Source organism: Ammodytes marinus, assembly GCF_949987685.1.
Source record: "Ammodytes marinus genome assembly, chromosome: 20".
NCBI classification, from domain to species: Eukaryota; Metazoa; Chordata; class Actinopteri; order Uranoscopiformes; family Ammodytidae; genus Ammodytes; species Ammodytes marinus.
Window position 1 is genome coordinate 7,970,359 of NC_137224.1, and position 122,500 is coordinate 8,092,858.

General features: G+C 40.4%; 11 protein-coding genes across 18 annotated transcripts in view; 7 read left to right on the top strand and 4 right to left on the bottom strand.

The window, feature by feature from the left end:
• pax2b (paired box 2b) overlaps nucleotides 1-1,328 on the top strand; it is a gene marked incomplete at both ends in the record, with an annotated part of 27,243 nt that extends 25,915 nt beyond the window's left edge. Inside the window, 2 exons of one of the 2 annotated variants that reach the window (XM_080049367.1) lie at nucleotides 339-425; nucleotides 1,210-1,328. In XM_080049367.1, the coding sequence (XP_079905493.1) occupies nucleotides 339-425; nucleotides 1,210-1,328 (206 nt within the window). Of the gene's footprint in view, nucleotides 1-338; nucleotides 426-1,190 lie in introns of both variants that reach the window. The other variant, XM_080049368.1, reaches the window with a different exon arrangement.
• A 44,087-nt stretch (nucleotides 1,329-45,415) lies between these two features.
• fbxl15 (F-box and leucine-rich repeat protein 15) lies at nucleotides 45,416-48,824 on the bottom strand. The gene is made up of 5 exons (XM_080049458.1): nucleotides 48,682-48,824; nucleotides 48,206-48,365; nucleotides 47,304-47,806; nucleotides 46,480-46,707; nucleotides 45,416-46,312 (listed from the first exon to the last, which is right to left on the bottom strand). Exons 1-4 carry the CDS (start codon nucleotides 48,705-48,707, stop codon nucleotides 46,518-46,520), a joined length of 879 nt encoding a protein of 292 aa, XP_079905584.1. The 5' UTR covers nucleotides 48,708-48,824; the 3' UTR covers nucleotides 45,416-46,312; nucleotides 46,480-46,517.
• Nucleotides 48,825-49,622: 798 nt separating this feature from the next.
• On the top strand, nucleotides 49,623-50,934 carry gpx9 (glutathione peroxidase 9; the record flags this gene model as incomplete). The annotated part of the gene is made up of 5 exons (XM_080048759.1): nucleotides 49,623-49,754; nucleotides 49,864-49,957; nucleotides 50,364-50,494; nucleotides 50,638-50,768; nucleotides 50,877-50,934. 5 exons carry the CDS (start codon nucleotides 49,623-49,625, stop codon nucleotides 50,932-50,934), a joined length of 546 nt encoding a protein of 181 aa, XP_079904885.1.
• Nucleotides 50,935-51,799: 865 nt separating this feature from the next.
• ndufb8 (NADH:ubiquinone oxidoreductase subunit B8) lies at nucleotides 51,800-55,286 on the top strand. Its single transcript, XM_080048874.1, has 5 exons — nucleotides 51,800-51,904; nucleotides 52,130-52,256; nucleotides 52,754-52,853; nucleotides 53,247-53,402; nucleotides 55,132-55,286. The coding sequence occupies exons 1-5, from the start codon at nucleotides 51,814-51,816 to the stop codon at nucleotides 55,225-55,227; spliced, it is 570 nt and encodes a 189-aa protein (XP_079905000.1). The 5' UTR covers nucleotides 51,800-51,813; the 3' UTR covers nucleotides 55,228-55,286.
• Nucleotides 55,287-55,521: 235 nt separating this feature from the next.
• On the top strand, nucleotides 55,522-66,563 carry sec31b (SEC31 homolog B, COPII coat complex component). 5 transcript variants are annotated; one of them, XM_080049228.1, is made up of 26 exons: nucleotides 55,522-55,662; nucleotides 56,348-56,591; nucleotides 57,124-57,319; nucleotides 57,438-57,533; nucleotides 58,025-58,165; nucleotides 58,529-58,671; nucleotides 58,780-58,879; nucleotides 58,989-59,150; nucleotides 59,459-59,611; nucleotides 59,710-59,940; nucleotides 60,029-60,103; nucleotides 60,209-60,301; nucleotides 60,409-60,526; nucleotides 60,669-60,847; nucleotides 60,967-61,093; nucleotides 61,244-61,389; nucleotides 61,616-61,789; nucleotides 61,894-62,049; nucleotides 62,154-62,343; nucleotides 62,426-62,779; nucleotides 62,967-63,005; nucleotides 63,637-63,698; nucleotides 64,351-64,479; nucleotides 64,565-64,684; nucleotides 64,778-64,849; nucleotides 65,148-66,563. In XM_080049228.1, exons 2-26 carry the CDS (start codon nucleotides 56,389-56,391, stop codon nucleotides 65,325-65,327), a joined length of 3,639 nt encoding a protein of 1,212 aa, XP_079905354.1. In that variant the 5' UTR covers nucleotides 55,522-55,662; nucleotides 56,348-56,388; the 3' UTR covers nucleotides 65,328-66,563. The 5 variants fall into 5 exon arrangements, with proteins under 5 accessions (XP_079905354.1, XP_079905356.1, XP_079905357.1 ...); XM_080049230.1 differs by having other exon boundaries at nucleotides 64,354-64,479; XM_080049229.1 differs by having other exon boundaries at nucleotides 55,544-55,662; nucleotides 56,364-56,591.
• A 2,657-nt stretch (nucleotides 66,564-69,220) lies between these two features.
• Nucleotides 69,221-74,852, bottom strand: scd (stearoyl-CoA desaturase (delta-9-desaturase)). Its single transcript, XM_080049373.1, has 6 exons — nucleotides 74,729-74,852; nucleotides 74,182-74,440; nucleotides 72,978-73,108; nucleotides 72,636-72,841; nucleotides 72,082-72,314; nucleotides 69,221-71,531 (listed from the first exon to the last, which is right to left on the bottom strand). The coding sequence occupies exons 2-6, from the start codon at nucleotides 74,414-74,416 to the stop codon at nucleotides 71,332-71,334; spliced, it is 1,005 nt and encodes a 334-aa protein (XP_079905499.1). The 5' UTR covers nucleotides 74,417-74,440; nucleotides 74,729-74,852; the 3' UTR covers nucleotides 69,221-71,331.
• A 985-nt stretch (nucleotides 74,853-75,837) lies between these two features.
• On the top strand, nucleotides 75,838-80,457 carry dnajb12b (DnaJ heat shock protein family (Hsp40) member B12b). The gene is made up of 9 exons (XM_080048713.1): nucleotides 75,838-75,973; nucleotides 77,184-77,346; nucleotides 77,457-77,602; nucleotides 77,709-77,882; nucleotides 78,005-78,069; nucleotides 78,217-78,326; nucleotides 79,098-79,270; nucleotides 79,429-79,570; nucleotides 79,663-80,457. The coding sequence occupies exons 1-8, from the start codon at nucleotides 75,841-75,843 to the stop codon at nucleotides 79,548-79,550; spliced, it is 1,086 nt and encodes a 361-aa protein (XP_079904839.1). The 5' UTR covers nucleotides 75,838-75,840; the 3' UTR covers nucleotides 79,551-79,570; nucleotides 79,663-80,457.
• Nucleotides 80,458-81,119: 662 nt separating this feature from the next.
• ddit4 (DNA-damage-inducible transcript 4) lies at nucleotides 81,120-83,967 on the bottom strand. 3 transcript variants are annotated; one of them, XR_013845383.1, is made up of 4 exons: nucleotides 83,835-83,967; nucleotides 83,352-83,572; nucleotides 82,153-83,241; nucleotides 81,120-82,091 (listed from the first exon to the last, which is right to left on the bottom strand). XR_013845383.1 is itself a non-coding variant. In XM_080048913.1 (3 exons), the coding sequence occupies exons 2-3, from the start codon at nucleotides 83,536-83,538 to the stop codon at nucleotides 82,742-82,744; spliced, it is 687 nt and encodes a 228-aa protein (XP_079905039.1). In that variant the 5' UTR covers nucleotides 83,539-83,572; nucleotides 83,835-83,967; the 3' UTR covers nucleotides 81,120-82,741. The 3 variants fall into 3 exon arrangements, 2 of the variants coding, with proteins under 2 accessions (XP_079905039.1, XP_079905040.1); XM_080048913.1 differs by having other exon boundaries at nucleotides 81,120-83,241; XM_080048914.1 differs by having other exon boundaries at nucleotides 81,120-83,241; nucleotides 83,842-83,954.
• A 1,457-nt stretch (nucleotides 83,968-85,424) lies between these two features.
• anapc16 (anaphase promoting complex subunit 16) lies at nucleotides 85,425-90,279 on the bottom strand. The gene is made up of 4 exons (XM_080048877.1): nucleotides 90,185-90,279; nucleotides 89,692-89,845; nucleotides 86,153-86,227; nucleotides 85,425-86,049 (listed from the first exon to the last, which is right to left on the bottom strand). Exons 2-4 carry the CDS (start codon nucleotides 89,831-89,833, stop codon nucleotides 85,940-85,942), a joined length of 327 nt encoding a protein of 108 aa, XP_079905003.1. The 5' UTR covers nucleotides 89,834-89,845; nucleotides 90,185-90,279; the 3' UTR covers nucleotides 85,425-85,939.
• Nucleotides 90,280-90,437: 158 nt separating this feature from the next.
• ascc1 (activating signal cointegrator 1 complex subunit 1) lies at nucleotides 90,438-102,109 on the top strand. The gene is made up of 10 exons (XM_080049440.1): nucleotides 90,438-90,727; nucleotides 90,850-90,952; nucleotides 91,087-91,184; nucleotides 91,275-91,453; nucleotides 91,538-91,671; nucleotides 92,306-92,425; nucleotides 93,155-93,279; nucleotides 93,903-93,976; nucleotides 96,036-96,180; nucleotides 101,850-102,109. The coding sequence occupies exons 1-9, from the start codon at nucleotides 90,610-90,612 to the stop codon at nucleotides 96,150-96,152; spliced, it is 1,068 nt and encodes a 355-aa protein (XP_079905566.1). The 5' UTR covers nucleotides 90,438-90,609; the 3' UTR covers nucleotides 96,153-96,180; nucleotides 101,850-102,109.
• A 5,987-nt stretch (nucleotides 102,110-108,096) lies between these two features.
• LOC307267380 (testican-2) overlaps nucleotides 108,097-122,500 on the top strand; it is a gene marked incomplete at its 5' end in the record, with an annotated part of 37,657 nt that continues 23,253 nt past the window's right edge. Inside the window, one exon of the mRNA XM_080049694.1 lies at nucleotides 108,097-108,279. Coding sequence (XP_079905820.1) covers nucleotides 108,097-108,279 — 183 coding nt within the window. The remainder of the gene's footprint in view (nucleotides 108,280-122,500) is intronic.

The window sequence follows — 122,500 nt, forward strand, 5'->3', positions numbered from 1 at the left end:
ATTGCAGTATATCAAAAAATGTATGCATGAAACTGTTTATTACCACTCTGTATTTATTAGGACGGTTTGGAATATACTGGAGGAAGAAGAATGGGTAGATATCCATAAATGGGACAGGGAAAGCCGCCTTCAGTGTCACATCCTGTATTGTTCAGTGTTGCATAACTTAAGTGAAATGAAAAAGAAATAAATTACTTGCTTGACTGGTCGCACAACGATCACTATCATTTTCCCCCTCAAATTGCATCCTGTTTTGAATGACGAGAAATGACTGCATGTGAAGGGGTAATGGTTTGATACATTGAAATGCTAATTGATTTGTTGTTTTTGTTTTGCAGGGAGTGAGTTTTCGGGGAACCCTTACAGTCATCCGCAGTATACATCCTACAATGAAGCCTGGCGATTCAGCAACCCAGCATTACTAAGTGAGTAGAGAGTGACAGACCGATGAGAAAAAATCATTGACCGTTCCCTAAATTCTCTCTCCCCCCTCCCCTGAACAGAGATTGTCCAATTGTAGCCTTGGCTAAACGTACCTAAGCATGGCAGGTTTAGGATTTTAGCTTTAACAAAGAGGTGTGCACAGAGCTGTATGAAGAGCTTTTTTCTATCCTGGGATGCAACCGTTGGCATGCTTTGCTAACTAGCTTATTATTTCCAATAGTACACAAGCATTACTACCGGTAATACAGGGAGGAGCACATCTTTAAATAACTTAATAAAATTTGTGGGGTTACAGGTAACCAAAAAAATGGAAATAAAAAACAAAATAGCTACTAATAATTTTTTCCTTATATTGTACTTACAAGCCTTCTAGGCTAACTAGCGCTCTGCAAGGCTTTTCCTTTATCCATTTATTCTACATGTATCATCAGTTAGTTAGCTTAACTAGTAGCTTAACTAGTAAGCTAACTACAACCAATAAAACTATTTCAGCCTGTAAAACAGACACTTGCTTGTCTGTTTCTGTCTGAAATCAAGTATAAAAAATTAGTAGCAAATAGCAACAGTAGCTACGTGGTTGGGGCTTAGCGAGCCGTCGATTAACCATACACATTTTCAATAAAGCTTTTCAGTCTGGAATAATGTGTTACAGCTTCAAACTAATAATAATGCTATGTGTTTGGTAAATTACACTAAAACTGTACTTGTTGTTTTTTCAAATGGTTCGTTCTTCTGTTAACTTTCAGGTTCCCCTTATTATTATAGTGCATCAAGAGGCTCCGCCCCTCCCACTGCTGCCACTGCCTATGACCGTCACTAGTTACCATGGAAACCAAATCCACCTGCCGGACCATGGCCTTAGCCTCCATATTGCCCCGGTGTGAGCGGCATGGTCCACTGGACACTGAGCAACTGTTCATAAAATGTTCACTGGCTCACACAATGAGATACTCAACATTTAGCTTTTGTTTTTTTCTGTTTTGAGGAGGGGTGGTCGTTTCCAGACAACTTCCCTTTCTCCCTGGACTGCTTTTTTTTGGGACACTCAAAGCCAAAAGGAAAAAATAAATAAAAATCTACAGACAACACCAGAGACACTGAAATACCCATGATGAAAACTGTGGCTAGTTGCAGCAGTTTAAAAAGAAAAAAAAAGAAAAACAGAAAAAGACTGAGAACAAAAATATTACCCCCCTGTGGCAACGTCACAGTTTCATCCCATCATGGATCAATACTGTACATTCCTTTTCCTCCACGGCTCTCAGCAGGGACGCTGTCCGGAGCTTAAAAACGTAGCAGCAGCCTTTTCTTTTTCCCTCCCTCTCTCTCTCCATCCGTCTCACTCTCCATTCAGTGAGATCAGAGGAAATTAGCAGCAGCACACGCGCAACGTGGCAGGCAAACGTTGTTTTTATCCATCTGAGCAGTCACCGACCAAACATCTCGCATGAGTACAAATCGATCGCTTTCGATGCCATGAGAAGATTAGGACATGTTCTCTGTGATACACAATCAAGATGTAAAAATGAAAATGAAATAAATAAAAAGGAACATCCGTTTGAAAATAGAGGGAGCCATGACAGTATAGCACCATGGCCCTGCTATTTGCAAGATTTCAAGAAACTAGTAAATATATTCTTAAACTAAGTTTTTTATTTCATTTTTATAATTCTTAAATGACTAAAACTGCAGACTGCTTGGCTCGTGTTTTACTATGTCTTCTTTGTCAGGATACAAGACGTCATCAGGCAAAAACCTGTTTGTGTTTTTATTTTTTGATTTTGCACTATTTGAGGATTGCAACACTGGATCGTTATTATTATGCAGAAAAATGATGATGCATATCTGCTTTATTTCATGAAAACCGACTGTAAATCTAATACGTCTCAGTCTGAAAAGGCACTTACAGCTTCGCAGTTTGTTCCTGTAATTCAAGGCCCATCATGTCACACTGCCTTGTAGAGCACTAATATGTTGCTCACAGCTTACATTTCTATTTAAGTTGGTTAAGTCTTTGGCATTCAACCACAGAAAAAGGATACAACAGCCATCCCAAGTCAAAAACCAGTATCCCCATTTGTCTAGTTTGGGCGCCAGACGTGTCCAGTAATGTCAAACTAGCAGGGCGACGACTTCAGCTAAATGCCTTAAACATGTTCCCTCCTATAACTTCAGCTCCCTCACATGTTTTAAGTTACAGTTATTTCTATGAATCAAGCTGGAACCATGTTTTCTTTATCTGTCATGTGAATGTATTTGCATTTGCCAAAGACTTAGTTCTTGTTCATGTTTATTTACAGGCCGCCTGTATGCATCATGAGAGCAGTATTATTATTATTATTATTAATTATTATTATTATTATTATTATGAAAAAACCCACATTGTTCACGAGGAAAAGTCTATGTATAAATTCTATGCAGTGCAGAGATGGTCATCATATGCATATTCAGCTGTAAACCTAAAGGTAGGTGGAGTTTATTTAATTGTTATGTTATTTACAAATTGTTCATTTTGTAGAAGGATTTTTTCTGTGTGTGATGTGAAGACACTTCTCTGTAAATACAGTTAAGAAAAAATGTCTTTCATGTTCATGGGTATTATCACTTTCATTATGCCGGTCTCACTTGTACAATAATAAAAGTGTCTGAAATCTTTTACGCAATAAGGAGGCTGTGTGGTCTTTCTGGCTATCTGGAGAAGAGTTTAGAACCATTGGTCGATGGAAAACTTTCAATGTTTTTTACTGTCATATGCATAGTAAAACAGGCACTTGCACTTGACAATGCAATGTTTTACTTTTTCTTGTTATGTATATATATATATATATATTTGATATTTTGTTTTGAACGATTCCTAAGTATAATTTTGAGACACTTAATGAATGATTTTTAAGTATAGTAAAGCTGAATAAAAATCTAAGTTCAGGGTGACAGGGTTTTCCTCTTACAAGGTAGGTGTTGTATAAATAAAGGTTAAGGTTAAATGAGAGGCATACAGAAGTGAAAATATGTCAGACTTCCAGAATTATTTTGGCTGTCTTTTGAAGTCCAAACCAACCCTACATCCATCTACATGAAGGGCTATAAAAAGGTCACAGGAAGTTTACTCCCTTTAGCCAAACTACCTTTGAATCTATTGAGCATTGAAGATTTATTTGAGGCATTCTAGCATTGCGTGTACAATCCTAGCTGAAAATGCAATTTTTTTAATATTTGGGATTTGGGATCTTTTCAGAAAGAAACATGGAACAGGAGTCGAATCAAATACATTTTTGAATCAAACCAATGACTCATTACTTTCATTACATATAACCTAAGTAAGATCCCATTTACATTGCGGTTACAATTGATGCCAAAGAGTGTTTGTGGGTAAAGTTAAAGAAATAAATAAACAATACCACAGTGAACTCAGGGTGCCTAATGAGTGTATTCTGAGATACTGTAAATGTATTTGCTTTTCAGATATAAAGAAATACATGGTGTATGGGGGTGGGAGAGGGGGGGGGCTACAGTGAGAATGCCTCTAAATGTTTTCTCCATGATTTGGATCAGTGAGCAGCACATAAAGTGTTTAACCTCTCCTCGCTTTGTAAAGCTGAATTAATTTTTTCTTTTTTTTTCAGCAGTGTGCCTGAATTCAATTTGTGCTAAGTTGAAGGGAGAGATTTATGCATGAAATCCCTCTTGGAGCTTATTCTCACTCTTTTCTTTGCGCCCTAATCCCTCTGCCACCGCCGCGCCTCCTTGTATGACTTGGTTATATTATTATTGATTTACAACAAGTGGACACTGTCCTGATTAGCGCCATGCGATTTCCAAAAAGGATTTGGAGCTGCGAGAGCACATGATGAAGTCAGCATGTACATTTAAATGAAGTCCCACAGAAAGGCAATACATAATTCATGCATCATTCATTCACTCTTTTTCTTGCTCCAAGCACAATTTTCAGTTAAAAGGAGAGTTTATCATTCTGATCCTGCATGAATATCAATGATATATCACATTTAAATGTTGTGAAATTTACAAGGTAGAATACTCAATTTCTAAGTTTCTATTGGATGTTTGTCTCCAAATTTCAACAGTGGAAATGTACAAAATAGGCTCCTCTAAAACATACCAAGCAGCGCTGGGTTTTAGTTTTTTTGCACTTTGATGCCTCTGGGTGCACGAAGACAGACCCCCTTTTTGCTTTGTAATTCAATTTCTCTGCCTGTTGTTTATTTCATAGCTCCCCCGTGAAGCATCAAAAGCTGATGTTCTGTCAGCCCTTAACCGTCATATATGTTTGTCATTCACAGCCTCTTGTTAAAGGAGGGAGGGAGCTTGACTCCCGAGCTGAGAATTCCCAGAAGCGGAATTATTCTATTTAGATGGAAACTTTTTTTTGTCACTTTCCTGTCTAAATTGGCATATCTGGCTCCTCCGAAAGCAATAAACTGTGAACCTGGATGTATCTGTCAATCAAGCTCAAATTGACTGCAGCATGCTAGGTGACAACAGCATCCTATGAAATATAAATGGATATATTATTTACTGTATAGGCAAGCAATGAGGTGATCTCATTGGTTAAAGGGGGAGTTCTGGAGAATGCTTTTTGTCAAAATAACTTTTTGTCAAAATCAGTATATATTTCCTCACAATCCTGGCATTCTGTGAGAGTGCTGGAAAAAAATCCAGTGTCATTACACAGCCTAGGCTCTGTAAACTGCAAAAGGTATGTAAACAAAGGTGGCCCTTCGTAGCTTGCAACATGCCATGTGTACAGAGCAGGGCCGGCGGTAGCCAGGGGCCAGGGGGGGCCGTGCCCCCCCAGATGTGAGCTGTGCCCCCCCAACCAAAATTTGAGATTTTTTTTTTTTTTTTTTTTTCCGATAGTGGGTCTGGGGTTTTTCCCGACCCACTATCGGACGGAAAATTTCGTTCGCTGTCCAAGAAAATGTCAAATAAAATTAATTGGGTCCACACACACATATATATGATTGAAATAGCCTAGCCTACTGTTAAATTAATATTGATCAGCTGGCTGCTGTTGAATGCTGTTAACTAAATCAAAAAACCCCCAAAAAATCTGTTCTGCATTTGTCCTGTTGGACACACAAACACACACATGATTTAAATTGCCTACTGTAAAATATAGATTAGCTGGCTACTGTTGGCTGCTGTTAACCAAGTGTATTTTTTTTTTTAAATCAGTTCTGCATTATCCTGTTGAGAACACATTCAGACACACAATGCATTGACTAATAGGAAGTAGGCCTATTTAATTCACCATTTGAGGCATCAAATAAAATTAGCCAATAAAACACTTACATCACAATCATTTATTTTATATATATACACATTATGTTGTATATAATGTATATTATATGTTATTCATAAACATTTTGGAGAAAAAAAACATGCAATAATCAAATTTCCCACACAGCAACACTCAACGTTTATTTGCATATTGTGTTCTACACAATTCACAGTAAATGTGCCAAAAAGCAGATGCAGAGATCTTACAAGGGCAAAAAATTTCGGCTCGCGCGCTCAGCGCGCGCTCGCATCTTCGGTCTCCCTGCCCAGTGTGCCCCCCCAAAATTTCTACGGGCCCCCCCAAGTCTGACTTTCTAGAACCGGGCCTGTGTACAGAGCCTGCTATGTGCTTGATTTTTATATTTCAACAAACACACAGTCATGAAGAGATATTCACAGATTTTGACCAAAAGTGATGTTTTCTCCATAATCGCTGACTCCACCTTTAAATCACCACCTGACACTGTCAAAGCTCAAGAGAAACTTGAGTTGGCTCAGATTGACCAACAAAGTAAAAGCTAAAAAAAATTCAGATGGAAAACTAGTTCAGTAATCAAGTTAACACACGAGTGCTGACACTTTGATTTAATGCACATTTTATACACGAAACAGGCCGCTCATTCATCTTTTTTAGACTCAACTTTTTCGCTCTACATTTGACTGTGACGTTAATGTTGTTACTCCTCATTGGATAATCAGTAATTATCTTAATGTGCAGACCTCATTCTGCAGATTGCTCTGGAGGAACTCCTGAAGCATTATGCCTTAAAAAGTTGCACCAGACAAAAACATGTATATGAAAACTGATCGACTGATTTTTAATTGTTTAATCCGAATCCATTTTCAAGAAGAAAAAGGCTGGAGCTCTTCATTCGGTGATATGTGTATTAAAGGAGAGTTTTGGCAGGAGTAAAAAAAAATCTCATATTTCAGGTATTAACTCTAACAGTGAACCCCATCATGCATAACTCGAAACCAGAGTGTCAGATCTAACTGTTGACCTTTGGAGCTGCAGCGCACTAATACATGCTGACTGAACACTCTCTCCGTGCGATTTGTACAGTGGTTCTATGAATATGCCGCAGCAACTGAATTATAATTTGGTTACTGGTGTGTCAAATGTACAATAAATCCTCAGGATGTTATCATTTGCAGTGACACACCGAGACGATGGCAGGGGTGGTGGAGTGGGTAGGGGGAAAATGTGAAAATGCATTTCACGTCTTTATATCCAGAGCACTGCTTTGGACGTTAAGAAAAGAGGGGGAATGGATCTGCTGCTTTATGTGCTGTATCTAATTGGATATGGCAATATATAATACGATTCTCCAGTATCCATCAATTCCTGTGTTAGACCTGTTTGTATGGCCGTGTCACCGGGGCAGCCTAGCTTGTTATGATGCCTGAGTAGCAATTATGAGGTAGTTTTTGACTCTTGCCATGTGAGGCCATCCAGAGGATACTTGAGGGGAGGTTCCTAATGAGTGAGCATTGATTGATTGGACATAATAAGTGACTGAAAGCGGAGAGTGTGAGAAAAAAGGACAAGAAGAAGGGGGGAAAAGTAGAGCATGGGGTTAGGGTAATGGTGGGTGCTGGGGGTTTTGGATGACAGGATTGTTTACCAAATGAAGCAAATGACCAGCGATTAGATCCATTAGCTAGCTGTATTAGGTGATCGCCACACACCTTTGCCAAAACCAGGCTATAGCTGCTGCTAGCTGGCTCAACCCCAGGCGCCAAACCTCATTTACCCTTCACCAGTAAATAATTACCCTAATGGCTATTGTGTGATACATGATGCAATTAAAGCCTAATGCAATGCCTCTCTCTTAGCGCAAAATGTATCAGGTCCCACATAACAGTGCTGGTCCTGGGCTAACCACGCTTGCTACCTGACTGGCCAGTAATGAGGATATCCTCCAAAGCAGACAGAAGCGCTTCCCTAATCAGCTGGATCTGTCAAGCCTAGGCGTGTTTGTTTGCAACCGGGGAGGGAGGGGTAGGGGAACTTGGACATATTCAGAGGAATTGAAGAGAGGGGGGAAAAAAAGAAAAAAAAGTGATGCAGGCTATTCCTGTTAGCAGAGGAGGGAATAATAAGAGCTGGTAGAAAGAGAGGGCAGAATCATCAACCCCCATCCTTTTTTTTCACCCCCTCTAACCCCAGCTTTCTCCTGCGGCCTCCCTCACCCTCCCCTCACCCACCACCAAGCTCCCAACACCCCAGTCACTGTCAGGCCAAACACATGATGAATTGCCCTGTCAACAGAATTCATTCAGGGACCAATTAATTCAGCAGAAATGAACTAGAGCCATCAGTCGCTGAAAAACTCAGAGCAAAAAGAGAGCAAAGTAGCTCGCGTTGGGGAAGAAAGGGAGACAGTGTGTGTGTGTGTGTGTGTGTGTGTGTGTGTGTGTGTGTGTGTGTGTGTGTGTGTGTGTGTGTGTGTGTGTGTGTGTGTGTGTGTGTGTGTGTGAGTGTGTGAGAGAGAGAGAAAGGGTGAGGGAGAGAGGGAGAATGAGAATGAGAGAGAAGGTGCCAAGGGAGTGCAGTGGAAGTTAGCCTGACAGGAATTGGTCATTTAATGCTTTAGCGCACTGGAGACAGCCCCTGTCATAGAGGAAGCCATGACAGGACTCCCCTGGTACTTTATTTATTAATTATCCAGAGCAGCAAGGGGGCATTTAACTGTCTCACTCCGGGCCTGTCAACTCGACTTCTTGTCATTTCCTTTTTTCCATAAACAGGGGTCCTTTGGAAATAAACCCCTGATTCAAAGCAGGAGTTAATGTGATTATTCACACAGTAGACAAAATATTTGTGTTACTTCATCTTCAACCAGGAAACAGTATCTGACGTACCTTGCGCTGTGTCAGCTGATCAGCTGTCAGCAGTGAAAGGGTTCTAGAGTCAGGTCACTCTCACAACCTCTTGACAGCAAAACAACACAAACATAATCACCCCTCAAAAAACTCATATACTCCTGGTAGGAAAAATCCTTTGAATACAGTGGTTCCTAAACTGTTTCTTCTTTTTTTTGCTCTTGACCCCTATACCTCCTTGTGGCCCATGCATGTATGCAAGTGTATGCTGTGTCTCGTTATAAAGTCCCAGAATGGTAAACATTTACAGTATTTTGTAAGCATCTCAACTCCCATGTTTGGAACCCCACTGATCCAATTCTACAATTTCTTCAGCTGGTGAAGACAAACGTAGCTACCCCAAAAATTTGGTAAGTTACAAAATTCCCTTTTTTTAACAAAACTATGGGCCCTTCTTCTGTAAAGAACAACAGTGAAACAGTAAGTTTCAGGTAGCTTTGCTAACTTTAAACAGTGTTGCAGGGATCCTTTAAAAATAACTTTGGACCGGCTATGCAGAATATACACTTTTCCAAAAATAATAATAAATGATAACACCATAAGGAATTTCCACATGAAGTTCACCCTTCTATGGCTGATACGCTTCTGTTTTTCTCTGCTTGGAAACTCAATGAGTCTGTGGCTGACCTGCTCAGTCAAAGGTCTGATCTTTCCCTATTGTGTTGTGTTGATCAGGTGGTAAATATTTGATGGAACCTTTTCTTTAGCGCATTATGCGTCCCAGTGTAACAGGAGGCTGTGGTGGCAGCTGGGAAGCTGCTCATGCCATAAGATATTCCTTACCGAGATGATGCAACAGCCCACAGCAAACAACAACAACTATTTTGCCTGACCTTACAGCATAGCAAAGCACTTTCTTGAAACAGGAAAAACATGTCAAATGGTTTTCTCATCCCATCCTCCCCTTCACGGTGGTCTTTCCAATGCTTGAAAAATAAACACATGTTAGTGAGTTGATCACCAAAAGAAGTCGGTTAAATCCACACATTAGCATGGTGGTCACAACCCTAAACTCAGCTCAATCACCTATTGTTGATTGTTGATCTTCTCTGCAAGTTTGAAACAAAGGCGATGTAATCCAGAGGAAGCCAGAAATAAGGAGATGTGCTGCGGTATATAATTAATTAAATGAGACTAATTAGGAACATGAGAGCAGGTGCCAGGCTATGGGCTGACAGCACAGACAGCCAGACAACAGGAAGGGGGAAGAAGAAGAAAAAAACTCTGGGTAAGGGGTGTAACGTGACAAGAGGAGGGACAAAGCAACTTTCTGTGTTTTGTCACATGAAACCTCCAAGGAATATAAGTGACAGAAACTGTAGACCCAGACGCCATGGGGGTCTCTCCCTTTGTTTCAGACAGATTTTCATTTCGCCAATTTGAGGGTTGATGCAAGCAAGAGATTTTCCTGCTCATTATTTCCCTGCGTGGATTGAAAAAAAAGTAGAACTGTACGACATATGAAAACTATATGAAAAACATGTGCAGCAGCTCACTGGAGACAGCATAGAGATGTCATGCATTTGGAATCACTATGCATATAAATGGTAACGCATGGGGCTTATATTCTAGACTGCACAGTCTCTGGTGTAAAACAGAATCCCAGCATTATATAGATCTTGCTGAACACAACGTTGTTTTTCATCATATCTGGGTGATAAAAGTAATTCCACTTCACTAGCTCCAGATCCAGAGTGATATCGGGACCCCCTTTAACATCACAGTTATTGATATATATGGAACATATGCTACATATGCTAAGAAAAAAAGAAACCCTGTGTTTGTTTGTTTTTGCCACAGAAAGACCCTCTCGTTCTTCTTTTTCTCCCACACCGATATGGTTCCCAACGTTATGGACAGTCCAGCCTGTGCAGCCATAGAAACGCTTGGAAGGGGCTTCAGCCTATTTTATCACAATTTGCTCGCTAACCAGTTACAAATGTGGCATGTGATGACAATAATGAGGCTTGATGTCACTTAGCCTTTGGGCTGTGTGTGTGGAATAGCAAAGCAGGATGTCAGGGTGCTTGCTGCAGGTCCTCCACTCTGGCACCCAGAGGCCTCTCCTCCTGCACGTGAGGTGACAGAGAGAGAGAGAGGGAGAGAGAGAGAGAGAGCCGCCTCTCTAACAGCATTATAAATTACTGTAGATCCTATTTGTGTCAGTGGAGGCAAGTGAGGGGAAAATTCAACATCAGCCTATTTATTCATTTACTTATTCCCTGGCTCGGTCAGGCTCAGTGCTGCTGCTGCAGCGCTGCTCCGCTCTGCTGTGCCACTCTGCCTCAGAAACAAATGCTGTGTGTTTACAGGGACACATGGGCATTTTATATTAGAGCCACTGGTGATATCAGAGTCAATCAGGCCAGGCGGGGGGAAAGCATTACAGTAGAGCTGATTTTTTTCTCCCCCCATCTCTCCCGAACTGGATGGAGCCTGAATTTTTTAAATAGTCATAAGGTGCAGATAAACCTGCAAGTGTAAGGCATGGGGGGAAATGTATTTACCATTCCAATATACTTTTCTGCAAGGGTATATCCTGGTCAAAACAGGCAGCGGTAAAATTGAGTCAAAGAGTTACAGCATGAAACATATGATGTAAAATATGTCACAAGATGAGAAGTAAAGATGCTATTGTGGAATCATAAATAATTGTAGATAAGAATCATAAATGATCGTTGACAGCCATAATGTGGTAAATTAAAGTCTTGGTAAAGTCGAAGCAGATACAGCGCGCTCAATAAACAGGCTCACCTGACCAAACAATCAAAGCAATAATGTTAACAGTTCTGTGATCAATAAGAAGTGATAGAAAATGGATTCAGCAACAACAACAAAAAAAAGTAATTTCCCTGCTAACAATGCCACAAGTGTTTTGAAGGAACAAAGCGACTGCAGCTCGATATGTTTTTAGCGTGCACCCGTTTATTCACCACAAAACAAGAAAAAATTTGGTTTAATTATAAAGGGATGGCTTGGACTGTGCATCATCATTAGTTTGACTAAATAGCGTCGGTCAGTGACTCAAGTAGAGGCAAATGGCACAATTAGCAGGCTGAGCAGGGCGAGGTACATTCAATTTGAAAGCCTTCTTTCTTAATCCATCTCCTGTGATCATGAGAAAACGCTGAGCTTGGCGCTTTTCACGCTCATTGACATTAATCAGGTTGATTCTAAGTAAAATGTCAACATTGTAATCAAGAACCAGCACACTGCAGCAAAACATAATTGTCCACCGACGCTAAGTTTTAAAACAGCTCCAACAGCTTTGTATCTTCCCTAGCTGTGCATCTTAAGTTAACGTTGTCCTCTTCCTTTCTTTTCAGATTCCTCTGTTGGCGAGTCTGCACATTTCCTCCTCAGCTGGGCATATTTGATTAACAGCTAAGAGAGAGAGAGGGAAAAGGAGCACAGATTAGTTTGAAAACCTATGTAGCAACCAACAACAATGAATAGCTTAAGTACAGACACCAGGGAGGTGTTGACATGCTTCCTTAACATTAATCTGTTGTTCCCCTGTTCTACTCCCAGTGCCCCAGTGCTTAATCCCTCGGTGCACTTGCTCTGTAACCCCAGCAGGTGCAGTGGGAATCTATAAACACAGCTGGTGCGTCTCAGCGTTCGAAACCCTCAGATCTACCCTCACCTCGCGCCTCACCCCACTGAAAAAAAAACCACACAGTTTACCCAGAATACCATGCATAACCCACATTCGCAATGCTGGCTGATTCTTTTATCAGGCATGCGGGCAAGACAAGGGTTCATGTCAACTAATTACAAGTACTCAGTGTTTCTGTCATGATTTTTGTGAAATGTGTCAAGGTGGAAAAGCCACTGAAACAGCTCATACAGACCACTACGGGACACTAAAAATTCTCAGAATTAATGAAATTCTTCTCAGCTACGCACCTTCTTAAAGCAAAGTGACCCATAACACATATTATCTGTTTGAGGGAGCTGATGCATTTATGATTTTAAGCAACAGATACATTGACGAAAGCGCGTCCAAGCAGAAATAATTCCAAAGTGTTGCAAAGATTAAGACAAAACGTGTTCATTGCAGACGTCTTTTTCGTGGTGTATTATCGGAACTGATTGACACGGGACAATGCTGATGTCAGGATATAATATTAATTTCTGCCACAAACGCATTTTGGTTTTAATCAAGAGTCAAGACTACAAAAGTCAACTCCAAGACAAAATATTGTTGAGTTCAACTCAAATCCCTGCAGAAAAGGGATTTTAAACAGTGACAAAAACGTAAAAAATAACATCATTATGGACAAAAATGTTGATCTAGTTTGTGTTCTTTCTTCAACATCCAGGTTAAACGGCATTAGTTTATTGATGTTTTCAAAAACCTCCATCTGGGTAAAGACCTTTTTCACCGGTGGAAATGTGAAAGTGTATTGAACTCTGAGATCCTATGTAGTATGTGCAAAGATTTTAGAAATCGGTTCATCCTAGCCTGAGAAAAGGCAGAAAGAGTGTTTTATGGTCTCACTCAGTGCGTTTCCATGGCACAACTAGATTAGATTATCACATATATCGAACTAGACACTCGAACGGACCGTGTCACTTGTCTGAGTTTACATGGCCTTTCAGATATCGGATACATGTCCAATGCATGGCTGTCTCCACTATGCTAGGTGGCGCTGTAGCCCTTTCAACCATGCTTTCAACAAGTGTCAACAAGTGTTGAAAGAGCCACGTCCGGTTCTCTTCCGTCAATAACCCATGGTGTAGCCTATCACGCGCAGGCACACAAGCACAGAAAGAGAAGTCCGATATGCGATGTCCGATCCCTGTATACATGCAGAGAGAATGCCGACAACGAACGACTTATCTAGGTGTTCTTATCCGACATCTCTTGTCCGTTATTGTGCCGATTTGTGTGCGAAGTAGATCGGATAAAGGTGTTTACATGCAGTTTAAAAGTCCTGTTGAAGTCTTATTCGTTTAGTTACCCGATTATGAGTCTGCATGTAAACGCACAGACTGTCTATTAGCCCATGTGTGATGTCACACATGGTAAAATGTAGGGTTAGGATTAAAAGGACAGCTGGGCCAAGGGAAAACAGAGGAAAAACTGAGGGAAGAAAAATTGAATTCATTATATTATAATAGCGATTTTATAATGATAGAAAGCCGGTTCCGTATGGGTGAAGTTTTCCTTTAAGAGTGGACAATTAAGTTAGAATTACCAAGAATTTCAGTTTTGCTTAATTTAGCAGCACCTGTGTTTAAAAGAGTCCTCATAATACAATGAGTTTCTCTAATCCTGGATTGGGAAACGCAACTGCTCTGGTCATCCATGATGGAAATCTTATTTGCAAATCGCTGTAGCTATACTTTTATACATGCTGATATGTTTCTTCAAGGCATAGGACTGTCTCTCATTCTCTTTTGTAACACAAACCGTATGTAAAAAAAAAAAATCCAAAGAAAAAAGAATTTTCTGAATTTACAGATTATTTGAACACATTTTTCTGATGAGGACAGTTTAAAAGTGTGTTATACATACAGAGAAAAGAAGGTCTATTTCCGAGAGCTCCTGCTGTCAATATCCAAGTAAGAAATTTATTCAAGACAGCTTTTAGCTTCAGTGCCCCCGACTCCTGGAACAACTTACAGCTAAAAATTAAACTAAATACATTCATATCCTTTGGCCAATTTAAACAGACTATCCTGGATCTGCCAAACTCTACTTGTAACTGTTTTAATTAGACTATATTGTACTTTATTCCTTTTAATTGCTGCCACTCTTCACCACTTTGTAAATGTTTCAATTGGTTTTTGTTAACAGAATTTAGTTTGCTTTATGATTGTATAATATTTTAATGCACAATACATGCTTTCTGGCTGTTGAACTTTGTCCCAGTTTTGCTACAAGTTTGTTGTTTAGCCTTGAAGCCTAATAAGATTTTGGCACAATACAGAGGTATGACGCATTCATGTGCACAGTAGTTTCACTCCCCATATTCTGTTATCAGACATTGTATGAAGGATAACACCAGCTGAGATGAATTTCTGGGAATATCTGCCAAATTAAAAACATTTCTGCTTTCGCCAGCAAAATAAGGGCTGGACACACCAAACTTAGTGTGTGTTTGCGCACACACCACCTTCTCTTGCATATAATCCCATGTACACTGTTCATTCGATGTATTCAATCATGTAAGCCCACTTGCGGTACATTGTTGTTTGACCCTTGCATGCTGTTTGCAAGTAAATTCACCTGCTTCCAAGAAGGCCTGACTCAGTTTCAATTATTCAAACACTTGGGTAGTTTGATGAAATAATTCTAGTAACAAATGGTCCTTCGAGCCGGATCCAACATCCTCTTCTCTGGACAAGAAGAGCCTGCACGTGAAGACGGGGGAGTCTGGGACTCTCCACAGAAGACCTCCAGCCCGTTGCTACAGGGAGAGGCCGTCAGCAGACTCGACTTGGACGGAGGGGGGGTGACGGAATCCGGAGCCTGAGCGAATCGGGGCTTTCTTGAAATCAGGTGAATATTAACAGCTGATTTGTTTTGTTTTGTTATGTTTGTCGATAGTCTACATCTGCTGAGTAGATTTATTAGTTTTGTTTAGAATACATCACATAGGGTGTTCTAGTTTTAAATTGGTGAATTTTGTTAATCAATTGGAGGGAATAGGGGTGTTCGTCCTGTTAAATTGATTAGATTTTACATTTAAAAAAAATTAAATTACTTGTAAGCAACTGCCCCTCTTACATATGATCAAATATCTGACTTTACATTTGATCCAAGCCCCCATCGTGAACAGTAAAGAGAAAGGTGGTGGCCAAGGAGATGAATAAGAGAATGTTGTTGAAAGTGTAAGAGGAAAAAGATTGTTTGGAACTGATTGTTTATGGATGTTATAAAGAAAGAAAAAGTATGTAGGGGAAGGGAGATAGAAGGTTTTTAGTAAGTGTGCATACAATTGTTATGCTGTTATGAGAGAAAGGACGAAAGAGCAACCTATTTGCCACAAACTGTATGTGATGAATGAAATACATGTGTGTCTAACTGAGACTCAGTCTCTGTGAAAAGGAGAAAAGGAGAGAGCACAAAAATGTGTGTGTGTGATTCAGTCCCATGCAGAAAAGGGAGGGCCTGTCTCACTGACTGCCTGTGTGTGCTTGAATGCTGCCCAAACACAGACAAAAAATGTGAACTGAAGAATGAAATCAAACCTATCCTAAAATGTTGTTGTGCGTTAATTGTGACATCTAGAGCAAGCAAAATGGATAGGATGATATTTTAGAAACAACCCTGGCAGAATGATGAGCATTTCTTTTGAGAACATGTTACTGCTCAAATTCATTCTGTTTCAGATGCAAGGAGAAGACGAAGCTGACCATTCTTCAATAAGGACAATTGGACACTGAGGAACAATCTGAATCGGTTATGGTAATATCCTACATAACCATTCCCCCAGTGACTGTGATATGAAGGACACTTTGCGTCAAAATGCCACAAAAAGGACTTGTAGACCATCAAGACGACCTAGGTTCCTGTTCCCTGGCTTCTGCAAAAAAACTGTCCTCTCTGAAACTGTACATAGACTGTTGCACCAGTACACAAACTTGCATTTTCACAACTGTGATGTTGATGTACTTGATATTATTCTGCTTGACTGAAATATATTTACTCATATGCTTTGCCCTTTTGCTTTGAAGTGTTGCAAAACGTTGCATTAAATATTATAAAAAGGGTGGAATGTTAACAGAATTTAGTTTGCTTTATGATTGTATAATATTTTAATGCACAATACATGCTTTCTGGCTGTTGAACTTTGTCCCAGTTTTGCTACAAGTTTGTTGTTTAGCCTTGAAGCCTAATAAGATTTTGGCACAATACAGAGGTATGACGCATTCATGTGCACAGTAGTTTCACTCCCCATATTCTGTTATCAGACATTGTATGAAGGATAACACCAGCTGAGATGAATTTCTGGGAATATCTGCCAAATTAAAAACATTTCTGCTTTCGCCAGCAAAATAAGGGCTGGACACACCAAACTTAGTGTGTGTTTGCGCACACACCACCTTCTCTTGCATATAATCCCATGTACACTGTTCATTCGATGTATTCAATCATGTAAGCCCACTTGCGGTACATTGTTGTTTGACCCTTGCATGCTGTTTGCAAGTAAATTCACCTGCTTCCAAGAAGGCCTGACTCAGTTTCAATTATTCAAACACTTGGGTAGTTTGATGAAATAATTCTAGTAACAGTTTTTTTCTCTTCTCTTCACTTGTTGTGTATTTGATGTATTTGCATTGAATATTTTGTATGTATTGTTGTTTTGAATTTGTTTTGAACTCAACGTCATTGAAAATGAGGGTCACCCCTCAATTGGTCTCTCGAGGATAAATAAAAGTTAAATGAAATGAAAATGAAAAATTTGATTTTGGACAAGCTTGATATACAAAAGTAACAAAGGTGGACCAAGAACAGAGAACGACAAGTAGAGAAAAGAAAGTTGTTCCAACATCCAAAGGCAGAAAAACTCTTAAATAGTGGAATATTTTTTTTAAAGACTGAGACTGGCCTTTGAAGCTTTATAATGTATACAATGTAATAGTGTGCCCCATATCTGTTCCCTCTATTGTATTTATGTGCAGACATGTCAACCAGTGTCCCTTTTCTATTCTAGAGGGCCTGATGACTCGGGGTATATCGGTTGTCTCATTCACTCTGATTTAATGTTCTACTTGGCTTTGCATTTTAACTCGTTAAAGTGTCGTGGTCTATACCTGCCCGGGAACGTTAGTCCTGATTGCTTAGGAAATTCACCGCTGCCTGCCCGTAATGAGAGCGGACAGAGGTTAGAACAGCTCAATAGAAGCGATAACCAGTCTTTGATCCAAACAGCCATGCAGAACATGCACAGGCAGTACCATCAGAAAATGTAGTGTCAGGAATTTTGGATTCTAAATTACGCCTGATTAACCTGAAGGGAGACGGAAGGAGAGCTTGGTGGACTTGGACATGTTAAAAAACAAAATGTGGTCACGTAAACACCTGTCAACTTTCCTGACGACCAAGCAGTTAAAGGTGCACTATCTAACTTTGGGTGTACCAGCGAAGTGAACATTTTATATTCTCGTAACTGAATAAACAAACTCTCCTCACAGGAAAATTAGATTTCTGGAACACCGTTTCAAGTTAGAAGGCTTCCTGAAAAGTTACTGTTTTACTGTTGATGTTTACAGCCGCAGGTCAAACAGTTTTGTTTACAAACATATTCTAGTCTTGCGTTTCGTCCCATGTGCCTTAAAATAATTTAGTTTTGATTTATGATGATAGAATTATTCAATACTAAGAATTACATGTAGAGTAAATATGTTTTGTAGACGAACTATAGGCTCTGCTAATGTAAACAAATCCCCCTCTTCTGAAACTGCATAGTGCACCTTCAAAGGTTCGGACAAAGAAAGAATGAATGTTAAACATATAGGCCTACAGTTGCTTACCAGTTGCAATTAAAAAAAATAAATAAAAATGCAAGCTCTCTGTGATGAGGGATTTCATTTCATTGCACCTGTCATTCACTTCCGTCTCGAGCGCTGCAGAAGTGTGAGAACAGCCCTTGCTGATCAAGATCAGTGAACAGTCTCATGTCTGCAGATGTCTGCTGTGTTGTTGTCAAGAAGCATCTACACGTCAGACCGTTGCCTAATAAAGCAGCATTGAGAGGTATGAAATCTGAATTATTTTGCATGAAAATACAAACTATATTGACACACAAAAAAACAATATCCTAAGTATTAAACTGTTTCTAGACACTTCTGTGGAAACTTTATTCGTTCTCTTTGAAGTAGTAGACAGTTGAATGTTGATTGAAGGCTCTTCAACTATCCCATGTAACTTACACTATCAACAGAAAGCGATCTAAAACATCCTTTTAAAACATTAAACATCTGGGAGGACCTACTATGTGGTTAAGTGTGTATTTCACTTAGAATATGGAAGCTAGCAAGCTAGGCTAACAAGCTTAAAGTGATCAAATTAGTTTAAATTTAAATGGCTTGCAATAGACCTGCTCAAAACTCTCAGCCTAAACTGGGCTAATAAGGGTAGTTATTAAGAAAGAGGAAAGGGATTTTTATCCTCTTTAAGATAAAATTGCACCAAAGTATTTCCCAATAGACCGGCATGAAAAACATATATTTTGATGAGTTTTGTAATTTTTTCTTTAATCAGGATTCTGTTTTGACAAAGCTCCTCATTTGACTTTTATTAAAAGTATACATGGATACTAAACATTGTCTCCAATCCCTCGGCTCTTGAATATTCACGAGGGTCAGCTTAAAAAAAGCTTCCGAGTTGCTGCTGCCGCCTTAGTCGGAGTGCGTTCCAAAACACCTGAGGGGGAAAATGATTTTCTCATTGCTACGCTAATGGTGTTCATTTCTGTTAATCTATGGCCCAGTGTTTTCCAATTTGGAGGGTGTATCCTCACTCTCCACTGTCTATTATGCTCCAGGGGCCAGGGAGAGGCCACGTTCTCCCCATCTTTGTGGCACTTGAATTAGATGGAAGCAACTTGATTGCTGGGAAGCACAAGGCTAAGCGCTAAAGCAATTAAGGCCCTCCCAATTCTTAGCCAAAGGACGGGGCAGCTACAGCTCAGGAGGGAATTAATTTGTTTATAATGATATCCTGTAGTCTTTTTATTCACATTTTTGTTTCATGGGTCTTTGATGCTCTTTTGTGTGGAAAGTAAACTCCTCTCTTTCGGCTTGTCAGCGAGATGAAAACAAATCTGTGGTTAATAGGTCCTCAGTGGACAGAAGAGGTCTATTAGAGAGTTGTTAAGGAATGAATGGGAGGAATGGCTGAATAGAAAGTACACGGACAAACTGCTGCTATATTCTGCAGGTTGATTTCCTGATTCAAATTCAGTTTTGGGAATCCTCTGAGGAAATGTTGTAGCTGTTGTGGTTTATTTGTTTACGAATGTAGGTACAGGTTAAAGTGTGCTCCTTTTCATTGATAGGGAAAAACATTGGAGTGAATGTTGTCTGGGCAAAATTACATCTCTTTGAAACTTATCCATGAAGCAAATTATGTTGTAAGCCTATTCTGAAGGAGTGCCACAAATTGTATTCAATTTGTCTCAATTGTATTCGGTTATGGGCTATCTAACCCCAACAAATAAAACGAAAGTATCATCATGGATATATACCACACTGGGGTAAGTGTTAAAATATGTTTTTATGTCATTTGGGTTAACCAACCTTTTAACTTAATTTGGTTGGTTAGAACCAATTTACCGTGCAAGTTACAATTATGTAACTAGACTTCGCTAGGCTCCAGAAAACAATCAAACGTAGAACAGTTCAAAGAGTGATCATCATTTTCTAATCACGAAACGTGATGGCTTATAGACACTAAATGTTTGAGAGCAAACAATTTTCTCCCCAGCTGGCCTCTTTATATAGATCATGAAAATATACTACTTAAATCAATGGGAGACATCCCACACACAATGGCAGCCCTGCTGTTCAATGATGGCTTTTGTATTGGGGATAATCTACTAAGGTCATCAATCATGTTGTGCCTCCTCCACTCCGAGAGAAAAAAGAGCAGTGGCTGATGAAATGGATTGAAACATAGCTATTATAAAACAACTCCCTTCTTCTATTGTTCACAAAAATAAGATGTGAGTTTGTGTGGGGGAAAAAAGTAAAGAAATACATATGTTTAGCACCTTATAGCGTGAATACATTATACTAAACACCAAGGGAGTCAGCAAGGCAAATTGTTCTAAATTCACTGTCAGGCATGTGGCGAGACAGGCATTTTCACAGCCAAAGACTCCCTGGTTGAGCTGCAAATGTACAATTGACCCTGCCTGCCTTTTTTCAAAATGGTGCAACATTATAACCTGGGGGAATGTGTTGTCATCCAAATGAGATAAGTTTATTCTCTGCGATGTAGCATTTGTTCCATCAGGCAGGGAGGCTATAAAAGCTCCAAGGATCAGTGGGGAGTCGAGCTCGGCACATGTGGCGCGAATGAGGAGCCCCGACGACACGGCTTGGCCAGCTCCCAAATCACTGCCTCTGCCTTCTGTGCGGCGGGTCTAGCCTTTCTGAAAAGCAGGAGGCCACAATATTGTGGAACAAATTTCCTCTAATCTGAGCGTGCTGGTCCGGGGGCTCCGGTGGGAAAGCTGCTCTCCTGTGCCCTCCCCGCCTGTCCCACAGATCAGCCCAGTTTACCCTTCACTGTGCCAACACACTGCACGACGGATGAGATGTTGGCGGGTGGGCGGGTGCATAGACATTATAATGTCTATGGGCGGGTGTGTGTGTGTGTGTGGGGGGGGGGGGGGGGGGGGGGTTGGAGCTGGCTGGATTTGGGCACTTCCGTGGACCGCTCATGTGTGCTCTCAGCAGGCCTTCACTTTGCCCCGGAGAAAGGAGCTGAGTGGAGAAGAGCTGGCACGGGAGTGGTCACCTCCAACAGCCTACACTGATACAACTTTCACAACTTCAAAGCATGTCATTACAAGTGTTATTAGTCTTTATTGAAGAGGGGCGCGGCGCACGCTGCGACCCTGCAGTTACACTCTCTCCTGTCCACCCATGTTATTGTCACTGTCTTGTATGTTTCTTGGCGAGGTGTGTACTGAAAGGCAAATTTCATTGTGCTGTAGCGGTGCATATGACAATGAATAAATCTGATCTGATTGTCGATACATTGTTAGAACGTAAACTAATGCTTTGCTCTCTTCCTCTCTTGAGGTAAAGCATTTAAAGGTGGAGTCAGAGATTCTGGGGAACGCTTGCTGTAAAAATAGCTTTTCGTCAGTGAATAACTCCTCATGATCAGCTACCACTCTGGACACACATCCTCAGCTCTGTAAACTGGTATGTAAATAAAGGGCATGTAAACAAAGGTGGCCCATAGCAACATGCCAGTTTACAGAGTCTAGGCTGTGTTTTGACACCAGATTTTTTTTCAGCGAACACACAGTACTGACAGGTAGCGGATGGTAAGAAGATATTCTCTGATTCTGACAAAAATGTATTTTGACAATAAGCGTTTTCCAGTATTTCTGACTCCACCTTTAAACCTAAAAAAACAGGTGGTGATTTTCAGAGTGCAACCCACAATAAAGAACATAGATATAAGACACTTCCAACTGCAAGGCGCCCACACAGCCAAGCGAGCATCCTCCCGTTGTCAAGGACTACATTTAGATTAAATGTGGTGCCATAAGCGCCGATGGAGACAGGTCACATGCTCAGCTGGGGACTGTATCCATCAGCTCCCAGTCATTTTACAGCGGCACGCAAGGCTCCTCGGCTCAGGATTGATCGAGGCAGGAAAAAGGAGTGGGAGTGATGAAATGTATACCAGATAATTATTTATGGCAGCGATGCTTTGAAGCTCCTCCAGCACTTATTTTTCTCATGCAGCTTTCTCGGGAAATAAACATTGCTTATATTCCACATATGTTTGAATGTTAAAAAATGTGTAGCTTAACAAAGTAGTTGAGATGAATTCCCTATAAAAAAACACTTCTTGGGGGCACTCGTGGTGTGGTGGTTAGAGCATTCCCCTATAGTCCCAATTTTAAACTCTGTCTCTCCAAATCTATATAATAAAGTGAGAAACGCCCCAAAAATTATCTTAAAAAAAATGTGTTATTTTTATGGGGGGGGAGAGTAATGAAAGGAGACAACATGCCATTACAACAATTACAAAAAAGTTGTATCTTATTTAATATAAATTCTATTGTTGTCTATGTCTATGTTTCAAATGGCTCAATTTGAAACACTTTTTTCAAGTATTTTACAACCTGCATTAACAAAGATCTTTCTCCTAAAGCTGATGATGCTGTTTTTTTTATTGGACTTCCTGCTACGTGTACAACTTCTGAGGAAAAAGGTTCCTGACACCATGCAGGTGGAAGATGTCAAAATTATACACATCCCCCCTGCAGCTACCAACAGGAGTCGGAGGAACAGTTTTTTCCCCAGTCAGCGGTTCATATTTACAGAAGGAGAGACATGATGTGAAGGCAGCAGTTACCTCAAGATGGTTCAATAAGATACCTTATCCACTTGAGGTGAACTCAGTGTCATTGTAAACATTCAATTATTGCAGGTTTTGACATTTAGGAATGCTTAATTTGACATCCAAACACTTGTGATTATTGGATGTTACTGCAAGTGCATGTTAATGATATGTAACAGAAGAAGAGCGACTTGCCTATGTTGTTACAGTACATCCAATAAATCCATGGATTGGAGGTTTCTTTATGTCACACTGTTTTAATAAAGACGATAATGTCGCCCAACACTTTTTGGCTTAAGCGTCTGGTCCAAAATATGTGTGCAGTTCCTCAGAATCCCTTGTATGGAATTTGAATCCTGCACTCTGAAGACATCAGAGTCCAACAGTGTCAGTGGACATAAATAGAAGTGATAATAAGTAATCACACAACGATTACCCTGAAAATAAATATTTCTCACATCAATGATATATACTGTATAATTCAACTCACCAATAAACAGTACGTGCTTGCATTGCATTTTCTATTGTGATTATTTAAAAGTGAGGTAGACTGTGAAGCAGCCTCCGTCCCTAGCAAGCTTATAGAGGCGACCATTCTAGGAAATTTTCCAGCCGCAAAGCCAAGCTGAGCGCCTGTTAAGCACCTGGAGCCATTTTCCATTTGCAATAAACCCTGCTTGAAACAGGGCAGAACAACAGAAAAGTTGACTTGTTAACACAGGGAGAAGGAGGAGGACTTGTATGGTCTCAAATGAGCAGTCTGGGGCATTTTCATGCACTCGGGAGAGAGAGAGAGAGGGGGGGGGGCACAGAGTGGGAGGAGGGGATTGATTTCCATAGCAACAGTCAAGTCCCCAGCTGTCATGTTTGGGCTGAGATAGGTGCTGTGAGCATAGGGACCACTTAACCCCAGCCACACTTCAACTTAGGAAGTTAAGATGCCGCAGAGTGTCTGTGCTGTGCCTCACTTAAAATGCAAACTCTATACCCCAGGGAAGATACCGGAATGCTTCTGAATTAACACAGGGGATACAGAAGCTATGCAAAAAAAAAGACCTCCTCAGAAATAATTAACCATCAATGTTTTTGGATGGCATTGAATGAAGTACAAAGACAAAAAAAAAAAAAAAAAAAAGATAGCAGGAGCATTGAGCCAGCCACACAAACACAATGAATTCCCAGGTTATCATCACTTCACGGTCGACAGTTATATTAGCTAGGGTCTATTGTTTAGTAACCAAAGTAGATACACAGTCAGAAGTAACATCATGAGGGTGATGTGTCAGAGCGGTGTGACATCAAATGGTATACTCTTGAATACAAATACAAAAAAAATCACATATATTTAGCTGCAATGTAAAAATATGACCCTTGACAAATTGCTTTTTTGCTATTTGTTACATGCACCAGTCTCTATCAAAAAAAATATATATAGGCTTATATAAATATATATTCACTGCCAATGTCCAAATCATGGTTTATGTCTCCAATTACAAGCCTCTGAAAACCGTTGAAATGCTCAAATGAGCCCAACTTAATTCATAATATGTCTAAAGCTACAAGCCTTAGCTTTGACAGAGAACATGGTATTATAACAGTGTTTAAAGTGAGGCTCTTTAACTGCTGATATGCACTGCAGACCAATGTACAGTAAGTGCATGAGTGTGTGATGTAGTGAAAAGGACGGTGAAATGTAGAGAAAGTGTAGAATTGAGTGAACTTCAACTCAGGTATATTTTTTCAATTAACAGCAGCTGCTGACAAGGCATTTACTTTGATCCGAACTCTGTTTGAGTGTTTCACATATCAAATGTGTGTTTTATTAAACAAGCATCAAGGTTGAATGCATGCGATCCGGCTGACATTCAGGTATTAGGACTGTGGTATGGATTTCAAATAAATCTGCTGAATGTGTCCCTAAATGGTCCAAAAGACACCATTTCCCTTAAAACTAAACAATATTCAAAAGGCTGTATACCCTTTATTTTTATAAAGGGTATAAAGGGCTTCCAGATTGTAAACAGATTAACAACATCTCAGAGTTTAATTTATCTATTACAAAAAAATCATGTTTATGTTATGTTTCCTAGTATTACAGGAGTCTTTAGTGCTAGCATTCAGTACAGTCAAATATGAAGCTATCACCAGTAGCAGGCTAATTTAGCTTAGCATGCAAACTGGAAACAGGTTATTCTACCAGCACTTAAAGAGCTCATCTATTAATACATTGTGCTGCTTTTGTAGGAATAACAATTCGCTGTTTGACTGCCTGGTGTGTATTTGCTAAACAATTTCTTGTCCTATTGACTCTTGATATCCTTCGATATTTAAGACACTGTTTAAAAGGGAATTATGTCAAATTGGCCTCTACCAAACCCACCGGGAAGCATGTATTTTTTTTGGTTTAACTGCAGTTTGAAACAGCCAATCGTCTCCTAACTTTCGGGATCACTCGGTCTCCTCTGAGCTTTCTCCAACAGCATAACAGATATTGCTCGCGACAGGCCAGACAAAATGTCCCTGTTGTTTTTCTGCAAAGGGGGAAAATGTGGCATTGTCCCTCCACGGCGGTCCCCTTCTGGGTGTGAATGGCCATCTAATCAAGCTCTCCCTTTCACTGCAGCTGGTTTACAGCGAGCAGCGGGGCTGACCTCTGAGGGGCCCGCCTCCCCCCCCCCCCCCCCAACCCCCCTTCCCCGTCCTCTGGGACCCTTCAACAAGCTTTAGAGGCCAAATGAGGTGTAAGTCTATTAAAAGGGAGTTTGTGTGTAGATCACAGTCCCTCTGGGGGTGGGAGCCTTTGCCTTGTCATTCAGGTGCGGCTAATTTCCTTCTGCTCCATACGCAGACATGAGGGCCTGCCCACCGTGGTCCCCTCATCACACACTCAGACCAGACCTGCTGCTGCTAGAATTTCAAATGACATCGTCTTCTTTTTGCAGAGGCGGGCAGGAGATTTATTAAAACAGAACAGTGAAACAAAGAGACTGTGGATTACATTCACTATGAATACAGCGTGGCACATAACCATGATCCGATTCATTTATGAGGACTCCTCGTGTCTACAGTGCAAATATCGCCGAATGCAAATTGGATGGAAACACAAACTGTGACATTTTTTTGCACACATGTTGTTGTTTTTTTAAATTAGTAAAATTTTTGGTGGATATTTCGTAAGGATGTGAACACAGCAGCACTGATGAATAACCCGGTCCTGTTGACTGCTGCTTATTGGACTGATGGCAAAAGATATGCTGAGGAGCCAACAAGGGGGAAGAAGGAAATGAGGGAATGAGGCCACAGGCAATGCTTGAGTGAATGTTGAGTTATAATTTGTGGCGAAATTGATTGGAAGTGAGGGTTGTCACAATAACATGATGTTCTACCAATCAGGGTTCAATCAAGAGATCTGTTTATCACAGACAGCACCCAGTGAAGCACCTAAAAGAAACCTTACAGCTCCAAACACACAGACATGTAATACCTGACAGGATCCTTGTGTATGGGCTTTGTATTCCAGCACATAGGAAATGAAGCGTGGTTAAAAGTGCTGAGTTAATTTGACGCTGTTAACAACCATATCAGGTAAACAGTGTGGGACCTGTAGCCCCTGTAGGATAAATGCAATAGGACATCGGAGTTTTATGATGAAACAGTGAAGTGTTCTTGATTCGCCAACTCAGTCACATGACCTCAATCCAGCTGATCATGTGTTTAACTTACTTACTTTAGGCACAAAAAAACTGAAACAAGCCTGAAGAAAGAGGTCGCTGAAGTCATTGGTTCATAGACTTTGGACAACCGACTGCAAAGAAATGTTACCAAATATTGGATATAATTACTATATTTAAGTTGTGTTTTCTGTTGTTTCTAAAACTACTATACTTCTTACACCGTCCGCTCAAAAGATGTAGATGGCCAATGTAACGTTCACCTTAGTTTGCACACACCATTAAGCTAACTGATCATCTGAAGGTCCGGTTGCTTCTGTTTCATGCCCCCTGTCTGACTTCTCTTAAGTGCTGCATTCAGGCGCCCCGGCTGAGCCACGGTAAAGCGGGTTATCCCCTAATTGCAAGGTCAGGAGTTTGATCTGGGGCTCTTCCTGACCACACAAAGTGTCCTTGGACAAGTTATTGAACCCTACATGTCTCACAATGGCTAGACCTGTGCCCTGTATTGTTGCCCGCTGTTGCACTTAATAGATGTATTTATGGTGAATAAACGTTTCGGTAATGCTTTATACAATTATAGTTCCACATTTTCAAAGGCAGATTGTGAAAATGTCTCTTAGGAAAGTCTATAATTATCAATTCTAATAAGTAATTTATCAAAGATTGTTACAGCAGTCTATCAAGTCTGGTAAGAAATTTTTAATTAACATGTGTTGATGCTTTTCGGTTCTTTTTAACAAGGTCAGAGGTCAAACTGGTTGACTGGAACATCAAGAACTAAAACAAAACACCAGCCCCAACCTGGCAACCTACATATTGTCAGTAGCGTATAACTGGTCTATAAATGTAAATGATTTATTGACTTCTATTTAAGCTATGGGTTATAACGTAGCTCTAAATTATATCTATCTTCAGTTGAAGAAAAGGATTCATATGCACATTATGCACTTTTTAAAGAGATTACTGAATCATCTCAGTACCACAAAAGCATTGGTAGCAGAGTGGATGCATGCACATGCCATAGAACCGCAAAGTTGCTGGTTCGAATCTAGCTGGCGTCCTTTGTTGCATGTTGCAACCACCTCTCTTTCCACATGGTTCCTGTCAATCCTATTCAATAAAGGCAAAACAAGCCCAAAAATAACATATATAAAAAGCTTATGTACACTTGGCAGTTCAGCTACAGTATACTGGACATATTACTGGACTCAAACACAAATCCCTAAACACTCCTCAACCAACCCCCCTTGGAGTGAACCAACCTGATATTTGGCTGAGGAAGAGCTTTTTTTCCCCCCCGATTGGAGCATTGACAGTGTTTGTCAGAAGGGACCGGGGTCAGCCGAGCAGCATTAACCTCTGGGAGAGCATCTCTTTGCAGTGCATTAGTCACCCAGCGGAGGAGGAGGGATGTCCTGTAATAGATTATTGACCAGCGGGCTGCGGCCTGCTCCGCACCATGTGGTCCTAGCCAGTATACTGACCTCTTCATCACAGATGGAAGGAGCCCACCTGCACAGAGCTATAGGCCACAACATACACACACACACACACACACACACATACTGTACACTCCCACAGCAAGCATAACCCCAACGACTAATGAGAAACACACAAGTAATATTCTCTGCTTGCAAGACAGTTAGCAGGACAAGGAACCTGAGGGGTATGAAAACCATATTCATTCATAGCTATAAAATGGGAGTCCTTGGCTCATCAAATTGAAAGTGCTGGGGAAACAACAATTGCTTCCATGAACTTAGACTACCTAATTAAAGGCAGGCAATTTCTCTCCGAGAGTCACACTCAGGATCTTTAATTGAAATCAAAATGAATATCGCTGGAACACAAGAGAGAGCAGGGTGGAGTGGGGGTTGGGGTTGGGGAAGGGATGGGGGGGTGGACACATTCTTTGCCATTTCACCGGTCTCCCTGTCAGCTTCGCGTTTGATTTGTTGATTGCTGAGAAAATCGATATTTGAAATAAACCATTAATTTTTTTACACACATTTTGCTCTTAGCATGACTCATGATGTGCCGCTGTACAGCAGCCAAAAAAACAAGAAGGAAAAGTAAAGGAATAAAATAAATCAGAGGACAAAACCGAGTTAACCCAGAAAGACAAGAAGAGCGTCTCCAAAAACCATTGCCAAAATCATCTGTGCTCTATTTCCCTTTGGCTGAGCCCCGTTCTTTTTTTCTTTTTTCTTTAATTGTTTGATAATTCATCTCCGAGCTCTAATTTACCCCCCGTCGTCAGCCCTGTATGTTCGACCGTTGTGTGAGACGTTCAGCTGAATTTCAAATGAGCTTGTAGCGTATAAAGTCTTTCTTCCAGGGAAAGCACCTATTTATGGACATGTTTGTTTGCTTTTCATCTACATTAACCCTTTGGGCGAGGAACGTCCGTATGCTGCCTTTTTCAAGAACGGTCCCAGGAACGTCCTTGGGCTGGAAGTCACACTGTTTCAGTTAGCATGGTTTCTCACTGACTCCTAGGGTGAAAAATACAAGATAATTAATTTTTGTTTTCAGCATCAGAAGACGTGACCTATGGGGGGGTCTCTTCAAGAACTCACCGTCTTACAGCCATGCATGAAAATGAGCTAACAAATTCCACATAAACCACTTTTGGGCAACACTCCGATGCCGATCGCGGCACCCTAGTGCCTAGTTTCCTGGATTGCGTGATGTTACACAAAGCGGATTTTCCATGTATGGTCATGCTGCTACATGACATGTCCCTGTCCCGCCCTCCACATGCCTGTTCAAATATGCCCGCACTCACACTGCAGTTCGCTCAGTGTTACGTGAAACTAGGGGGCGTGCCTGTTGCAATGCAGTTACCCGGTCTGCTCTGATTGGCCAGATTCAAACAGAGTGCACACGGAGACAGAGGGCAGTTATGTTTAGGCTCTAAACAGAAAGTTTTTGCAGAGAGGCTAAACCGCAGAACCAAAGTTAGACTGAAGAATAGCATAATAAGTCATCTTTAAGAATGGTGACATTACTTCAGTGTGTGATGGACAGCTAGTCAGAATGAGCTAGGTTAATGGTTATCTGTTTAATGTGTGTGAATGATTATAACAGACAACAGAAGACTAAAAATACATTTACCAACAACCAAAAGTGAAAATAAAATGTGGAACAGGAAGCTTACCTTCCAAATAGTTCTTGGCTCATGTTCATCTGTAGTTCCTTTTCAATTTAGCTTAGTTTAGCAAAGCAACCGAAATCAGTTAGAAACAGCTAGCTTGGCTGTATTCAAATCAAATGTAGCAACACGCTGTTACCCCTATGATTGAGCATTAAATGTGCTGGAAGGCAGATTTTGGTTACTATTTCCAGTATTTGTTCGAAGCTAGGCTAAGCTAAGCTAGGCTGTAGCCTTATATTTATCGGACAAACGTGAGCGTAGAATTGATGTTCTCATCTAACTTTTGTTTTAAGGGTTGACGAGGACTAGCCAAATGCTACATAATCTGCTACATGATGTAAATGTAGCAGTATTTTGCAATAATTACAAGATAAAAGCTTTGTGATTTCAACTGTAATTGAATTAATAACGACATGGGAGTTTGACTTGCAAGAGGAAATTAAACTTCCCACTATCCTACTTTTTGCAGCCGGCAAGTTAAATAAGACGAGACCTCTGTTGGTGTCTAATTTTTCTCTGTTGTGGTTAAAGACAAAATATAAAAAATAAACAAAAACAAAACCAAGGGTTACAAAAACATGCACTCCTTGACAAAAAAAAATCCACCACAAACCATGTAGTGTGCTCCAAAGACACACAATGCGCACAAACAAACACCCATTCACTCAAACAAACCAGGGCTGGGAATATGAGGCTATCAGAGCCTTGCACATTACAGTGACTGGTGGAGGTCTTCACTGTTTAAGTGGAGCTGCCTGCTGAGGTTTTCCTCCCCGGCAGCAGGCCTATAAGAGTGGTAAGTGGCGGTGATGAGACACTGTCCCCTGTGCCTCCTTCAGCTGCCATTCCCTTTAAATTGAAACAGAGTCTTGCAAATAAATGCCACATTCTGAGCAGGGAGAACGCTTGAAAGTTGAATTTCATATAAGCACCCGTTGGGGAATTGGCCCCGGCGCAGTCTGCTTTATTCGCTCTGCTTTTTGTTATTTATATGATGAAGGAACAGGGCTACGTCAGGGTCATTCAGTGTTCATTTATCTTTTTATGTTGTTGTTCTGAGGCAAGCTACTATAGCCGGGTTGCCTATAGCGACAAATTCTGCAACACAACTCCCCGCCTTTGGCTCTGAATATTACAGACAGACAATCTTATTCTGATGCTTTCACCTCTTGGTATCAATATGCATTAGTTTTACCCCCCCAGTTCATTAGCTTTAAATGGTATCTCTCTTTAAGATTAATTGGAGCCGAGATAAAAGAAGATGGCTCCCGAGAGCAGCCCACTGTTTGTTATTCATGTTGGCCCTGAAAACGGCAACAGTAAATCCTCCCAAGTTGTTGTTAAGCTGGCTGTATTACCATATGTGTGCCATTTCCATGGAGTGACAGACCCCCCCTGGATCAAATGGGGACTATTGATCCTGCAGCACTCCATTTCAAGTTAATTGTGCTTGAAATGAGGTGCACACACTCAAGCATACCTGCATCGGGAAGGCTTTATTTATTTATATTTGTCAGGGAACCCGTGTCAGATAAACAGAAAATATTCAATTCACGTCTTATTCAATTTTGCTCAAAAAATCAGCCACTTGTGCTGAAGTATGCTCTGAATGTGGTTGAACCAGATTGAATACGACTTTGATCCTCAGTTAGGCCAGTGCTACACAAGACTATACAGGCTACAAGGGAACATCTTAAGGCGATACAATGCAGGGGATTGACTGAAATTATACTAGTAGAGCAATGATTTAACCTCATCATTGGCGGAAAAAAACCTCATCTGATGCTGACAATAGTCTTAAACCCCCCCCCCCCTCCCCCACCCACCCCCCTTCCCCCTTGCTCCTTGCTTCCCAGCTCCTTCCCCCCAGCTGCAGACGTAAGTAAACCTGGCTGTAATATTTCAGGATGGGTCAGGTGAAATCTGGCCTCTCGCTGACCCCCATTCCCTTTCGACACTAACAAAGCAGGCTCTAAGGTAACCAGGCATGAAGAGAGAGGCCTGGCAAATACCGAAAGAGGCTGGAAGCGGCGGAGTTCCTCAGCAGACATCCCCGCCTCAGCCTTCAGCGTGATCATGTGCCAGATTATGACTTTGAACGCACACCGCAGCCTACAAATCATTTACCACCCCCCCCCCCCCGCCCCCCTCTCCCCCTGCAGTATACGAAGGGGCTGAAAAAGTGGTGAATCAGGGAAGAAGAGGAGGCACAGGAGATAAAATGTTTCAAACACAATCAAATCGGTAACAGATCAAATCCCCCGTTAAGCATATTCCCATGGTGCGTTATTTAACCCTGTTGCAATGAAATCTCCATGTGCTGCAATGTCACACACAGCAAATTATGTTATAACAAAATATGTTGATGTACAAAACTTACTGTAAAACTGTGAATTAAATGATTTGATGGTTAGAGATGGACTGATTCACATTCACAGTTTAAGGTAGCTGAGTTTAATTTCCATATTTTTCTTTTACCCTCTGTAAGTGATTGGCAGTGAACGACAGTGAATATCACTGCTCCCTCCACCGGCCCCCAGGGCCACTGCGCAGGGAGAAAGAGGCCAGCACAGCACCATTTAAAGGACAAACCCCTCCCTCCGTTTGTTTATAAGCCTATTCTTTTATAATAGTATATATAAATAAGTGAAACTGTGTAATGGATCGCATTAAACAGGCAGGCATATTGAGGCAGGATTTAATTTGCATACCAGATTAGCTTGCTATTGGCTGGGGCAGTGCCGTAGGGCAGCCTATTCATTAATAGGATCTAGTCTCTTCAAATCCATTAAGTCAATTGAACCCATACATAATCTGATTTCAGAGGCACCATGTAAATGTTTTACTGGTACGCCTGTTCTAGATCGGGCCTTTGCACTCCCTTAAGTGCAGAAGTGTGGAAGTATTCCTGGAGGTGCACAAGCTCCCGTCCAAACAAGTAAATAAATAAAAATATAAAAATGTACATATAAAAATTAGAAAAACATGTAGTACAGTGAGGACGACCACCATCACCATCATATGTAGTTTTAAAACATTTATTGTAACCCTATAATCCCCCCCAAACAAATTACTATTTTCAAACACGACAGAAACTGATGTGACACAGGTGTAAAAAATGAAAAGTAAAGATGGCTGATGTCCATGTAGCTGCTTCAGTTGAAGGGTCCTGGTTTTGAGCATCACTGTCATAATGTAAATATGGACACCTGGGCTTTTCCTACTGTGACAATTCACAATCTCTCTAGTAAAAATGTAATGGGTATATGGAGAGAAATATTGTTGTTGTCTTTTTCCCTCATCACATTATGTACTGTAACATTTTTCCATCTTTGCTGCACATGAAACACTGCAATTTATAGCTCCTCGAGCTATGGATTTCTTATCATATTGCAGTAAAAAAAAGGTGGATGGAGCCATGAGTTGTTGTCTGCTACAGTGTCCTTATTTTGCATGCAAAAAGTCAAGTCGGCCATGTTCCAGGAACAGAGCTGAAATAAAGGATTTATTATTTTTTGTGCAGTAGACCAATTTATACAGATTAGGGAAAAGGGAGACCATTTTGTGTATAGGCTCTGCAATACATTAAAGGTGCAGTGTGTAGAATGTATTGGTATTTTTCTGAACAGACTTGCTAGAAATGGAATATAATATTCATGAGTATGTTTTAACTAATGTATAATCGCTTGAAAATAAAAGTTGTTTTATATTTTATTTCCTTAGAATGAGCCTTTTATATCTACATAAGAGCGGGGGTTGCCACCGTGGAGGCCGTCATTTTGCACTGCCATGATTCTACAGTAGCACAGAATGGACAAACTTAATGGCCATATGCATTTCTAAAGTGGGTTTCCTGGGGAAATGCACCTGTTGGAAAACGAATAAGTACTGTAGAATAAATAATTAAATACATCTTCACTTCATCACTTGATATTGTGGAAAAACTTGAGGCAGTGGTGGATGATGCCATCTTTTGTAACTAGCTTATTGTCCTCGAAAGCCACAGTAGCTTTTGTTATTACGTATTAGAAAGGGAGGGGTTACCCAAGGAGCATTGCATTCTAGAACTTTCACCACTAGATGGCACTAAATATTCAGATATCACACACTGTAATTTAAAGTATAAGCCAAAAGGCAAGCAACACTGGTCAACATCTTAAAACTCTACATCCACAAATTATTGGAGTCAATAGTGACTCAAAGCCACGTTAACAAACTATTCGGGATGACCTAAATCCTTGTTTGTGGGGCTGGCTTGTCAGAGCTTGAGGAGGGGGGAACACTGCTGGAGGCGCTCACAAGACGAGGCTCCACACAGTCCAGGTCATGCCTGAGCGACCCATGCCTAGCCCCCAGATTTACACACTATACACACCCCCGCATCTGGGCCGACAGGGAGCCACACACACGCCTGCACGCCCGCACACACACTCACAAGCATAGCTCAGAGATATGCACACACATGCACACTGTAGTTGATGTGAAGAGAGGACAGAGTGGACACACACCATGGGGAAATATATACAGTTTATAATTGGGGGAGACTGCAGAAGGAAGAAGAGAACCATAACAAATCTACACAAGGGTGCAGGAGGCTAAATAGACTTGGATGTCTAAAAGGAGCCTCAAAAAGTGGGACGATTTCCAGAGAGAGGAGGGACAACATATACAGTACATTTGGAGCATTTAACCACAACTCACCTGACGGCCAGTCATTTACTTTCATTAAACTGTGGGCTATACGGCAGGGATTTCTGATGGCAGTGGATTTGTCCCCACTGCTGTGAGGTCTTCCTGCTTTTCAAAACACACAATGGGGGGAAAAGATTTAAATCCCCTGAGGAGGATTTAGACACTTATATAACTCCCCAATTATAAAGTTTTTTTTTCTCCCTTCAAGAAGCCTCAGTGCCCTCCCTTCTGTTTATATGACTCACAAATATCTAATACTGAACTGTGTATAATGCCAGTATGCCCACATGACTGCAGAAAAGGCTCTTTTGCTTTCTGCCCGACTGAGCCGGGCATAATGGGAGGCTTGAAAAGCTGCAAGCTTAAACCAGCGCTGGTTTTGACAAAGCCTTGGTGGCTTGCTGGGAGATGCTGTGCATCCTAGGAAGTTGCCAAAAAACTAATTTTCAAGAGCACTCAGCATGGTCTTAAAGCTATCTAAAGGAACCACACCCAGGCTGGACGTTAAATACCTCACTCCTGCATGGACAATTTGCTGACAATGATGGAGGAAATGACTGTGTGGCTGCCATAACCACCATTAACATTGAAGAGGAATATTTTGCAAATAACTGCAAAATGAAAATTATTTCGGTATGTGTTTTTGAAGAAACTGTACTCATCATTCAACAACCAAAATAATCAATTATAAACAAACAATGTATGGACAAAAGTAGGTAGCCTGTTCAATATTACACCCATATGTGATTATCTTATTCCCAAACTACAGGCTTCAATATTCTGCCATACCAGCCTTCCCTCTTCTGGGAGGGCTTTTCACAATGTTTTGGAACCCAGCTGCAGGGATTTTCTCCCATTCAGCTACAAGAGCATTAGTGAGGTTAAGAGTTGAAGTCGGGGCTCCCTTTTTTGTTCGACCAACAGTTCAAAACCAAAACATGTTAAATTTACTGTATATGACAAAAGACAAGCAGTTTATCCCCATACATGAAACTCTAAAATAAACAAATAATTGGCATTTATGCTTCCACAATGATCACTGATTTTAGAAAAGTTATAGAGATAAATTGATTGTCTATAAAAATAAAATAAAAATCTTTGCAGCTCTTTTCCACACCAAACCGAGAAAAAACTATTTCTTTATGGACACAGTATATACCCCTTTCCAAAACTCGGCACAAAGTTGGAAGCAAACTATATGTCGTCTCGCGCTCATTACAGGTTGTTGTTGTTTCAAATGAATGATTTTTAGATCCTTGAAGTAGTAAAAATATCCAATATTTCCAACTACAAAGTATTTTTGTGTGTCAGAAATATTGTTGGCTATTGTTTTTTATTTTTACCTTTGAGATTTATCTTGGGAAACTTTGACTTGTCCCGACCGAGGTTGAGAACCACCAGCTTAAAAATGTCTTGAATTGTAACTTGACTTACAACCATTATATAGTTATGTTTCAACATGCTTTTGCTCATATAACGCATTATGTATATCTTAGCTAATGGAACTACACCAAGACAGGAAGTTAAATACACCACTCCTGCATGGGCAATATGCTGTCAACATTTGAATTGAGCACACAGACCACTATAACCTAATAAAAACAAATGCAAATAACTGTCTGAAAACTAGAAACGAAAACATAATCTGGAACACAGATCATCAAGTGCGAATCGATACTGTATCAGCTTTGATGAACTTGTTTTTCATGAGATCTGAAGAAAATAATAATAATAAAAAACATTTGATGAAATTCTGTATGTAATTCTATAACTCCTGCATCCTCAAATAGCTGACTTTGAAATTACAACACAGACCACAACAAACAATAGCAAAAAATAATGCAAATTACTTCCCCAAAATTTAAAGGAAAAACTCAAGTTAAAACGTGGAACATTTACACTTAATAGTGTCTTTGAGGTGTGATTATTATAGATGGAAATTACCTAGAGATATGAAACATTCAACAACGAACAGGAGCAAAACTCAGCAACCTAATACACTTGCAGTATACATTTGCTTTCCACAGTCTAAGTTAGAAACATACCTTATATACTGTAGGTAAAAATAGCTTGTAAAAAGAATGCCTGGTATTTGCCTTTTGCCTTGTTCTGGCACAAGACATATTTTATGACCAGGCCAAGTCATTGAGAGGTCCGAGTCCCCTCTGATCCCCCCTACCTGCCAGCCTAGGACCTCCCCCCTCCCCTCTACTTATATTTCAACCCACCTTGATGTACCTGTTTGCTTGTCTGTGGGTGGTCCTGCTGGGTCCCAAAACAAAGTGCCTTCCTTCAACACTGGCAGATCCAGGCATAGAGTATACCTTTTCGTGGAAAAAGGTTCATGAAAAAGTTTACGTATTATCAAGGTTAGAAAAAAAAGTATATTGGGTGGGCACATGGGATTCCCCTTGGCCAGGCCTTGGGACCACCTAACCCGTGGCTTCTACTCTTGACCCCATTATAAGTGTGTGTGTGGGATGGGGGTATATTACCTTTTTTGCCGACAGTGCTTCCCCCCATATTCCCTGACCCCTCAGAGACATTACAGTGGGCAAATATAAAGCAGGGTTTCATGAAGCCCAAGCTTATCTGGGCTCTGAAAGTATGTGAGACATGCCTGGGAACAAAAGGCCGTCTCTCAGCCTGGGAGCGGGCCAAGGGGATCTCTTTCAGCAGCCACAGATTGCCCTGTGTTTTCTTAATTGACAGACCCGGGCCACATTTGATAGAAATGACATGCAGCTGGCAGGGCGCCCCGGCCTTTGCAGGTATAGACCACCTTTCAGCAGGAAAATTGTCCTCAATCTAGTTCATAAGGAGAGTTCGATGGAGGTCCCTGGGCCTGCGTCATAAACATATTGTGCGGGCGGATTACACCTGCGTGGGAAAAAGTTGGCCATTTCAGTGTGTGGGGTCGGCTTTCCCAAAGTCCTCACCTACACCCACTAATGGGCTTGGTGGCAAATATTACACCAAAGATACTTGAGAAATATGTCAAAAAGCAACATTGACTGTATTATTGTGTTCTATTTATCAAGTGAAGTTTGTTATTATCATACATTTAACTGATTATATTTAACCCTACCAGCTTGCCTTTTGTAACATAACCAGACTCATCCTACTGTATATGTTTTTAATTGGTTTCTGCCTACTGTATAAATAATAGTTACATTAGTGACATCATCATTAATACATTTGTTTATTTCTTTGTTTATTTTGTAGCATGTCTTCTAGTAAAATAAATGTTCCATACATGTATATGCACTTTTTCTGTAGTTGCTAAACTGCATTTTGCTGTGCTGGTGTTACTGTGTGCAGTGACATTAAAGTTGGGTCTAATGTTATATCTGGATTACAGTGGGTAGGTGAGGATACATAAAGCTACAGTATACTGTACAGTATGTTTCCCTTTTCCCAGTCTGAGGAAAGCATGTCCTCAGCTGGCCACATACAGTAGTGCAGCCTTTCCTCTTTTTTTTTTTTTTTTTAATGTCTATGTCATTCAATCCTGAAAGAGTAACTATTCTTAAACGGCGATTACAAGTTTAAGCCCAATCAAAGAAATAATAATAATAATAATAATAATCGAAGACAATTGGGGGTAATATGGTGTTATTTTGTCACAGACTGAACAGTAAATTAAATGTATTTACTGAATAATTTATTCATGGTTTGTGGGATATTTTGTGGTATTTCTTTCACGTTATTGCTGCCCTAAAACACTTGTTTGACACTTCTTTTTTTCACACTTTTTTTGTATTACTCTTGGAATTGTTTTTATTTATTTTTGGTGGTCTGACTTTTATTTATGCTTGTTATTTAAAAGACTGTGGTCATCATTTGTTTTTCTTAGACCACTTTTGTATAGAAAAATAAAACCATTAAAAAGTTACCGGATTTAAAAAGAAATTTGATTTCATTAGAATCTGAAAAAAATCCCCAGTTTCGTGCTATGGTGTCTTCAAATAGAGTCCGAGTCAGCTCTTCAGTGCTGAAAAAATATGTGCATATCATTCTCATTGATGTCCCAGTGACGACATAAACTGCCAAAATGCCATTGTTGTCACGGCACATATTGTCAAAATCTCTTGTGTGCGTTTAGATGCGGGGAATCCCAGAGGCCCAAACCCCACAGAGAATAAAAGAGGGGGCCATATGGCATCCATGACTCAAACCCCCGTGATCCACCCCGGCTGATTTCCCATCCGGTGTGAGGAGAAAAAGGATTTGAGGGTGCCAAACAGTGTCGCTCCCCTGTGGATATTAGTGGGCCATGGAAGATAAGAAACTAGCCATCCCAGACAGCCAGTTCCATCAGCAGATAAGAGCAGAAAAAAGGCCCCTCAGCCACACCTGACCCTCTGTTGATCCATTTCAGGCCTGATGTGCTTCCACTTTACAGCCTGTATCCAATCCAAGCATCTTTTTGATAGCCCATCTAATAGTTATAGCGCTTATATTCGTATTTGTGTTGCCTTTATTTGAATATATAATATTTTGTAATATTAATATTCTGATTTGTAGTTAAAAACTATTAACTGCACTGCAATATGTTAGTAATTATTATTTTTTCCATACCTCAACAAACTCAGTCTTCATACATGATAAAAATATTAAGTCTCAATTTCCTGAATTGTGTCTTTTAACATATTTTGAAATACAGTAGAATTGATAGATTAATTGTTAAAAATACTTGTATACATAGAGTATTTATTCCAAAGCCAAAGCATCTTGGCTTATAACGAAAACAAAATGACAAGCTTTGTGTTGAAAAGTTGTCTAGAGATACGCTCTGACACTTTTATTGTAAAAAAACAAACAAGTGTTGTTCACAGTGTTTCCTGTTACACTATAGAAGTGCAAAACTTTGACACTGTGAAGGACATTTGGGAGATTGTGTTTTTGCTGTAAGCCGCTTATTGCCTTGTCTATAAGGCATTGTTTTTTGGTGTCAGCAATGGGCATCAGTATGTGCTTTCCTTTTACTGAATGTTGACAAAAGCCAGGGAAATGTCTCTTGTGTGTCTGTCAACTATACCAGCGTTAGTGTATGTACAGACGGCTGCGGCCCAGAAAACTTAATGTCAGCTAAAAGAGGATTTTCCTTTCACCAAATACACATTCAACTGACATCTTTCACCCCATTCATACCCTTCTCAACAACTGCTATTGCAATTACTTTTTGTGTTTATGTTCCATCCGCCACTTCCTACTACAACTTTTAAATGTTTAGAATGTTTTAGCTTCAGATTTTCAGCAGTTAGCCTGCTGTGCACATTTTCTTTGGTCTCTTCTACTCTACTCTTTTATTTCAAAATACTTTTTTGGAAGCTGCTGCAAGCACACTACAACTCTATGTACTGACTCCCTTAAAAATGACAGAGATATGTAAAGTTCAGGTCATTTGATAACTACTGAATAAGCCATGAAACAATGGATAACCAAGTTTTTTTTAAAAGCAAGGAGATAAGCGGCACTTGTGGTGTAGTGGTTAGAGCGCCCCCCCAATAGAGGCTCAGTCCTCAGAAGCAGCAGACCACGGGTTTGAATCCGGCCCGTGGTCGTTCTATGCATGCCATTCACTTCTCTGCCCCATTTCATCTCTGTCTCTCCTAACTGTCGAATAAAAGCAGAAAATGCAAAAAATTAAATCTAAAAAAAAAAAAAAAAAGCAAGGAGATTACACAACAAAGTATCAAGTTATACATGTAAAGGCCTGGGCCTTAATGAACACGTCCAACACTAGACTAGACTTGTTGTGAACAAAAAGATGGGTCACAACTTTCTGTCTCTTCCTCCGCTCCACAGATGCTGATCAGTTAATGAAGTAACAACAAAATGGGCAGCGGGCTAATTGGAGTGGCGTTTCCATGGCCCCCTCTTGGCCCCTCGGAGATGTGTTTCATTTTCTCTTTATCAGTGATTCAGTCATGTGGATTTCCGCATGGACGCCTCTGTCTCCCCCAATCGGTGTGCTAATGGGAACTTCGTTAATGTCATTAATCTACGGCACCAGACTTGTACTAAACACATATTTTGCTGTTTGTTTTCCATTTGTCAAATATAACCAACTAGGAGCTTCCTTTGTGTCAGAGACAGACAGAGGACAGGCAACTTCATTCTGACTCTATGAAATTTTGGTTCAGCAGACATTAAAGGAATAGTTCAGTATTTTTGCCACTTACTGTATATGCAGTGCAACTAATCAGTCCACAAATCAGCAGTGAAAAAATCCTAAATCTAATGTAGCCTACAATTAAACAGATAATTATCCTAAAAAAACATTTATATATTTTTTGTTCAGCTGGCCCCCTCTGCAACAGTACAATGCTACAGCGACTTTCCCCCCAAACTCCTTAAATTGACTGCGCTGACCAGGTAACAGACTAACTATGCATATGTACCTCATACAAACCCACTTCAAAAAATACTGAACTGTCCCTTTAATATAATCATGGCTTCAAATATCCAGACCATTTCCCACTAACAAATGATCATCAGTACATTTCTAGATTTCCTCATCTGCAGACATTGATGGTCTACTATTTAAATCAGGAGCACAGTGAGAAGCCTCTAACCACAATGTGCAGTCAATCCAGGGTTGCCAGATCTTAATAATCTCCCTATGAAGTAAAACGATGAGAGAGCCTCCAGCATCTCATCCCTGTGTCCACTAAGCATAACGAGATGTGATCAGCCATTATGGCAGAACACTGAACTCTGATCTCCGCTGGCTGGAGGACACGAGTTCAGCACAGTTACTTACAATTCAGCCCAGCCCAGATTAGTCGCAGGGCAAAGCTAAAATGCCCCCTGCCAGGACCATGGACATATAAAGAAAGGCCAGGATGTATCCCCGTCACGCTTATTGTATACATATTCTCTATTAGGGAAAATCTAGTGTGTTGATATTGCGGGCAAATTGAGCATATCGCATCAAAAAATTTGAATCATGGTGATCCTCTAAATTGAACTAAACTCAAACCAGGGAAAGAAGAAGGTTACGTCTTTGAAAGCAGGACCAAAGGCACAGAAAAGTGGAGGGATGCACCTACTGATCACGAAGTGCAAACTTAAGTGCAAAGTCAGATCTGTGCCATGGAACAAGGTATTTAACACCCAAGGCTCCAGCTTCCCCTTTAGACAATATGCTTACTGCCGCAGTTATTATGAGGTACATGGAATGATAGAGGTGTAGCTCGGCTAATTTGAATAATTAACTAGAATAATTGATTAAAAAAATATATGTTTATGTTAACTCCAATCAGCAGTCAAAAACAAAACATATTCAATTAAAATAGTGACAAAGTTAAATGTTTTTGCTTGACAATTTACTTTATATGATACATGAATTGGCAGAATTTCAGGAATTGAATGTGCTGTTGACGAACTAATTCATTAATAAACTAATCGTTTCAGCATTATAGTATATAGTGAAACGGCTAACCCACACTATTGCAACAAAAAAAATTGTCTTCATTAAAACTTAAAGGAATGGGAAAAAGAAATTGGCAGAATATCCCTTTAACGGCATGTTTTCCTTCTTCCCAAATAAGAACTGGGGCCAACACATTCTTCAACCCAAAGAAGTTTTGAGTCTAGTCTATTCATCAAAGCTAATGACAAAAAAAAATGAAAATATGTCTGAGCTAGCTGACCATGTGTTTCCTCTCCAGTTTTGGGGTTAGGAGCACAGTAATTAGAAAAGATGCTAATGGCTCTGACAGTTGTGTGTCCTGGAAAAAGCTTCAATTGTCACTTCAATAAGTCGGCTTCCTGAAGACGTCTTGTGTGGCATCGTCAGAGGCAGGAAACACAACTGTGCTTGGCCTAACTCTCCACATAATAGCCTTTTATTTAACATTTATATTAAAACCTCACATCCATGACAGACAGCCTCTCTCCAAAAGTACATCAACACCTTAACAAAAATCTTCCTTAACTAGGCCTTCTAGCTGCCCAAAATCTACATGTTTATCCATGCTGATTTTTAAAAACCCCGACATTATTTCTTGCTTGGTTGATCGACATTTTGATGGCCACGCTCACAAAGCCACTTTAATGTTGTCATTAGTTATGCTTCTCTGGTGGCCAAAAGATGGATCCCTAAGTCGCAGGGATCCAATAAGGTTGTATGTGAATGGTTGGAGGAGATAAACTACATGGAATAAATGAAGGAAGGACTCATTCACTGATGGAAGACGGCATGCAAAAAGTCTGTTAATTAAAAATATGAAAATGAACAAAATCTCTCACACAGCTTTTTGGGCTCCATTTGAACAGCTGCAGTGATTCTCCCTGCACCTTCTCTGAACTTCATTTAATTAACAGCAAGCTGAGAAGTGGCCTAAACCCATTTCTGATTATTTTCTTGAGCAGGATCTTTTCTTTTCTTTATTTTTTTGCACTTGCTGAAGAACAAAATAATATTTGGCAAAAACTTGTATCATTTGTGATCATTCTTACGTGATTATTCAGTTGGTTAATCTTACGTGAAAATTTCCTCCAGGTGTATTTTGTTTTTCTTTGTTTTCTCGCCCTAAAACACGGTCTTATTTAGGGATTGCCTCAAGTAAAATGGCACTCAAGTCTCTTGTATGACCCTGATTCTTTGTGACAGGAGACAAGTGGCAGCTGACCTGGAGATAAAAGGTCAACAGCTATTTAAAAGTACAAAAACAAACACCTTAGAAACATTTTATCCACCGTAAGGTTGATGGAATACAGGCCCAAATGTATGTTTTTTCAAACAAAATAAACATAATTTGAAAATTTCCTGTAAAAAAAATAGTATCAGGTGCATTTGTGTATGTTTAATGGGTTTACAAATGCACTGACAGTTACATTAACATTTATTTCCTTTTTTATAATATTTATTTTATTCATTTCTCACTCTGTTTCTGTATCTATGTGTATTTTTTTCCACATCAGAACAGATCTCTTATTGTTATTTGTGTTTGAATGATTTCTTGCATCAAATAGTCAGTCAGACATTATCTTGTCTAATATGGTCAGCTTTAAAAAAAGGATTTCAATGCCCATGTTTTGTGAACCTGCCATTGCAACACACATGAAACTCTGGAGCCTCTGAACAACATCAGTGAGTTACTATGTCACAGGGGCTTTTGAAAAGCAGCCAGAAAATTAAGCTCAGATTTATTCTCCATTTTAATAAGTCCAGTAAATTTCACGCTGCCAGGGGTTCAGAGACTGCATACTGAATAAAATGGACCACCTTCACTTCACTGTTGTGCCTATAGGTATAAAATGATCAGTTGCTATTGATCAATAATTTAGACAAGTGCTAGATTATTGGCAGGAAGACAAAATATGTTGGGCCGGCTATGTTTGAGAAATCCCCTCATACACTCAATCACTGGAACAGAAATTGCTCCATGGTATATAATAACGCAGCGATGTTTCTTTCCCCCATCTGCAGATCAATGCTAATTGAGGTCCTACATGATGAATGTAGTCTGAGATGTTTTTTAACCCACTGACTGCTGAGCAGCAACAAGGGCAGGCCTCTGTTGGTCCACTAAAGATTGTATTCATACTGTTATACAAAAGAGAGACTGAGAAGTCATTTCATTTTCATTTCAATAAGTGTGTCGTAAAGCAGATTCCCTACTTATGTATTATGACACACGGACAAAATAGTCAAAATACTGTCTTTTGAATAATTTATTCAGTGATTATCTCCTCATGATCTGTACGTACATGATTTTCGCAAAAGAAAATCTGCTGTTAATACACACAGCCTAGGCTCTGTAAATTGGTATACAACAAAAGGTATGTAAACATGTGGAGCCCATTGAGCTACCAACATACCAGTTTACAGAGCCTATAAGCTTTGTCTTATCACAGTTTTTTTAGCACACACACAGTAGGGACAGGTTGCAGATCACCGTATTCACTGATTTTGACAAACATTTTTAACAACAAGCATTTTCCAGAATCACTGACTCTACCTTTAATTCTTGCTTAACATGAGTGAACATTCCTTTTCTGTAAATATGGGCACCTACTGCCATACAGTATGCCATGCAGGGGGAGTTGTTCTATAAATTGAAATTTCAAGATTTACTTTATAACTAATGACACTGTGCTGTCTCCTCAGAGGCACAGTCAGCAGTAGGATATGATGATCAGCAGCACACGGCTAACAGAAGGATGCTGCTCGATCCCTGAAGCCCCTCCACAGCAACACCAACTCTCTGTTGGTGCAGATTCAGCTCCTGGACAGCACACAGCAGATGGAGGAAACCATGCCATCAAGTGGAAAATAGACCTGTTGTGTTGTCACACAGACAACTTACAATATAGTCTGCCAATCGAACCACCAGAGGAAACTGAGTTTTTTTTTGTTTTTTTGTTAGCTATGGCAACATTGGGGGAAGCGTTCACTCTGATTGTGCATTCACTGCATCAAGTGTTAACAAGATCATAAAGCTGATGTTCATTTTTCATCTGGACAACCAGTCAAACATTAGAGTTGTTCTCCTAGTTTTGTCCCTTTTTATATACACACCTGTCACTGTATGCTGACATATATTTATTAACAATGTGCACATGGGTTCTGAAGGTGATGTACAGTTAGATCAGAAGTCCCGCAGCCTCTCAAAACAACAGAATGAAAACTTAAATCATTGCTGCCACCTTGTGTCCATCTGAGTTTAAAGAAAAACAGTGCGTTGAAGAGTTGAATGAACCATATCTTCTACCAAAACCACTACAATGCTTTGACCATTAGCCTACCCTTATTTTATTTTTTTACACTTTATATATTAAATCTGTGAAGAACAGATGGAAACAATACAATATTCCCACTTAATATGCCTTAAGCCGTGTCACTTAAGTTTTTGTTGTTTTTTTACAGTCTTTGAACTAGATATTTAACATTTGTTTGGACAAGTTCTACACTATTCCAACACCAATTTGACATTTGTGGGAGAATAAAAGCCAAGGCTGTGGAAGCAATGGTACCGGATTGATACTTTTGAGTTGAGGTATTGAAATCGGTATCAGGAGAGAAGCAGTTGAAAGGTGCATCATCCCAAGACCACAGTCAATTCCGATGATATTGTATTGTATAATTTAATATTCTTATGTAATTTATATGATGTATTACTGGGCAAACAGCATTTTAACATTGGTGCTTTTTTACAAAATGCATGTCAAGGCCTTAATAAGAAACAGTCATAATATATTCCTATACTTATTTTAAACATTTACTAGGCTATACAAGTACGCTGTTATTAACAATATTGATTAAAGGGTTGCTTCACCCCACATCACAAACTAATATATACATATTTTCCCACTAGTGTCTGATGGCACCAAGCCATGCAGATTTTTGTTTTCGTGAAACAACTACTGTAAACAACAAAGCGGGTCGACAGTTTTTATAGGGAAGCAGATATACAAAACTGTCAACAGTGAGGTCTGTGGATTTATCCTGAGGAGCCAGGACAACAGTATCTGGAAGACACATGGTCAGCACCACAAACAAAATTGCATTCATTTTCATTGTATCGTGTTGGCATAAGGTGTCTGCAGTGGAGATTTAAAAAAAAAACCTTCATAATAAAACAATAAAAATTAATTGCTAGCTACGAATCGGTAGTGCTGTGTGAATTTTCTTCAAGGGGGATTTAAGTGAGTTGATCCTTTTTAAGCTGGCACATACATGCAAAAATGAAATGTTTAATTAAACTCAAACATTTTTTTTTACATGTTTCTGAATGAAACATGAGTAAAATGTTTCTTAAAATGTCATGAACACAAAGTATAATATGTACTTTGTTAAACAAGAACAAGAACAAGAACAAGAACAACAAAACAATACATGGTACTTTTGGTAGGATTGCCGAATGATTAACAAATAGTGCAGTGACATCTGTTTGGACACGAGGCAGCAATTCGTAAAAGTTCATGGCTCTCTTCAGTCATTCGCGATTGTGAACTTTTTTTCAGTCATCATTGATCACATTCGAGTGAGTTTTTTTTTGTCCACATTATTTTCACACACAAACTTGAGTGCAAAAACATCCAGATCTTCTTGGATTGTCTTGACGTGCCCTTGTCCATTTCTGCCGCTGATAAAGACACCTAGAATGAAAGTATGGAAAATATTTATAACAACTGATTGACAGTCACTGCCATTATCTGCAAATTAGACATGTAATAAATGAATTGTCGCCGGTTGGAGATTTGACAGTTTTGGTTAAAAACACGTCAGAAGCACATACAGTAGATATACCGCTCACATTACCCACCTGTGTGCAATTCTTGGACAGATCAATGGCCCCTCCATCTATATCTGGAGATTGATAAAAGGAGCAAATCCCAGCACGTCTTGGAGGAGCACCAGAGCCCTCTGTAAAGGCGGCTCTACATCTATCACTACGTTGCGTTTCCGTAGAGGGTCCAGACTCACCTCTGTCACATTGTGACAGTGATTCACCTTAAGGGACTTCAGCTTGGGGCAATACTCCGCCAGAGTCCTGTGAGCACAGCATGAAGAGGAGCTTATTGATTGGTGCACAGGTAACATGGTGCGTGAAAAAAGTGTGGGAGACAGAGTTCCCACGGACATGAATTTCCTGGAAAAGTTGTGATATTTGTTCAAAAGGCCTGGAAATGGTTTGTAATTAAGTGAATGGAACACCAATTATCTCATGTGATTAAACACAAGTTACTAAAAATCCCAAATCATGTTTTACGTTATGTGAAATAGTTCCATGAATGACTATCGTTGAAAATGTAGTGCCCCGCTGCACCTGTGTGAACTAACAGCCAGCACTTTGCTTATCTGCAAAAATGCCTGGGAACCGGGAAGTGTGAGTTTAATCATTTATGGCTTTTTTAATATTCAAACTACAAATATCACACATGGCTTGAGAAACTTGGCAAGATTATTGAGCCGTAATATGATTGCAAAACAAGCCGACCTACTTCAAGCTACTCAAATAATGTCATGGAAATTGGGGGGGGGGGGACATGGGGAAAAGTCATGGAAAAAGTTTTGAAAATTCATTTGTAAAACAGAAATTGAGGAAACCCTGAGGAGAGAGGATGGCACAGGATGATCTGATCTAACCTGACGGACTGGTTTGTGACCCGCAGGCAACCCGTCAGGTCCAGCTGCTCCAGGCCCCTGCAGTTCTTGGCCACCTCGTCCACCGACTCGTCCGTGATGTTGGCGTTGACGGCCAGCGACAGAGAGCGCAGCGTGGGGCACTTCTTGGCCAGGTAGCAGATGGCGTCGTCCTTCAGCTGGCGGCAGGCGGTGAGGTCGACGGACTGCAGCCCCCCGCAGTGGTCGGCCAGGCTGCGCAGGGACAGGCTGTCCACCCACTCGCAGTGCGCCAGGCCCAGCTGACGCAGGTGCATGCAGCTCAAGGACACCGCCACCAGGGAGTGACGCGTCAGACAAGCGCACCCGCTCATGTCCACCCGGTGCAGATGCTGGTTCTGGCCGATCACCGGCAGCAGCTCCTTGTCCGTCACCCAGTCTGAGCACTTCGCCAGGGAGAGGTTGTGGAGAACTTTGTTGTCCTTCAACATGGAGCAAAACGCCTCCTTGGGAACGGATTGACCGATCTGTAAGTAAGTCATTGAGTTAGTTAAACTTTTATTTATATAGCACTTCTAAAAACATGCAGTTAGAACGTGCTTTACACACACATGCATAAATGCATCTGAACAAAATAAAAAATAAACAAGAATTTCAATACAAAAACACAGCACAAATGGGCCGCAAACCTTCACATGAAGGCTTGTGTATGAGGGTGGGTTTTTAATAAGACTCTTAAAACAGTTCAGAGTTTAATCTGCTAATCCAAAAAGATAGATGGATAAATATGCATAGTGATAGAATATCACAACAGAGCAAATCGCAGACTTCAAGAGTTTGTGCTGCAGCTTGCTGTAGCCTCCCTCTCAAATATACATGTTCTGTATAGGCTATAAATAGGCCTACACTCTCTCACCAGTACCTACCGGGGACAGATCAAAAGTCCTGCAGTTGGCCAAATAGACCTGGATGAGACTGTGGAACTGCTTGCTGACCCTCTGCAGGCTGACAAGGTGTTGCAGCGGCAGATAGCATAAAATGTGTGGGACAAGCACATCCTCCCAGGGCAGGTCGAAGAGATGACATCTGAAATGCAAACCTTGTTTTAACAGCTGAACTTTGACACTACATGCAACGCTACAACGCAAACAAGAATGAACACATTCAGTTAATATAACATTACAATTAAAGCATGCTGTATCCACCCTGTCGCAGTTGTACATATTTAAATACAAGTCAGCTGATATTATTCATTGGGAGAAACAACAACCGGCTTCCAATACCGGTGACTTGGTTGCTGTCACTCTCGAGCTATCGCTGTTAGCTGAGCAGCTAGCCTACCGGGGCCACCAGTCCAGCTGCTGTTTAAATAAAAACAACTCCCCTTTTAATACTCACTTACGTTTGTATTTTAGCTCCGTCTTCCATTTTGAGTCGGTTGTGTTATACGGGGTTTTTAGAGGTGTGTTTTTCTTCACAAAGATGCCAAAATCCCTTATTTTCCTTTAGCATCTTGCAAGCATTTTAGGTGTAACCGTGAAACCCAAACCCGGCGCTGCCTTCAGTGACCGTCGAAAGACCTCAAATTTAGTTCGGCATATTGACTGTTCGTAAACAACAAAGTAACCCAATTCTGCGCCTCTGGAGTTGTTAACTAAACAATAACTAGCCCCACACTTTTAGGTAGTAAATCAGTTATCGGTTGTTACCAAAAGGATGCGATTTTATAGTCAAACACGCCGTAGCCTAGTTAGGTGACTCGGCTCTTGCAGTATTTTGGATATGAGCATTTACGAGGTACAAGTGAACGCAGCGTTTGTTATTTTCCGGGTACGTCAACAACCAGGCAATGCCAGACTGATTGGTTTGCCACATTAAACATAACACTATTAAAATGTTTTGATACGTCCGATTCTCTTATTAAATCATGGTTTCACCAGCATTGATTGGTTTCATGTTGATATTTAAATACTCGTCTAAGAGTTCATAAAACTTGGTGGGTCAGTAAAGGATGCAGTCACAATGTGTGTGTTCTGCTACAGACCCATAGGCTATATAGACCTATGTTCATATATATATATATATATATTTTTTTTCAACGCCAAATAGCTGTCACCATATATGAGCAGCCTCCTTTTCCCATAGAGAACACATGTGTTGGACGAATGAGCATCCTGCCAGCTCACCTCTGCCACGGGAGGACAATGAAGCCAGTCATGCTGAACAATTGCTGACCCATGAGCTCTGTTTCAGTGAATTAGATGAGCCAACAGGGCAGCCCAGTGAAAACGCTCACTCTTGACTTGACTACAAGCTCGTACACAAGCTACATGTACAACAAGCATGGCGTGTAAATCAATTTACGATTTCTCTGCTGAGACCCTGGATGGACAGCTGGTTCCGCTGAGTAACTACAGTGGTAAGGTGCTGCTCATCATCAACGTTGCTACCTTCTGAGGGTCAACCATAGAGGAGGTAAAATTCAGCAAAAAGCCCTGATTGATTATGGTCACTCACGTCACATCTCATAACACCTAACCTGTGTAGTTATTTTTATGAAATTACTGAGGTTTTGTTCCCTCAGTACCACCGTATGAATGCACAGATGGAAATGTTTGGCGACCTCAACTTCACTGTGCTGGGATTCTCCTGCAACCAGTTTGGGCTTCAGTCACCTGGTAGGTAGCCTACAATAAAGTTTTGGTAACCAATTATAACACGGATAGTATACAAAGGGAATTACTGTAATCTACATCATTGTCCTAAATAACTGTATTTACTCAAGTACTGCGCTATCTTGAGTTACTTTCAAAAAGGAAATATTGTATGTTTTACAACACTGCATGACAACTTTATTTTTAGCCTAGTTTATTTCAGATTAAGATTTGACATTAAAATATGACTTCTCAAATCCAACATCTAAAACCAGTTTCAAACCTTTTTGGCCACCAATAAAGCCATCACTGGCCTAATGTAAACAGTTGTGTATTGTGTGATTTTAAAAGACAAGGTTGTGAATACACATTGTTTTTTTAATGATTGTTCTGTTTAAAACACATAACACTTTTTAATTTATTTTTTCAGAGGGGAATCACGAAACCCTCAATATTCTGAAATATGTGAGACCTGGTGGGGGTTTCGTGCCAAGGTTTCCTGTCTTTGCCAAGGTTGAGGTGAATGGATTAAATGAGGATCCTCTTTTCACCTATCTTAAGGTAGTGTGTTTTACATGTTTACACTATTTATATATGAGATTAATGGATGACATTTTGAGTCATATTGTATATTTATGCTGTAAGCAGTGCAGCTGTTTAGCCCTGAAAAACCCAAATACAATTTCATTTCTCAATTGCAACAGGAATCTTTGTCATTCGTGAACCCTGTTATTGGAGATTTAAGGAAATTCTACTGGTGTCCAATCAAAGTCAATGACATTCGGTGGAATTTTGAGAAGTTTTTAATTACTGCAGATGGCACACCCTTCAGAAGGTAAAGTTACACACCACAGACCTGAAGTTAGAAACCCCATCCACCCTGAATTATGTTAAGCATGGGTATAATTATTATAGTAGATTGATGTTTCTCCCTCTACTGCAGGTATGACCTTCATTGCCCCATTGAGAAAGTGGAGAAGGACATAGCAGAACTTCTCTGATGGAAATCTTCAACTTTCTCCAGTGGCGGAGTGACGATCCCCCAGTAAATGCACTCGTGCACCTGAGCTGGATCTGATGTGAAGAGGAACAGGCCTCAGGGCTTCGGTGCATTCACTCTGGGGCCATGTTCCCTTCAGCCACTGGAGAAATGTTCATGTCACTTTCACATTTTTCTCTAATGTGATGGTGTCTGCCATTCAGAAATAAGCAAAAATGATTAAAACGCTTATAAAATAAAAGTTCAAATTGTGTTTGTTTTTCTTGTCCCTCCTGATATTATAAATAAGTTGAATGGGTCAGCAGTCCTTCTTCCATGCTATTTAGTAGGCTATGCCAGAAAAAGATGCAGAATGCAAAAATCACTGACAGAGCACAACCAATGATTCCAGAGATATTTCATTTTAATTTAACCTTTAGTTATACTCGAGAGCTCAATTGAGGGGTGACCCTCATTTTAAATGGTGTCGTGTCAAACAAATGTAAAGCAAAAACAACAATACAAACACAATATACAATGCAAATACATCAAATACACAACAAGCTGATTTAAGAGACAAAAACAATTTAAACATTTAGACAGCAATGTAGAATAGCTGCAATTAAAATGACATGGGTCAAAGTACATTTTGAAAGTACAATATAGCCTAATTAAAACAGTATATTATATAATGTATTTAGAGGCACAATGTTATGAAGAAATAGTTGTCATACTGCATGCAAAACGCATACCCTTTATGGACAGCTGCAGTAAAAGTATGCGATTTTGGAAGCAGGGCAGATGTTTAGTATGAATTGAATTTGGTCCTTATGCTGACCCGTACTTTCAAGTTTTGCGCATGCGTACTTCTTAGTCTGTCAGATAGCAGCAGCCAGTAAACATGGCTGGTGTTGGTTTCCGACGTTGGGCCCAAGCCCTTACTAAAGGGAAAGGTCCTGGCTTTTCGGCACTTTTGTCGGGATCTAGGGCAGGTCAGTATTGCTACTGCTTTTGGTTATACAGTCTGAAGTATTTCTAAAACGATACGTGTCAGGGTTTAGTTAGATATAAGCGACGAATGGAAGTAACCTTGACACGCTAACGTTAGCTCTCGCTAGCTGAGCGCCTATTCTGAATGAGTGAGAGAGCAGACAGGATAGGATAACATTGTTATAGTTTCGACTTGATATACTAACTTTTACTTGTCGGTGTTTCAGCCTCTGGTCCGTCGAAGGATACCATGGTCGGTCCATGCCCGGAGACCGCCGAGGAGAGAGCCGCTGCTGCAAAGAAGTACAGTATGAGGGTCGAGGACTATGAACCGCATCCCGACAAAGGCGAGGGGTAAGCCTTCTTATGACTGAACCTGACATGCATCGTAGTTTAAACATTTCTTGTATTCTTTGCGTTGTTGCACAGTAAAAAACAACTCGTATTTCTGCTCACGTTTTCACTTGTTGTCACTTCTGTTAATGATATTTAGACGCGCTTATAACTTTAATTTAAATCTGTGCAGATGGCTTTTGCAATTTTTCATTTTACAGTATTGTAATAAATGTTTCCCCCATTTATATTATCTTTACATTTGAAATTTCATTTGCACACTATTTTCTTGTGTTCATTTAAGTTTCTCATTTTCTTTATACATTTTGTTTTCTTCCTTTACATTTTTTATATTGTTGAAGGTAGCCTGAGAGTCAAGAATTTCATTGCCAACAACTGCTCCTGTAATTGTTGTGCACTTAAAAGATAAACCACCTTGATTTTACCACAGTATGTACCACCAAAAACAATCATTAAAAATAGATGCCTTAATATATGCCATTGTTGTGCTTTTGTAGCTATGGTGATTATCCAAAGCTTCCAGACCGATCTCAGCATGAGAGAGACCCCTGGTACAAATGGGACCACCCCGACCTGAGGAGGAACTGGGGAGAGCCGGTAAGAGACTCAGGACTTTAATTTCCTGCTTTTGGAAATCTTTTATTATTGATGTGCAGACCTTATATAGACAATTCTTATATCTTCTGATATGATCTCAGAGTATAAATCAGAGTTGTTGTCAGGGGATAAGTATCAAGAAATTGCAATACAGTTATACACATTGTATAATCTCTGAAGATTGTACACGCATCCGTTGTCTAGTACTGTCTTGATGGACCATTGTGCTTTTGACAATTCTGTAGAAAAGTTCAAAACAGATTTCTGAAGTGCAAGATATTATTCCTCTGCATAGACATAGGGTTCTTAGACTATATTAAGATGTATTGAATCAATTATTATTTCAGTATGAGATTGCCCATATTTAATTTGTAATTGTTATCTATTTTTCAGATGCACTGGGATTTCGACATGTTCATCAGGAACCGTGTGGATACATCGCCTAGCCCTGTGGCCTGGGCCACAGCGTGCAAACAGCTGTTTGGTTTCATCGGGTTCATGCTGTTCATGTTCTACCTTGGGGAGAAATTCCCAGCCTACCAACCTGTTGTAAGTACAGATCAGATACCAGGATTTGTTATTTCTAATCACCACATATGTTTTCACTTGTCTCATTCGTGGTATAAAAGCCTCCTTTCCACTGAGCAGTGTGGTCCACTGCAGCTCTGCACGCTTTTAGTTTTGGTTCCACTGTCAAAAGTTGGGATAAGTCCCAAAAAAAGCGAGTCGAACCGTCCCAAAAGTGTGGAGCTACACACTGCAGTCCACTGATTTGTCAACTGAATAATTTCCGAGTCAGAGATAAACAGTCGCGTGTAGTCATCTCGGCAAGTGTAAAGAGTCTTGTATTTAAAGATATATATTTTATATAAAAAAAAATGTTATGCTTTTATTGATAGTGTAGAGACAGAGTTGAAATGGGGCAGAGAGGGGAGTGACATGCAGAGTACGACCGCGGGCTGGAATCGAACCCGGGTCCGCTGCTAGCCGAGGCCCATGGGGGGGACGCCCTACCAACTGAGCTAAGGGCGCCCCCAAGAGTCTTGTATTAAGAGAAAAATGTCAGCGTGCAGCTCTTTGTTTATTGTGTGGCGGTTTTCCTCTTCATTGCATTAATCAGCGGGCTACACTGTTTCCAGCTGCTACGATGTCACGAAAGTTACGTAGCTGCCACGGCCAGCGCCGTCTAACGACTCTGACTGTATAGCACATACTCTATCGCATCTATCGCCTTCCGGCATAAACCCTGCCTACCAATTAACGGTACTGTCTATAGTGGAAATGCAAGCCAGATTAATGGTCACCGTGCCCAGCCGAATTCTGACGACCGAACCATGCCGCACAGTAAAAAGGAGGCAATCGATAACGGATACAGTGATAGAAAGAAAAAAAAACTCTGGTGGTGATTTGGTTTAAATATTTTTCCTTCTCCCTAAATCCACCCTTGCCCCCTTTGTGCATATTAACATTCTGAATTGCATCGTTTTGCTTTTTGAATCCAAGTTATTCCTCACCAACTACTGTATTCAAAAGTAAAAGTAGCACAAATTATTTCCTGTTTGACTTGTCTGACATGCATTGTAGTTCATAACTTCAACTTAGTTCATGTTGAACTGTTGATATAGTAGTTTTTACATTTTTAAATGTGAACAGAAACTTTGTGTAATTACATTATGCATGTCAGGATAAGTGTTATGTTATGACATGTTGTCATGTTTTTAAGTTTGGACAAATTAGATTCAGACGACTTTATTTATCCCCAAAGGGCCAATTCATTTGTAGCCTTCCCAGACATACACCCACAAACAGTCAACCAATCATTTCTGGACTGGACATGCCTGTTTAATCAACAGAAGGGACATAGCATTGAAAGGTTTTGCTCAGACCTGAGTTTTATACATTTTCCCAGACATCTGTGAAATTTCACAGATATTCTGAAAGTATGTAAATTAAGTTTGAAATTGAGGTATGACTATTGTAAAACTATCTCTGAGTACAGGAGTTATATAATCAATTAAATAGACTTTCAGAACATATTTCGATGTAACATTTGTGATACAAACTGTCCAACTGACTGATAGTTATAGTAAAGAATTTGTAATGTGAGCAAGTCTGTTTTAATGTAAGGAAGTTATGAATATTTAAGTATATATTAGTGAGTTATTGTATATATTAATGTCACAACATTAAGCACTGTGACACATGTATATGAAATGCTTTGGTGTCCTTTATGTTAACATCATGCACATTCCCAATAAAGTATTTTTCTCTCTTCCAGGCACCGAAGCAGTATCCCTATAACGGCCTGTACTTGGAGAAAGGAGGAGATCCAGAGAAACAACCAGAGGAAGTCAAAATCAATTATGAAATCTAATGACAACCTGATTCTTCCTATGTGTATATATATTTCTGTCAAAAATAAAGGATGTAAACCATAAAGTTCCTTGCTGTATGGCTCATGTTTTATGTATATAAAGAATATCAACTTGTATTGTTTTGGCTTTAAATGACAAAAATGCCATCTTACTGACAAATGACAAGGAATTACGAATGCAAAATATATACAAGATGATTTGTGTTAGCTGTTAGGTCTAGGGCGGCATTGACTGTAAATAAGTATATGGTGACGTCGGGGTTAACTAAGGCCAAATGAGAAATGTCCGCGTCGGCTACCGTAGCTTAGTGACAACACGGCACAGCACTTTGGCCGGAATCTGTCTGCGGCTAAGCAACTAGCTTGGCTGATAAGTCGCTAGCTCTCCAGTTTGTTGTGGATGAGGCCAGTCAGCCTGTGATATTGACAGTTTACGTGAGTTAAAAACATATTTGTCTATATGTTTTAAAGCTTGGCTTACACGCGTCTCAATTCTGTAATGTCTGGGAAAGTATGGTAACAAGGGTGGTGGCTGTTAGCTTGCAGTAATTTGGGCTCCGGCTATTGACTGGAGCGAGTAGACACTTGTCGGCGAGATGAAATGTTAACCTATAAACTTGGGTGTCTTCTCTCCTATATTGTGGCATGCAGGAGAGATTATTAGATACTTTAAAAAATATTAGAGTGGTAGTTATGGATTTTCTGATAGTCAGCTGTTCTGTGTTATTCAACGAGCAGAGGTTTGGTTTCTATGTAAAACATTATTGGAGCTGTAGTTGCGAAATTCTATCGTTAGCCTGCGTTTCATTATATTAAAGACGCTTTTAATTTAGACAACATCACCGGTAAGTAAACTAAATTAATATAGTTAATATATACTGTTGTTGGTATACGAAAAATGTTGTACTACAGGCAGGATGTTGCCTAGTTAACGTTAACATATACCAGCAATTTCAGGAAGTAGTCGGAGGCAGTCTGTCAGTAGGGTGGAACCATATTGGAATTAGAAAGTAGGACGACTTGAGTTGTGAGTCCCTCTTCCTTACATTAAAGTCACTTAACGGAGTCTTGTTAATCCACACCAAGTGTTATACAGAGAAATGTATTATATTTGATGCAGTGGTTTCGCTGTCCAGGACTTGACACTTGCTGAGGATAGCTATGAGGCTGAAGGAGATCCAGAGGACTGCCCACCAGGCGTGGAGTCCCGCCGCACACCATCCCATCTGCCTGGCCTTAGGAACATCAGCGCAGCAGCTCGATGCCTCCTTCAACACCACAGCTGCCCTGGAGATATTTGAGGTGGATTTTGCTGACCCCTCTCTGGACATGAACCTCAAAGGCTCATTGCCAACCGCAAACAGGTAGTTTAGAGAAGTGATACCTCAAAATATGATGATATGACCTTTTGTTGGCAACATTGTACTCCACACTACTTCTACTACCATCAGTTTCAGCCACTGCAGAGAAGCAACTTTGCTTTGTTCTTTAAAACAATACTTTCATTATTGCGTACAGTATGGTACAGAATATATCTCAGCTTTACCGCTATCATCCACACATATGAAATGTCATAAAACTAGGACCTGTATATATTTGGAAGCTCCAGGGTCTTAGTCGAGATTAATTTTTTATCATGAATATGCTAAATATTTAAAATATCTATCATCTAGCAAAATGCAAATCCATTCAGGGATGTATGTTATCAAAGTTTTGTTTATTCAAAGTTTGCTTTGGAGAACATATTTGTTTACAAGGAAGTACATGCTTGTTTAATGTGAAAATATGACCTTGATTATCATGATTAATTATCATTACCTTACTCTCAGATTCTTGTAAATATTGAATTATACTAAATTCTTGTCAGTCACTCACTATACTTTTCATATTCCGTAGGTTGCACAGTATCGTATGGGTGAATTTTGGAATGGGAGAAGATTGCACTGGAGGGAGACTGGTCGTGGGCAGCGAAAATGGCGCATTAACTGTATATGACCCAGAGGCCATAATAAGCTCCGGAGCAGAGGCAATAGTGGGAGAGTCTGACAAACACACTGGACCCATAAGAGCGCTAGATTTCAACCCATTCCAGGTAAATATCTGCAGGTCAAGTCTTCTGTGTCCTTAGAGACAGTTTATACAGAAGGACCTCTCCTTCCTGACATGGCTGTACATTGTTATTAAGCGGTCTCAATTTGTTCCTCTCCCAGAGTAATCTCCTCGCATCCGGAGCGAATGACTCTGAGATATACATCTGGGATCTGAACAACTTTAACAGCCCAATGACACCGGGAGCAAAGACACAGGTGGGGTTCGTGATTGAGAGATCGTAGGTTTAATGAATTTCACACATCTGCTTTGAGGAATGAGTTAACTTCTTATAATAATGCTGGCCCATTTACGGTTTGAGTCAAAGCACTATATAGAAACCACAATCCCCAACAGGCAGCTTTCTCCTAGTTTCTTTACCTATGTAGTTTCATGTCTATGAGTTAAGAATGAAAGCCAGAAAGAAGTTTCGATTATTGTTTCCATTTCATGTAAATCTTTTGTGTACCCTTAGATAATGGAGTTAATGATGCCTTTGTCACATGGATATTTTCTTTATAAAATGGTCATGTAACCAAGCGAGCCATTCATACATTTGATATCACTATCAGCAGCTTTTTCTCAAAGGGCATTTAAATAGGTTCCAACAGTGTTTGCATTCCACAGGGTCTGTAGTCCTAATATTTGAATATCAGGGATTTGTTTGTCAGGCTTGTTTTGACAGTAGCAGTCTTTGTCTCTTTTCTAGCCTGCCGAGGACGTCAGTGTTGTGTCCTGGAACAGGCAGGTCCAGCACATCCTGGCCTCTGCCAGCCCCAGCGGGAAGGCCGTGGTGTGGGACTTGAGAAAGAACGAGCCCATCATCAAGATCAGTGACCATAGCAACAGGGTTGGTGTTGACTTTTATACAAAACACTGTCCAATTCTAAAGTTACCTTCTGCCAAATCTGCCTAGTTTTGAAAAGCAAGCAATACAGCTCATTTGCAAGACATCAATAACATTTCAGACGATAAAATATTGTATAGAAGATATTCACAGTTCTGACACAGTGGCCACTGTAAGACAATCAGTGCAGTCTAACCGATATATCTTCATTTGTACTGTATATATAATTGCAATGTTTCGACTAGGGGGCTTCTGGACAGATCTTTTTTTAAATCATCAATGTTAAGGGGGCAGCATTAATTTTTAAAATGTTTTCAAGCCAGCCCCCACCCCCCTCACTTTTCTTTCTTTTTTATTTGATTTCAGATGCACTGTTCAGGAATGCTCTGGCACCCTGAGGTGGCCACTCAGTTGGTGTTGGCCTCTGAAGATGACCGACTGCCAGTCATCCAGATGTGGGACCTTCGTTTTGCCACATCGCCCCTCAAGGTCCTCGAGAATCACACAAGGTGAGGCCTTAACAAATTGTGTGTCCTTCTCATTTAATTTTTATGAATTTTTTTGATCCCCTTCCTTTAAAACTCTGTGTTTAACTGCTGCTCGTATTTTCCTAAAAGGGGAATTCTGTCCATATCCTGGAGTCAGGCCGACCCCGAGCTTCTACTCAGTAGTGCCAAAGACAACCGGATCCTCTGCTGGAATCCAAACACTGGAGAGGTATATTACATTGAAGTTTTTTTCTGTTATCCCTGAATTAACTTGCCATGTTATTCTCACTTGATTTTAATTGGCATGTATTTTCACGTGTCATTTCCTTAATTTTTAGGTAATTTACGAGCTTCCAACAGCGAACCAGTGGTGTTTTGATGTCCAGTGGTGCCCCAGGAATCCGGCCCTGCTCTCAGCCGCCTCCTTTGATGGGAGAATCAGTGTCTACTCTGTGATGGGAGGGAGCTTAAAGGCTCAGCAGCAAAGCACAGCCGATATGGTAGCCGTCTGTTCCTCATGTGATGTATTTAATCCCAAAGGCTGTGTGCCGAGTTTGTCCACTAGATGGTGCTGGTGTAGAGGGATTGACGTCAAGAAATGTGAAACACTGTTTATCCTTGACACACTGACAGATTTTAACATGGAATAAGATCGATTGATCTTGGTCCATCACTGTTTAATTGGCCTGGCCTTAAGAAGCTGGAACCAGTGACATGTCTGCATCATCAATTAATTGATTGACTAATTATTTCAGTTCTACCCCCAAACGTTGTTTGTTTTTAACATTTAACATTTTATTTTAAACAGATATCCTCCTCATTTGATGCTATGGATCCCTTTGGTACAGGGCAGGTGCTGCCCCCCCTGCAAGTTACCCAGCCTACAACACAGGACACGATAGTTCCACCTCTGAAGAAGCCACCTAAGTGGGTGCGCAGACCAGTGGGGGCGTCCTTTGGTGTAAGTCTGTCATGGATATATAAAAAAAAAGAATAACATAAATATATATATTTTATTATTATTATTATTATAACCTGTTGTTATTGTTTTTCCCTTAGTTTGGTGGAAAGCTTATAACATTTGAGAATCCCAAGCCGCCTGCAGTGCAGAGCCCCCAGCCCGTTCCCAGACAAGTGTTTGTGAGCCAGGTTACCACGGAGACAGAGTTCCTCCAGCGCTCCAGGGAGCTACAGGTGGCGCTGCAGTCCGGCAACTTCAACAGCTACTGCCAGGCCAAGATCCAGAGCTCCAAGTCAGACGCAGAGCAAGACATCTGGAAGTTCCTTCTGGTGAGCCCTCGCCTCGTCATGACATAAAGTCTGTCAGTCAGTGTGATGCTGTTGTATATTGAGCTAATTTACTTTCTCTGTTTTAAAGGTTAATTTTGAGGAGGAAGCCCGCGTTAAATTCCTCCGACTTTTGGGTTTTAGCAAAGATGATTTGGAGAAAAAGGTATTCCGCCTCTGTTTTAACTATTGAGCTGACGTCTGGCATATTCAAGAATGTACTTGTGACACACCTTGTGCCTTAGCTGTGAATATGTTGTGTTTTCTTCAGATTTCAAAATGCCTTGGGAAGACTTTTCAGCACAATGGCCATGGAGTGGATGCCAAAGATCTGGCAGAAAAGATGCAGCTGCTCTCGACTGAGGTCAGTCAGTCAGCACACCAAATAGTTAATACAAATCTCATTGTTAATTGCATTCCAAGTTTTGCGGGCCCTTGTTTAGTGTTAAATATTCTTTGTTGTATTTCTAGAGGACCGATGAAGCATCTGCTGTCACTGATGCTCGAACCTCGGTCTCTGTTTCTCCGGCAGACTTCTTCAGTCAGACCCCAAAGGATAACTCCAACTTTCAGATCCCTGTGTCATGTGGTAAAATATCTCGCCTGCAAACACAAATAATTAGTTGATTTAAAACGCAGTTTTATGTCTTAAGATATTGTGTAATCTTGCAAGTGTAACTGCAGTATTTGTTGCTGGGCCAGGTACTGATGACTTTGTCGTTCTTTTGCAGACGCAGACGGTTTGATAAGCCAAGCGCTGCTGGTGGGTAACTTTGAGGGAGCTGTGGATCTGTGTCTGAACGACGGACGTTATGCTGAAGCCATCCTGTTGTCCATCAGTGGAGGAGAGGAGCTGCTCAAGAAAACTCAGCAAAAATACCTAAGCAAGCAAAAGAACAGTATTTCAATGGTACGAGTATGTTTTAGACCTTGTGGTGGTTCAGTTGTTACAATTACAAAGGGTGGGAGTGGTGGGTATATTAATTTTAAATGTAATTGTTTGAATTTTTCTTTTGTCCCCAACTGTAGCTTATATCCTCAGTGGTGACTCAGAACTGGAGTGACATTGTGCAAAGCTGTGAGTTGGACAATTGGAAGGAGGCTCTCGCTGCTCTGCTGACCTACGCTCACCCAGAAGATTTTGCCCGTCTGTGCGGTAGGTCAAGAAGATTGATCATGCTGCAACTTGCCTTGCTTCTAGAAGAACTCTCCAATTACACTAGTACTTGTTTAACTTGCTGAATAACAGACTTCAGCCTTACCTGTGACTTAAACAAGCTTTTTATTGTGTTATTCTTCCTTGTAGATACACTGGGAGGCCGGTTGGAGCTGGAGCAGACAGAGAAGCGTTGCCTACAGGCCTGTCTGTGTTACATCTGCTCAGGGAACATTGAGAAGTTAGTGGAGTGCTGGGCCTTGCACAGGGACTGCTCCTCCCCTCTTGGTCTAGAGGTATAATCCTGTTTGCTTCAGGCTTGCACAAGCAACATATTATTTTAAATACACTATTTCTCCCAGCAATTAGGAAGGATTGCTTGTACTGACGTGCAAAAACCTGTTAAGCCTTTTGCGGGGAAAAAAGAAAAGGAAAGAAGCAATATTATTTTTGTGGGTTTCACAACTGAAAATTGTAACAGTAACGGATTTCATTCTCTGTGTGTCTGTGTACTTTTTTCAGGACCTGGTTGAAAAGGTGATGATGCTGCGTAAGTCAATCGAACGCCTCCGCAACAGTGAGGTGGCAGTGCAGAGCCCCATCCTGGCCGAGAAGCTAACCTGCTACGCCGGCATACTGGCTGCAGAGGGCAGTCTGACCACTGCCATGGCCTATCTGCCTGAGAACTCAGACCAAGTGAGAGGCCTAGCAGTAACGTCAATTTGAAATCCCCCTTAGGTTTGCTCCATTTTGCATTTTAAATACATTTTTTGTGTGTGCAAATTTTTCTCCCCTCCTAGCCTGGGATCACAATGCTGCGAGATAGACTGTTCCACGCTCAGGGAGAGGCTGCCGGCGGACAGCAGCCTCCAAACTCCGTCAACAGAGTCAATGTGGCCACAGCCAAGCCCGCCCCTGCTGCTGCTCCGGCTCCTGTAACAAAAGCACAAGTTATGGTATAAAGTAGCAGTCAAAATAATTTACATAATCATGTATTTTGCAAGATTATCTTTTCTGCTTCTCTCTAAAACATAATGATATTTTATTTCCCCAACCTCAGAGTCAGTACCAGCCTGCCGCTCCTTCCCAGATGGCTGCCCAACAGCCTCCCATGCCGTCTGTTTTTACCCCTCAACCTCCTCAAACCAACTCGGGGCCTGGTCTGCCACCTTCCTCTCACGTACTGCCGCCCAGTGCAACCCGCCCTGCCATGAGGCCTTCTTACCCCCAGCATCCTGCTCCTGCTCCAGGTATTTGACATTTGACTTGTTTGTATTCTACTTTTCAGGTATCTCAGGCTGATTTTACATTTGACCCTTGTCCTTCCTCCAGGTTTCCTTCCTCATCAGCCATTCCAGCCTCCGCCCATGTCCATCGGCGGCCACTCACCTTTCCCTCCACCCGGTCCCTCTATGCCAGCAGCCAGCCTATCAGGACCTCCGATGCAGCCTTCGTCATCGACCCCCGGGGTTCCACCCACCAGATTCATGCCGTCTTCCTCCATACCCTCGGGCCCAATGCCGCCAAGCTCCCAACCCGGAGCCCCTGTTCCCATGTACAACCAGGGGCCCGCTGCACCCCCCATGGTGCTATCTGGTCCCTATACACCAGGGTATCCACAGGGGGGCCCCGGAGCCCCTGCTGTAAGGCCTTTCTTGGCCCCTCCTGTTGCTCCTCCTCCTACAGGTAGGCATACATGTGCACCATTGTGTGGTAAAAAGATCACAATTACATTCATTTCCATTTGCTTTTTGACATGTTTACTTATGTATTTTCTAGAAAGAGAGATATCTACACATAATGCATGTTAGCAGGAATCTGTTGCAAATGGTTATCCAATCATCTTCAGCTGTCCACCTCATTTGACTTTCAGGATTCTTTCCCTGGCTGAATTCTCAGTGGGACCTTCAAGGTGACAGGGTTAGGGCTGGATATGGCATAAGAAGAGTGCATTGAAATATACACTTGAGTGACCAAAAACAAAACATAAAAAAACACATGTTAAGTCAGTACAATATAATACAAAGCATTACAATATCTCTGCATTAAGCTTGAATGAAGTTTCATTCCATTGTGCAGGCTTTCTGTATTTTTCTGGTCACTCAGTGTATTCTTGGTGGTGTTTGCTTGTGCCGCCGTGTGCTTGAGGGAAATGTAGTGACTTAAGGGCTGATTTGTTTGTATGAATGTTAGCTTCGACTTGACCGTAGTAAACAAACTTGATTCAAGATTCCTTAACCCTTGAATGATAACACGCACAGTTGTTCATTAGATTAGAAGACATGAGTGAGCTCAAAAAGGTATTATTGAAAAGCTTATGATCATTCGGCATTGTTGCTGTTGAGTGATTATGACGATGCTGCCTGAACATTTTGCCACATTTGCTTTTTTCCTTGCATAAACTGCTGAACTCTATGGCTTCATTACATGTTTTTAATTTAAGCATTTTTGCCATGTAGACTAACCTTGGCTCATATAGGTAATCCTTGACTGCTTGAGTGACTGCACTCGTCAGTAAAATTCTCCCTCATCTTCTGATGTAGGGCCTCAAGAAGGCTGGAATGACCCACCAGCAGTTCGGGGGGGACCAGGCAGGAAGAAGAAGGTACTCCTGCATACATCACTTTGCAAATAGTCTTTAAAGGTCTTTCAGTTTTGTCCAGCCCTTGCAATATTTCCTTTTTAAATGATCATCAATTAAAATAATGCATGTGCAAATGTGTGACTAAACTATTTGGAATGTTCGATGTCTGCCCTTTGTTAACTGCAGAAATACAGGTAACACTAGTTGGACATCACTGCTCTTAGATATGTGGTATACATAGTACAGTTTAATAATTCAACCCGTAATGAGCTCAGTTCAATAATTGAATGTCATTCATTCCTAATGCTCCACTGATTCAATATTTTATGGATAACAATGAATTAAATGACAACATCTCATTTGGGTTTTGCGCAGTGACAAACCCACAAGGTATCCTAATTCTGCTCTCATTAAGCTCATTTCCAGCAACAGAAGGCAGATGTTTTCAGCAAACAAGCTCTGATAAACCCGCCACTTAGTCAACACCAGAAAGCAGACAAGATGTTAGCAAGTTAGCTAACTAAAGTTGAACATCCAGTCAGCTTGTTGTGGCTTCTGATAGGCCAAAATAAATCAATAAAAGTAGCTTTAAAAAATGTCATGCAAGTGTTCTAAAAAACTTTTTATAACCTTTCTCTCAGTTGACTGCATGTCTCTTACTGCCGTGTACAAGCAGGTCCCTGATAACTACACACCCCCAGCCCCCATTACTGCCCCTGTGATGGGATTCCCCATGGAGGCCCCACAGCCTCACGATCATGCACAAGTCCCTCCCGGAGCCCCGCAGGAGCCCAGTGTGCAGGTTGGTTGTTTATTTGAATTCTCGACAGCAAACGCACTTGGCAAACATGGCAACGTAACTCATTTGTGTCCCCGTTTTCCCTCAGCTCCTCCAGCAGCTGCCGGCAGAGAGGGTGGAGCAAAAAGAAATCCCAGCTGATCAAATGGTCCTCAAATCCACCTTTGACAGCCTGGTGCAGCGCTGCCAGCTCGCAGCAAGAGACCCAGTATGTCTATGTTTAATAAAGCATGTTTTGATTGAATTATTTATTTATCATATATAATGAATTCATTGGATTGAAAATATTTTTCCTTTTCAGCAAACAAAAAGAAAACTTGATGACGCAGGCAAACGTTTGGGATACCTTTATGACAAGCTGAGAGAGCAATCGGTAAAAAATGATTACACACACACATGGTTATCACAATTCTGCAAAATAAATGTGTTTTTCATTGACGTAACTTGACGAAGGCAGGATGTGAAAATACTCCTATCCTACGTCTGTGACACATTTCTCCTAATTGAGACCATTTTGATTTGATTTAAAATTCCTGGTGTTTAGCACTGTTTACCCACCAGAGTTGTGTCAGTTCAGTGCTATCTTGCAGCGCCTCACTGACATTTTATAAAACTAAACATTGGGAGCCACATTCTAAAGCGTCATATTGTTTCCCTACCCAACCTCTTAGCTCTCTCACAACATCCTGAACGGGCTCCATGAGATCAGCCGCTGTGTGGCGAGTCAGAACTACCAGCGAGGTCTGGAGGTGCACACCCAGGTGGTCAGCAGCAGCAACTTCAGCGAGATCTCCGGCTTCATGCCCATCCTCAAAGTACTCATGACCATTGGCAACAAGCTAGGCGTCTAACCCCACCACCACCATCCAGACTGATTCAGTGTTATCATATTGTTATATATGTATTTATTTTCCTTTTTGACCTGATGACGTGCTTTGATAATGAGAAGAATTACTGATAAATATTGCAGATTGTGGTCTTCATCACTCCATACGCTTTTGGGGCTTCGGAGGGGTGGACCTTTTTTTTTTTTCTTTTTTTTTTTGTAGAGATTTTTTCAATATTGCTGTGGTCATTTTACGATAAGATGAATGTATTCTTCTGACGGTTGTGATTCAGTGTAAATTCAGCAGTTGTAATGTGCGAAAGCAAGTGGTGCAAAGTTTGAATCAAGGCGTTGTTTGTACACGTAGGTGCATTTTCAGACATTAGACTCTACATATACTTTTTTTTTAAAGGAACACGTGCAGTGCTCCAAACTGCACACAAAAACATCTGGGACTAGCAGACTAGCTAACTCCTACGTCCAATCTAGGTGGGATGAAATCGTGAGAATAAAGTCTGGGTTGCACTTACTATCTATCCTGTTCAGGCTAATACTTTTTACTGAGTGTGTGTGTAATTTTCATGAAGAGCATTTGGAAACACTGTAACATAAACACTGATTGTTCTCTTCACCTGCTGTAACAGATTGTGTCCGGTTAATTGTGCCACAAGGGGTTTTAGGCCAACGCAATGCAGAAGTGATCATCTAGTCGCTGTTTATCCCCTCCCCCCACACACCTCTTTTCTTTGTCTATCTTATTAGCTTACCTATTTAATTTTCTGGTTAGCTTGTGTGAATGACTGAATCTTTTTTTCTTTTCACCCTCTGACTTGCATCTGTTTCATCCCTATGTATAACCTTTTTCACTCGCTTGAGTTTAGATGGCAGCTCATAAACAAATTACATTAATTTATGTCGAACTGCGAATGAATTGACATCTGTGCTGCACCCTCCGTGTTAGGCACTCGCCCTTTTAAAGATGCTTTAACTCATCACTTTCATACAGCTCCTTTTGTAGCGCTTCATTCATTTGACTTTTTATTTATCATATTTGTTTTTATATTAGATCATACAGTGATACCTTAAATGAAAACACATGATCTGAGGTTTGGTAGCTGGATAGTTTGGTGTATCATGGCAGCAGAAGGCAGTAAAGTGCCTCAGTGTGCTCATTTTGGTTGCACAGATGTTTATACAATCCATGTCGCTTACTTTACTCATTGCCCAATCTTTTTTCAAATAAAATTTCACTTCAAAGGTTTTTGAGACTTGATTGATTTCTATTTTATTTTTTTTATTATGTGATACCCTTTTTAGTATTTCTATTAAGAAACTGAATTGTGACTAATGGCTGTATTGATTAAGTAATTTACTATAGCTTTAGTTTTGGTAGATTTCACACAATGATTTAACAAGTCGTTTAAAGAACTTCACATTGTTGTATTCTCCTTTTTTTCTTGTGTTTTTATGATCATTTATTTCAGATACTGAGATATTTCTAAATGAGTGAGCACATGACCGCATTCCTTTTTTTATTACTGGGGGTATAAAGGCATATTGCTATTTAAAGTACCTAAGCATAATAAAAGCGACATTCATTCATATCACATACAACACATTTATAAACAAACTTAACCATCCAACAGTAGCATATAAAGAAGACGTGTTGACTTTAAAATGCTGCTACAAAAGACTAATGTTATTTATAATGCTCTAGTCTAAGGAATCAATAACTTTTAACTGTGTTTCTTGACTTAAACCTATTTTAGGTCATTTCCATTTTGAACAGTAGATGGCTGCCTCTCTCATGTTGTCAGGCATTACCCTATATTTTAGCTTGGCCGCTGCACCACACCAGCTGCATAGTTAAGCTGTTGTTTCCTCCAGAAGCACGTGAATGTTTCATAGTGCTCTTACTACTTTTTATTTTTATTTTTTTTAGACACTGTACACTTCCTCTCCATACATACCTCATGAATTTCAATCTCTGCCAAATACCATGGCGGTGAAATGGCAGTTTACACGAAGAAAGGTTTACACGCTGCCACAGGTGGTTCACGCCCTTCCGCCATTGGCGCACGAGGATCAGCACCTCGTCGCTGATTGGCCGAATGCAGTCAGACGCTGTGAGATTTGAGATGTGTGGCGTGAGTGTGTTATATATTTTGTTTTTTTTCTGAACGGCAGTAACCCCAGTCATGACGGTCTGGGGTGATGGAATATAGTAATGGTAAACTCATGTAACCCACACGCCACACACCACCACAGCAGCCTGAGTCACGCTCTCACCGTCCATTGGCCAAGGTGGCATCAGGAGTTGGCTAATCTTGTGTACAGTTGTTTACAGACCAGTATCACCTCACTAATAATTTAAATTACCCAAAACCATGGGTAAACCACAACTCAATAGTAGCATAGCCTATTATTATTGATTGTAGATGAAGATACAAATCAGCATATAGGGCCTACAGTAGTTTAAATAAGTCCAAATAATAAACATACCGCCTCTCCTACTTAATCAGATCCTTAAAACACTGCTAACATGTAATGCAGTAGCCTAATACTCACCTGGAATTATTAATTGTACACAAAGAAATAGGCCTAACCACTTCTTCCACCACTGGATGTGAGGCGCTGCAGGCAGCTAACAGTTATTTTGCTTATAAATGACAAAGAAACATAGATAGATAGATAGATAGATAGATAGATAGATAGATAGATAGATAGATAGATAGATAGATAGATAGATAGATAGATAGATAGATAGATAGATAGATAGATAGATAAATAGCAAAAATGGACAAGCCATGTTCTCCTGAACCCTGAAATAGTCTGGTGTGTAATATGATCTGCTCTCCCGCTAAGCACACTGCTCACACATTCCTCTCCGCCCTGTGTAAACCATTTAACACATATTCCGAGTGCTTCCTTCATTTGCAGGCAAGTGCAAATAACTGCAGTATTAAATAGCAAAACTGGATGAGTTGAGTTCTTCATTACAAAGAGAGGGGCCAAAAATAAATGGCCAGGGAACAGGAAATCTCCAGACAAGTCCCAGTTGGATTATAAACAGGAAACTGCTGTATATTGCATCCTCTCTCTTACACACACACACAGACATGGGTGTGGGGGAAATAGGCAACAGTTTTAGCTTTTCGAGCTGGAGCCATCTTTAACAACTTGAAATACTGCAGGGTAGAAATTTTTAGTATCGGTGTCAGCATCAATACAAGATGTAATCATCCTTTATGAGATGATCGTAATTTAATTATAGAGTTTGGCAATGTCAAGTTATTTTAACTGTCTGATAAATGTTATGGACTAAAAAGTACAATTGTTTATTTACGATTGCGACTCATTTCTGGAATGAAAAGTGTTTGAACGGTAGCCTTTTAAAAATTTAGGTTGAAGGAGAAGCATTGGTGGACAGTGATTCACTCAGCTATGTAAGTAGTTTTACGTTTAAGTTTTACTTCTGCCTTCATGTGATGCAACTTTATACTTTTACTCAAATACATCTAATAAAGAAGCAGTCTAATTTTCATTCCACTGTGTTTTTGTGTGTACATTGTATATGTAAAATAGTAGTCTGGATTATCTAAGAAACACTGGTTGCAACTATCTATTTTGATCACTCTTACTTTAATTTTTCTTTAATAATCTTTTATTTTTAACCATTTCTTTGCCTAATTTTTCTCCAGTAAATCATCTGAGTACTTCTTCCAGATTTATATTACTCGACATCATTGTAAATGAGGGTCACCCCTCAATTGATCTTTCGAGGATAAATAAAGGAAAATGAAATTAATGGATATTAGAGAACGCAAAGTCACAAAAAAAAGAAACAACTGTTCATGGAATTACGATTGTATTGAAAATATTGTGAATTTTTATTTCAGAATAGAATACAGTTGAGATTTGACATTACCATTCAGAGTGACAACCTTCTTGTCGTTAGGAAAAATGTAGCCTGGAAATCCAGACCCAACAGGTGCAGCAAATTTAATTTGCCAGCGGCAGGTCTGGATTTCCAGGCTAGGAACAATGTTGATTTTGGGCGTTCTGGGCAGCAGTAGTTACTTGCAATATATTGTTTCGTCGGGTTTTGTTGAGTGCTTCAAGGTTCTTCATGAAGGCACCTTTTGCTTGTTTCATACTGAGATGATGGGTCAAATCTAATGAGTGCATCCATTGCGCTGGGCACACAGTATGCAAGTGAAGTCATACCTTTCAACATTACCTTTATGTTGTCATGCTACCATTGGCCTGAATGAAATGGTCCTATGGTTTCAGAATAAAAACAATGTTCCACTTGGTGCTTCAGCCTGTAAACATGGACCTTGGTCAGATTTGTATTGTGGTGCTTGAACCTTTTTTGCCTTACAGGATGTGAAGTAGTTTAGGAATGGATGTAAGTCATAAGGCATTAGGTTGTATCCTGACTCTTTGGAGAAAAAAAAATAAACAAAACAAAACAGGTGCTCCAATTAGATGACTTTTTTTAACAAGACTATATGCCACATCTTGCAATGCAGTTTAGAGCAAATCTTTTGGAGTCAATGAGGGTGGTTGGGGGGCAGGGAATAGAAATAAATACATAAATAAGATAAGCATTCCACACACCAGTATTAAATCGATGCACCAGAAGTTTCTGCATCAACAATCAGCTTTTGTAGGACATCAAAAAGGGGGAAACCAGACCCCCGCCTCAGTAAAATCACCACGGCAACAAGTTCTGATGATCCAAAAGCGATGCAGCTCCACAGTACGTTACAAAAATAGACACAGCTCTGCCATTTAAGGGGGCAGGGAGGGGGGGGGGAAGAACACACCTCAATACAACTAATACAACGGTATATCATCATCATGCATGGGTGGCATGTTGTTTTGTAACACCAGAACGGTCACATGACTGGCTGCTACTACATCAACCAATGAAATCTCTGCTGCAGATGTTTCAGGACAAAAGGAAGATAAAAAAATATCTCGGGGGGAGAGGGGGAGCAGAAAAAAAGCCACTGACGCCACAACATTTAAAAAACGTCCACGATGATGTAGAGTGAAGAAGCAACATCTACTTCAGTGTGCTCTAGTGGTCGGTTAAGATGGTCATAAATATGTCGACAATGGCACACTCTTGGCACTGTGATGAGATTAATTTAAAGCACAAAAAAGTTGTATGGTTCCATGGCAAAATTACAGTTAACATTTACTGTTAATATCGAACGGCAGTTTTACTTTGATGCCTAACCGTGTCCCTTATATCTATCAATATAATTATCGCATACTCCTCTCTTTCTAAATAAAGCCTTTGACTTTTTTTTAATCTTTTTTACACATTTTGTGCATAAGAAAAAAGTTGTTTCTCGCTGCAACACACCGCATGACTCAGCTTCACATAACGTTTTGGCATACTGGCTTAGTCAGGTTATAAGAAGACGGTAACTTTTCTAAACAAAAACATAATTCAAACTCCACCCCCCTATCCCCCCAGATCTTTTAGAGCTCACCAAAAGTGAATTTTCTATCAGAAATGTAAAAACTTGCTGTAAACTACAATAAAGGCAACAGTCTCCAATCGGTATCCTACCTTAACAGTTGAAACATTACTCCACATTTCAGTGCTTCACGACATGACTATTTGATTAATAATTGAGTAATACTTACATAAAAATTATGGGCTACATGACTTTGCATGAAGAATACACACCAAAGTGGCGAAAACAGCTGAGAATGAAGTTGACCTTTTTTGGAAATGCATCTACTTCAAATCTAAACACATCTTTGCAAGACCTTGGCCTGACTGAACAATAGAAACATAGGCCAAGGGCTTAGCAAATTGTTTTTGTTTGTTATCCATCTTCGACAATTTGTTTAGTTAACAACTACAAAACCCACAAAAGCAAGCAAATTGTGGTCACGGCCCTCATGAAGCTTTTATCTTCAGATGAGAAATGTAGAGCTGTCAAAGGACTGTGAAGCTTCTTCCTTTTTTTCACACCTTTTTGCCTGACCACGGTTGGAAGAGCTTAGCCACTCCGGTGGCTTCCGTCGCCTGTGCGCTGTGCTCGGGCCTTGACCGTCTCGCGGGACACTCTCTTACGGTCCTTGGCCAGGCCCAAGAAGCACATGAAGTCGATGAAGCAAGTGGTAAGGTTCAACTTGCAGCCAAACTCACTGGTAGCATAGTCGAAGGGGAACGAGTGGTGGTAGTTGTGAAATCCCTCACCTGTGATATGTAAGAAAACAGTGGACAGGTTATGCTAATGAATACATCCAGAAATAAGGTTGTGTTATTTTGTAAGCAAGATACAGTATATCTTGTCAGATGCAAGTATCATTATATACTATCAGGGGATAGGAAAATTAGTTTTTGACACGTAAAGGACACCACCAATTCAGTGTTTTGCCTGCTACAACACCAAATTCACACACAGCAAGCACAATTAGTAGTGTTTGTGAGTGGGAATCCACAAACTTCACTGTGCTGTGAGGTGACTTTGGTGTAGTGGTCAAATCTTCAGAACATTAGGTTAATAAAATGTTTGAATGAGCCCCAAAACGTTTTCATTTATTTTATGATATTTCTTAGTGTTGCCATAGTCATCCAGGCATAATACACTTCACTGACTGTTAAACCCACTGTGCAGCTAAATGTAGGCCAAAGGTACGTCCGGTTATGCGAGTGGCCCTACGGCAGTTTTGACTTATCTCTCTATCTCGTCTTTTGTTCCAATGAGAGAAAAGAAAATGAACACCTGATAGTTTTTGTTACATACCTATGGCGCTGAACGCGACAAACTTGTTCTCCCTGGGGTTGATGTTCGTGTCATAGGGCCGGTTTCCCCACATGTGCGCGGCGCTGTTGACCAGCCAGGTGGCGTTCAGCACCAAAGTGTACCTCAGCAGAGACGGGACGAAGTAGGCCACCCACAGAGACTCGCCCCAAAAGTACCAAGGCACGACCATGGGGACGAAGAAGCACATGATCAGCACGGACATCTTGTAATGCCTGTCGGGGGAGAGAGACAAAGAATGGAGCTGTCACCTTGTTGAACCAGAATGACTAATCCAACCCGTATCTATAGACAAAAACTCTGCAGCAGTGGTAGGTCAATTATGTATGAGAAAGTGTGTATTTTTTCCCTCTTTGGCCTACATTTTTATTTGATATATTATTGGGTCAGTAAAATGACACAACACACTTCTTTACTGTCAACGCTTCCTGCCAAATGAGTAATGTGCGCCATCTCGTCATATTAAATCTATCCCAGGCTGAAATGTTTGCTGCTAAATAAAGCGGGAAATTAATCATCTACTTAAAGCCACTTACTTCCTTTGAAACATCACAACTTTGTCAGCATACAGGTCGGTGAGCTCCAGCTTGCGGCCTTTCTCGATAACGTCGGGGTGTTTGCGCACCAGCAGCCAGCCGATGTGAGCAAAGAAGAAGCCCCGCACGGCGTTGTGAGGGTCTGCGTCTGTCTCGGAATATTTGTGGTGCACCCTGTGGTCTCTAGCCCACTCAAAGATATCATTCTGTGGGTTCAGGTAAAAAGACAGGGATAATAACATGCACTACAGAAGACTGCTGTACTTAAGCAGCAGTGGAAAACGGCCATTAAGTCTTAAGTTAAGTGTGTGGCTGGCAGATCTGTTATATGTAGATATATACCTGAAATGCCATGGAGTTAGCAAAACCAAGAAAGATCCTTAGAGGTAACGAGGCCTTGTAGGATCTGTGACTCCACAGGCGGTGAGCTCCTGCAGTGATTCCCAAAGCACTTATCAAAAAACAAAGTACAGCTGTGGGGGAGAAAGGCATAAACAAATTAAGTCTGACCACCACTTCACTCATCCACTCGTGTGTCCCGTCATAATCCACTTTGCACTAATACTGCAGATTGCAACGTGTATGCTTCATTCAGACATTTTTCTGTACACTTGTACTGAGTGTTACTTGTGCGTGTTAGGGGCTGCGAAGATGATCATCATGCGAGAAGAAGTGATCACAAGTGAGTCATCTATGTCACACTATGATATGACACTATGAAGCACGATATTCCCAAATAGTATAGCACATATCTAACTCTTCTCTTCTCTTCTTAAATACAATATACATTTCTGAATTTGTCCCAAAATGTTCTTCACAATTACATTTCACATGTAAAACATTTTTCCCAGTACACTACTGTATATCGATCTGAAAATATTTCAAATTTGCCTTTTGACTGAACCGGTCGACCCTAGTCTGCTTGTTCCACAAGAGAGTTAATATACCATGAACGGAAGCAAGACACATTATATGGAACTCAGTGACATTCACTGGGTGATGTAATTATGTCATATCAAGACTGACTGGATGCATAAAACAAACCATTTGATGATTGCATGTAGCCTATGACATGGAGACTGGAGAGACTTTAAAATCTATTCAGACAATCAGTCTCTGTGGTTTGGATTCATGAGAAATACACATCCCCAATTATGTTAATAAAATTGTAAAATGTCAAAAACCTTGTAATGCCAAATGTTATAAAACGTGCATGCAGTTAATGTTTCTACTCTTCATTTCAGTGCAATCCTGAGAGCAGCTTTAGGATACAAAGTGTGACATTAAATCTCCAATCATACATGTCTGATCTATAATCCCAAAACATGCAGGATCCCCCCGGGAAGATCATGCACATGCACAGACAGGTTATATGCAGACACCAGCGACGAGAAAAAAAAAAGTGGGCCGGGTAGCTGACATAACAGCTGTGATTGTGGAAAAATACTGAAGGCCTATGCAATCCCCAAATGACACAATCAACACAAACACATATATACATATATTTTGCAGAAATTCTGTAACAGGTAGTTGTTTTTTTACTTACACCAAATCAAGGTCCGAGAAGATGCTGAAGGGACTACGAATACGCCGTACAAGGCACCTATATGTAATACAGCCATCAATATGACATTTTTCCATACGATGGTGGAGGCAGGTTTGGGGCCTTCTTTCTCCTTGTACGTGTGATCAAACACATCATCTCTGTTGGCCTCTGCAAGAACATCCCCATTGCTGGACTTGTGCTGTTGCTTCTTCTCTAACACCTCCGTCTCAGTCATACTGTCGGCGGCGGCTCGGTGATGCTGTGAGCGGCCAAGATGAGGAGAAAAAAATCGGTCAAACGGGCGGCTGAGCTCAGCTAACGTCACTAAATTAGACTAAAACACCTTCGCACGGTGAATGTTAAAATGTTGTGTCTGTGTGCTGGCTAAGCTAAGCTAATGGGCGCTGCTGGTTGGTGAGGTAGATGAGGATGGTCATGTAACGATGCTGCTGCTGACTTCTAGCTGACAAGACATTTGAATTGTCTGCGTTGCGTAAGGCTGATATTACACCTGTAGAACAAATTATAAAATGGATGACTAACTCACCAAAAGTCCAGGGACGAGTAGGAAAAGGAGTAGTAGAAGGAAGAAAAGTAAATGGGTCTGCTTTAACCCAAAACTACAGTAGCCAAAAAACAGAGAGTGATAGTCAGATCTGCAGCGGCGGACGAATCAATAAGAACTGGAGCTCGATGTGCAACTGACCAATAAGCGCTGGGATGCCGCCTCGAGCTCGGCCTCTGATTGGCTGCCTGTTTATCTGCTGTTCACCTTTTATTCATTCTCTGCCAGATGCACAGTATATTCACCTCCCCACGAGAGCATTGCCGCCGCTGTCTAGACATGTATTCAACCAACCACTCTCATGATTGTCATTCACGTGTCGATTAAAAAAGTATCGAGCCTATTGACGAGGTGGTAAATTCAAAAATGAAAGTTTAAGACAACAAGTACACGCTGTTCCACCACCATCAACCACGCCCACTCCCATACAGTTTACGTAAAAATCCCTCCCCTACCCCCCCAAAAAAATCATCATTCAAAAGAAGAACAATTCTGCAGGAAAAAACTGTAAATATGAAAATTACATTATAGATCGGTAAAAAAAATAACCTTAAATCATGGTCGCCACTCTTTCGAGCAAGTATTTTAGAAATATCAGTAGGCCTACAATAATTTAAAAAGAGAATAAAAGAAAATGAACAGCGAAAGAATGTTTAAGTGATATATCATCCATGTACTCAATTCCAAATGGCATCTTAACGTATTTCTTTCACACTATTAATTGTGCGACAAAACAGTAGCTGATTATTTGATAGGACCTAAGTTTTTAACACCCAGGGGTTTTCCCCATGGTTTCCCCATGTTATTTCCTTCATGGCCTACGTTGAAAAAATACGCTTTGTCTCCATCTAGTGGTGACACGATCCAGCACAGGTAGATAATACTTAATATCTAGCAAATGGCTAAGCAATTTCTTAAACGTCTCCAGACACCAAAATAAAAATAATAATAACAACAACAATAAATATTACAAGGTACATACAAACTATTTTATGTAGCGAATGACAAGATCATTATATCAGCATCTGCATGACGCCATCAGCAGGCGCCTTTTATTTACTTCTGGCCCAGTTAGCCAGCCGCTGCCCGCTGCAATGGAGGTAAACAGGGACGAAGCGGAGCGCTGCATTGACATTGCGACTGCGGCGTTGACCAACGACCAGCCGGACAAGGCGCAGAGGTTCCTGGAGAAGGCGCAAAGGCTCTTCCCCACGGATAAAGCGAAGGGTGAGTGAAGAAGTGCCGAGCCGGAGTGGGGCTCGTTTCACCCGGTTTGGTCTGCAGCATCACCACCGGGCAGCAGCATCACCTGCATCCCGGATGGGGCTCCGCAGCGCAAGCAGCCGGGGCCTTTGATAGCACAAACGGCTAGCAGGTTTACTTTATTCAGCTGCTGTATGTCGTAATGTTGTCATTTCACGAAAAATCGAACTACTCTTGCATGATATTATATTAAATATTCTGTACATCTGCTCACCATGAAACAGATGTGGTGAGGCCGGGTCACATACTCATTGTAGTGTTATCATTTGCTTTCCGGTTAGATAGCATAGCCGAGAAAAGTCAGATAGGTTTATGCAGGCTACTGGATATGAATATGTGCCTATGCATCTGTCTGTACTTGTACTCCCATTTGAATGTGTCATAGAATATGTTTTATATTGTAATATACTATACTATATTTGAGCTATATTGCTGTTCTGTACAGTATCTAAATGAACCTCCACATCATATTAATGTGTCACATAAAGAAGGCCTATTAGATATAATCTTTTGGTTATTTAGTTGTCTAAGTATGCCATATAATAGACTCTACCATTTTATTTATGGTATCAATTGTAAATTATTTTACATAATAATATAATTGAACAGTGGTGCTGCTGCAACACCAACAATATCCCTGTGATCAATGAAGTATTAACATGTACTGTTTTTTGCTGTAAATATCTGCTGAATGCACCAGTAGTCTCCTTAAAATACTGTCCCCATAATATTTCTTCCTATTTAGACCTGTGAGTTATGTTGGAACATCTTTAATAGATTGGAATTAGATTTTGCTCCTGATAAAGAGGACCAAAGGCAGACAAAACACTACAAGATAACCTAGATATCTATACATTCTCCTTAACGGCACCATCACAGTTGCTGCTCTGACATGTTTTAATATGGCCTAATGAAGCTGGTGTTGCAATCTCATAATCTGTCCTAGAAACAATGTGTGTGGTTGAGGGCCCTTCACTGTGTCACAGCCTCTGCTGATGTATGTGTCCTGATTGTGTCACCAACTGATGCAAGGGTTTAGAGTGTTAATATTTTAACAGTGTGATGGTTCATGGTACATGGTGATGTAGTGACATGTCTTTTCAGATGCACCCATGTCGAATGCTTGTCTGATTATCTTTTTTAATTTACACAACATTTTTTTATCCCTTCCTAGTGCTGTTGGAGCTAATAGCGAAGAATGGATTCACACCCAGAAACAGCGGCCACTCGAATGGGCCTCGACAAAGGCAGACCAACAGCGATAATGCCAAACCAGAACAAAAGCCATCAGACACCCCAAAATCCTACACGGCAGATCAGCTAGAGGCTGTAAGAAAGTAAGGCCTATAATCACGTAAACCATGGCTTCGAAGGAATACTCAACTATTATGTGTTTATTGGAGACATTCGTTGACATATTTTCTACTTCATGTTTTGTTTTCCACAGGATAAAACAATGCAAAAACTTTTATGAAACCCTTGGTGTCCAGGCAGACGCCTCAGAGGATGAGCTCAAGAGATCCTATAGAAAACTTGCTTTGAAATTCCATCCAGACAAGAACCATGCTCCCGGTGCTACAGAGGCATTTAAAGGTGATTGATTATTGAACAATTCTTGTTAATAAGGGGTTTTCTTTTAGCTATTCTTTGTGATACTCAAACATAAGTTCTTCATAAACTTTAAAAAAAAATTCAACAGCTATTGGGAATGCGTACGCCGTGCTGAGCAATGCCAACAAAAGAAAACAGTACGATCAATGTGGGGAGGAGAGGAAGCATCCCTCGGGACAGGCTGCAGACAATGAGAACTTTGAGCCAGACATTTCACCAGAGGACCTCTTTAATATGTTCTTCGGAGGAGGTTTCCCATCAAGTTAGTGTCACTGTTTTTTTTTGCGTTTTCATGACAAGCTTTTTATAATTCACAGTAGTTCTCATTGCAACCCTGGCAATTATTTCTGTCCATTGAGCTGTGCTTGTGCTACATTCAACCAGGCAATGCGTACACCAATGGCCGGATGCGTAACCAAAGGCGAGAGAGAAGGGAGCGACCACGAGAGGTAATGCACGTGAACAAAAAAGTGAAGTGATTGTTTAAACAACAGGGGGCGACATTGAGTCTCCTGTCAATTGCATTCTGCAATATTCCAGTGTCTTTAGAGACTTTTTAAAAACTGTCTGGTAAATGCAGGTTTCATTCTTTGCAGGGTGGCCTTGCTCTTTTCATGCAAGTCATGCCAATCCTCATCCTGGTCATTGTGTCGGCCCTCAGCCAGATAATGGTCAACAGCCCGCCATACAGCCTCAGCTACAGGCCGTGAGTGTGTGATCCCTGTTCTGTGTGTGACCATGTTTTGAAATGTCACTGATTTAAGGCAAGACACTGCAGATGAGTAGGGTACACATTTTAACTTATAAATATCATCATGAAACTTTGCCAGTATGTAACTAATGATGCATAAAAAAACACAAATCTAGATGTTGGATAAAGCCAGAGTTAGAGTCTTCATTTCATTTTGACAACATATTAGTGTGCAAAAGTTTAACAGAACATATTTTGTTATTATAAATCAGACTAGTGACAACTAGGGGTGGGACAAAAAAATCAGGACATATCGTGCTGATTTCTCTTGTGACACATACATTTTTGTACATTGTTTTATGTGCGATTGGTCAGTTTGTGATGCACAGATTGCACACGAACAAATCTGATGAGGTTTCCATGTCATTTCTGTGAACAAAAACGTAATTCCTGCCTCTTGGCTTGTTGTGGGTATTTGATCTTCTTCAGTTACACAGATTCCGTGATGTATCGCAGAATACATTTTCTTGCAATATATTGTGATATAATGGCTATCGAGAGCGAAATACTGTCACAGTATCATAGCGTGACTTACTTGTATCGTCCCACACCTATTAACAAACAAATCCCTCTGTAATAACCTTCAGAATAGTGTTAAGAACGATTATGGAAAGTTAAGTTGATGTAAGTGAGATTTTTGGTTCAGAGTATTGAAAACAATCTTATGTTTAGATAATGGTCGTTCCAATGACATCTCTCCCACGCTCTGTCCCCGTCTACATGCAGGTCGGCGGGTTACTCACAGAAGAGGCTAACGGAGAACCTGAAGGTGGCGTATTACGTGGCCGAGCCGTTCTATAGAGAGTTCACTGGGACACATCTGAAGAATCTGGAGCGCACGGTGGAGGAAGATTTCATTTCCAGCCTTCGCAACAACTGTTGGAAGGAGAAACAGCAAAGTATGTCGGCCGGGAAAAACAAGTTTTGCTTATTTATGCGTTAGTCAAACCATGAAAATTTCAAGTTTTTTGTTTTGTTTTTTGGTTATGGGAAAATATTCATATTTTTTACTACCCCTCATAAATCTTTCATGAATTGCTTCTGTTGTTCCCTGCAGAGGAAGGCATGCTTTACAGAGCTCGCTACTTCGGAGACAATGATCTATATCAGAGAGCACAGAGGGCTCGCACGCCAAGCTGCGCCAAGCTGTCCGAGATCACAGCTTCATTACATGGATGAGGCCGCTCTCGTAATTCAAAGCAAGTTCTCAAGACAATCATTCTCACTTCTGAACACAGTTTGTTTTGATTACCTCAATGTTTTAAGTAAACATTTCTCTTTTTGTCTCCAGGTTCCCAGGATCAGCACAAAAAGATGATTGGCTGTAAATAGATAAGCTTTAAAAATCTGGAGACCGAAGACGACTCAACGAGCAACACAAACAAACCAGCACCGATCTGCATCAAACTGGTTAAATCCACTTCTGTGGAATTCTAGTCTGTGAAATGAAAAACATGATGTTAATATAGGATTTTGAAATGAACAAATAAAAGAAGCCACTTTAATTATAGCTTGTCCTCCGGACAAGATAGGGGTTTGGAAAACCTCCAACTTGCCCCAGGTTCATGACTGGAAGCCATGAAACTGGTAGAAGTCACTTCATGTTTTTTTTGTTTATTTTTTGTGTGTGCAAGAATGCAGGTTGAAACCAGAAACGTATATTGTATGGATGTTATTTATTTATTTATATATGTCGATGAGATGCCACACAATGCTTCCTCTATCATTTGACTTTATATTGCACATTCTGAAACTATGCAGGAATAATGTGAAACCTCTGATGAATATACACTCATGTCCAGGGTTTGTCTTACACTTGAAAACCTGTGATGTGTCCTCTTCCGACTACTTCTCCCACCTCTGTTTATTTGTGTGTATGTGTGTGTGCACGTGTGCGTGCGTGAGAGATTACCGTTCGGAACTGTCCCTTTTCCACTATGCCTCTTTTAATTGTATTAAGGCTAGAATTATATTGTGTAACTTTATGTCACTTCACAATAAAAGCCAAGGTAATGAGAGATGTGCCTATCCACATAAAGTGGGATGTTAATAGGTTGTAGTTCTAGCTTGATGTGAACATCATCTGTTGGGGGAAAAAAGCAACTGTTGTCAAACTCTTTACTTTAAAGTATGGCATTTGTTTTTCTGTATTATTTATTTGAAGATGTGTTACAGACCTGAACTTGCTCACTATTACCACCTTGTTTTTACTCCCAGATGAAAAATAAACATGGATGCTTAAATGTGTTGGGAGTGATTCATCTCTGGCAGAGCAGAACAAGCACACAATGCGCAGACAAAAGCTCAGTCAGCACATTCGGCACGTAAAGCCTGTGCCTGCAGTCTGACTGACTAGGGAAACCTGACTCTGTGCACGTTCACATGTTTTTGAGAAACGTGCAGCATGTGCATAGCAGCGTCACGTGCTTAAACCGCAAATGTTCTCACGTTACATATACTATCTAATTTTGGACTCCCCAGATTAAGTTTTTGCAGACTTCATTTGAGTTCTGAAACTTAAATTTTTTTGCCTGACTTAGCCAAATCAGCTGGCTCATGTGAACCTCAGCTGGTCTGTAACTCTGTTCCACTATTTATTCTTATAATGTGGTTCAGATTTTAACCCCCTTTTCTATTTTCGTCTCACACAGTTACTTGAAGACCTTCCCCCCCCGCCCCCCTTTCACTTGACCTAATTTCCAAATGTTAACTCGAACCCATGATGTTTCACAAAACAGGAAAAGGGAATTGTTAAAAAAAATAATTTATTTGCAGTCATGAAAGTACAAAAAACAGTGCAATGTTATGAGTAGTGGTGGGCCGTTATCGGCGTTAACGTGCTTCGTTAACGCAAGACTCTTATCGGCGATAAAAAAAATATCGCCGTTAATCTCTTATTCCACCTCCTGTTCGGCTCAGGGGAGATAATAATAGCCGGGGGCCGTTGTTGACACTTGAGGAGCCTTTATTCTCTCACACACCCGCCGCTCTCTCTCTCCATCACTTGCCCACGACACAATCGGGTATTGGAACGCAGGGTGGGTGTGTGTGGCCACCGGTCGCCACGTGACTATAAGTTTCCAAGTTTTAAACACTTCTATCTCTTCAACGTCACCGTACCCGAATCCTAAATATCCCCTTAGCAGACGCTATATTTCATCGGGGGGAAAACTTTGTTTTGCGCCACAGTTCGGCCGTAATGCTGCTGCTGCACACACACACACACACAGACACAGACACAGGCGCACACACACACGCTGCATGTCAGAGAGGGGCGCTACCAAAAAGACGAGAGGAGCGGTTGGAGCAGTTGGAGCGTTTAGAGACACATGCGTGCACATTTATTTACATAAAATCGCAATCGCAGTCATTTGTGCAGTTATGTTTCACTAAGGAAAATTACAGAAAAAGTAACGCACAGTGACTTTGATGAGTAACTTTAATCTGATTACTGGTTTGGAGATAGTAACGCGTTAGATTACTCGTTACTGAAAAAAGAGGTCCGATGCCGGTAACGCGTTACTAAGTAACATCTTGTTGAACATTATTTATTTTCATCACCAATTATCATAGTAGAACAGCTTCCTCAAGCAGATGAGCCCCTGGTCTGATGCGCCACAGCTTGAGAAACACGTTCTCAAAGACTTACTTTGAGTCACTATTTAGGAGCACACACATATTATGAATGAATTCAAATGAGACATTTTAATCTAGATTAATCTAGATTAATTCCAAAATTAATCTAGATTAATCTAGATTAAAAAAATTAATCTATGCCCACCTCTAGTTATGAGTATTTGAATGTCAAATAAATAAAGTTGAAAGCAGGACAGGTCCACACAGACACAAGATCACATCACGTTTGATATCTTAGCCGCGTAGATTGCATAAGGCAAGCAGTGCCTCTGCTCTGGAATCCAAACAGTCACACTAGGTCCCTAATGGTTTCTGTGGTGAACACTTCATCACTTCGTACATTACAATTAAATGGCATGTATATAAACAAAAAAGAGAAAGAACACAATGGTTTTAATGACTATATAACCATGTAGCTAGCTGCCGTTGTGTGGTTTCAATAGAAACTGAGGTACGCACTTTAATGCTCACAAAATGCCTATTTACCAGCTATACCATGATGATGATTACACATCTTCATTCGAAACGCTGACTGTCAGTCAGTGCTCCAGGTACCATAAACTTCAGCTCCCTTACAATAGGAACAATATGCTACATCATGACAAAGTCCATCCTTACTCCTTAGAAGGCATCATATACACGTAGTTATACTAGTATTAAGGCCCTTCCTTGAGCTCAACTGGGCTTTTTTGAAAAAGCGGAGACAATAATACATTCACAGTCCCTAACATTTCTTAACATTCCTCAATGAGGAGTTCCTCAGAACAATACAGTTTCTTCTTGATCACGCGGAAACCGGTGCTCAGTTTAATAGCTTGCCTCACTACCGGTGTGGAGGGAGACTTTGTACTGAAAAGTCCTTGGATTTTGGGCCACAGCCCGCCAGACTCCAGCCTCAGCACCAGAGTCAGCTGGAAGGTGGGGACGAGGTAGGGGTCCCCGGACAGCTGTGCCATGCTCTCGCACAGGGCCCCTTGCTCCACACACAGGTCTATGAGGGCCCCCCTTAAACCGCAGGGCTCACTAGCTGCCAGGTGAAGGAGCTCCTTTCCAATGTGCTCCAGAAGCTTGTCTGGGATGAGCAGTTTGGTACACCGTAAGGCGCAGTCGGAGTCTTTGGCTTCTCGCAGGCTTCGTGCAATGAGGTCCACCACTTCTTTCAGGATTGTCTCCTCCATTGGGTCGTAGAAGAGGTCTTCATTTTCGGGCGACAGGTCACCGCAGACATCTGACCCTGTAAACGGGGGCAACATAGGTTAGAGCTGGGAAGAACCATCGCATTTGGAGGAAAATCTAATTCTTTATTTTATTGATGTGTTAGAAAATGTTGGCAGCATTCTTTACCTGAGTCTGAGAGGTCACTCCTGCTGCCATTGTTGGACCCCGACTCTATACTGCCGCTGCTGTTGGCAGGTGTGCTGAAATCAGTCAATCTTTGCACCAGTTTGCCCCAGGACAGCCGCCTGGGACTGCCGTCTACTGGAGATGGGGGTGAGCTGCCCAGATCAGTGGGTGACGCGAGAGTAGGCATGGCTGTGCTGTTTCGCAGTGTTCAACAGTGTCAGCTGTTTGTGAGGAAACAAAGACAACAGATAAGCACTCCAACTCGAAGTAAAACATTTAAATAAATAAAAAAAAGCCTAGTTAACGGTTAAATTAAGCATAAGTAGCCTAAAACTCATTAAAAAAATATCTTGTCAAATAATGTATGAACTGTACAAGTTAACAGCTAACAGCCTACATCTTTGTTTGACGGCAGGTAGCAGCTCAAACGGTTAAATTTAGCCAAAAAGCTAGCAAAATAAGCAATTATAACAAAGTACTTACAGCTTACTTGAAAACGGCGTCGTTGAAGTCCGTTGTCGATGTTTAAGGTAGTTGTTTGCAACTCTTATTGTCTACAAAAACAACTATCTTCTGACTTCAGTCCCAACGCTTCCTCTCTCACAGCACAGTTGCCAAGCTCTGCGGTTAGTCCAGCAACAATGTTTATATAGGGGGCTGACAGGGCACGCCTCCTCCAAGCCAGCCAGCCAATCAAAAAGAGAGGCACGCCATCTGCGCTGTATCTTGCCTGGTAACATGCCAGCAGCGAGCGAAGAGACAAACAGGAGGGGGGAGAGGGGTGGTGTGTTGGGGTGATGAATAGCAGACTCCCAGTGTTATGGAAATGTACAGGGACTTGCCTGGGCTTGCATCGATTATATTGTATTCCTTTGTTCAATGTTCTTCATGAGCACAATATAAAAAGGCTCTTCTGTATGGGCATGTAGAGTATTGGCAGCATAGACGTCCAGCAGAAAATTCACGCAGGCTCAGCTCAGCTAGTTCAGTGTTGCAGTGCACATTACGTCACCTGTTTTGCTCAACCATTACATCAGAATTTTTGATCTGCCACTGCCACAGGAAAGATGCCAACAGCACACAGTCTGCAGCACAACACATTATTGGGTAGTACCCAATGTAAACATGCAAAAGAATAGCAATGCAGCAGTGAGATAGATGAATGTTGAATTGTACATTTATCAGCATTTATAGTTGTTACAAAATATGTTATGATGCTATCAAAGTGTTACTGTATTAGAGAGTTGTGGTATGCCAGATGGAAAGACAGGGAAATTGTGAGCAAAAACACATTGCTGTGCAAAGCAAGTAGAAGCTGCTGTTGCTGGGCCATACTGTACATGACATGCTCAATGTTTACATAAAGAAAAGTTTTGGAAAGCGGCCAGATATGCACTGCGTCTCAACACGTGAGAGGGATGGACTGTGCTTTAAATCAGGGAGGAACTGAGAGACGTAAACACGTGTCAGCACAGTATGTTCTGAGGGGGATGTTATGAATAAAAAAAAGTCAGTAAGTGTTGAGGGGGAAGAATGTTTGTTCCTGTTTTTCATATGTAAAAAATGTGAACTGAGGTTAAAGCCATCAGTTGCTGCAAAAAAACAACTATGTCAAACGTTTAAGGAGCAAAACAACTTGTGTGAGTGCTAGTTCCTAGAATCAGCAACCAAATACCAAACTTTAGAACTCTTTAAATGGACATTTAAGAGGTGTGTCTTGTGGTTTTTGGGGCCGTCCTTAAGACATTTACACCCAGAACAGTACATTCAGTACTTCCACACCCCTCGTTTGTTTAAAAACACTCCCTTGCTGTCGCTGAACTAAAAAACACCAGAGTTCTGCATGTTCCTCCCACTGTCAACACAGCAGAGGAGTGACGCAGTCCTCGGACTCGGACACAAAAACTGTATATGTTTGACTAGAGGCCATGAAAACTGAGACGCTATAATTCAACAACAACACGATCTAGTTGCGGCTCTAAGGCACAACAGACATGTCACTCAGGGGATCGGGTTAGGATGAACTATACAGCGCAAAGCAAATAAACAGCAACCGACACAAGGAATGCCCAAGTATTACTTTATTTACAAGCCCTCTTTGTTTTGCTCCCAAGTGCTGCTGGAGCACAAGGCCGAGCAGGCAGCAAGGTTTTTAGATTCATGAGTTACAGTGCAGCCTTTGGTAAAAAAACACAATGCCTCAGTTCATGGGATTTATTATGTTTCCAAAAGATATTATTTCACTTAACGTTGAGGCTTAGAGAAGATTGGACTGAAAAAACAGCTCCATTAGCCTAAGCCCCCTTCGAAAAATATCTATTAATTATCCACTACAAAGTTTTGTTTTGGATTTTAGTCATATATCCGGGAGATTTGGGTTGACAGGTGTTTTAAAATAGTTTGCTTGGGTAAAATAGAACAAGTTGTTTTAAAAAAAAATAAGCAAACCATGCTTTTACAATGGTAAACATGATTCAAATAATACATTTCACATTTACACTTAAAGATACAAGAAACATAAACTACGAGCTGAAATGAACCATCTCTTTCCCGTTTGGCTTATTTATCAAAAGAAGGCATTTATTTATCTAAGACGGTGTGAATCCCAATAATTGTTCAATTGGTTTGTACCGCCACTCGTCCGCTTCCAGCTCTTCCACCAAGCTTGCGAGTTTCTCCATTCGAGACACTTGTTGATCTGAAAGCAATGCACAAATTGTTACTTTATTAGGCGGGTACCAGTTGTTTTTAAACAAATCAACCCAAATGAACACATGTTGAATAAGAAGTTTCTGACTCACCGTGTTTAACCTGTTTGAGCGTGGAGGCAACTTGGTAGCTGAACACCGACTCGCATAAAAATCTGTCAGAGCCATCTAGACAGAGGAATAGAAAAATGAACAAGTTAAATGCTAATGATGAAGATGTCATTAAAATACATATTTGAAGCCTTAGTGGTCAGTAGGCGAATACAAAAAAAAGGTAAAAGAAGACAAAGTCAGTTTTTATTACACAATTTTACAGATAACGTAAGAAGGGCGTTCAGAGTTAACAAGGAGCTTCTGGAGACCTTCAGCACCCCTGCCGTCCTATTCATCACTTTGTTAGCGGTTTTAAAACCTTGGGAGGGAATGTGTGCTTCTATACACAAGCCAAAGCTAAAACACATTAAGTAAGATTTTCAGCTAGACAACAAAATAAGACTAAAGAGCCAGATGGCCTTAAGGTTCCATGAATAAATCCTGTGACAAATGTTCACAATGGATATTTTAGAGTAATACATTAGTGACACAATCTTTGTGATGAGACTTTATCACAACTACATGTTGTGCTTCTCTTTTATCATTATTTGTACTCACAGATTTGGCGCTGATAAAACAAAGAAAAGCCAAGCATCTTTAATTTGTAAAAGATAGCTAAGCCAAACATTAGATAGCATGTCCATTGAAATAATTAAAAATGCCTTTGGCAGGATAATGAAAATTGTTTTCATGTGTTGTATAATGCAAGAACACAAATGCTTTATTATATACTGTATATGACACAAAAAAATAACCACACACAAAAAATAACCAGGTGAGTTGTGAATTTATATATTCTTGCATTTGCAGAACTTGCTTATTGCTCCTTATCCATGTTTACTGTTAACCTTAACCACTGCACCAATATATCAAGGAAAACCCCTTCAATGTGAAAACTTGGCAACTTGGCAATCCCCCATCTGGATAGAGGATGCTTTAAGTGATGTCAAACAGTTGTGCATATCTGAAACTCAGATTTACCACGAGCAAAGAGGAACTCTCACCTTTCAGCAGACAAAGATGAAAACATCAATCCAACTCACATGCACTATACATCTTTTTAAAAACCGGTCATGCCCAATCATCTGAGCGAAAACACATTTGAGTGTGAGGTACTTTAGATGTAACATTCATATTTGTGGCCCCCAAATTGTCTGGAGAATAAAAGGTCATGTTGATTCAGAAATAGACAAGCTGGAGTGTCCCACAAAATGATAGATTATAGTTCACTCATACTGACCGGAAATGTCTCTAAAACAACTGCAAGACTTGCCAGACTTTTTTGGCTTGTATGCGTCATTCAGAAAAAACAGACTGTTAAAACTGGTGTGTGGTAAAGGACTGTATACAGTGCTGTGTGAAAGTTTGTGAACCCCTTGAGCCTTTTGGAATTTTATTTATTTTAACCATTATTAATTCATTTATATCAATACCAGTATTTTTTATATGAAATAACAGATGTTTGTTTATCAATTCAACATTTTTCTTTTCCAGAAATCAACTGTTAAAACGGATAAAACAAATTATTTGACAAATGTTGTATCTGCAAAAGTTTGTGAACCCTGAGCTGCATTGCTTAAATGGAGCAGGTAAACACAATCAGGTGGGCCAAATTGAGTGATGAAATGGACCAATGTAATGAGAGATCTTTAGGGAAGAAATTGGGCGGCACTAGATAAAACAGAGATCAATCCAGGTCAGTTTAGGCTCACCAAAGTGAACCCATACAGGTCAGACATGCTAAAAGCGAAAAAAAAATAGAGTAGAGTAGAATAGAGTTGTGATGCTGCACATTTGTCTGGGGACAGCTATAAATTAATAAAAAAAAAGTTTGAGCTCCATCGGTCCACCGTGAGGCAAATCATCTACAAATGGAGAGCTTTAAGAGTGACTGAATATCTGCCTAGAAGTAGACTTCCTTCAAAAATATCCATAAGCACCACAAAAAAAGTTATTTTTCAGTTAAAAGCCAACCCAAACATTACATCTAGTGATTTGCAGACCTCTCTTGCAGCATCTGGGACAGATGTGCATGGTTCCACAATAAGAATAAGAATAAGTCAACATGGCTTTCAAAGGAGGGTTGCTGAAGAAGCCTCTACTCTCAAAAAAGAACAAAAGTGCTTGTCACAACTTTGCCAGTCTTTTCTGTGGACAGATTTGTCCAAAATTGAACTGTTTGGTCACAACCAAAACCGCCATGTTTGGGCAAAAACGCAACTCTGCCTACCACCAAGAGAACCTTCTCCCAAGTGAAGAACGGTGGTGGCAAATGGTCTGCAAATCTCCAGATGTAATGTTTGGGTTGGCTTTTACCTGAAAAATCCCTTTTCTTGTGGCGCTTGAGGATATTGTTGAAGGAAGTCCACTTCTAGGCAGATGTTAAGTCACTCTTAAAGCTCTCCATTTGTAGATGATTTGCCTCACGGTGGACCGATGGAGCTCAAACCTTTTTATATGAATTTATAGCTGTCCCCAGACAAATGTGCAACATCAAAACTCTATTCCTGAGATTTTTTCCCCTTTTAGCATGTCTGACCTGTATGGGTTCAGTTTGGTGAGCCTAAACTGACCTGGTTTTATCTTTGTTTTATCTAGTGCCGCCCAATTCCTTCCCTGAAGATCTCTCATTACATTGGTCTATTTCATCACTCGATTTGGCCCATCTGATTGTGTTAACCTGCTCCATTTAAGCAATGCAGCTCAGGGTTCACAAACTGTGTTGGTAAGAACACCTCTTGAGTCAGAAATGCAGTTTAGGGTTTTTACTGGAGGTTTTAGGCAGTACAGATGCAAAGAATGTGGTGAATCGTCATTGACACACACACACACTTGCATCCATACAATGGTGTTCAGCTAAAACTTAACAGGAAAAGGAGTCATTGACAAGCCACGTAACGGGCAAACTTATCCACGGTCGAAATAATGTAAGCGAGTGACAGTTGCGAGGGACAGTTATGAGCAAGTGACAGCATGAGCTGTCAATCAACGCTGGTCGCACGCGTCACAGTGATCAACGGCTGCGCGCATCACGGCAGCAGAGCATGCACTCGAGAGTTCGGAACAGCCATCGGACTTTCTAACACAGACGCTCAGTCTCTGTGGCCTAGATGTCATTTCAACGCAAGGGCTTTGAATCCTAGCAGGAGCAATGATTGAATGAGGGAACAACTGATATAGCACAATATGTAACAATATTGTCTTGTATGACTTTTTGAATGCCACTTGGAATGAAATTAAAGGCCAATTTTACAATGACATAACACTGTAGAGAAAATGTCATCAATTGCTTTGGATAAGGGACCATTTTTGCATAAAACATAACTTCTTTGGTCCAGTGAAAAAGTAAGAAGATCTACTTCAAATGCTTAAAAATATATTGTGTAACTTTGGTAATGAATACATGAGTGGTACATATTGCCTGGGACCAACTTAAATGCCAAATAGTCTCAACACTATGATATTGCATCCCCTGCTTTCTGTTGGAGGGGAGAGATGGCTAAAGACAGCAGGCTTTAGCTGCGCGTTTGTTATCTTACCTTCCATCATTTCCCCTGCGCCTTTGGGATACGTATACAGGACTTTCCTGGGAGGGATGAGCTCTGAAGCGCTGAACCCGGAGCCTGTTACCGAGCTGCCGCTCACACCTCCCGCAGAAGAGGACGAGGAAGATGCAGCCATTACTTTGACAAACTTTAAAAACACACACAAAATAAACTTTAAAAACACACACAAAAGAAAACCATAAGAAACTTCATTGCTAAAATGTGTGAAACACAAGTAGGCTACAGTACGGAAAACCAGCGTTAAATCACGTCGACAGTTAGCCAACCCAGCATGCGAGAGCTAACATTAGTAGGTTCGTTTTATTAGCTTTTAATGTAAACTATGGTAGCTCAACTAGGTGGCTAACAAGAAAGCTAACTAGCCTGCTGCTGCTGCTGACACCAAGGTAGACAACGACCATTCACCATTAACGTTACTACTGCACAACCTGGCAATAACTACCCTTGTTTTGATAAGATAACTCACCGTCTATAAACCAGTTAATCTATAACCACGCAGAACCAACACAAAATCCTCGCAGTTGGCTCTGTTGTTTGTTTAGATGTCACCACTAGTTTTACGACAAATGCAGCGCTTTACGTTGGAAGCGCTCTCATTCCACAGATCTTAAACTAATGCGGATGGCCTACTTGGTTCATCTGTCAACAAGCGCAAGTTCATTCCCATTGTAGATCTACTGCTGCGTCGTTATGCCGGAAAACAGAAAGGTAAACGTCAACTTAACAGTAAATGATGTTTTGAGCATAGAGCTAGCGAAATAAGTGTTTAAAAACCTCTATACGTTAATTTACACCTTTTTAAAGAGTACCTTGGTTGCTAGAAAGCTAACCAGATATTAATGTATGTTGTAAGGTTAGCTTAAGGTACGCTAACGTTAGCTGGTGTACATTATGGAGGTTTTACGTCCATCTCTCGTAAATATCAATGGAAGAATATACAGGAGGAATGTCATAAAGGAAGAGCATTACGAGGAGGAAGAAGAAGACTTCTCTTACATGGGACCACCAGGTTAGTTGAGTCCTGTATATCCTGTAAGCTAGTTCAGTTATTTTTACGAAGTCCTACACAATGCTTTCAGGCTTTATACTACAATTTGCAACTGTTTTTTTGTTGTTGTTGACCATTTGCAGAGAGCGAAGACCTCGAAGAAGATGAAACCTGTGATACCCACTCCATTGAACAGACTGACAAAGGATACCGCTGTGCCATTGATGTCCCAAGTGTACTTTACAAGTGAGTTTAAAAGTGCACCTTTGGTTTGATCTGTATCCTCCCAAATTTGAAAAGCATACAATGTGTTGTTATGCCAAGCAGCATAATGTGTGTGAATGTGTGTTTTTTTTCTTGTTTGCTTGGTCGTCCTACAGATACATCATTGGGAAAAAAGGAGAGACACGCAGACGCCTGGAAATGGACACAAAGACGTCCATCACCATCCCCAAACAGGGCGTGGAAGGGCAGATTGGTGAGGATTGAGACAATCATGAACCAGTTAAGAAAGCACCATCTGAAAATAAAAACATGTCCTCTCAACCTTCTTCCTTTGCCTGATCAGTTATCACAGGTTCCCATAAAGCTGCGGTCTCCTCTGCCATCACACGAGTCGAGGTCCTCATGGACAGTTTCCGGAAGAAGCAGCCTTTCACGCACTTCCTGTCGTTCCCTCTGAACGATCCCAACGTTCAAGATGGATTCCAGAGATTTAAAGAAGATGTGTTGAAGCAGTGTTCACAGGTTAATATGTCTGCTGGCGTTGGCCATATATTGTTGAAGATCAGCCTTTTATATACATTATAATACATGTTATATACTGTGTAGGATCATGGAGTAGAGGGAAGCATCTTTCAGAACCCAGCAAAGCTTCACCTGACAGTCGGCACCCTCACTCTGTTAAATGACACGGAAGTGAGAAAAGCATGTGAACACCTCCAGGAGTGTCAAACCTTCATCAGGTAGGGGCCAAACCAGCATATATACACTGGACTAAGGTGTGTTACTGTATTTGTTTGGGTAGGATTAAAGCTAGACTTTATTGAAACATAAACTAAAATAACGACTTTAAAGGATAAATCTAGAGATCTCCTATTATATAATATTTATTGATAACGAAACCGATGGAAACTAACAGCCTTATATAACTTTGTGCCATAGATAAATACACATCACTGAGCACTGTGTGACATGTTCCTTCATTACCATGGACATGAGAACTGTGGTTTATATTTTAGTCTATCCAATGTAGAAAATAGTCCCGACATGTATTATGATGTTTATGCCTGTTTGTGTGTCGTTTGCTAACAAATACAAGGTCAACCTGAATAATAAATAATTCTTTAGCCGAGACCTTCATTCAAAGATTAACATCTTTAGTATTAACGAATGGACTCTGGGCTGAAGGCCAGAGATATATGCTGTGAACGTTGGAGAGTATTAAGAGAAACATTAACATATTGTTTTGGCCTTTTCATCATAGGATTTGTCGACAATAAGAACGTTTATAGAATAACTTCTATTATCTAATAAAATTTGAAACCTTATGTTACTAGGTGAGTCACTGTAATCTGTTTTTTTGCCGTCTTCCATCAGGGATATCACAGAAGGGAAACCGCTGCCACTGGCGGTGACGGGTATAGAGTACATGAATGACGACCCAGCTGCAGTGGACGTCTTGTATGCCAAAGTCGATGTGAAAGATGGATCTGACAAGTAAGTGGAAAACTAAAGTAATTCACAAAGTCTACAACTCAAACGTATATACTGTATTTTTTTAAAGCCTCTGAAAACCTGGTTTAAAATAGTAAACATCAATATATAATATCAACGTTGGGTGTCTCAATAAGCTTTTACAAAAATCTTATTGAAAATAAATGTTCATAAACATTAGAAATTGTAGTTTAAAAAACTGCTTTTTTAATGTCTAGAGACACACTGTTTCACAGGACAGTGTGTGTGTGGCCATATCAAAAGGTCTCCATGGCAACAGTCAGTTTTTATGGAATTTTTCGGGCAGAGAACTGCTGTGATTGGTTCAAAATACAAATTGTTTAATAAGAACCAGAGCATAGCCCGCCTCATCCAAACCGAATTTCTGTAAAGTTTATCAAACTTAAAGCAGCTCGGAGTAACATTTAAATATCTTTTAAACAGCCTCATGTTTCCTCTCATAATCATAAATTACCTTTAACAGCAAACGAGACCATCAGTGCAAAGAAAGACGTTTTTTTTATATAGTTTTTATTACTGCATTTGGTCTGGTCGCACACCCAGTCCGATTTTCGGTTCACACGTGTATGCTCTATGGTCACATATTCGTATTGGTCGCAGATTTCATTGTGGCGCAGCAAAGCGATTTGAGAAACCTATCCCTCAAGGTTAGTGGATTTGGGTTTACAGGGGCTTTAACAATATATTTTTTTAAATGTTGCTACTCTTAAGGTTGCAGGTGATTGCGGACCGAATGGTGGCGCACCTTGTCTCATCGGGATTGATGAACAGAGACTGGGACAGAGTGAAGCTACACGGCACTGTCATGAACACTCTGTTCAGAAAGGACTCCAGAGGTAAAAGACTTCTAGGACCCTGTGCTTGCAGCTTATATAAAAACACAGTTATTGACCTGCATTGACCACTCTTGCCCTCATACCTGTTTTTACCAATGTCCCCTTATTATCTCTTGGCTTTGACATGAGCTGCAGTGACTACAACGCTTGCTGCAGCCTGAATCTTGAACAATTCCAACAACAAATTCCTGCACATATTCATCAGACAGCCAGCTCTGTGTTTGGCCACAGCTCTTGTTTACGTGCACCAGGCAGCGTGTTTTTCCAAGTACTCCGACAATGGCTTCATTCATTTTGTCCGTGGATTAAGTCCAGCCTCAGTTCTCAAATTTGTACTGGGTTAACCATCAACACAGCACAAATTGAGCAGGGCCATGCCCTTGCTGACCATGGTTTGCCAGCCAGGTATATGAGTCCTTTTAATATTCAGTGTTTTCTTTGTCACAGAAGTCTATGCTTCACAAACTAATTTCATAAACTAAATGACCCTGATTGTCACCCTTCTAGCGCCCACTGCAGCAACAAGTAAACATGTTTATCTGATCAGGAGGGAACCCATCTGTATTTATTTTTGCTCTGTGTTACATTGTTCCACCTGACTTTTTGATACACTGTTTTTCCAGTTGAAGACAAGGGCGGCCCAGGAAGACAAACCATGAGTGAGAGAGAGGCTTTTGATGCCAGAAACATATTAAAGGTTAGATCCCACATTCATTCCTTGCATGTTCTTTAAAATACTGCCAAGTGTTCAAGACTTGTACTCGCATACAGTACCTGTATATTTAGGTCTGCTATTCACTACCACCTGCACATTCAGCACACTGTGTATAGATTTTTCAAGTGTGGCTGACAGTTTCCTCTGCATTCAGAGCCCCGTTGGGACACGAGAGCTTGCCAATTAATAAGTCTTAAAATAGAGAGATGTGGGTATTTGGGGAGAACAGTGTGGTACCAATCTACTGGGTGTACTGGAGGATAATCAAGTTAATTTTGGATGCTGACTCACTCCTACCGACAAATCGCAGATAGGTGTTGTGATTTTCAGCCTGATGCTAAACGATTATGTTCTCGTAACAGCTGTGTTATGAAATTAGAGCCACCTGATCTTCCTAGAAGCCAGCTCATGGTCGCTGCAATTTCATAGCGCAAACATGATTAGTGTATTTACCTCTTGAACTGAAGCAGCTAGATTGAATTCAGCCATCACTGCATTTTTACCTCTGTTGTGCAACATTATATTACATACAGTACAGTATACACTCACCGGCCACTTTATTACGTACACCTGTTCAATGGCTTATAAAAACAAAAAGCTAATCAGTCAATCACACGGCAGCAATTTAATGCATGTAGGCATTTGGACGTGGTCAAGACAATGTACTGAAGTCAAACCAAGCATCAGAATGGGGAAGAAAGGGGGTTTAGGTGACTCTGAACATGGCATGGTTGATGGTGCACGGCAGGATGGATCCATACTTTCATGTTGTTTACGCCAAATTCTGAACCTGCCATCTGAATGTAGCAACTGAAATCGAGACTCATCAGACCAGGCATCAATCTTCTATTGTCCAATATTGGTGATCCTGTGAGAATTGTAGCCTCAGTTTACTGTTTTTAGCTGACAGGAGTGGCACCCGGTGTGGTCTTCTGTTGCTGTAGCCCATCTGCTTCAAGGTTGGTCGTGTTTTGCGTTCAGAAATGGTATTCTGCATACCCTGGTTGTAACGTGTGGTTATTTGAATTACTGTTGCCTTTCTATCATCTCGAACCAGTATGCCCATCCTCCACTGACCTCTGACCTCTGACTTCAACAAGGCATTTTAAGTCCACACAAATGCCGCTCACTGGATATTTTTTCTTTTTCGGACCATTCTCTGTAAACCCTAGAGATGGTTTGGAGTGAAAATCCCAGTAGATCAGCAGTTTCTGAAATTCTCATACCAGCCCTCCTGGCACCCTCAACATTGCCATGTTCAAAGTCACTTAAAACCCCTTTCTTCCCCTTTCTGTTGCTCGGTTTCAACCTCAAGAAGTTGTCCCGTCTAGGTCTACATGCCTAAATGCATTGAGTTGCTGACATGTGATTGGCTGATTAATTATATGTGTTGACAAGAAAATGAACCGCTATACCTAATAAAGTGGCCGGTGAGTGTATATTGGATATATTAATGTGTGAAGTACTGATCAGAGAGCTGCTTCACATGAGCAACATGTATTAAAGAAAGTACATTTTTCGTGCTAGTTACATCTTGTCATTTAGGATTTATTTCAAATAATCCTGATTCATTTTTGAAATCCCTTTGTGTTGTGTGTCAATGTCTGCTTAAGATTTTGACTTTTAACCAAAGATGCTAAAATCTTTTATATCCAAGTAAGATTAAGTCGATTTAATTTAATTAAGTTGTTTATTAAAAACAATAAATAAATACCAATCTGAAATTCACCTTCCTTTTCTCTGTAGGCGAGAAGTTCCTGGCTTGAATAACAAAATCTTTGACTTTCTTTTATCTGAAAAATACACAAAGGTGCCTTTCAAATGCACAGTCACCCGTAACCATGGTGACACCATTGACAGCTTATCATTTCTCCGTTCAACTTTTTTTAAAAACACAGTGCCAACTTTTCTGAACTATACACTGTTCATGCAGCTTTGTCATTCCAGACCAAAATTGATTTTGATTAAAATGTTGGTATAATTGTGAGGATGTTTTGTATGGTTGAAGTCTTTATTTCATTATTTGCTGTTTTCATTACAGAAATTTGGTGCTTACAGTTTTGGAGAGTTAGAGCTGAACACTGCGCTGCTGTCCCAGAGACACTCGACAGATTGTACGGGCTACTACTCCTCTGCAGGGAGCGTCATCTTCTCATGAGCTTCAACCGGGCTGAGCCTTTGCTGAGGTGGGACACTAACAAATGAAGAAATAAAATTTGTGGGTTAGCAAATCATTGAAGAACTCTGAATGGTGTTGCCCAGTAGGTGGCAGCAAAGTGTTTTTTTTATATTGCGAATGACTTACGCCTGTATCTGAATCTCTGTTTTAAAAAAAACAAAAAAAAACCTGGGATCACTTTATGCAGAGAATTTGACTTGATCAGAGTGCAGAATTATTCAAATTTCAGACATAAACTCATTCTAAACATACATGCATTGCATAATCCATGTGAAAATGTTCTAGGCAGTCATGTTTGTCTATTCTAGCCTCCAGACAACTTGTTCTCTTCAGGGTATCGTAGTCAAACAACATCAAAGTAAATAACACAAATTAATATTTTATTGAAACAGTTATCCAAAGAAAACTTGCATAATATTTTTTTAAAGAATAGCCTACTTTTGTCTTGATGTTGAAAATATAATATGAAATTGGATTGTTGAAGATTTGAAGTTAGGCTTTGGTCAGTTTTGAGTCAAGGTTAGATTGTCTGTAGAGTTGTATCAGATATTATTTTGTGTGAAAATTTCTACAAAGTATTGTAACTTAAGTTCAGTTTTGAGGTACCTTTACTTGAGTTTTTCCAATCCTTTTTTTTTTACTTAATCCCTCCACCCCATTCCAGAGGCCAATGATGTATTCGTTACACCAATACATTTGTCTGGTGGATACAATTAAAACTTTACAATAATCAATTAGTAGAATATGATATATTGTCATAGATATAACTACCCATCAGTATCGAATCATTGCGCTTATGTGTCACCCTGAACTAATCTCATCGTCATCAAGTTAAGAGTCAAAAAACACACATTTGCCTATTTCCTTTTCGTCCCACTGCCTCATGAATGTGTAAATGCATCATGGACATGATCTATTACACCAGTCTTTTTTTTTTTTTTTTTTTTTAATCAGTTTCCTACCCACACGACCTTGTTCCCACTCCCCGTCTGCCTGTCGAGTGTGTCAGTGAATACAGACGTCAGACACAGAGTGCTGGTCACTTGCTCTGTCCATCAGAGCGTTTTCTTTTTTCTTTTTCTTTTCAGCCCTCCCCCTTCAGCTGGCAACACTTTCTGCTTGGCATGCAGGAGGACGATGGGCAGACCGGCCAAAAGTTACACTGATGGACACTGAGGGAGCTTTTTGTTTTGTCAGCACTGCCATCCCTTGTCCCTGTCCACCCTCCCATTTCAGCCATTTTTTTTTTTTTTTTGCCCCCTTGTTCCCCTCTGGAGCCGTGTCAACAGACAGCATCAGATAGGGACATGCAAATTTAGTCAGTGGATAAGCCTGCCAGTGCATCGACTGTGGAACTGTCACAAAATGTATCTATTCAGTTCCCAGGAAAGAGGCCTAATTAGCTGCTCTCTTGTCTCCTGGGAGGATAAATTGTTAGTGGGTCAGGAGTACACATCCAGCATAACGCCACTTTAACGGTAACATATACAGTCAAGATTCTGAGATGGGCCAATAGTATTTCTTATGAGCACACGGAGAGGGCGAGAGAGGGCGAAAGAGAGAGAGAGAGAGAGACAGAAGATGATTTGCAAGTTAATGAAATTCACTGAGACTGAGCATCCTTGTTTCGCTTGGCAGGGGCATGATTAAGATTGCATTGGGCAGATGTCCTTGGTAATGATCGTACTGAAAACACATTTGAAGGAACATACTGTCACAGGCTCGGACACTGAAGATATATTTCATTTGGCAGGACATTTCCATGTAAATATGTTTTGACTAGACATGTATTTAAATGGCCTTTTGCTTGTTTTGTGGACTATGGCTGCCTTATTGTTCAGTGGATTTTTGTCACAATTAATAAATTAAGTCTATAAAATATCAGAAAATGTTGACATAGGGGGAACGTTTAAGGCCCCCAATTAAGAATTTTCAAAACCCAATACAAGCATAATAGATGGTTTATACAACACTAGAAGTCAATTGTAAGCAGCTTTAAGTACAATGTAAATGTTTATTAATAGACAGTATGACGATGACATTTTATATCATTACAGATGTGTTTTACTACATTCTCATTCATTATGTGTTTATTATAAACACTTATGTCTGCTTACACCTTTTATTATACTATGTTATTGGCCATTCATTTAATTGTTATATGCTGTTAATCAATGCTTACTAAGGGCACAGCCCAAAGTGATGTGTTTTGTGCGAATAACTAACCCAAACCCAAAGATATAAAGTAAGATGTTAATCAAAGAAATGTGGCACCAGCTAATGTTTGAATGATGACTCATAATCATACATTTACAAAAAAACAACTACATCACACATTGTTTCGACAGATTTATCTCTGTTTGAAAAGATTAGGTTTGCCCCATGACAAGAAAACATGTTGCTATACACGTCTGTGTGGGTGAGCAGCATGCTTGCGCAATCGCCCAGCGGACATATTTCTCCCATCCCTGCCACATCTCTCACCCTAATTAGTCAGTTCCGTGCATCCTGCTGTGAGAACTTCCAGCGTGACCCCTAGAGATTTTTTTTCCCAGACTAGCATGTGTCCTTTTTTAAATGAGCCATGCAGATAAATGAGACCTCAAGTCTCCGTAGGTGTTGCCGTGGAAGTGTCTCTTCTGTGCATCTGTATCCTTCCTTCTGGAGATCTGAGGAGACACGGGAGATGGATTTTAATTAAAATGTTGAACAGATGAGTTGTCTTTGCAGGCACATGATGCATTTGCTTGTAAATGCATTGATGAGACACATAGCTTTGTGTTGAGAAGCCAGGTTTGCTCCACACAGTGTAAAAAAACAAGCCCTTATATAAAGGACAAGATGTAGTTTTAAATGAAGTAAAAGCAGAGCAATCACTTAGATGACCCCTAACACTCCAACAAAAACTTGCATTGATTGAACCCTTTCAGTAATAAGAATTCAGATCATGTTTGGTAACTGAGGTCTTGTGTTCTCTCAAGTATTATGTTGGCCACTTTCCTGTTTGCATTTTTAATTTCATGCCAGTTTTCAAAGTGGCCTTTTTAAATGCTGTTTGAAAAAGGTCTCTCTTGATCAATGTCAAATGTGTTTTTTATATTCAGAACCGCACTTGGCAATTTTTCATAGGGTAATGAGAAATGTAAGCTTTCATTCAAGAGGGCTGGCGTTAACATCTACCAGGGGTGGGAGACAAAAAGGGTGATGTTTGACCGACGTGACCTTTTACAGTAGATATGTTTGATTTGAACGCTCGCAGTAACTTATAACTCGTGAAATCGACAAAGCATTTAATGACTTTTTTAAGGTCCCGGTAAGTTTTACCCCATGTCCGCCTCTTTAAGTCCAACTGCCGATCGGGTTCATTTAACAAATAGAATATTCTAAAACCACATCCAATTAACTGAAAGGATGAACCTGCTGCCAGTGAGGGAGCGCCGAGATGACATTTCATGCTCCTTGTGTCATTTTTTCCCCCTTTAACAAGCTTGACTCCTCCGATTGTTTTTACGAAGGTCTCTTTTGATTGATCAAACGTGTCTGTCTGCCAGAAGTTACAAAGGAGCTCTGTCAAATGATCCTGCTTGACTTGACAAAAGCAGAGGAATATTTCAACTTTGATATCTCCGGTGGTGAAATAAAACAGCCTCACTTTCCGTAGATTGTTCTCTGATGTTGGATGGGACTCTCACCAGATTTGAGTGGCACCGCCATTTGTAATTTGGCACTAATCACTCCGTTACTATCGGGCATGAGCAGCCCTTGATGGACAGGCGAGGATAGGCTATTTGTAATGTCAATCTCTTGTCTCCAGGCTAGGTGATGCCTACAGCAGCTCTTTATCATTCAGAGTGCTGAGTCTGGAGGCTGCCTGTCTGTTTACCCCTCTGGAAGTGTTCACACAGGGAGGCCAAGGCACAAGGGCCCAGTGTGTGTTTGAACAGCAGGTAGTCATTTGGAAAGCTGCTGTTTACTCCGTGTAAATAGTTTTAAATGAGGCCTAAACACATTTTCATTATGGATTAATGTTGGCAAAATTAAAAATACCCACAACAATGCCCATAACAGTTTAGCAGAACACAAGGTGGATGTCTTTGAATAACTTGTTTTGCCCAACCAACACTCCACACCCAAAGATAATCTATTTTACAATGATATAAAACAGAAAAGCATACCATTTTTAGAAGATGAAACTTGTGAGTCTTAAGTGCTTTTGCTCAAAGAATTGCTTAAATGATAAAGCTTTTCTTGAAATCTTTCCAACTACTCGCTATGTAAATTTAAAAATAAAACATTAACAGAAATATGCTAAAAGAGGCTTAACTGCGGAGGCAGGTGATGAATCTCTGAGGCTTCGTCAAGGCGTTCTTGTTAAAATTGTATCGACTGCTCATATAAAGAATTGATCAGTGCAACTTTAAAGCATAAATGATGACACAGGGTGATGATGATCTATCAGAATCTTTATTGATTAACTGACCAATTGTTTCAGCACCGTAGGGGAAAGACACTCACGCTGTGATCAATTCAGGTTTAATATGCAGAAGTTAACGCCTGTCAACCCTCTCTATGTGGAAAGCTATACATTGTTAAACAAACATTCTCCTCTTGACTGCTATTCAAATGTTTTTTCCATCCACTTTGAGGTTTTGCAACACCCAATGCTGTTTAGAGTGGAGCTGATCGGGATTTGTCATTTATAGTTGTTATAAGATAGATAATCCGGCCTAAAATAAATCATGTACTGACTGAGCAAGTCAAAAGTTCAAAATATTTGCCAGCGCCTGTCTGTTGTGTACATTTGATTGAAAAAGGTGCTGCCCTCTTTATCACCCCTGATGAAGTTGCAAAAGAGCAGCTAGTGTCCTATCCTGTCCGTCACACTTTGCACTTTTAATAGCCATGTGACCCAGTTTGAATCCAATTGCATTAGATGTAAATAGGCATTTACAGGCAGCAGCTCCACTTGCAGCTATAGGTCACTTGATATTTCTTATTACATGCCCCCAAATGTTAGCTATTCTCTCCCCCAACTTTCGAAATAACTTTTTCTGTTGGTTCCTATCCTATTTCAGGCTATTTTACTTTAATTCTTTACAGTGGCAGCTCCAGTTACATGCTGTAACTGACAAACAGGCATCAGTTATGCCACAATGCTAAACCCACTTACATTATAAATAACATAACATATTTTATTACAGATTTTTGAACATTTTATAGACTAAATCACCTGATTCAGAATCAATTTAATTGGCTTTACATTTGTTTTTACATACAATAAATCTGGCTGCGATTTTATTGCCATCTAAGTAGTTCCGAGAAGTTCAGAGAGCAAAAACCATATCTCCAAAAAGACATAAAACAAGGACAGCAAAGATCAACAAAGATAGAGTAAATAAACATCTATTAAAAAAAACAATAGGTATACAAATGTATATAAAAAACAGCGATGCACAATAACATTCAATGTCTAAATGTACATAACTGTTTCTGTAAACTAGAATGCAATAGTGCAGGGGTGCAGAGTGAAAAGCTAGAGCAAAAATATAGAATGGGTGAACAAATGAACAGAAACAGAAATTATTCAAAGAAAAATCCACATTGTAGATAATAATAATAATTGCAGTCATTGTGTGCATTAAAGACCAAACATTGATTATTGATTATGTGTTGCAGGTCATGGATGGACATAGACGTAAGACGGAAAGTGTTTGATGTGGCCAAATAATGAAAAAACTCCAAGTTGGGCTTCCAAGCTTCCATCAGATTATGAACATGAATGGACTCGCAAACAAAGGGCTGTTGCATCGTTGTTGGGTATTTTGCTTGAAATCAGTTGAAAACTTTATTTGGGTTGTGATTCTTTCCTGTTGGCAGGATGTACTACATTTTACCCTTCTGTTTTGAATCTAGCAGAGGTAAATAAAACATGTAAAGCATTCACCCCTGGGCCTGTTCCAATTAACTGTTGTGTACCAGTAACTCCTGAAGCGATCCTTAAGGAGTTATTGTGGGAATATGTGCGCCCACGATAAACAGCGAAGCTCGTTTTGTTGCTGTGTTTGCATTTGAAAACTGGATATATTTACAGATAAGAAACCGTTTGCTGCTCAGAGACTTGTCTGATGCTATTTGAATGAAGCACTCCTCCCCTCAACTCCTTTTGTGTAAACTGAGTACGCTTGGTGAACAGGAAAGATAAAAGTTTTTTTTAACAAACACCTGCTTAGAGAAGAACTGATTACATCAATTTATCCCTTTTATAATTAAAGGCACTCTTCCACAGCGCGAATGATATAGAAAGCAAGACATTAAGCAAGTTGTGTTGAGCAGCTTGCATTTTTAAAACATAAGAGGCTGCAGAGGAGGTTCTTGACTTGGAAGTGTGAAAATGTATACACTTTTTTAGTCCAATCAACACCAACATTAACCCTGAAATAATCATTAGGGCACTGTTGTATCATGTGATAACAGGTACATACACACTCCATGAGGAAATAGAAAGTAATTTTATTTTAAATTAAACTGTAAAAATACTATTAAAATAGTTTTTTTAAATAAAAAAAGATAAGAAATAAGTAGTAATAGTTCAATAAGTAAAGTTATTGATACATTTTCTGAATATTTATGTTTTATCTATATGGAAATAATGTGACATGCACCAATTATAGTTGCATGGACATAAATGTCATAAAGAAATACGCCAGTAGCACGATTTAGCATTTTTATTCAAGTTGTACTTACCTCTCTGATAGACCTGTCACAGTCCACACTGACCTTTTCAAGTTTCTTACGAGTCCACGACACGCACAGCCAATCTTGCCTGCCCCTCGAAGGCATACACTTTGAAAGAAACTCAAACTTTGAATTGGCCTTTTATCTCCATGTTCTACCGTCATTCTCTGAAGGAACATCAGAGCACCTCATCATTTTATCAAGTACAAAATCACTATATCGGGCATTCGACAACAACATGGTATTACTCTCAGCCACAGGAGGGCTATCAAAGACTCGTAGGGGGCTTGAGATCTGTAGTTGAATGCTAACAAAATGATCTGAGGCGCTCAGATGTGACTAGGTTTCATGTCGCACCTTTTTATTCACCATCTTCATCGAGAGTGGGAGGCACAAAGGGTCACCAGTCATTTGAAAAGTTAATGTTCCTTTCACATGATTCTCACTAACCAGGTAAGATCTAAATTGAGAGTTTAGAAGGTGATCTAAGGTTGATGTTGCTGCTTTTTAAAAAACAGATGGAGAGGCCAGATCCCAGCTGGAATGACTCATCTGAAAGAGACATTGATCTCTCACTGAGAATTTCAATCTGATCGGTGAAGCACAAGCATGCTGGAAAATCATTATTGCCTGTGCATCGTGTAGTGTAAGTATAAAAATGGTTGGCTGTGATTACTCGCCCTTCGGGGCTGCTGGTCACTGCGCTGCAATACTTCACATATTGATCGAGCAGAAAAAAAGAGCCAAGCTCATAAGAGCTCAGCAATTTAAAAAGCAGATCCTTTGAGATCATTCTTCCATCCTCATATTTGAACCACTCAAAGCGTTCATGCGTTTCCATTTGCTGTTGCTGTTTTTGCACAGACATTCTCCACCACAGTCTAGCAACAGGCCCCCCAAATAATCCTCAAACTACCTGTAAAAAGCCAATGGTGCAAGGCGGAAAAGCCCCTGGAAACCCAAATCCACAAAATCCTTCTAACTGACATTTGGGGAGTTATTCGCATGATAGTAAGCATTTTAAAAGAGTCAGGCATATTTATCAATCCAAATGAAAGATATTTGATATATAATATATTGCTTATTTTTACTTGTTTAGACCATGGGCTTTAAATGCTTTTGAAGTGGCCCAGTTCAGCTCTGTGATCATTAAACTACAGCACATTCAAACCTGACCATGACATGACTGATGACGACCTATCCCATGAACACATCCTGTCCAGAACCTTGTGGTGTTGGCGTGCACAGCTGGACATTTCCCCTCGCTCACCCATAATAGCCTGCTAACTCGGGAATGCCCAACACACCTGCCACATCAAGCACTTCTTTGACTCAGCCTGGGCCAAAACTGGTAAACTTAAACTCAAAGGGATGGAATCTGAGCTCAGCGCTTGGATTAGCTTTATCTTCTTTGGGGGTGAAAAAGAGAGCGGAGTTAGAAAGGGCATGGATGATTCTGGGAGCAAGAAGAACAACGTGGGCAGACTTAAAATGACGCTCAAGTACAGAGAAATCTCAGTAGGTCACACAGGTAGCATCAAAATCAGCAGCTTAAAAAAACGTATTTATCTATTTCACACACACAAACACACACATCCCTACATCACTGTTTTGTGCAGACAATCCTTGTTTGAAACCCATGAAAGATTGATTCAAATTGTTGTCAAAGACTCTAGGTTTTGATATCAGATATAGGGTTTATTTTCCACTGAATTACAGGGAAATCTATGCCTTCTTAACCCCTAATACAGACAAATGAAATGATAACACAATTCTGATAGGACTTGAATATTTTTATTTATAGGGGAGAGTGGCCTAAGTTGTGCAACTTTTCACTCAAAGTGACTTTAAAGTAAGTAAAGTCTCTAATACTCAAATATGTACATATATTTCAGGGTGTTGTGCATCCCTGGCAATAAAAACTTTGGATCTGGAATAAACTGTTGAAGAAATATAGCTTTCGGAAAAAAAGTTGTCTTGTTGCACAACTTGCCCCCGGTGTGGTGTAAGTTGTGCGGTTGGAGAGAATACCATGGGGTAAATTGTGCCATTGCTATATATCTCATAAACTGTAATGCAAGACAAATCCATTAGACAATTACTTATTTAAGGTTTATATAAAGTAAATATTTGACAAAGATTGAAGGACAATTTTCTTAAACAAGGCCTAGCAGATCTAATGGTTTTACCTGCAAAGCTCACAATGACATCTTTCTGGCCATCTGAACTCTCATCATTGGTGTCGTTAAGTGGAATTGAGATGTCACTATCTTCTGAGCTACTGTAGACAATCACTTTCTTTTGGTGACCAGCGTATACAGCCATGCCACTGGCACAACTCTCAGAAATGTACTTTGCACTAGTTGCTCCATGCTTGTGGAACCAACTGCCACCTGACAGATGTGATTCCCCCTACATTTCTGCCTTTAAATCAAGGCTCAAAACCCATATGTACACCCTGGTGTTTCCTCCCCATTAACTATCTTACCTCTGCACTACTATCTGTGTTTATGTGGATGTATGGGCTTTATGTCTTTTATTTTGGTTATTGTTATTTTACCTTCATTGTTTATCTACTGAATGCACTATGTACAGCACTTTGGACAGTGCAAACTGTCATAAATGTGCTTTTATAAATACATTTTACTTACTTACTTACTTATAACTCACCTAGGCCCTTTGGCACAAATCACCCCAATCCCAGAAATTTGGATAATAAGCATGATGCAGCAATTTAGGGCTGACATCGTGCTAACTGTATAGACTCAAAATGTAGCATACCAAAGCACTAAAACATGTGTCAAATGTTTTCAAACTTGTCTATAATTGTTCAGACACAATAATCTAAAAACCTTGATCGTGGAAATTTTACTTTGAAAGGCAAAACACAGTTTTTGAGCTTAAATGTGTTATATCTTATTCCTTGTGTCTCCCTTCTTTACAGGATGAGTCAAATGGATGGCTCTTCTTAAATATGTGGTCACATTTCCAATTTCTTCCACGGTTTTCTAGAAACAAGGGGTGGCACAACTTCCAAAATGCACAACTTAGGCCACTCTCCCCTATAACAGTAAGATAATGTTGGTGTTCCCTGAATAAACAGACAGTAGATACTGTAGGCCTGCCCATGCACCTGTAGAGAAATTGAAAAACACCTTGCATAGAAATATCAAAGGAATCCTCGAGGCAACCAGCAGTTGTGTATGTGTTTATCTATCTGCATGTACAATATTTGGTTTCTTGTGTTTATGATTTGTCCATGCAAGTGTCTGCATTGCAGCTTGAAATAATATTTTCAAAGATTTGAGGCAAGTAGTGTGTTACCAATGTCATACAAAAGGTCCAAGCTATTTCTTTGCCAATGTAATTGAAATGAGCAACACATAACAAGGGCCTTAAAGGAATTGTTTGGCAATTTGGGAAATACCCTTTTGGGCTTGCTGTCAGAGAATTGGATGAGAAGATTTTTTTAATTACATACCAAAAATATAAGGGTAAAAAAAAACTCAATTTGCTGTTTCATTTATTTCTTTGCTGGGAGCAGTAGTCAGGAAACTAGCGTAGATTTTATTGAGTTACTCCTCTCAGCCAAGAAATAGAACAGCACATAACCCCCACACAACACCAAATAATGATTTATTAATTAACTCTAGAGCTGCTGGTGGGCAGATGTTTACAGTATTTGTGCTAAGCTAAGCTAAGCCGCTGTTGCTTCATATTTACTATAGCCTACAGGCATGAGAGCGGCATCAATCTTTGCATCTAACTCTCTGCCATAAAGCAAATAAGCACATTTCCCAAAATGTCCTCTAAGGAGGTTCCTGTTTTTACTGTCCACAGTAAATCTGAGGGCATGTTTTTAAGAGGGTTCCTGTGTCAAGATCCAAGTTTTCCCTTTTTGTGTGGTTTTCTTTTGGCTATATTAACAACAGAAAAACAATATTTTTTTAACCTCAAAAAACAAGATACAAGAAAAATTGTTTGCTGGATTTGATGATGCACTCGTAACAGGGATGTTGTAGTAACAAAACTACAAGAAATGTGGTTGTCCTTGCATTTGAATACTGAATCAGCACAGGCTGCATAAAACACAGTTTTTCCAAAATAAGCAATGTAAAAAAGCATCTAATTGATCAAGTTTAGACCACAGACCCATGATAAAGGTGTATTGTTCAAGATGTAGGCCTGTAGACATCATACAGGCAGTGCTGATATGACTCAGTAACACATTCTCTGCCTGTCCTGCTAATGGACAAATTAAGAATAATCTAATTTTACCCAGAATACACCTGGGAGTCACTCAGTAGCCCTCAGCAATCTGTGCAGCCCAGTTTTAGCACCACTGCCTTATATCACCTCTATTTCCCATTTCTTCTAACTTTATCGTTGAACTGAGTCCTTTATGTCAGTGTCTGTCTCTGCTTTTAATAGATAGGGATACATAACATACCGACGGCTTTCTTTAAAGGTAGAGTCAGCGATTCTGGAGAACGCTTGTTGTCAAAAATAAATCTGTGAATACCTCCTCACATTCTGCTACCTGTCCATATTGTAGGCTATATGTGTGGAAAATCAAGAGTTCATACACAGCTTAGGCTCTGTAAACTGGTATGTGAACAAAGGGTATATCAACAAAGGGGGCCCACCATCTATAGCAAAATAGCCTACCTGTGTACAGACTACAGAGCCTATAGGCTGTCTAATAACACAATATACAGCCGCACATATATGCTACAGACAGGTAGCGGATCGTGAGAAGATATTCACTGATATTGACAAAAAGTGATTTTAACAACAAGCATTCTGCATAATCGCTGACTCCACCTTTAATGTGATAAGTAGGTTTAAACTTGATTGATCATTGGTGCAGAGGTAAACTTCTGTTCCAGATTGGTTTTCAGCATTGCATGGCCTACTGAAAGTATAAATACACTAAGATAAGGAAACCAAGTAAGCAGAAATAAATTATTATTGCAGGATATGATAGGTCCTCTCTCTCTCTCTCTCTCTCTCTCTCTCTCTCTCTCTCTCTCTCTCTCTCTCTCTCTCTCTCTCTCTCTCCTTTCAGTCAGTTGAAGCAGCAGCAGCAGTTTTCTTGTATGTGGAGCATTGGCAATAGTACAGCAGTAGCTATAGCAGCAGGAGGAGATACATACCCGGACCAAACTGCCTGAGCATCATTGCCATCATGGTGGTTGTTCGAATCGTCGCGTGCCTGTGCCTGCTGGCGGGCTTCTCGCTGCAGGTGGACGTCGAGAAAAGTGGGAAAGAGGCGCCAGGGAAAGCCGGGAATTTCATGGAAGACGACCAATGGCTGTCAACCATCTCCCAGTACAGCCGTAAGATCAAACACTGGAATCGCTTCCGAGACGTGAGTGGTCCCGTATTTAGTCTTATAAAAGCGCGTTGTCGCACCTTATCTTTGCGGTGCATGAGATGCTGCTGTCTCCGGAGGGGTGTTTCTTTTCTTTTCTTATTTTCCTCGGGTGATTTTGCTCTCAATTAACTCTGGAATGCACACGCGCGCAATAGTGCTACAGTTTGTGCTAAATAAATAGTTTGAAAGATTTCAATATCAGACAGGGTGATGTGTCCAAAAGATCATAGGTACGAGTAAATGCACGCAAGTTCTTCTGCCTCATGAAATGTCAAGGGGCTTTTATATCTTCGTCGTGATTTCAATATGGCATGCCAAACAGGCTAATTTATGGTTGGATTGACACTTTTATCTATGGACTTTCTTATATGGGAAGGAATTAACTACATTTTATAGAAAATGTACTGCATAATGTATAAGCCCAAGTATATAAAGCCCCATTTTCCAAGCTCCTTTATGTGTATCTGTGGGGTGGGTTTTTTATGTTTTTTATGTTTTGTGTGTTCTTTTTATGGACCTTGAGTCTGACAATAAAGATGATGATGATGATGATGATGATGATGATGATGATGTAACTTTGACAATCCGCACAGTGCTATTCACTCATCAATATCCATTGATCATGCCATAGCCTATAGCACTTGTAGGCTTCACAGTTTTGATGCTTTCAGGTTTAAAAAGTAACAGCACAGATACAATCATTTAAATGCAAGATATCAAGTGTAAGGGAACACACATGGCTTATTCCTATGTGGATCTGTCGCCCAGACTATATTTCTGGGCTGTAAAAGGACAGCTTTTGTTTATTCTGCTCAGCCATGCCATGGCAGGAGGACTTATTACCCGAGCAGAGATAGACAAGAAATCAATGTATGACGTCACAAACAGTATAGATGTCCTACTGACACTAATCTAGTAATATTGACGTGTTGGAGCTGAAACAAATATTAGTTGATTGAAGGAAAATTAACTGGCTATACTTTTCTTCAAGTGTATTCTTCTAAAATGTAAATATTGCTGCTTTTCTTTGTCATATCTGATCGATGACCTCGATATTTCTTTTCATATTTTGAAGATATAACCTTTGGCTGTGACAATTAAAGGAAGAGTGTAGGCCTACTTTTTTTGAATTTAGAATTTTTTTTTTTTTTTACATTTCATTGATTAAAAGATGAAGCGACAATATGATCATCATTGATTTATATATATATATATATATATATATATATATATATATATATATATATTAGAGGTGGGCATAGATTAATTTTTTTAATCTAGATTAATCTAGATTAATTTTGGAATTAATCTAGATTAATCTAGATTAAAATGGCTCATTTGAATTCATTCATAATATGTGTGTGCTCCTAAATAATGACTCAAAGTAAGTCTTTGATAACGTGTTTCTCAAGCCAGGTGGCGCATCAGACCAGGGGCTCATCTCCTGTTTCCAACATGCATCACAAACTGCTTGAGGAAGCTGTTCTACTATGATAATTGGTGATGAAAATAAATAATGTTCAACAAGATGTTACTTAGTAACGCGTTACCGGCATCGGACCTCTTTTTTCAGTAACAAGTAATCTAACACGTTACTATCTCCAAACCAGTAATCAGATTAAAGTTACTCATCAAAGTCACTGTGCGTTACTTTTTCTGTAATTTTCCTTAGTGAAACATTTTACATAACTGCACAAATGACTGCGATTGCGATTTTATGTAAATAAATGTGCACGCATGTGTCTCTAAACGCTCCAACTGCTCCAACCGCTCCTCTCGTCTTTTTGGTAGCGCCCCTCGTCTCTGTCATGCAGCGTGTGTGTGTGTGTGCCTGTGCCTGTGTCTGTGTCTGTGTGTGTGTGTGTGTGTGCAGCAGCATTACGGCCGAACTGTGGCGCAAAACAAAGTTTCCCCCCCGATGAAATATAGCGTCTGCTATGGGGATATTTAGGATTCGGGTACGGTGACGTTGACGTTGAAGAGATAGAAGTGTTTAAAACTTGGAAACTTATAGTCACGTGGCGACCGGTGTCCACACACACCCACCCTGCGTTCCAATACCCGATTGTGTCGTGGGAAAGTGATGGAGAGAGAGAGCGGCGGGTGTGTGAGAGAATAAAGGCTCCTCAAGTGTCAACAACGGCCCCCGGCTATTAGTATCTCCCCTGAGCCGAACAGGAGGTGGAATAAGAGATTAACGGCGACATTTTTTTTATCGCCGATAAGACTTTTGCGTTAACGAAGCACGTTAACGCCGATAACGGCCCACCACTAATATATATACATATATATATATATATATATATAAATCAATCATATTAACCCTGATATTAAGCCTAATCTTTGAGTAACACATTGTTTGAATCCCATTATGCTGATCAAATCTACAACATACAATGGCATTTTGTGAAGTTCAGCCAACCTCTCTGCCCAATGGACTTGTTCCTGGAAGGTGATATTGATCACTGTTTCGTGATCTATTACCGTACATTACTGTATACAGACTATATATTGGGACACATTTACAGTACATCAAATGTCCATACGCCAATACAGGTGAGAAATGTGTCTTTTATGCCATCAAATCTTAAGGATGTTTTTGCTGACTATCTGTCATCTCTTTACTGTTGGTGGGTTAAGGTGGTCATTTTGTTTTAACCATTACGGTTTTGGTGCACCAAATGATGATGGCTGGATGTACACTAGCATGTTATGCTGGCGCTAATGTATTGTTGTAGGCCTATGTGAGCTTGTGTGAAGCATTTAAGCTCATGTGTTTCAAATTAAAGTTGAGTTTGATCCACCTTTTTCCCACCACAAAGTCGATACCTCAACTCAGGGTATTTGCCCATCATACCAGCCAGTGCTTCTTGTGTCAAGTTTTTAGGTTTCTTGATATGAGACCAGGGAATGGCATTAACAAGTGAGTGGGCGTCTCGCTGACTGAATGAATGTAACTTATATTGACATAGAAACGTTTAAAAAAGTGTTAAACATGAGTCACACCATGGCCTCTACCTGATCCTAAGGCCAGTATTGATGCTGATACTATAATATACACCTTGCTTTAATCTCATTATGTAGGCCTACAGCATACATCCGTATCACATAACCCCCAGTCTTGTCCAAAATACTATTATCTGGTTGTTGCCTACCATCAGGACAAACATACTGTATCAGAGGTGAGGAAAGGACTCAAGTGCACATGCATTAGTGTGTACTCTGCGATGGGGATATAGTGAGCATGGAGAGAGGTCAGGAGGTCATGGTGTTGAGTTGTGTGCCACATTGGTAGAGTGTTGGTGACACCTCTCTGGCATGACAGAAAACATGGCATGAATCAGGATGTGAGGGTTCTCTGAGGAGGAGTCGGTTGGCAACGGCTCAGTTCCAAGCCTCTGCCTTGACAACCGGACAAGCTTTTTGATCTTATTACTGAGATATACAACATCAGAAAGACTGTCTTATCAATGTCAGACAGACAGTAGCTGTTTTAATGTGGGGCCGGGCTTGATGGGATGCAGTAATGTCTGTGTCCCACTGACTTGGACCTCCGAGGGACCCAGATTAAAGCATGTCCGATCATTTGAAATTGCAAATTTGTGCTCTCATGCATATTATCTTTTCACCTGTCTTGTATCAGAGTTTGCAAGAGAGAGAGAGAGAGAGAGAGGGGATGAACAGGGAGGGATATTCTGGGTATGTACACCAATGCTGTTTCTAGAAGCTAGGGTTTTATTGTTGTTGGAATCGGAAACATTGTTTAATTCCAGACTTCGAAAAAAGGCATTGCATGTTACTAGGTGGTGACGTGGTGACATAAGTAGTGGTATTGGTGGGATGAAAATATCTGTAAAGGCCTCAACTAAAAGATTAGATCAATTGATAAGTTTATAAAATGAAAATTTGCTTTTTTTCTGTTGCAACCGTTGGTTGCAAACAAAAATATATTTTGAATTCACCATTATATAAAACTGGTTAAAGCAACACATCCTCTCATTGCAGAAACTAAAACAGATGTTTGACTTTTTTGCTTGTCAATTGACTTGAAATTATTAATCGATTAGATTATGAATTCTAAATGACTGTATATTCATTGATTGTCAAAAAGATTAATCAACTGACTAATCAATAAATTAAGAAATCACTTCAAGGCTGACTGTCTCAGAAATATATCCCCCTTCTCTGACTTTCTCTTTGTTTTCTTGTTCTGCAATTTTGAATCCCTGTGGATTAATTATAGGCTTTTTCCGCAACCGATCATTAGAAAAAGTTTCTCAAAGTGAAGACAAATCTGTTGATCAGCTTCATTAAAAAGTAATTAATCTGCTGAGATTTTAAGTTAAACCATAACATTTGAAAAAATAAACAGTTGGGAGGTGTTGTGAAATAAATGCAGTTATTTGTTGATGCTGTTGTTGATGCTCTTTTTAGAGAGTTAAGGCTACACATGACACAGAGTAGCCTACAGTCGCATGCGCTAAATATTAGGGGTGGGAAAAATAATCGATTTTCCGATTAATCGCGATTCTCTCTCGAACGATTCCGAATCGATTCATAAAAGTTAATAATCGATTTATTAAAATAAATATATATATATATTTTTGTTTAACTAGTATTTAATATTAGTATTTCCTGCGCCACTGCGCATGCACACCACACAAGTGCGAGTTGTTAAATGTGGCGATAAAAGGGCAGAGAGCAGCAAACCCATATGACCTGCACTGGCTTTGTGTCTGTTTACGTTTTTGTATGAGAGCTGAATTCCAAGCCAAACTTTTTGCACAATGTGTTGAAATGACATAGAAAATAATAGAATAGAAATCCTATAGAAACATGATTAACAAGAGTAGAAAGAAAATTAAACTGAATCGGTTTAGTTTTTACATACTTCCATATTGTGTTGAAATGCAAGCTGCATTGATGCACTGGTCATAGAAAGTCATATTTGTGACAAGAAAAGCTTTTTCTCTAATATAATATTAGAGAAGGTAAGTCATCTGTTGATTGTATTTAATGATCATCACAAAAGTAGGAAGTGATTAGCAAACTCAGATGTGTATATAAATTTATTTTTGAAAATCACACATAGGTATGTACGTAAAAAAAAATTGCATCGAGATGCATTGAGAATCAATTTTGAATCGAATCGTTGACCTCGGAATCGGAATTGAATCGAATCGAATCGAATCGAATCGTGAGGTGCCAAGAGATTCCCACCCCTACTAAATACTATACAAAAGCTGTACGTTTTTTGTTCTTTGTTTTGTTAAATAGTTTCAGTTTAATTATCTTGATAATAATAAAAAAAAACATTTTGGCAAATATGCTTTCATGCCAATACTTCATGAGAAGTTCGACACACCTAGCAGGTGATTAGCCTATGACTGGAAGAATGGGAAAGGAGCTAAACATGGCTAGGTCCAAAGTAAAAGAAATACACTTACCAGCTAAAGCTTATTTATTAACACCTATACAATATAAACACCAAGTTGTGGTTTTTACAAGTTGTGGTTTTTCTTGGTGACTAGCTAAGCTAGCCACCCCCAGGCAGTGCTAGCTAGCTATATAGGCTAGGCTACAGTAAGACCTACTTTGCATAACATCTTAAGTGGTTGTTTTGATTTAGTTAACTGTCACTCAAGCTTGTTTAGTGAATCTTGTGATTATATAGGGAGAAAGACAGCTGTCTCTCCTCAGATAGAACTACAGTATATTCTCTGCTGTGCGGGGAAGTGTTACAGATACACCATCTGTAAATGTGAAAGGTTCCCATTTGTTTACAAGCTGCAAACAGGTGGTGGGAAAACAGCAAGCGGAAATATGAATAATGCGTTGTCTAAATAAAAACAAGGGTAAAATACATATTTTTTAGGACAGCGATGGCGGGTTTGATTGATATGACTGGTGTTTAAATTGGACCAGTGTGCGTCTGATTACCCAGCAACGGAGACATAATGAGGAAATGTTGAAAGGAAGAACAATGAGACCAACAGCTGCAGAGGCAGGAGGTGTCTGGGATAATCCAGCAGCAGGTTACAGCGTGTTATACAAGCTCCTTTATGACTGAAGCTGTAATCATAACACTGCACATTTTAAAGACATCAAATCTCCCGATGAAAAATTCATTCCTGCTCACCCACATTCAACTTTGCGCACTAGGCTGTAGGCCAACAGGTAGCTGATGATTGCATCTTCCTAAAAACAACTTATCAGTGGAAAAAACAACAACTTTAATGTATTTATCTAAACACAAGTTCCACTTTGCATTTCTGGTTCATTTGGCTCAGGCCACCGCTCATGTGAACAATACTGTGCTGTTCATTCACAGCCAGATTCTCCTCTGAGCAGCGCAAAGAGGGGAACTCATTAAGGAGCCCTGCAGCCTTTCAGCCAATCGCGCGGGGTTGTTTGGAGGTTTGCACCTGCTCGGCTGCCAGCGACAGTTTTTAATGAGGAGAAAGCTGCTGTATCTTTTTCTCAGGTAAATTGCTTCTTGGCTTCCCTTTGTGTTGTTATTGTTGGTAGGATAAGCACAAAGTGAGACAAACATATCATTAGCCGTGATGGGTGCTAAAGAATTTGTTCGATTTGGGAGGGTGATAAATGTTATAATTATATAACCATCAGTGGTATGAAAATTTACCCAAGCCTCTTGGGGATGTGCAAATCTACATCTTTAATTTTCATAAAGGGATATATGAAGAAAGGGAGAAAGAGAAAACAATAGTAGACTTTTACACTGTACATGTCCTGTGTATAATGATTATTTTCATCATTGATCATTGTTTCAATAAAAAAAAAAAAAAAAAAGTGTTAACAAGACTAAGAGCCTATATCCATTCTAGCAGCTATGTGAGGTTAGACCCAGCCGTGCGTTGAGACCTTTGTTGCCTAAACAATTTCTTTTGATTGACTAAAAGACCATTTGTGTTAGCAACAGTGACAGTAACAAGCACTTTAAATTGCAACACATATGTAAGGACAGCAGGCAGGTTGGATGAACTGACCGATCTCTAATCAGCAACATGATTCTTTTGATTCAGCTTCATTTATCTATGGACCGCGGAGTCATTATTAATCTGTGCTGCTGTGAACAAGGTGAAGTCGATGGCCCGGTCACTGATCCTACATCAACACTGCAGAGAACTCTTTGATAAATGGGAAACCAGGGTGCAGTCTGTTTTTGTGTTGTTCTTTTGCTGAACATAATGCTGTTGCATCCTAAGCAACACACTGAGCTCCTTTATTTTGCTCAAAGCTGTGGATTTTTTTCTGCTCCTGTCATCAACCCACGGCCATTCAGCCTTTATAACAGCCATTGTAATTACGGATATGAAAAATGAAGAAAAATTAGAGCGAGAGGACAGTATGCAATTGTAGAAAATATGATAATGAGGCCTATTTCCAATTAAAAGAGAATGGCAGTGCGGGGGTTGGAAAATTAAGACGTGGGAGGAAGCATAACAGTTAAATGAGCCTAACAGTTATCTGTATTTCCTGTGCTGTGTGTGTGTGTGTGTGTGTGTGTGTGTGTGTGTGTGTGTGTGTGTGTGTGTGTGTGTGTGTGTGTGTGTGTGAATCTGAAGATCACAACACAAAGTCGACTGTCTGTGGAAATCCTCGCTCGCTGCACTAATGAGATCAAAATGGCAGAAGTGACAGGAATTTATACTTTTTTTGTGTGCTCCTTGTCGTTACCATGCATGTTTTATGTCTTTTACTGGAGGGGAATGTCATGGAAGTGGGGGGTGTGTGCTGCGAGTGTGTGTTTGGATTGCTCAGATACAATTCACGGTGGAAACGGAGAAGAAAGGAGATTCTGTTGGCTTCCAAGCACAGACGTGGGTGACTGCTAATTGGGTGGAGAGGCTGTTTTGTGTGTAGTTGCCCCTGTGGAAAAGCGCCACTCGCCGGGAAAAGCAATTTATGCCTTGCGAAAAAAAGAAATTAAAAGGCAAAGGAGACATTGACAGAAGCTCAATGCAAACCAAGCAATGCACGGTTTTTTCATAAGCAAAACCATCTTTCCACAGTTTTTCCTAATTTATAAAATCCCTTTTTGTTTTTGTTTTTCTATGTCTTTAAGTACGAGGAAGCTTCTTGTTGCGAACAGGACAGTATAGCTATACAGATGAATGTGTTTCATAATGGAGCTCGGTTGCAGAATCCATGTATCAACACCACCAACCAAAGATGACCTAAAATTTCGATCTTCACTAACCGTTAACTTCTCTGTGAGTTGCTCCAATGGCGGGCTGAATAATTAGCCATTCCAAGGTTCCTTTTCTTCTGGCTCTATTGTTCATGCATTATTTATAGTGGCATCTGCCTGAGAGTTGTCTCTGTACTGGTGGAGCTCCTCTATGCCTTCCTGCAGGCAGAGCAATAAATGCTGCCACTCTTGCTTGCGTGTCCGTCTACATTGGAGCCTGGAATAGTGGCAAAAACCCAACACTCTAATCAATGATCAAGCTTTGTAACAGGCGAAGAGTTATACCATTGCTTACAGTGTGTCGATAATTGGATTTGATAGATTGTTGGCTTTTTATAGTTTACCGGATTCTCTTTTATTTCTGGCGTCGTGGTTGCTATGGCTTCCCGTGGTCCATAAATACACAAATGTTATATTAGACAAGAAGTAAATAATCAAGACTTTTACAGATGTATCTAAGAGCATTAAAGTAAACAAACTAAACCACTGGAAGCTACTAAGACACGGCCATGCTTTGAGCTGAATGCTAACCTCAGTATGCTAACACGTCCACAATGGCAATAAAATGCAATATATATATCACACCGGACACAAGGAGCTTGGTGATAAGAGACCCATCTGTATTTATTTTCCCTCGGAAATTCATCTGCCGCGTGACAACAATGACATCACTATCCGTTTATCTGCAATGACCTTTATTGTTATCGCTCGCAGACACCAGGCATGGACCTCAGTTTATCCTTCACTGGGTAAACACTTTAGAGCAGGCCTCACCTGCCCAAATTACTCTCCAGCAAAGGATGCAGTCAGGGGACTCGCTGTTTGAGTGGAAATGATTAAACTTGCAAACATAGCCATGCATATGTTTGCCAGGTGGAAATATATTTAGGCTGCAGAAAAGTGCTGTACTGAATATATAATATAGATAAACTGTACAACTGGAAGGAGCTGCTCAACTCAACATATGGTTTGAGCAAACACAGCCATGTTGCTAAGGTGTAATAATGCAAGGTGGTCAGGTTCAACCTGGCATTGATATATTTTCTGCTTGAGGCCACAAATCACTCAGTGTTGAAATGGCAGGGTAAGTGCTGTACAATTAGGCCAGGTGGCTAAAGAAAAACTTGAGGACATGCTCTTGCCTTGGGGTGGAATCAGCCTCTTCTGTTTGTTTGATTTGAAAATTGTGTGAGAAGGTTGCCAGTTAGTCTTCTTCTTGGCCTAACTATCCCAGAGCTGAGCCCACTGTCTCTGTAATATCTGTATACTAGCGTGAGGGAGGTGTCAAGGACATGCTCGGGAAGGATCTGAACTGTGATCCTGTTTGTGTACAAGCTGTGTTTAGTATGTGTGGCATGTGGCGACGGGTGTATGTGTGTGCAGGAGAGAGACTGTTAATTTGCAGAGTTGGCGGGGTAATGGGACACACACACACACACACACACACTACAAAGTCATATTGGAATGACCTTAATCAAGCATATCATATAGAAAGAGATGACGTGCAGAGTTAAAGCGCTAATAGCTTTTTTTCTTCACAGTTGAAAGAACCCAGATTCTCATTTATGTGTGATGTAGTAGTCCCTTCTTAAAGCCATAACGTGACATCTCAATGTGGCTCCCTGTTTTGACTGTAATATCCCACAGAGATTACCATTATCGGCAGCCACAACCCAATTTGTTCTCATTGCCATGGCACTTGGACAGGGGGGAGGAATTAAATGTAATCAGCCTGCTAGCATATTTAACTTAGCTACCCCTTGTGAGCTGTCTAATATAGATCCCTCTGGCATTTCAACTGTGTTGGTAATCATTATCTTCTCTTAACCATGCTGTTGGCTTCTAAACTCATGTGTTTTGACAGTTGCAAAAGAGCTCCGTGGCATCAATGGACTTGTCATTAGAGTCCTATTAATTCAAACAGCAGGTGTAGCTGTTAAACTTTTGGAAACAGTCAATACAATAATGATCATAGGCACCGATAGAAGGTTCTAAAATGATATTTTTAATCAAGGTTTTTCTGGTACACGACAGCGCATGGTTGAATGGTTACACAGCTGCTCAGTACAGCAATTATCTGAACTTTTTGGCTTTCTTACACTGTCTGTGACTTTCATCCCCAAACCCATTGGCTTCTACTGAAGACAGATCACAATAATTTCATCTTTAAAAAAAAGGTTTGTTAATTTCCAAAAACAGCCGGGCCCTGCAGTTTATGTAAAATGTTTTTCAAAAAGGAGGAACCTTAGCATTTGTTGGGGACTATTTTCAGCAGTGGATTAATACACATTTGGTGTGCTAATCAGGAGCAGGGCAGTGTGTTTTGGCTTTGTTTCAGACTTCTTCATGGCTGCCCATATATTTGATTTAAACTGGTCTGGTGTTGTGCCTACTGACCAATGAGAACTTTTGTGGTCGGGAGAAAAGAATGTACACGTTATCGTCCTGCATAGCTACAGAAATAGTGACAGAAAAACAGACACAATCATGGATGAGAAGTACACAGCTCTGGGGGTTGTTGTAAGCCAATTTACAGAAAAAACAACCATTAACGTGCCACTAGTTTTTGTCGGTCAGACATAATGTTCATTGAGAATGACCTTGGCAAAACAGGGTAGTAATTCTTTCTCCCCTCCCTCGGCTACATCTAAACGTTGCATAACCTTGTTTGAAACAGTGAAAACAAAACAGTGAAAACATAGTGTAAGGACATGATGCATTTTGTCCACATGATATAATGGGTTGCTTCATTATGGGTAATGCTTTTTGTTATTAGCCTCTACTAAGGCTACCAAAAACTATGGTGATAAATGTACATCTAGATAGATGTAGATAAGATCCAAAAACATATTATCCTTTCTTGCCGAGTTTTCCATAGATCAATTTAAGAATCATAGAAAGAAGCAGTCTTGAATCTGCACCAAAAAAAAAAGAGTCCGTCCCTGGGCCTTTCAAAATCAATCACGGCTCTTTAATAACCAGTTTGTGAAGATAGCTTGTATTTTCAAGCAGTAAAACCGGCAAGGCTTCTTTTTTTCCCCCCCTGGGCACCAAAGTCAGTTTGTTAGAGTCTATTGGAGTGGAATTTATTTTCTTAACATCCACCAGATTCTATATTGATTCGAGCTTCCTGCGGTAGACAGGTACGCCAAATACCAAACGAGGTCATCTCTTTGCGTATGCTGATAACTTTTTGTGTTTGCAGCTCAATACTGATGAGACTATAGCTGTATACAGAGTGAAAAATAGCACAATGGCATATCAGGTATTTTTGTTTTCTGTTGAGCCACATGCTTCAGCTCGTCTCATTATGTTACATCTTTTTCTTCCCCGCTACTATTGTATGCAGAAGCAGCACGGCTCAGCAAAGTAAAGAGGGCCCTGTATAAGCTGCAAACTCCCTGGGGCATTTGTGTGGAGCTCAACCAAAGCCTTGCCTCTTCTCTTTCTGCCTTTTCTTGTTTTGCAAATAGGGGAGTGGATTGGGAAAGGGGATGGGGGGGGGGGGGGTAAGATGCTGCTGCAGAGGCTCTGTGGTTCTGCTTGGCTCAGCAGCGGGGTCCAACAGAATCCAATTTTTCTTCTGCATCCACAACAACATACTCCTCTCCAATTACTGCATCTCTCGGAGAATGTCATGCCAGGACTCAACTACTGAGACTGCCACAGCCAAGTGAGCTCGGCCCAGTGTTTGATGTGTCACTTTGACTTTGGAGACCCCATCTCAAGGGCTCCCAAGTATGGATAGGTTCATTTTATGTGATGTAACTTCATGCAATGCGGTCTTATTAGCCAGAGGCAGCGGCTCAGAAGGTCTTAATAGCTTTTAGACTCTAGGTTTCAGTCTGAGGTTAACACATAAACCAGCCTGTGACTTGATAGAAAATGTCATTGCCAGTGAGTCAAATCATCAGCATTCTTATTATAGGCAAGAGCCAAACTCCCCCAGTCAACCTGATTATTTCGGTATTTTCAGCAGCAAGTGCAAATGTCTCAGATGGATGCACGCCTGGCAGTTGGCTATACTGTACTCGGTGGCTTCGGACAGAGAGACGTGTCCTTCAGTGGGCAGATATGGCTGCAGATTGTGCTCTACTGCATTGCAGGCAGGCGTCTTACCTTGTGAAACAACATGTGTCCTTCGCCTGCAGGCCCCCCGAGCTCTCCGGCTCAGACGATCAATTTGATCCAGCTCTGTGTTGCTGGGCTGCGACTTAATCCCATAATGCTCCAGTGTTTTGTTGCAATCGAGACACCCTATTGTTCTCTGTGGGTTTCTTAATTTATCTCTAGAGCGTGATGAAAAAATCTCAAACGTCCTGTAATCACCTTAAAAAGTCTGTAATACCATCAACCGTCATGTCGGCATCTGTCAGAGGTGTAGCTAAACAAATCTTCTACCTGACACGGTAAAGAAAGCTTAAACCAAGGAATTGTTTCTTTGCTTAGGCGTGTAGGCACAGTAGCTACTGTATGTGGAATTGAATGTGTCCTCAGCTGTGATTTCTACCTTGTGTTCAAGTGAAAAAAATGCAATATTTCGCCACTGTAAAATCAGGCCAAAAGGACGCATGCACTGCACAGCATCGTTTTGGAACACTGTAATGCATTTATAAGTGGTCCAATCTGTGGGTGGGTCTGCGCCATTAGTGTCTCTCCCATTTCTGAGTCGTTCTCTCAAAGACGGCAGGGGGAACAAACAGAGCGAGACATTACCTCTACCACTCAGGGCCCAAGCGTGCTGAAACGGGGCGCCGTAATGACATGGCAAAGGGCGAGATGCACTCCCCGCTGCTCCCCCGGTAACTACAGAGGGTTGGAATGTAGATTCACGACAGCCTTCGCCTCTGTGCCCTTTTTCGAAGCGATTTAAAGTATGGTAGGGAGACGAAGCTAATCCGGATACATTAATCTGGCCAAGCACATTATTCTGAGCGAGTGACAGACGGAGGAATGATGAGCTGACAATGTCCAGCCAGTCATGATAGGCACACACACCTGAGTGAACTAACGGGGATGACACAGCCCCGCAGAAAGCCTATCACAAGGTTTCAATTCGTTACAGACATGACCGGGATCCCGAGTCTATCCCTTGTGTGTATCCCAGTCACTGCCAGAGGAAAACAACTTCATGAAAACTGGATAAACGACAACCTGGAGGAGGACATTCCAAATGTCCAGATCATGATTTAACCTTCAACTCACATCCTGCAGCTCAAGTGATGTATTCACTGAAAAATATCATCCTCAGAATATCAATAAGGAATATTGCAGGGGGATGAAGCTCACAGTTATTGCCCTGGAGGGAGGGCTTTCATCTGGAAAAAAGCAGGGCTTCTGAGCTAAAACTCTTCAAATGTGCGTGTCAGATAGAGTTCAGCAGTATGGGGATTTTGATGACTCTTTCTGTCGGGACTCTTCAGAAGTCTGTCTACACGTCTGCATCTGGATCCATAATGGTATCATCATAAATAATGTTATAGATTAACCTGCTGATTGCAGCCAGGATTCATTTGAAAAACAAACGATTCAGCAGAAATGTACAACAAGCCTATGTCATTAATGGCAACATACTGGTGCTATTGGATTGGATCCAGATTTTAAAAAATTAAGCAGGTGATCGTCCAACGGCCTACCTTTTCACCAGATTTAACTAGCAATCTGATGACATGGTTTACAAAGGAATATGTTTGAGTTTTGGGATGTAGCCTGCACTCACTCACTTGAAAAGAAATGAAACATTCTCATGTCTTTACGCTAATATGAGCCTGCTGACAAAAAAAAGTGGAGAAAGGCTAACTTGGCTCCATGCATCAAAACATCAAAAAATCTGCCTGCCAACAACTCTCAAAGAAGCTCACTAATTAACATGTTAAATCGTGTTAGTTTAATCCGTGCAAAAACAAGTGAAGTGTAAAAATGACAATTTGTCTTTGGGTAGAGCTTGGCTAACTGCCCTTCTGTATATTACTTTGTGCTAAGCTAAGCTAACCAGCATTA

Excerpts from the sequence above, each read along its gene's own strand:
- fbxl15 (XM_080049458.1), bottom strand. The coding sequence starts at position 48,707 with ATGGAAGACGGAGCTAAAATACAAAC. Across the intron at positions 47,807-48,205 it reads GGACTTTTGATCTGTCCCCG|ATCGGTCAATCCGTTCCCAA; the intron begins GTAGGTACTGGT and ends ACTTACTTACAG. Across the intron at positions 46,708-47,303 it reads GTCACAAACCAGTCCGTCAG|GACTCTGGCGGAGTATTGCC; the intron begins GTTAGATCAGAT and ends CTGTGCTCACAG.
- ndufb8 (XM_080048874.1), top strand. The coding sequence starts at position 51,814 with ATGGCTGGTGTTGGTTTCCGACGTTGGGCCCAAGCCCTTACTAAAGGG. Across the intron at positions 51,905-52,129 it reads TTTGTCGGGATCTAGGGCAG|CCTCTGGTCCGTCGAAGGAT; the intron begins GTCAGTATTGCT and ends TCGGTGTTTCAG. Across the intron at positions 52,257-52,753 it reads CATCCCGACAAAGGCGAGGG|CTATGGTGATTATCCAAAGC; the intron begins GTAAGCCTTCTT and ends GTGCTTTTGTAG.
- sec31b (XM_080049228.1), top strand. The coding sequence starts at position 56,389 with ATGAGGCTGAAGGAGATCCAGAGGACTGCCCACCAGGCGTGGAGTCCC. Across the intron at positions 58,166-58,528 it reads TCAGTGACCATAGCAACAGG|ATGCACTGTTCAGGAATGCT; the intron begins GTTGGTGTTGAC and ends ATTTGATTTCAG. Across the intron at positions 63,699-64,350 it reads GACCAGGCAGGAAGAAGAAG|CAGGTCCCTGATAACTACAC; the intron begins GTACTCCTGCAT and ends GCCGTGTACAAG.
- scd (XM_080049373.1), bottom strand. The coding sequence starts at position 74,416 with ATGACTGAGACGGAGGTGTTAGAGAAGAAGCAACAGCACAAGTCCAGC. Across the intron at positions 72,842-72,977 it reads CTAACTCCATGGCATTTCAG|AATGATATCTTTGAGTGGGC; the intron begins GTATATATCTAC and ends CTGAACCCACAG. Across the intron at positions 71,532-72,081 it reads TGTCGCGTTCAGCGCCATAG|GTGAGGGATTTCACAACTAC; the intron begins GTATGTAACAAA and ends TACATATCACAG.
- dnajb12b (XM_080048713.1), top strand. The coding sequence starts at position 75,841 with ATGGAGGTAAACAGGGACGAAGCGGAGCGCTGCATTGACATTGCGACT. Across the intron at positions 78,327-79,097 it reads TACAGCCTCAGCTACAGGCC|GTCGGCGGGTTACTCACAGA; the intron begins GTGAGTGTGTGA and ends GTCTACATGCAG. Across the intron at positions 79,271-79,428 it reads TTGGAAGGAGAAACAGCAAA|AGGAAGGCATGCTTTACAGA; the intron begins GTATGTCGGCCG and ends TGTTCCCTGCAG.
- ddit4 (XM_080048913.1), bottom strand. The coding sequence starts at position 83,538 with ATGCCTACTCTCGCGTCACCCACTGATCTGGGCAGCTCACCCCCATCT. Across the intron at positions 83,242-83,351 it reads GAGTGACCTCTCAGACTCAG|GGTCAGATGTCTGCGGTGAC; the intron begins GTAAAGAATGCT and ends CCCCGTTTACAG.
- anapc16 (XM_080048877.1), bottom strand. The coding sequence starts at position 89,833 with ATGGCTGCATCTTCCTCGTCCTCTTCTGCGGGAGGTGTGAGCGGCAGC. Across the intron at positions 86,228-89,691 it reads CGCAGGGGAAATGATGGAAG|ATGGCTCTGACAGATTTTTA; the intron begins GTAAGATAACAA and ends TCCTCTGTCTAG. Across the intron at positions 86,050-86,152 it reads GCTCAAACAGGTTAAACACG|ATCAACAAGTGTCTCGAATG; the intron begins GTGAGTCAGAAA and ends CATTGCTTTCAG.
- ascc1 (XM_080049440.1), top strand. The coding sequence starts at position 90,610 with ATGGAGGTTTTACGTCCATCTCTCGTAAATATCAATGGAAGAATATAC. Across the intron at positions 90,953-91,086 it reads GTCCCAAGTGTACTTTACAA|ATACATCATTGGGAAAAAAG; the intron begins GTGAGTTTAAAA and ends GTCGTCCTACAG. Across the intron at positions 93,280-93,902 it reads GTTCAGAAAGGACTCCAGAG|TTGAAGACAAGGGCGGCCCA; the intron begins GTAAAAGACTTC and ends CTGTTTTTCCAG.